This window comes from Dipteris shenzhenensis, chromosome 20, assembly GCF_047967505.1.
Source record: "Dipteris shenzhenensis isolate YYH24624 ecotype China chromosome 20, Dip_SZ_1.0, whole genome shotgun sequence".
NCBI classification, from domain to species: Eukaryota; Viridiplantae; Streptophyta; class Polypodiopsida; order Gleicheniales; family Dipteridaceae; genus Dipteris; species Dipteris shenzhenensis.
This window is the reverse complement of record NC_141615.1, coordinates 19897083-20005328: the sequence shown is the minus strand read 5'-3', so window position 1 is coordinate 20005328 and position 108246 is coordinate 19897083. Positions and strand designations below refer to the sequence as shown.

Genomic DNA, 108246 nt, shown 5'->3' with positions numbered 1-108246 from the left:
CGCATGCCCCTTCCCAACCTTCCCCTTTGTGGCTCCCCTAGCGGTCACCCTTCCCTCCCCTCTCTAGCCCCGCACCCCCTAGCTCCTCCAAGCCCTTTGCCCATCCTAGCTCTATGCAACCTCTTGCCCCTTCCCACCTACACTCACTAGTCCTAGCCCCCCATCCTTCCCTAACACCTTCCCAAGCCCCTCACACTATGCTGTCCACCCCCCTCTTCTCCCCTCTCGTTGCTATCTCTCCTCATTGCCCTCTCCTCTCTCTCCCCATAGGCTAGGTTAGGCTAAATTACAATGTTAGGTTAGGTTAGGCTATGCTAGGTTGGGTTAGGTTAGGCTAGGCTAGGTTAGGTTAGGTTAGATATAGATTTTAGAAGAAAGTAGAGCCATTATGAGTCTCTTTAATCAACTATTTCCCTTACCTTAACTAAGCTCTACTTGATTTTTGGCATATGGTTGGCTTTGGTATCATGCTCATCGGATTTCTAAATTGAAAGTTATAGATTTTACAAGAAAGATGAGCCATTATGTCCCTCAATATGATTCATTAATTACTCTCCTCATTACCCATTCCTTGCTCTTTCCATCCCTCTACTCTCCCTTTTCCACTAAGTAATATGTTTTTTAATTCTTTTCAATTGGGGGGGACCTATTTGGGTAGATAAGCTCCTCGATAATACCTATTTGACGGTGTTTTGAAGATGGGGAATTGATTATGTCATTCTTGATATTTTAGCATTGCTAAGTATTAAAGCAAAAATAATACTTGAATGAGCATTGGTTTAGTTTTTTAAAGAGAACTCATAAATATAGATGCTCAGTTCATATCGATATTTTGCCATTGCCAAATATTTGAGCAAAAATAACACTTGAAAGAGCATTGGTTTAGTTTTCTAAAGAGAACTCATAGATATAGGTGCTCATATAATTTTTTAATGGCCCTTGGGTTATTTATCATATATGCCTCTAATGAGAATGCCATTTGGCCCTTGGGTTGGAATATTTATTAAAATGTATGGAAGTACCTTGCCCTACAAAAACAAATGGCCGTAATGACTACTATCAGAGCTTTTGAGGAGAACACCTTTTCTGGACATAGACTTAAAATGTCTCATGGATTTAAATTATATATTCAATTCTTATTAGTTAATCACTCATATTATATATCTACATTTTATGGTATGGATTGGTTGAATCCTTGTTTGTTACAAGTTAGTCACCTACAGAATGTGTGCTAGGTTTTATGAACATTTTTATCATGCCATGATAGCCTACATGACAATTCTCTAGATTGGCAAACATGTGGAATTAATTTGTCATATTATCCCACTAGCTAGCCAAATCCTCTACCAAAGATACATATGCGCATGGCAACAATATTGATTAGTTTTTTGAGTTGTTGGCACATTGGATGATAATTATGGCCTTGGGCTCTTTGTCACTTAACTATTCAGATGCACTTAAATTGATGTCTATTTGGCTTTTATAGTAGTTGAACGTTTGGGTCCAACCCCAACTTGTATCTAACCATCTCGATTGCTTTGTGGTTGTTAGCAATTATCCTATTGCACTCCCCCTTAAATACATAGCTCAAGGGATGGCTTACATGACTATATAATTAAACGTTGATTTTCCATAGATCCACGAGAAGACAAATTTTGGACTGCAAGCCTTTGGATGCCATTCTATAGCTATAGAATTCTTCATGAGACTCAACTACCATTATGTTGTTGTAGAGTTCTTCATGACACTCACCTACCATTCTATAGTTGTAAAAGTCTTCACAATCACTCACTAAATGAGAGAACTTGTCACTAGGCTCAAGCTTCATCCGTTTCCTACATTCTAGCTTCAACCCTTGAAATTGCCTTCATAGATGGGCCAAGCTCATTAGCCATCTTTCTTCTCTTTGACATTTGGTTGAGGTAATACATAGCTCTTCATTTGCTCATTCTCATTCAAGTTGGTGATAGAAATTGGATTTTCCATTCTTATCCTTTCTAAAGATGGGAAAGAGAAGAGGGGAAAGTATACAATGGAAAGAGCATGGCATGAAAGGAAAAGTGTAGAGGGGATAGAGGCATGTAGGCAAAAGAGGATGGCATGTAGGAAAGGGAAACAAGAGAGGGCAAAGAGGATAGAGGAGAAGAGTATGCAATGTAGGAAAAAGGATGGCATGTAGGAGAGAAGAGTGCATAGAAGCACATAGTAAAAGGAGCATGGCATATAGTAAAGATGGGATGAAGGGAAAGAAGGAAAAGAGAAGAGGGGAAAGAGAAGAGGGAAAAGAGTAGAGGGGGAAGATGATGGTGGCAAAGAGTAGAGGAGATAGAGGCATGTACAAAAAATAGGATGGCATTTAGGAAAAAGGAAAGGGATGTCATGTAGGAAAGGGACTAAGGATAGGGGAAAGAGGATAGAGGGAAAGGGGAATGGTATGTATGAAATGGAAAGAGAAGTAGAGGGACTGAGTGGAAAGGGATTGAGGATAGGGGAAAGAGAATAGAGGGAAAAGGGGATGGCATGTAGAAAACGGAAAGAGAAGAGGGAAAAATGTAGAGGGGAAAGAGGATGTCATGTAAGAAAGAGAGGATGAAAGGGAAAGAGGGAAAAGAGTAGAAGAAAAGGGAAAGAATAGAGGAGACAGAGAAACAGGATGGCATATAGGAAAGGGAAAGAGAAGAGGGAAAAGAATAGAGGAAAAAGGAGAAGAAGGGAAGGGATGGAATGTAGGAAAAGGGAAAGAGGGGAATGGGAAAGAGAAAAGAGTATGGAAGGGAAAGAGTAGAGGAAAAAGGAGAAGAAGGGAAGGGATGGCAGGTAGGATAAGGGAAAGAGGGAAATGGGAAAGGGATGGCATGTAGGAAAAAGGGAAAGAGGGAAACGGAAAGGGAAAGAACAAAAAGAAAAAGGCAAGGAGAAAGGCATGTAGGAAAATGGATGGCATGTAGGACAAAGTAGGAGATGGAGCAAGCAAGCATATAAGGAGGGGATAGAGCAAGAAAGCAAGCATAAAAGGAGGGGATAGAACAATAAAGCAAGTAAAAAACCAAATAAACAAGACAAAGCAATCATATAACCAAGAGATAGAGCAAGCAAACAAGACAAAGAAAGAAGCAAGAAAGGCAAGGCAAGGCTTTCCCCTTTCTTCTCTCATGTTTGCATAGTTTCTTCTCTCATGTTTTCAAGAAAGGTCCTATGTTTAAATAGTTTCTTGAAGAAAAAAACTTAGAAGAATAATAGGCTGAAAGAATAACTTACTAGGAACGAAATTGGAGAGGGTGGAGGGTCAAAATTCTAGGTTTGAGCTTGAAGAAGGAAAGTCCAAATCCTTAGATCTCAAAAAAACTTGAAGCTCCTTGTAAATAGCTTTTAGCAACATGGAGAGGGTTGGGAAGAGTAGGAGAAAAAAGGGCCTTAAAAAGAATATGGCAAACACTTTGGGAGGAGATGTGAGGGCCAAAAAGCACCTCAGGTTTTTTAGGACAACCCACAACATCAATATAGCCATCAACACAAGCATAGATATTTGCATTAGAAATATACGTAGCATTTTGATGCCTATACTGATGAATATACAGATAGTTATACCGATGGTAATAGAGCATTGGATAGATTTGGTTTAAATTTTCATCTATTCAGCATGGTTGTGGATTTGTGCAAATGGATAAGTGGAAGCTCATCAAATGAAGGCCCAATGCTCGAGACATTGGGCCTTCATCAAATGAAGGCCCAATGCTCGAGACATTGGATCAGCTTCATGAGAGATTGGATTCTCCTTGCACATGCTGCAAGCGACAAATTCACTGACAATAAAAGATACTTTATTCTTTCTCTCCTTGTGCCAAGGAAGTACAAGGAAAAGAACATGGAAGTCTACATAGCACCATTGATAGAGGAGCTCCTAACCCTATGGAGAGGCATACGTGTCTTTGATATCTAGAGAGCTTTGAGGCATAGTGGTGACATTTCAATCAAGGGAATTTTTTATATGGACCATGCATGACTTTCCAGGATATGGGGAGTAATCATGTGCATGCTTGACACAAAATTACGTGCATGTGCTTTGTGGTGTGATCTATGTATGCCTAATAACCTTTTTATGGGTGTGGGTCTTCACACAAGTGGTACCATGCCTATTTTCTATGATCATTTGTAGGCATGACCCTCCAAACATTTGAAGAAAATTGTTTGTGAAATTCATACTCAATACCTCCCACATGACCATCCTATGTGTGAAGGGATCAATGGTCCTAAACCACCTTCCTTGAAGGCAAGTGATTGGCTTGAAGGTTGGAGAGAAATGGAGAGCATCCTCCAATTGGTACGAAGCGGCTATTGCTATTTCATGAGCTTCCTTATTGTGTTGCATTACAAATCAATCATCTCTTGGATCTCATGCATATCTTGAAATATGTAGGTGCTTCTATTTGGTCACATATGTTTAGTGAGATAAAGCCACATGGGGAGCATGAGAAGACTTAAAAGAAATGGATAGGAAGTCTCAGCTATGGCCCCAAATATCGGTTGGTCGATTTATTCTCTCAAAAACACCATGGATCTTTTCCAAGAGAGAGGAGGAAAAGTTCAAGGACATTGCCTTTTTTTAAAACTCATGGGACACATGCATAGTGTGACATAAAGTTGGGGGTAATAAACTTCACGCACCTCTTCACTTCATACTGCTTTTAAACTGAGTGATAGAGATATTTAACACTGGGAAGGGGACATTAAAAACAAGCTTTTATACCAAGCGACCACCCCATACTATCCTCCCTTAGATAAGAATGAAGATGGTAACATCCCAAGTGATGTTGTACTCAAGCAAAGGGAGAAGGAAAGGATCAGCGGAGGCCATAATCTCAGAAAGCCAGTTTGCACCAAAGAGAAGAGAGATACGTTGTTAAAAGAAGATCTTCCGGCTCAACATGACATGAACTGATATATATCAAGGAGTTTGAAGGGGATGATTGGGTCGGATGGGTAGGTTCTAGAGGGGAAACATTGCACCTCCTCATAGATACCTTTACAATTAGCTAAAAACACTCTACAAACTGTCATTAGACACAGAGGCCTATAACTTTTAGTAGAGACATGATATTAAATATTCAAACACATATTGAGATGTGCCTTGAAATGGGCTTCGCTCTAATTTAAGTTTTGTAAGAAATAGAGAAGCGGTCGGAAAGATATGGGCAGTTTACTGGGCGGGGTAAAAACTGTCTGAAACAGAAACACACACACAGAGAGTCATAGATTTTTGGTTTGAAATCTAATACAATAGGATGATGCTCCTTGAAGAGAGCTTCGTGTTGATATAAGTTTCGACCAAATCAAACCATCGAGCGAAAAGTTATGAGCAAAATACTGACAGGGGGTCAAACTATCATGAAAAACACCTACTCCTTCTACTGGTGCCGACTTGGGATAATACTACCTTCATGCTTAGACTTCATCAACGATCCAAGTCCCATAGAGGTTGCTTAGGAGGGAAGAAAGAGCCCCCTTTGTGGCTTGCAAAATAGATAAACCATGTATGCACAATGAGCAGCTGAATAAACGACACTTCTGAAAGGGAAAAGGCACTCAAGAAAGAGAACCTGAAGGGACCTTCATTACCAATAGAGTGAGACTCGACTCCAATACAACTCAAAATACTACAAACACAATGGAGAAGAAGAGGTTTCATACATACAAGAGGGAGGGGAAGCTCCAAGACTACTCATAGAGAGAGAATGAACTAGAAAGAGATGGACTCAAGAGTCTACATAAGAGAATATCTACAAGTGGGAGAGAAGGCTCATGAAAGAGGCTTGAGGAGACTAGAGCTACAGCAACATGAGGCCTAATGGTGGAAGAGATGTTGAACAAGGGAGAGCAGGGCTCCTTTTACAAAGATTTTGTCACCCTCCTTCATCCATTTACAATTACTGCCTGTAGATTCCTTTCCCCATCAATCACATAAGCCCGTATGTCACTATCCATGTCCTTTTTGGCTACTCTTGCCATGTGTCCCATCAAAAGATGCTCAAGACTCTTAAAATATTGAGAAAGTCAAGAGTCTCCCCACATGGAGCCCATAGGGACCCTCTCTTTTTCATATGTCCACATCCTCCTTATTCCACATAGGAATTCTAGAAGGATTTCTCTTGACTCCGCACTCCTCCACGTGCCTTCCACATGCTTGGCATGTGATCTCTCTTATATTATTGGAACACATGGACATGAGCCCACCTCTTTATATGACTCACTCTTCCTATTTTCTAAAAACCCCATAATATCCCATACACAAATAACTCTCACCCCATACCAAGGTATTTATAATTCATACCTATGGTATTTACAATGATCCATTCCACTCATCCTCTCAATCCCATACAATATCTTAGAAAATAGAAATAAGTGAGAGCCGCTAGGCTATCACTTGATACTCAAACTCTTATCAAACATAGAAGAAAACAATACCAATGCCAAATAAAAAATATCAATTTTTGGCGTCACATCTTTCCCCCCCCATCAAATCCTCTCTAGTGACAGAGAGGGTTTGCTGGCCATCAAGGTAGTCAAGCATACAAGAATTTAAGGCGATACTCATTCGGGCATCCGGGTATCACCATGCCATCAATATCCTCAAGCTGATACGTTCCCCATTCGTGAACTTCTTTTTGACTCAATATGTTCCCTCCCATCGGCCGATAAACTTTTTGTCTAGCCACTTGTCGAGACGGCTATTAATTCTCATGACCAAATCTCCTTCTACAATATCTTTCTTCTTGCGTAATTTGGTGTCAAACAGGCCTTGTCCTTTTTTAAGAAGCTTCCAAGTTTTATAAGGCTTGTAATCTGCATTCATCCAAGGCTTCTAGCTGTACCAAGCATTGAGCATAGGCATCCTCCTGTCCTTCTTTTCTTGCAACAACAGTGTGAAGACTATTATCTCCAATTCAATGGGTAAAATGGCTTCTATTCCATACACTAGTTGGAATGGTGTAAACCCAATAGCTAGCTTGTGTGTGGTTCTCTAAGCCCATAAAACTTCTACCAAGTGCCTATCCCAATGCCTTTTGTTGGTGTCTACAAGCTTTCCCATTGAATTGCACAACAATCCATTTGTTTTCTCAGCCAAGCCATTACATTGGGGATAGTATGGCGTGGACATGCTATGATTTATCTTTAGCTTATGCACCACATCTTCAATTAGTTCATTTCTAAAAGAGGTTCCTCCATTAGTGAGAATTTCCAAAGGACAACCAAAGCGTGAACAAATTTGATCAAAGAGAAATTTTGCAACTGTACTTACCTTGCTATTGACTGTGGCCTTGGCCTCTGCCCACCGAGTCGCATAATCTGTGGCCACCAATAAATAATGCTTGCCTTGAGATGAGTGAGGGAGTGGTCCCACAAAGTCCAATCCCCACCTCTCAAACGGTCCATATGCTGGAATAGATTTCAAGGGCCCAGAAATTAACTGTCGCCTTCCAAACTTTTGGCATACTTTACAACTTTGATACCATTCATACACATCCTTATGGAGGCATGGCCAAAAGTAACCTGCATTAAGAATTCTCCTAGCTATGCTCGCTGAAGTAAAATGACCGAAGCATTCATGACATATTTCTAGGATTCTCCTAGTCTCCATGGGATGGACCACCCGACGGAGCACCTTGTCTTTTGCCAATTTATAAAGAACATCATCAACAATAGTATAGGGACAAGCCTTCCTTACCAATCTTTGCTTCTATTGTGGAGTTAACCCTTAAGGAAACATGCCTTCTTTCACATATTGCTGAACATCTTGCAGTTCTAGCATCCAGTGTCTACCAAAGAAACCACCCCCCGATCTTGTACTACAATGGCTTGAGTAGCCAACTCATCTGCCCTTTGATTTTCTTTTCTGTTTATATGAACAAACTTGCAAAAATCAAATTGACTACATAGTGCCATAGCCTTTTGATTAAGCTCCTTCAAATGAGGACTTCTTGTCTTGTAATGCCCTTGCATTCGCTTTATAATCTCCTCTTACTTCCAATTCTTTAACTTGACTTTGAAGACAACCCTCCAAACCAAGAATCAAAGCATTATACGCAGCTACATTGTTAATTGTGATACCTAGAAGCTCTTGTCCTCTTGCCCACACCTCTTGACCTTCAGAATTCATCAATAATATGCCCCGGCTCCTTGTTGTTGACGTGAAGGACTAAAAGCCCCATCAAAATACAAGACAAAAGCTGTTGGTGGTGTCTCCCTTTCATCATTAATGTCCTCCTTATATTTCTTTTCTTCTCGTAGATCCTGCCGTCCTCTCAGCAAATCTACCATAGTGGACCTAGTGGTATTTTCAATGACAAAAGAGAAAGAGGACTCTTGAAGCTCTGACAACCATTTTGCAAATCTCCCCCCAGGATTAGGCTTGCAAACTAGATATGCTAATACAGACTGAGAGGTAAGGAAGAAAAATGGCCAAGGTAATAAATAGCAACGAAACTTTCTGACTAAAAACACCAAAGAGAGGCCTTGCTGCTCCATTTCTTCATACCTTGTTTCCACCTCTGTAAGCTATCGACTGACATAATAGATGGGTTGCATTCTACCTGCCTCTCCTTTTTGTAGCAATACAGCACTAACTGAATGCAAAGATACACTTGGATTTACATAAAAGTCTTGAGACCAATCAGGGGGCTTCAATATTGGGCCCTTACTCATGGCCTCCTTAAGTTACTGAAAAGACTCTTGTTGCTCCACACCCCATTGGAAAGAAACTCCTTTTCTTGTCAACAAGTTCATGGGATGCACTATCTCTGTGAAATCATCACAAAAGTGTTGATAATACTTGCTTTTTCCTAGAATTCTGCAAACACCAGTGACACTCTCGGGACTTAGCAATGCCATGAGTGCTTGAACCTTGTCAAGATCCATTTGTAGGCCTTCTTCAGACACAATATGCCCCAAAAAGACTACTTTTGTTTGAGCCCAATGACACTTGCTATGATTTAGACACCCATTTTCTTCATTAATCCTAGCTAAGGCCATCTTTAACTTCTCCATGTGATCTATGCGTCGAGAATAAATGCAAAAATCATCCAAAAACACCCTTATGAACTTTCCCAAGTAAGGCTCAAGCACTTGACTCATGAACCTTTGAAATAAAGCTGGTGCATTGGTCAACCCAAAAGGCATCACTCTATAAGCAAAAACTCCCCAAGGTGTGACAAATGATGTTTTCTTTTGATCTTTTTTCCGAATACGAATTTGAAAGTACCCAGAATACCCATCACATACAGAATACATCTCATGCCCTACTACTTGGTCTAGTATTTCATCTTGGAATGGCAAAGGAAAATGATCCCTCTTAGTGCATGCATTCAAGGGACAAAAGTCCACACAAATACGCCACCTATTTCCTTTCTTTAGTGTGACAACTATATGAGATATCCATTCTGAATCATCAACAGGAAAGATGAATCCCGCCTCAAGTAGTTGTGTTACCTCTTTCTTTAGTGCCTCAGCTTGGATCACCCCCAATCGCCTTAAGTGTTGCACAATTGGCTTGCTTTTTGGCTTCAACTCAATCTTGTGCTCCACAAGAGAGACTAGTTGAACCTGTGATTAGCTTGTTGCAAAGAGACATGGAAAATCATCTAACATATCCAAGTACTGGAGCTTCTCTACCTCTGATAGAGAATCACCAAGAAGCTCTTCATTGCATTGGCATCATTTAGTGTGCTCCACATCCTCCACATGAAGTGTCTCTACAGGATCTTCTTGTACCACCACCTTGTTTCCTCTCGACTCATCCCGATCAGCACCAAGACAAAGACCAAAGGCCACTCCTTCCACCTCACCCTATGAGCTAGACTCCTCGGAGCTACACCCTATCTCTTCTTCTTCATCGGTTAAGTCAGAGCTTAAACTCTCTAATGTTGAAGACTGCTCCTTGACAACTTCCTTTTTGTGACTTTTGATGTTGTAGCATACCTTCTTATCATTTCCCTGCAAAATGAATTCTCTTTTATCCCACTTTTGAATAGCCTTCACCTTGCGTAGCCAAGGCCTTCCCAAAATCAATGGATAGGCATGTGCATCTGGCTTGGTAGGGATCACCTGAAAAGTAGTCGGCACAGAAATTCCACATACATCCACTTCTAGATTCTTCACAACTCCCAAGGTCTTAACCCTAGTGTTGTCAGCCAATTTGATGCGATAAGGAGAGGTAGTACTAGAGTATTTTAAATCAGCATCTATCATGGTCTTCTCACTCATGACATTAATTGATGCACCTCCATCAACGTACACATTAGAAATCACTTGACCATCAATGATCACATCAACCACAGGTACATCATCACCAACATCTATATCTACCTTTTTAACAACAGGAATGGCACTTTTCTTCTTTTTCTTCTTTGACACTCTTGTGCTTGCTAGCTTTCCCCATTCCTTCCATAGTTTTGGAGACAAAGCAAGTAATTGACCAAAGGTGATATGGGCTTCCTTTTCTTTAAGGTCGGACAACAAGTCATAGCTTCCAATGCCTTGTCCTAAAGGAAAGTTTGACTAGCTAATTCTCCTTCTAGATTCCTTGTTTTTCTTACTATGGTGTTCCTCTTCCTAATGTTCCTCATCTACTTCTTCCTTGCTTTCTTCTTCTTCTTTGGCTTTACCACGCCCCTGTTTAGCCATCATTACCTCTCTTTCCTCATCCCCTAAAGAATCTTCTAACAAGGATACTTGTTTTTCTTCTTTCTCTCTTAATCTAGGACACTCGGGGCAATAGTGACCTTTTTCATTACATTCATAGCAAGTGACCCCACTCTTATTTCAAGGCCTATCTTCACTCTTTGGTGCTCTAGGTTGTCATGCATTAACCAAATGCAATTTCAAATCAGCAAACTTTGCCATTAATTGGGAGATATTATGATCTAACTCAGAGGACTTTGGTACCTGAGGAGTGCCCATTACCTCCACCTTAGAAGTTGAAGCGGTTGAAGACACAAAAGAGGATTCAATCTTTAGAGAAGCTTCTTTCTTGGTCGCAATGTGAAGTGCCTCCACCTATGTTGTTGGATCTTTACTCATTACTTTTGAGCAAAGATGAGGCTTCAAAGCCATAAAAAATTTGCTCATCTTTAAGTGCTCCATCCCTATGAGACTTTGAGGGGCCGGTGATGCAGATGCCACAGCTCGCAAAGCTACCCTTTCATACTTTGTCCATAAAGTTTCATATCAGATTGCCAACATAGAGACCATCTCACCCTCTCCTTGATAGAACAGGTCCAACTGCAACATCAAAGCATTTGGCAACTCCATTGCCCCAAATCTCTACTTGATTGCAGCCCACCACTTGGTCTAAGTCCTCCTTGGTAGAGTCCGGCAAGGCCTCATGCCAACTCAAGGCTACACCTTCAAGAAAATTAGGCAAAATCTCCGCCCAATCCTTCATGGACCATCCAAAAAGCCGGCATCCTCGAACAAAATCCCAAAGATAAGACTCCGAGTCTTCCCCTTGGGTCCCTTGAAACACTGGAATCTTCACCATGATGAAACACAAAAAGGAAACACCAAGATCCAAATAATATCCCAAACAAGATCCCACAGAGTCTTAGTATACCAAGACCAATCACAATTAGAAGTGCACATAATAGCTTCAAGATGTTGTACTCTTCATCATTTGCATAGCAAAAGAAGTTCAAAGCATTGAGAATCACCACTCCACTGTTATAGTCAAAAACTACCCAAAGACTCAACTCTTCTTCACACCAAGCTGCTAGTGCATGTGAAACAATCCCCAATCTATCATTGTGCCTACTATCGGCATTGTCAATTCACCAACATATTCAAGAGTGCAAACATAAAGGATATCATCATGATGACCATGTGAATAGCTTGAGCATCACCTTCACAATCTTCTAGTTCTCTTAAACGGGCTGCAATCTCTTCTAACGGAGTTCTTCTAAGCATCTTCTTTATCACATCAGAAAACACATGCCTATACTAGGCATAACATGCAATCAAGTACACCTAAGACCATTTAGTAAGGGGGGATGAATCCAATACCAGACGTACCCAGCATCTCCACCAAAAGATGACATGAAGTTGGGGGTAATAAACTTCATGCACCTCTTCACTTCCTACTAGTTTTAAATTGAGTGATAGAGATATTCATCACTGGGAAGGGGACATTAAAAAGAAACTTTTATACCAAGCGACCACCCCATACTATCCTCCCTTATATGAGAATGAAGATGGTAACATCCCAAGTGATGTTGTACTCAAGCATAGGGAGAAGGAAAGGATCAGCAGAGGCCATAATCTCAGCAAGCCAGTCTACACCAAAGAGAAGAGTGATACGTTGTTGAAAGAAGATCTTGCGGCTCAACATGACATGAACTGATATATATCGAGGAGTTTGAAGGGGATGATTGGGTTGGATGAGTAGGTTCCGGGGAAACATTGCACCTCCTTCATAGATACCTTTACAATTAGCTGAAAACACTCTACAAACTGTCATTGGACACAGAGACCTATAACTTTTAGTAGAGACATGATATCAAATATTCAAACAGATATTGAGATGTGCGTTGAAATGGGCTTCACTTTGATTTAAGTTTTGTAAGAAACAGAGAAGCGGTCGGAAAGATATGGGCAGTTTACTAGGCGGGGGTAAAAATTGTATAAAAAAGAAATAGTCACACACAGAGAGTCATAGATTTTTGGTTTAATATCTAATATAATAACTAAAGACAATGATGATGCTTTTGAAGAGAGCTTCGCACTGATATAAGTTTCGTCCAAATCGGACCACCGAGCGAAAAGTAATGAGCAAAATACTGACAGGGGGTCAAACTATCATGAAAAATACCTACTCCTTCTACTGGTGCCAACTTGGGAGAATACTACCTCCATGCTTAGACTTCATCAACGATCCAAGTCCCATAGAGGTTGGCTAGGAGGGAAGAAATAGCCCCCTTTTTGGCTTGGGAAATAGATAAACCATGTATGCACAATGAGCAGCCGAATAGACAACACTTCTGAGCACTTTGGAAGAGAAAGCAATGGAAAAAAGGAAAGAGACACTCAAGAGAGAGAGCCTGAAGGAACCTTCATCACCAATAGAGTGATACTCCACTCTAATGCAACTCAAAATACTATAAACACAAGGGAGAAGAAGAGGTTTCATACATACAAGAGAGAGCGGAAGCGCCAAGGCTACTCATAGAGAGAGAATGAACTAGAAAGAGATGGACTCAAGAGTCTACATAAGAGAATATCTACAAGAGAGAGAAGGCTCATGGAAGAGGCTTGAGGAGACTAGACCTATAGCAACATGAGGCCTAATGGTGAAAGAGATGTTGAACAAGGGAGAGGAGGGCTCCTTTTATAGAGATTTTGTCACCCTCCTTCACCTATTTACAATTGTTGCCTGTAGATTTTGTTCCCCATCAATCACATAAGCCCGTATGTCACCATCCATGTCTCTTTTGGCTACTCTTGCCATGTGCCCCATCAAAAGATGCTCAAGACTCTTAAAACATTGAGAAAGTCGAGTCTCCCCACATGGAGCCCATAGGGACCCTCTCTTTTTCATATGTCCACATCCTCCTTATTCCACATAGGAATTCTAAAAGGATTTCTCTTGACTCCACACTCCTCCACATGCCTTCCACATGCTTGGCATGTGATCTCTCTTATATTATTGGAACACATGGACATGAGCCTACCTCTTTATATGACTCACTCTTCCTATTTTCTAAAAACCCCATAATATCCCATACACAAATAACTCTCACCCCATACCAAGGTATTTATAATTCATACCTATGGTATTTACAATGATCCCATTCCACTCATTCTCTCTATCCCATACAATATCTTAGAAAATAGAAATAAGTGAGAGCCGCTAGGCTATCACTTGATACTCAAACTCTTATCAAACATAGAAGAAAACAATACCAATGCCAAATAAAAAATATCAATTTTTGGCATCACAATAGCTTGAAAGAAGTGTCTAAAAAGGATAATAAGCTTAGTACACTCAAGTCCCATATAATTAGCACAAGTTCTTACAGGTATTCTACATGTTTTTAGATTGATATTAAGATTGAAAGCTCATAGGATTATGATACATTACCACAATTAGGATTGTGAGATATGTAGAAAAAAATTCATAAACTTGCAATATAGGCTTTCTCCTCTCCCTCCTCCTCCTCCACCTCTTCTCTCATGTTCCCACTCTGATTGGGATTGAACTTCATGGCCTAGCTTAGGGGCCTAGATGTTAGTTTGAATTCTTCAACAAGATAAACCCATTCAAGATAGATGCTAAGAGTCTCTATCTGGCCGTTGTTCACCTCCAACAAACTGAAGTCTTACTAGGCTGAGACTTTAAAGATAAATCGATAGACTCTTCCTCTATAACTGATGTATGATGTCCATTTTTTTTCTTGTATTCTTAGCTTTACTAGTTGAACCAACTATATTCAAAACTTCAAGATCTTAACTTGTCTTTTGAGACACAATACAAAAAAGTTTTTTTCCCAAAGAAAAGGGGTCATTGTTTGCTTGGGTGTAGCCATTTTTTGTAAGGTTCAGGGACTTTTCTGTATATGGGTATCTTGCATGACCCATAACTAATGCATTGCTCAATGGAACTTAGCAAACTTTGCCAGTACACATTCCAAACTTGAACATGAGAGCAAAAAATTATGGAATAAGGATTTGGAACAAGACCGTTAAAGCATTACAAATGCTATGTTGCATGTGAAGAATGCATCCTGAAGACTATAGGATATAGCAATTTATTCAAAAACATCAAAATTTTGTTCTATACATACATGCAACTAAGTAATCATTCTAAAGTACCTACATGAGCTTCTCCTCAACCTAAGGACACACCGAAATGAGATCATTATGCATGGGTTAATGGGGCTCCAATGTTGTGCTAAAGTGATGCATACCCATTTGAGGGCACGCTCCATAGCTTTCTTTTGATTTGTTGAAAACCAAAATGGATTGAAAATTTGGAATCCAAACTATTGTGACTAGTGCATGGTGGTATTAAAACATTGATAGTTGTTGGTATTGTTATCTAGATTCACCCCAAAATGGAAGAAGTTGAAAAAGTGCAATTTGTGCATGTGTATCACACAATGTATTGTCAATAGATGTAAGAATATCACCGGTTGACCTTGCGCGTAATTTTGTCAGTGTTAGTATTTCTCTTACTGCTGGTATGATAATATTTATTTTCAATAAGCATCTTTGTATCGGTACCCATTGGTAAATGTCTAAGTATCGGTAGTAAATGTCGATTTTCCATTTTTTCTTGACTAGGAAGATTTTGCCATTATTGCATGTGTGAAATTGTGAAAAGGATGTTCACGAACATGAAGAGCTACCTAATTATGTGAATATGCAATCCCTAATCAAACACTTCATTGTGGCATTGACATGTGGTAGTGCCACATCATTAGTAAAACCCTAAAGGTTGTACTATATAATGCACCTTTTCTTTGCTCTCACCTCTATTCTCAAAATGATATTGAAGCCATGGCATAGGTTTTGCACTCCCTCACCCTTGACTGGCTCAAGGGTCATGTTGTTTTGCTCATTAATTAACCTATATCTCTCCATAGCTTAATGTCTTTTATGCATAGACTATGTCCAAGTGAGGCTTTCCTAAAGTTCAAGAATTCAAAAGCAAGGTTTGAACCCAAAACCTTCTTTTTCCCAAGTGTGAGCCCTACCACTAGGCTATTAAGTATTATTATGTGCCTCCTTCCCTATAATAGTATTATAAATCCTCCCTTTTCCCCCTTTGGGATGTCCTTTCCTCTTTAATGCCCTTCATAAGTGGTCCTCCCCCTCCCCAATCTCACATGTCCATCCCTCTTTAATGCCCCTCCCCCCCCCCCTTTTATTTAATTCAAGCTCTCTCCCTCCCCCACATGAGACTAATTATTGCCCCCCCTCCCCTCTTTATGCTTAAATATTTTGCCATCATATACCACCACCCTCTCCCCCCCCTCCCCCGACTAATGAATTAATATGATTTTTTGAATGTTAGGTGCACCTATCACCTGATTGATCATTGGAATCAAATCAAAATTTGGTTAATCCAAAGTCAAAGGGTTCTCTTTCTGTGCAAACTTTGGTGCACCACAACTTAGCTATATAATATTCAAATTAGACAGAATTTTCAATTACATGTCAAGTGCCATATTTCATAGCTTTGGTTCTAAAATGATGAATCACCATCAATCTTATATTAATGAATGCAAATCTCCTTAAATTTAAAATCTCAAAGTAGGTTTTTTAGCATAACTTTTGGCAAGTTGGTCAATGTTGAATTGTCATTTTTTAACAACATCTATACCTCAATTGTACTTCCATGGAAACTACAAGATCATATTGAAGACACTATTTGCATCTCTACTACTCACATATCTAAAACCAAGCATCATGAATGCATTTTCCATCTAGGGTATTCCATTTTCTGCATGAACAACATCCTTGACTCATATAATAGCCATAAGGATATGGCGGTTATTTTATAGCAAAAACAATAAGTCAATATGTCAAATAATAGTAGAAACCATAACAAGTTGTTATGCCAAATGTTTCCAAATTTTTGATCAACATTGGTAACTCTTAATCTAGAATAGTTACCTGTGTCAGTGTGCAACGAAGATCAATATATTGTAGCTTAATCATGGGAATGTTGACAAAGCCTTTAAACAATGAAAGTGACTACTACAAAAATAATTTTTACATAATGATTACATTATGAAGAAAAATCTAAAGGAAAATTGGGCATAATCCTTCTACCAAAAACAACCTACTTTGGATTTGATTTCATTGGGCATTGAAACACTTTATCAAAAAACAATTTCTGTGCAATTTAAGATTATATTAGCTTCTAATCTATAATGGTTACGTTCATTCTTTTGCTAAAAAGAAATTCATACCATAGCACAAAGGATATGCATAGCTTAATCAATGACTTATGCTCACATGCACCTCAAGACTTTTCATGTAGATTTGCGGGATATTTGTTGTTTCCAATTTGCGAAAATAGATGATGCTGCAAGCAAAAATACAATGTGATAATGCAAAGCCCTTATCAATGCTTCCCTTGATATCACTATTATTCTAGCATAATTGTGCCATCTTCAATGTCTATCATGGCCTCATATGCATCAAAAAAGGTAGATTGACTAGTTGCTTTCTTCATCTCCTTCCAAAGTGATCTCTTCTACCATGATATCAACCATAGTTTCAAGTATCGGCCCCTTTGTTAAGGGTCATATTTTGAAAATATCCTCTTGAGTCTCCCCACATATAGCTTCATGTTGTCCTTATTGGTTTGTTTGTTCTAGCTAAGAGGCATGCTTTCAATATGGAGAATAGAGACCTAATAAATTGAGCTTTTAAGTCTTCCAAAATAGTCACTTCTTCAAATATGAGATTGAGGAATCATTATAAGGATTCATCAGTGAGTGTCTTGGTAGCAATAGTAATGGAATTACCTTCCCTTACTTGGCAAGCTATGTTAAAATGTTGTACGGAGCTCTTTATAACTCCCTTGCCATTGTTTTTAGGAAGCTCTAGTTTAGCAAAGTTTTGGATGGCTTTGGGGTGGCCTATTTGGTATTTGTGAAGATTTGAGGAATTCATCCTATGATTCCATCAATGGATTTGTGTCTTTTCTCCTTGATAATTAATGCCATGTACAACTTCCTTTGGTCCATGGGCTAGGTTGGTGGGATTGAAGCTCATCTTCTCTTATTTCTTACATGGGATCTCAATGGGGATTAGCTTCTCTTGACTAGAGGTGTAGTCAGGATGCTTAGGGATAATGCAAGTTTTAGGCACCTAGTCCCTCTCCTAGTTTAGATCCTTTAGCCTCTAGGCATACAAATACTATGATTTGTGTGAAGAGTGTGATGGCTATGATTACTACAGATGACGCACCTCTTGTAGCTAGTTTTCATCTATTGCAAATAATGTGATTGGTGCAAATTTGACCCTTGCAATGACGATAAGTATGTAAAAATTCCTATCAGGGTGGTTCAAATCTAAGGACTTCTTGAGTTTGGAGATTGAATGGGCACCTTTGGGCTACCGAAGGCAAAGCTAATGAAATCTATGAAGATTGCAATAAATGAAATCGGTGCAAATACAATGATTAAGACCTATCCACTATGCAACAAATCCCGCTTCATTCCTCTACCTTGCCATTAAGTGTTTGCTTGTATATCCATCTCAAAGTATATGTGGCTATGGCCTATAACTATAGTGACTCATGTAAATTCTACAAATAGTGTGCTTGATGCCCCTCAGAATTAGGTTGTTAGTCTCCATCATGGGAAGAAATCTTGCACTTCTAGGTGTAAAGGAGAATATTAATATTATTAGTATTGAGATAGATATCTTCCATAGGCCTAATCCATTGGCACTACCTCTCAAGCAATAGTGACGAATTTCCACTCTAACTTCCCTTATTTAACTGCATAACTTTATACTATTGTTCTAGCTCCTCAAGGTTGAAGTCCTATCAAAAGATAGGTAAGTGATGTTTAGGGAATTTGCAATAGAGAGATTAGTGATTTCATAATCACTTGTGAGGTGGTGATGATTGAGTATGGTTTGAATGAAAGGGACATTAGGGTTGAGAGAGTTTGGGTTTGATGTGGGATCAGGAATTGAGGGAGGCAGATTTAGGTGTAGGGTTCTTTAGTAGAGGGAGAATCCTATGTATGGTAAGGGGAAGGATGCAAGGGAATGGATTTGCATGGTATAGGAGATGGAGTGTAAGGGAGGAGATGACCTAGAGGCTAGTCATCATTCTAAAAACAAATTTTGGAAGGAGGAGATAATGAAGAGGTAAGGATTACATGTATGCTCCTACAAGTTATTCAAGTAGTGCGAGTTGTGTAAGACATGTGATAGAAGCAATCAATAAACACCATAAACCCATAGATAGAGAATAAGAGAGTATGACATGGGAACAAGGCACACTTTTTTGCAAAGGAGTTAAGAACCATTTTTGACTCATAAGGACTCCTAATTATACATATGTATTTGAAGATTGGGAGCTACCTTAACATCTTTTCAAATATATTTACAAAAATAGTAACCTTTCTACATCTCTCCCACATTCTATCTCAACTATGCTACAAAGTGTTGTTATGTAAGACACGCCTCAAAATACATAAGGTTGTAGCTACTTCACCTATAAAAAATTTTATAAACCTTGGCTAAACATTGAGTTATAAAGTGTTGTTACATAAGACACCCCTCAAATTACATAAGTTTATAGGTACTTTAGCTACACACAAATTATAGACCTGGTACAACATTGATCATCCTTTAGATATCACTGAGGATTTACAAGAAGTCTCATCATAAAATGGGTTTAGAGATAACAGTTCATGGCGTTTTTATGATAAAAGAAGGTTGTTAGATTCAAAAAAGGGTTGAGAGTTTAGGAATGCAAACAAGGTTTTCAGGCCAAATTTTTTTAAAAGGGGAAAAAGTAAGAGAGGTCACATGTTGCCTTGCCATATCTCTTGAGGTCGGTAGTTTATTCTCCCTTGGAAGCATTTTACACAATAGCTTGCACGTGAAGACCATAAATGAGGAAAAGCATTCGAGTAATTGACCCACTAGCATAATTCACAAGGGGAAAAAGTAAGAGAGGTCACATGTTGCCTTGCCATATCTCTTGAGGTCGGTAGTTTATTCTCCCTTGGAAGCATTTTACACAATAGCCTGCACGTGAAGACCATAAATGAGGAAAAGCATTCGAGTAATTGACCCACTAGCATAATTCACCATGTTTGCAAAATAGACTTTAAAGCTTACTTGAGTAATGCATTCAAACTTGCATTGCTCCATCCATAGATGGTTTGCAAGTTTAGTAACTCAAGGGAGGCACATAGAATAGAGAATGTGCACCCCTCAAACAGTGGAGTCGATGCTGCAGTAAAAAGATCATCCTGCTCCATGCTATCATCCCTCCCTTGATGGACATATAAATCCCGCACCATATCATCAAACACCTCCTCCTCCACGGAGGAAATCCAGCTCCTCAGGAAGTTCCAATACATCAATTACAAGCCGAGGAAGTAGACTCGTCATTTGAGTATGAAATAGAGTACCCAATGTACTATGTAGAAGGTGCAGAGGGTCTCATACCAGTTTATGCAAATCAAGTACATCCCAACACATATCAAGCACCAATCAAGTGCTACAGTTGTGGAGAAAATCACTGGATTGCAGAGTGCCCTCATCGTGGTAGCCTCGCTACTTTCCAACCACTCTGCAGAGATTATGGCATAGGACATGCCTGTATGGATTGTCCCATGAAAAATAAAGCCCCACAACAAACAGAGGTTAAGCCTGACATCCCAATCGGCATCATTGGGGTGGACCATCAAAGTCTGGGTCCGGCAAGTGTAATATCACAACTTGTAAATGTAATTACACGCCAATAGAAAGAGGCCACTAAGGACCCTAACATTCCAATCGAACCAAAATGACTTCTTAAAAAGAAAGCACAAGTGCCTCCACCTCTGCCAAGCAATGAGCAGCCAAGCTCATCCACATCAACTCCCAAGCCTTAAATAAAAGAAGCTCCATACCCAAATGCAGAGGTGGAGAAGGCTTGTTTTCAAGCACTTCAACAATGGGTACAAAAGGAACAAGCTCAATTTGAGGCTGAGAAACAAGCTCAAGACCCAATCCATGACTTGGCCCCACAAAGTATTGATACTGTACTCGAGCCTCTATTCCAACAACAAACTCCATAACATAATGTACCGCCACATCAACTTGAAGGAGCTGCACTCTCTACCATCTTGAGTTGCCTTGTGTCGATTCCCATCAAAATCCTTCTACGGAATTGTCCCAATATCTGGGAGAGATTCAAAGGATGGATTGGAACTCACAAATCCCTCTCCACCTATGAACGACATCAAAGATATCCCTGTGCAGATGGGTGAGAGAGATGACATATGCAACATTACTGTGCCTTTGATCCACAAGGCATATAATGAAGTCCAAGCCATAGTGGATGGTGGAGCAGGTGCAAATGTCCTATCAAAGGAGCTCTACGAAGAATTGGGTCTCCCACCAATGGAAAAGGCTAATTTCAACATATACCTTACCGATGATTCACGAGCTAACTCTTGGGAATAGTAAATGGCATGTCCAAAAAGGTCGTAGGAGTCTGCTTTTTGCTTCAATTCACAATCTTAGATCTCCCCCAAAAATCCTATCAAATCTTATTGGGACTCTTGGTTATAGGAAGCATCAGTCCTCCATGACTGGGGAACTGATAGATTGAGAATCCAGAATCGTGACATTGCACTTAGGGTAAATGTGGGAATAGGAGCTATAAAACCAATTGTGCCTAGAGCATTGGATGACACATCTTCAATGACAATCTCAAGCAAATCAGCTCCCTTGCAATAGCATGCCATAGCGGGCGATTCACAAAGCAATGTAAATAACTGGATACAAACATTGGCAATAACCATCGACAACTGCCATTCGTTAGACCCATCTTCTTGCAAATTGATGCTAAGGTGCCACAAGTAGATCCTCCACCCACACATGAAGAACCAATTAATCTAGAGGTGCCATTCTTTATGGTTGACCTCGAGTGGGATAATGAACCTGAAGAAGGTACCCATACCAATGATGACTTAGATTTTCCTTGGGACCTTGAAACTGAGGCTGAGAATGCTGAAATTGAAGATCAAATATTTAATAATGACACAGCCATTTTGCATGCCCTAATGGTAGCCGAGCTCCCAAAAGTTGAACCTCCAAAGTTGAATAACAACAGAAGATCCCGCAAGAAAGCTGAAGAAGGAAAACGCAGAAAAGCCAAGGCCGAACACTGTTAGATATGCTCAATGCCCCACCCTCCTGGTAACCACCAGTGGTCCAAGGTGATCAAGTTGTAAGGCCCCAATATGAGGAGAAGCCATGTGTGAGCCCGGGACACTGGATGGATCCTGACTTGCATGTTAGGTGAGGTCTATCAATGAGACTATTGATGGTAGAAAGGTGATTGTATGGGAGCCCCTTATTCTTGCTGGGGCCTGGGGGGTCCCAGAGGGGCCAACGTCCCCCCTGGTGGGGGTTCGGTGGGAGCCCCCGAGGCAATGGTGTAGGGAATATTCCTTGAATATTCCATGGACGACTAGTTGGTTCCACTAACTAGGTTGATTGGTCGGCTCCACTGACTAGGTCAATTGGTCGACTCCACTGACTACATTGATCCGACTACCGCCCTCATAGCTATGAAGAGGCGACCTCCCTAGTCCATTGTATCAGATCAGTTCATGTCAGATTAGATCTTCCAGCTAATAGCTCTTCACCTAGTATCTGTCTAGATCGCCATCTAAGCTCCACTATGGGAGCGCATGGGTGGACGGCGGAACCATCATCTATACTACATCAGTATTGAAGGAAAAGTTTATTCCTCTCTAGTTTGATGTGTACTCTCTATTCTTTGTTCAGTTTCTGTTCCACTGCACCATGTAATTCAACAAACACTTCAATGAATTCGAACAAGTCCAAACAAGGATCATCGAATTGTACCTTGCAAAGCCAGCTCTCTCAAAATCAAAACCACTGCCTCTTGAATGGTCCCTTGAGGGACTAGAAGGAGTATGCACATCAAATGAACCCTTACTTGGAAACACCTTACTAGTGGAAAAGTTACCCCACAGTTCCCAATGTAAGAAGTTTCGGAAATATAAGCCACCTGCAGATGAAGCTCAATCAAGAGACTTTAGAAAAAGAACATCAAGAAGAGCCTAACAAATTGGTAAATGCAACTATGCCACCCAGTACACATGGCACATGTCAGGCTAGTTTAACACCATCAGAGGCCGATCTTCGAGAAGTGCCAGAATACTTCAAGAATTACACAAGTGGCAGTGTGCCAATAGCAATGCCAAGACCACTAAGAGAATCTGAATTTCAAGCAACTGATAGCAAAGGAGAAACTCGAATCTATAAGGGACCAGCAAAAACATGCACAATAAACCTCACCCTTGAAGGGGAGCCCCTATGAAATTCATAGGCATCTACCCCTCCTTAAGAGGAGATAAGCTTCCTGACTACAGACCACAAATTGTATAGTGCAAAAGCATCACAACAGGAATGACTCGCATGCTACAAGCTTACTAGCCACCACTGGGTTACACACATGGCATCCCAACTCTGAAATCAAAATAAGCCATAACCTGAGGATGGGTAATCAAATGGGTCCGGGAGTATGTTGTCTTTGTGCCAACATGGACTTAGGTAGAACATAATGTGTGTGTAGAGTAGCGGGGCAAAGCTCCGCTTATACTTACATAAGGCTAGAAATAATCCCTCTTAGAAATCCAACTTGCATGTTCTACATGCAAGTTCTACATAGATTCCTACATGCAACTCCTACATGCGACTTCTACATGCAATTCCTACATGCGAGTTCTACATGCAACTCCTACATATAATTCCTACATGCAACTCCTACATGCGAGTTCTACATGCAACTCCTACATGCAACATGCAACATGCGAGTTCTACATGCAACTCCTACATGCAACTTCTATATGCAAGTTCTACATGTAGAGAGATAATGTCTTACAATTCCTACATACAAAGAGAGAAGCTCTCCAACTTGTATAAATACCCCATAATGGAATGAAGTCCACACTCTTTGGGGAATTGTGTTGAGTTATACTTTGGTATTCCAAGCAATTGTCTCAAGTGTCCATGCTTCCTTGCACTCCATGTCCAAAAGCATGTCCTAACCTTGCAACTCGTCCTCCCCTATCCTCGAACCTTGCAATCCATCCTCTCCCTCTGCTCCTCCCTCCTTCTCCTCCTCCTCCCTCCTCCTCCCTTCTCCTCCTCCTCCTCCTCCTCCTCCTCCTCCTCCTCCCTCCTCCTCCCTTCTCCTCCTCCCTCTTCCTCCTCCTCCTCCCTCCTTCTCCTCCTCCTCCCTCCTCCTTCCTTCTCCTCCTTCTCCCTCCTCCTCCTCTCTCTTCCTCCTCCCTCCTCTCTCTTCTTTCCCCCATGCTCTTATACCTTCTTCCTCTCCCACTCCTATGCTCCCCCTAAACCCTTAGTTCCTCAACCCTTAACCTCCATGACCTACAAGGGAGACAAGCTCTCCACCATGTACTCTACCCGGAACCTTGGAACCTCCTCTAAACTCTGGAACCTCCTAAACTTTGGAACCTCTCTCTAAACCTTGGAACCTCGTTCTAAACCTTGGACCTCCTTCTAACCCTAGAACCTCTTCTAAACCCTGGAACCTCTTTCTAAACTCCGAAACCTCCTTTTAACCCTTACACTCCTCCTAAACCCTGCAACCCCCAATCAAGACGAAAGCCTTCATTACCTCAACCATGATGATACACGTTCCTTGTACACATGCATGCACTATGTTGCTTACCACACTTAAGCCTACGTCTCTCACCGGAATACGACTCGAGGTCCTAAGCTACACGTATACTACAAATGACAACCCCGATGTATCTATAGGTGACAAAAAGCCTCGGAACCCTACATACTGAGAATACCCTGCTCTTCCTGTGGAAGCCATGGGAAAGAGCCAACAACAACAAGGAAGGATAGATTACTAGAGTATTTTAGGCGTTTCTTGATTTCTTTATGGCCTAAGGATTAATGCAAAAAAGAGGGATTTTTAAAATATTTTTTTAATATCATTTCAAGAATTATATTTGAATATCTTATTTTTATAAGCCTTAACCTATATAAAATTTCCTATTTCTTGAGTTTTAAGCTTTAGTTTTAATAAGCCTATGAAGAAAGGTTTAAATATGATGGATGTTTAGTAAGGGACCTTGAAGGAATTTATGGATAAAGCTCTAGTAAGTCAAGAGACTTCATGGTTTCCATACTTTCAATAGCTTCATTGGGACCACTCAAAAAGGGTGTGCATATGTACCATTTTCTTATAGGCTGAGAGGAATGTCCCTTAGATCCTCCTTTGGAATTTCCTAAGGCTTATATTTTTATTTTATGTGAATGGAGAGATTCTATTTTTAATTTATTATGATGGTTTCTTATAATATGCCATATATACTTAATTCCTTCTTAACCTATGCTATAGCTTTTTGGCATATAATGGTTAGAGAAGGAACCATTATACCCCTAGGTATACCCACCTATGGGTTGACATGGATAATGATTGAGACACATGGTTGGGGATTGTGCTGGTGCCCTCACTTGGATTGTGTGTCGAACCTGCAAGAATGTGGTTGGTGGGACACACACACACACACACCCCCCCACACACACACCCACACACCCACACACATGCATGCAAGCATGCACACACACACACCCACACATGCATGCACGCATGCACACACACACACACACACTTCCTACCCCTTCCTTGTTTTTAATCTCGTTTTTTTTTTAAATCTTCCCCGCCTTATTCCCCCCCCCCCCAATCTCCATTCCTTCACTTAGTGCTTGTATTCTACTATTTTTGAATTTCATTCTTACTTCCTAAACATGTATAATCCATTTTTATCCACTCTCTCTTAGTTTCCTTTAATTCCTCCTTTTTTTCTTCCCTTCTTTAATTTATTTTTCTATTGTTTTCCTTAACCCCCCTTATTTTCCTTACTTATTTTTTTCTTTTTCCCCTTTTCCCCCTTTATTTTCTTGTTCGAGTTTTTCCTTCTTAATTTTCCTGTTTTTCCTTAACTTTTTCTAATTTTCCTTAATTTCTTAATTTTACTTTCCTTTATTAATCTTCTCCTTTTTTCCAAAATTTCCCTTTATTTTTTTTGTCTCCTTTATTATTATTTTCACTTTTTCATTTTTTATTCTTCCTATTTTCCTTTCTTCTTAATTTTAAAATTTTTCTCTTCTATCTTTCTTGTTTTTTCTATCTTCTAGTTTTATTGTATTTTTTAATTTTTAATTACGACAGGCAGCCTAGGGAGATGTTTGGGTTTCCTCACATCTCCTTGATCTAGGTGTCGTGAATATAGGCCCTTGATTTAGTTTGATCTTAGGCCCTTGATTTGGTTTGCTAAGTTTTTCACTAAAGCACTAAAAGCATGTACGTGCTTTTCACAATAAAACTATATAGCGCTATGATGATAATGATGAGGGGCACCCCAGGCTATTTGGCATCGGAATGGCTATGGAAGTAGCCATTATAGAACAAGACTAATGTGTACAGCTTTGGGTTGGTACTTCACTCCAAGGGTGATGACTCATGAGAGGACATGGATGATTTTGTTCAAGTTCCTACCGCCAGAGACTTCAAGGTGAAGGATGCATATGGCATGCTCAGGGATACATTTTTGTGGATGAAGGACTTCAATGCGGATAGTCTTGTGGACGAAGAAGTTGCCTCCAAGTTTGATTTCATTGCTTACATGCACTGCTATGATAAATAAGGGCATCCGGTGTGCTATAATCACTATGTTGTTTTCCAAGACAAGGAGCTCTACCAGAAGATGTTTGAGGATGAGCCACAATTCAAGAAATTCTTGTGATGGAGGATCCAAGAGCTTCTAGGTGTTGGAGAAGGGTATCCAGAAGCTTGACTTCAGTGTTGGTAGTGTGCAGTCCATGGTGCAAATCACGAACCTCAAGGGCTCTTTGGGCTTTGTGAAGCGTAGAAACATCACCAGAAAGGATTTCACTATTGTAGAACTCGAGCTCACCCACTTTTAGATCTAGCATTGTATAACGATGGTGCACTCATGTTGGAGTTGAGAGGTTTGAGCCGATTTGATGTGCCTTGATGAACATCTTGCAGATCTAGTTATTGTTACTTAGTGAATGTCCAGTAGGACTGAGAGACACAAATCAAGTAGGAATCAAGTAGGAAAACAATGCAGGCAAAGGAGCCCTTGCTAGATGTCGAGGCATCATGTTTGTAGATTGCTTCAATGAATTCACAGTACGAGAGCATGAAGACCTTGGCTTGATATGAAAGACAAGCGGCCTTGATAGATGAGGCCACCAACCCCATTGTAGCCTAGGAGAGAGATTGGCATATGAGCAGCCTATCCATAAGAAGCAATCTAGCATCTTTGGTAGCGCTCTATATAAACCCACTTGTAATTCGATTCAGTAAGAGGTGACATCTGATATTGGCCTAAATTTTGTTCTACAGGATATCATGAAATCTAATCCGAAGTCCAACAATCCCTATCAACTTTATCAGATTATGATGGTGGTGAATTCATCTCTGGAGCATCCATCTTTAATCTCACAAATCCTACTGGTGATCCCATTTCCAATGGATCGACTAATTTTGGATGCCAATCGTGACTCGGTCCGGTGATTCAAACCGTAATCCAATTCTAGGAATTACAAAAGCAAGGTGATCCAAACCTAGATGCATGTGGGGACTCCCGAATGCGGGCATGTAGGTCCAAGATGTCTTTGGCACAAGGAAGTATTAATAACGTTTGGTGATTTAAGAGCAAGGAGATGCTGGAGAAATTTTGTAGTGATATTGGTGAAGGATCGAGCTATCACAGGCAATTCCCATTCGGACGCACTCTCAGGGGCCACATGAAAGTGCATGGTGCTTTGGTGACACGGTAGCGGCTGCTTCAACTCTAGATCCTTCGTCTCGATTATGTTTGCGGTTCACAACAACCAGTCGAGTCTGACTATCCTTCATCTCAATTATGTTCTCTTTGCATTGAGATGGTCACCCCTATGTGGCACTCGGTGATTTTGGAATTAAGAACATGTTTTCTACTACCAGTGTGGTCTACCAAAAGCTTATGTTATGGATTTAAGTCAAGCTGAGAGGTCGACTACGTGGGAGCCTTGATCCTGTAACGTTAGATAATAGACTTTGATTGTATGTATATTCTTAAATAATTCTCTTTGTAGGTATATAGAAGTATTTGTCTTCCCTTTTTGTCTTGTGAGTTCTTAGTATCCATTCAATTGCAATCACTTTGTTAAATATGAATTTTAGTATCCATGTGCTTTGCTCCTTTTCTATTTATGGGTGTAGGTTAAGATGGGGGATGTGCAATTTACAACCAATATGGAGAGACCAGGGACCGGTACTTGGATAAGGAGCTAGATGCAGCTAGCAATCACCATCTACTATCATCAACACATCAATCATGGTGATTTTACTAGTGTTCGACTATGATTATGACTATTGACATTCAGATAATATGCCAATATCTTATCTAGTTGTGAGACTTATTCTCGGCGTTTATATTCTCGATGCTTATATTATCGTTCTCGACATTTTCAATCTCGATGTCCAAGGAAGGGCCCGTTCCCTCGGATTATAACTCTTTGGGAAAGGAAGACTACCTCCTCCGCGTGCACACAATGTGTGGTTACAATAATTATATATATTATCATACATATATTTTTAATTGCTCATCCATTTATAATTGCTTGTCTTCAATTTGAATTCTTACAACATTCCTCTCTTTTGATACATGTTCTTGATGGGAGGGAGCAAAGAGATCCAAGTTTAATGCGATATCGAAGGATGACAACATCTTCATTCATATGGTTATAGTCCATGTAACAATATTGTGTAGATTGCAACAAGGATCAATGATGAGCTCTTATGAGCATCACCTTATTCATGTATTTCTTGAGCTTCAACCTCCAAAATATGGACATCACAAGTTGGTAATAAATCACATCCCTTGACATTTATAGGGAGGATCGAATCCTAATGGACCCTATGTCGTGCCTCATGGAACCTATTTTTACTCATTTATTTTTTATGTTTAAGAATTTGTTAAAATTATAGGATTTAAGTTTAATTTTGAGTTAGCATTTACGTGCTCGACGACAAATATCATCTTTTTTTTTACTCATCCATTTCTTTCCTTTAAGATTTTGATGAAATGTTAGGATTCAAATTCAATTTCAAGCTAGTAGTTACAAAAAACGCTGCCTACCACAAATCTAGTTTTTATTCTACTCTCCCTAACCCATCTCTTATATCAAGTAAAGTTTCTCCCCCCTTTTTACTATTTCCCCTATGTATTGTTCCATTTTTTCTATGCCTTTTTTACTATCTTACCCCCCCCTTCCCTTTTATCTCTCACTAATAAACCCCCTTTATTTTTTCCCTTTGCCCACAAGACTGTGACTGCTCCCTCTGACGTCTTGCTTCCTGACCCTCGAGTTCTACACCTTACGACTTTTCATGTCCTCTTCTTTTGATTTCCTCACCTCATCATCTCCTCCAACTTAGTACAATTGCTTTAAATACAGCCTCCCCATCTTGGTTATCCGTGTCCTCATTACTACCTACCTTGCACGAATACTCATCATTCACACTGGTTCCCTACTTCCTGCTTTCTACCATAATTTCCATCTTCAAAGCCCTCGTCGTAATTTTCACTATCTCCAAAGCCCTCACCATAAATTTTACCATCTCTCTCTTGCTCTGGCGCCACCTCCTCCCGACTCTAGCGTCATTGCAATAGCCCCCAGTCTTTTGCTCCCACGGCATGTGTGTTCTCTGGCCTCTACCCTTTCTAGCTCCCCATGACTTAGATACGATTAACTCCCCGGCTCCTTCTTCATCATTTTTAGTACCTCCCTCCACACGCCTTGCTACAAACTGTTGGTCATGTCACCCATTCCTTTCATGCATTATGAACTCAGAGGTTCCTTTATGGTTCCTTTTTGTCACCCCCGCACCCCCCCCATTCGCCCCCCTCTAATTCACAACCCCCCCTTCCTTGCATTTCTCTCATAATCGTTAACTTAACCCTCTCTCCCACCCCTTTCTTATCTTTTAATTAAAATAACCCTCTTCCCTTCCTTTTTTCTAATCTCTTACCCTCCACTTATAACTTATTTGTTTATCCTCACCCTCGACCATTGTTTGTTCTTTCTACTTCATCTTATTCTCCTTTAAAACTCACCCTTTATAATTCCCCCTTCTCTCTATACATATATTTGCTTTCATTCCCCCTCTCTACATATTTATCTTCCTTCCCCCTTCTCTATTTACTTGTAAAGGTTTTTTTTGCTTTTTCCCTCCCCCTTTTTTTTATATATACTTTTTATTTTTCCTCCTATTTTCCCCTCCCCTTACTCTTTTTTTTCGCCTTTATAATTTCCCTTATGTTGTCCCTTTAGATCTTCCCCTTCCCTTCATAATTCCCCTCATTTAGACTTCCCTCCTTCCACGTTCTTATTACTATCCTTCCATCCCTTTTGTGTTTACACAATTAAATTCTTTTACCTTGAAACCTCCCCAATTTCCCTCTCTTCCAAATTTTCCCTAACTTTTAGCTAATTTTTACTTAATTTTTCCTTAATTCTCTCTTAATTATTAGTATTATTCCCATCCTCCCCTATCTTTCCCAAACTTTTCCTAATCTTCTTATCTCTTATTTCTCTCTAATTAGTCCTACTTCTCCCTATTTCTCCTAAATTTTCCCTAATTGTTCTAATTCCTCTCTATTTTTCCCAAATTTTCTAAATTTTTTTCCTAAACCTTTCTTCATTTTCCCTTTTTCCCCTTTTCTTCCCCTTTCCTAATTCTCCTTGTTTTTCCTTAATTTCCCCTAATTACCTCCTATTTTCACTATTTTTCCTAAATATTTTTCTAATATCTTACTATAATTTCCCTTAATTTGTCCTAATTTCGTCAAAAAATTTCCTAACCTTGTCCTTAAGATTTTTTTTTTCTAAGTGTTCCTAAATCTTCTCCTAATTTTTTGTGTTCTCTCTCTCTCTCTCTCTCTCTCTCCCCCTTGTCTTTCAACCCCTGATGCTCTCTCTTTCTCCCCACTCTCTAACCCCTCAATCTCTCTCATCTCTCCACACTCTCTTTGTTTCTCTTCCCCCCCCAACTCTCTCTCTCTCTCTCTCCCCCCCCTCTCTCTCTCTCTATATATATATATGTATATATATGTATCTCTCTCTCTCTCTCTCTCTCTCTCTCTCTATCTATATATATATATATATATATATATATATATCTATCTCTCTCTCTCTATATATATATATATATATATGTATATATATGTATGTATACACACACACACACACACACACATATATATATATATATGTATATGTATACACACACACACACACACACACATATATATTCTTATCTCTCAAGCAACCCCTCCCTCCCCCATTGTCTCGTGTGAGGTGTCCTTTGGGGGCGGCTCTTAGATTCCCTTAATCTCTTATTGTGCTAGTTGCTCCTTGGTCTTCACTGACTACCGCAACTTCCAGCCAGGTCTTTCTTCTGCCACTTGCTCTTAATTCACAGCCCTCTATACCAAAAACTTCAACTATCTTCATGAATGTTGATTTCTTAGGTTGCTTCCTCTCTCCTTGTTTGCTCTTTATTTCTCCTCAAAATCCAAACCGTCTCCCTTCCCCACATTATTTTAGAACTCTTCTCTTCTCTCATTGGTGCCCCCACCCTCCGCTTCTTCACTCTTTTTTCTATTTCTTCCTTCATTCCTATTCTCTCATTATTCCCCCCTTCCCTTCCCCCCTTTTCTAATTCTCTATTTATTCTTGTCTCTTAACTTACTAGCCTCTCTAATAATTCAAAATCTTAAGAGTAATCTCTCTAATAGCATTTCTATTAACTTATTTACTTATATTCACTATTCCAAAAACTCATCCTAGTTTATTTAAACCTTTATCCCCCTTATCTCAACCTCCATGGCTTTTCTCTCATAACTAAGATCCCTTTTTATTGCTAAACCCATTTCTCATCATCCCCCCTCTCGATCTTTGTTCTCATAATGAGAATTGGTTCTTTCCTTCCTTTAAATCTCACTTTCTTTATCCTATGTATCTGTTTTTCAAACCCTGTCTTTTTCTCTTTATATATCTTCTCCTCACACACAAATTTTCAAGTCATAACCCCCTCTTTTTCATTGCACCCAGCCTCTATATCCCATTCATATTGCTTTAAATGACTCAGTTATCTAATTAGATCATCTTTCGCACATTTATAACTATACATTAAATCTATATAAGTCTACAAGTTTCTATATTTATTGTTATCCTGATAACAAGGGAGGGGTGTCTATGACACCTATCTTACCAAACCAAGTGAAAATATGGTTCTTATCATTTTTCTTGTTGGATGTTGGCAGGTAAGCAGTCTCCCCTCTTCATTATAAGTGACGCTTGCTACGACTTATCAATGCAAAACTTGTTTGTATTGTCAAGCATTCTACAAACCTTTTGCAAATTGTACACCTCTTAATTTTGTTTTAATGTTTCACAGTAGTTTTCTCTCTTTTATTTCCATTACCAAAATTGTTTTCATTTCACTATGAAATGGGTTTTTGTCGAGTCTTCACACATATATTCATGTTTCCTCTACAACTCTAGATGGTTGCACATAGTACATTTAAGTCATTATGGCTCCTTTGCCTCTTGACTCACTTCATTGCTTGCTTGAGCAATTTTTCCCCCCCCCACTAATGGTTGGTTTTCACCTCTTCAAAAACTCTTCTACCCAAACATTTCTCAAATTTCCCCTCCTTTCTTTCACTTCCTTTCCCCGACATTATTATCATTTACTCTTCTTTCTGAGTCCCTTGCTTTTATTCTCTTGAAACCCTCACTTAAAAATTTCCCTCGCTTCTCTCTCTTTCAAACCTCATACTAAACTTAGTGATACTTCTTCCCCTTTCGAGTAGACAGTAGTAGGTGATGACCTATTATCTCACCTAGTGTGTTATATCCTCCTGGGGTAAAGGTAGGTACACACACACACACAATAATTTTGATTAGTAAATGTATCTCACACACACACACACATACATCTATACTTCCCCAACTAAGAATTAATCTTTTATGTACCTCCCATGAAATCTCCCCTTTACACTCTCTTTTAACCACCCCACACACCAATTCCACTAATCGTCCCATACCTCTAATCCTTTCTCAACCTATACACTCATTCGCTCCTTACTCCACTTGTGACTTAAACTTTTTAATTATCTAAGAATCCATATGGTGGTCTATATTCCTAAGGTAAAGCGATAACAAGTCGGGGAAAATAGGCATTACCTGTCTACCCAAACATAACTATGATGTTCTAACACCTAGTTTGTTTGGATGGTGAAAGGTAAGTGGACCTTGACCTTGGAACTTTGAATGCTTGAGGATTCGATATCTTTGTTCAATATTTTGTTTGTCAAACTTAATATTATTAAAAATTCTTAGTTTTGGTCAAAATTTGGCAAACTCTAGTTGCTGCATTTTTCAACTTGGATTCCTTATATGTTTTTCTTTTTGTTCTTTTTATCCAATTGATGGAATTAATTGTATGGCTCAATTATTGATGGGACTTTTTAATCTAAACACACACTTTGATTTCCCAACTAGCCTTTGGTCGTGGGCTAGTGCCATTACTTTGATAGAAAAATTTCGCCCATTACTTTGAGAATTTTGTCCATTCATTTGGAGAGAAAATTTCCATCTATTATTTCTGTTTATCTCATTCAAGAGTTTGTGAGAGTCCTTTGTGAGAGAGATTCATTGAGTTTGGGAGAGAAAGAGAGAGATAGATCTCTATCTATTGTTCTACTTGTGGATTGAGAGAGAGATCTCTTTGGTCTTTGACTCAGTGTGAGAAAAAGCAACCAATAAGTGTGACAAGCGGCCTCTACTTCAAGCTAGGGATTTCAAGGTTACTTTGAGTTATAAGGCTTCTTGAGAGAGAGCCTCCTTCAATAGTGTCCACGTCTACACAATCACGACAACATCTAAATGGCTTATCCATGCTCTTGGCTCTGACAACAGTAATAGCCTCATAGCCTCACCATAGTCAACCAACCATCTGCACATCCATGAATGGCTTCTTGACGTCTACGTCCAACCCATCCAGCAACAACAAGCCACGAGCTTTTTGATGCCCAGTGACTCAATCACTCCAAGAGACTATGCCTCCAAGCTCTAGTTCCACACTGTAAGCATACAAGCTCTAGCACAACAAATGATTTCTCATCGACCTATGCACCTATAACAGTGCCCTCTAGCCTATGGGCTCCAAGCCACAAGCTTATGCAACATAGAGAGGCAACCCACTCAGCCAACTCCAGTGAGCCACGCTCGCATCTTTTGCAACACGCAACCAGTCGCCTCAACGGAGAATAGCTCTGTACAATGCAAATGCCTCCTTCATTGCAAATGCATCCGATAGCCCATGGGCAACTGGCTCCTCCCAGCATCAAACAACTTTGAAATGCAAGCAACTGTATACACGCCACGCTTGCAGCAATACCACAAACCCACCTTTGCACAGCTCCTTTGCAATGCTTGCCTCCACGGCTCAATGTGCAAAGAGCAACACAACACACCATCTACCAAGCTTCTTTATGAGCCTTCAACAAAGCTCTACCTCCAAAGCGGCTCGTGCATCTCAACGGATGGCTTCTACTCTAAACAACCACATGGGCTTGACAAAATCGACCCTGAATAGAATCTTTGCATGTTACTGGAATCAAGAAGATTCTGTCGTCTACAGCCTTGGATCCTTCTTCATATGGCACGTGGCACTCCAAGAACAAACCCTATCTTCACTAAGGGTCAAGACTTGGTTTGGACTGTGACACGTGTCACCATTGGTACCAAACACGTGGCACATAACCAACCCTATCTTGAGGGCTAGCCACACACAGATGTCGCCAAGATCTTGACACGTGGTAGCTTATCTGCCACATCATCCCTATCTTGCCATGTTAGCAAACTGTGCTGGCTACCATGTCACCATCAATAGTGCCATGTCATCACTATAGCCTGACAACCACATCATTTGCCACATCATACCCTCATGTGATGACATGTTATCTTCCATGTCAGCACGTTGGGTCTCATGCCACATCATCACGCTGACCTCAAAGTACCACATCATCAGGGTTGACTAGTCAACTACAACATCACCCTATCTAGTCAACAATGCCACATCATCACTACCACATAGCATTGTCCCCTGCTAGGCACGGTGACCCTCTACAGGCACACTTGGCACCCTGCATGTGCACCTGCTTGCCACATGAGCCCACTACTCCACTGACACCCCTCTTCACAGGCACAGGCACTGCATGTGACCCCCTGACTGCCACATCATCATTGAGCACTTTGCACCCTTTTTTGCCCCTCCACCTAGATCAAGTCGTATCTCTTGATCCAGGAAGAATTTGAGGGCGCTCCAAAAAGAAAAATCACTTGATTTTTCATGCTTTACATGCTCGTCACATCACACGCACATTTTGACACAAGTATCACTCACTTTTGAGACTCGCTGACAAATCCACTTCCTTCATGCACATTAGCCTCTACAGCTATGTATCTGACCTAGCACATAAAAAGAACCAAAGAAAAGAAATTATTTGCTATTCTTTTCTTTGATTGACGGTTGATCTAGATCTAGATCAGAGTAGACTAGATCACCATAGTGAAGACAATTTGAATTTCTCCAAGTCAACAATCTTATCCATGCCCAAAATTCCTGACTAGTTCCTACTGGGAGTCAGTTCCTACGCTCACATGCAGTTTCACATCATGAAACTTGACATTCATCAGTTCAGTGAGCAGACTTCAGAGTGTTTAGAGGTATTGACCGATTGATCAGTGGGTAAATAGCACATGATTTGATTTCACACTCACATGCCATCATTGTAAGGCCTATTTGGCTACTTCATGGCATTGTGCACTTTATTCCAGCCTTGTAAAGCCTCTTGGCTATTCCCGGCATTATTTGCCACAAGCCTTGTAATAGATCGGATTATATACTACAATTCTACCTTCACTAACAGTTCAGATTTCACTTGCTAGTATAGTCAGTGTTTTGCAGTTGATTTAGATAGTGATTTTCACGACACTTTGAGTACATTTTTTGCACCATGTCTACAACTAGCAACCTCAATAGCAACCTCAATCTGAAGGCATCTGCTAAGCTACAAAACTCCAATTACGGCACATGGAAATACCGAATGGAGACCAGTCTTGTACTTTAGGACAAATGGGAGTATGTCGATGAATCTACACCTAGACCATTGGATGATCCCAGCCAATAGTAGCTCTACTCTACCTGTTGTCGCAACACCAGCAATAGGATCTACAGCTTCACAAACTATTTTCGCACCTGTAGCTGATCATGCCATTTCTCGCACATAGGCAGAATGGGACAAGAAAGACAAGTATGCATATCATCTGATCAAACAGAATGTGCAAGATGTCATGCCAAGGACAGCTCAACACAATTAAGACATCGAATGAAAAAGAAGATTAGGGTGTTCTGCACTCACTAAAAACTTGTGTGGCTCTCTGTTTCTCTCTCTCCCTCTTCCGTTCCACCTCCATTGAGAGCACTCTGAAGCAACACTAAACATTTCATAGCTGCTGCTAATCTTTTTAATATCCTTTCGGATTTTCTTTCTTAGTCCTGCAATGAACCAAGCCGTGAGGTACTTTGCATTGGGGCGTGGGTCACATTTGGCGATTAATCTTTGCATCTTACCCAGGTACATGCATACATCTTCTCGACGGCCTTGTTCGATCTTGCTTAGTTGGAGAGCAGGATCATCTTGTAGCCTCTCCGTTTGAAAGCATCGTTTAAATTCTATTTGAAGCAGGTCCCATGTGGCCCGCTCTTCGACTAGAAGTTCTAGGTACCATTCAGACACTGCAGACAGATCGTCAATCGGAGGTCATGGCATAAAGATATGAGCGAATTAGTGCGAAGCGAGGCCCGTGCAGGGGCGCAAATGAGCGAGTGCTAGGGATGCCAAAATGGTGTGCAATGGGCTAGAAAAATGCCCGTAGCATGGTGTTTCTGTGTGTGAAATTTTGGTTAAAACGGGGTCTAGTTTGGGTCCCAAACGGGTGCGATACGAAGGGTTGAAGTAGGGGTAAAATTGGCCTTGGGGGGAGGGGCCTTGGTCTTAAGGTTGGTGTGAATGGACTTTAAGTCCAACTGAGGGGTTTGAACCAATTGAATTCCAGTTAGTCTAACCAACCTATAACCCTAATTATGGGTTAAAACTGAGGACAGTTAGATAAACCAACCATAGTTGACTTAACCTAGTTGTCCAATTAGTATAACTAATTAGAAGTTAGACTAATCTAACTGTGTCTAACTAACCTACAGTTAAACTAACTAGATTGGTTTAATATAACCTAAGTTATAGCTAACCTGACCTAGGTAAACTAACCTAAGGTCAAGTTAAGTTAGGTTTTTCAAATAATTATTATTATTACTTTTTTTTTTATAAATTTTTTGGAAGGGAGGTTGCGCTGCGGCGGGGAGCGACTGAGAGGGGGGGGGTTTCGAATGGAGGGGAGGGGCTGTGAATGGAGGAGGAGAGAGGTGCTTGTAGGCGGAAGAGGGAGGGAGGCGATTGTTGGCGGAAGGAGGAGGGAAGCGGTTGAGATGGATGGATGCCACAGGCGAAGGTGAGGTGGGGTGTGAGGTGAGCGCCGTCGTTGGCATGACGGGCGTTGCATCGCCCTAGTCGGGTGCTGCACGCGAGCGCCGCCTTGTCGATGGGTGCTGTTGCCCGTAGCAGCAAGGGCTTTAAGCCCTTGCTAGTAGGTTAGATTATTAGGGTATGGAGCGGTCGGAGAGAGAGAGAAAGAGAGAGAGAGAGGGAGGAAGGAAAGAGGAGAGAGAGGGGGGGGGGAAGCGGGTGGTGGTGGAGGGGGAGATGGAGGAGAAGGGGGTGGTGGTGGAGATGGAGGCAGGGGGGGGGGGGCGGTGGAGGGGGTGGTGGTGGAGATGGAGGAGGGGGTGGTGGTGGTGGAGATGGAGGGGGGGTGGTGGTGGGGGGAAATGAGGGAGGGAGGGGGGGAGGGGGTGGTGGTGGAGGGGGAGATGGAGGAGGGGGTAGTGGTGGTGGAGATGGAGGAGGGGGGGTGGTGGGGGGAAATGGAGGGAGGGGGGGAATGGAGGGAGGAGGGGGAAAAGAAAGGGGGGGGGAGTGGAGGGGATGGTGGTGGAGGAGGGAATGGTGGAGGGGGGGCGAAAAAAAAGAAAAAGAAAAAAACTTGACGAACGAAAAACTTTGATGGAAATCCAAAGGGAGAAAGAGATAGTCACCTGAACGCTCTCCAAGTCTTTTTCGATGTAACGGGATTGTTGAGAACCAATGGACAGTAGGTGGATGGCCAAGTTATCACTACGAGGTGGGCTCGAAGTAACTTACCATGTGAGGATGGGAGTAGGGTGGTGGTCGATGGAGAGGGAGGAGTGTCTTGCGTAGGGCTCAGAATGGGGAAGAGAATGGAGGCAAGATGTGAAAGAAAAAGTATGAGAGGGATAGGTGCCCTTTTATAGGGAAGGAGGGGAAGCTGTGGATTTAGTCAAACACATGTGCACCTTTGAATTTGTCCACTTTTGACTAGGGAGGTGGTTTTTCTTTTGGATTATGGCATTTAGAGCCTTGAATCATTGATTGCCCATAACTTTTGGTGGTTGTGTCAGAATGTGCTTCCGTAAAAAGGAGAAATGTTCAGAATTTCAAGCTCTAGACTCTGACAACCATCTTATAGACTAATTTATTCCTTAAAGTGCTGTTTTTCCAAAAAACGTGCATTTTCCTAAACCGGTAACGAAGAGTTTCAGCTATGAATTATTATATTTTTTACTTGAGTTAAAAAAATTTTAGCTCTCCTAGCTCTTGAGTGATATGCTCGTGAAAGTTTGAAGCAGTTTGTTTTTTACACATACCTATGTATGTTTACTCGTTATTTGAGACGCTAGTCTCCTCAAAAGCGACACCAAATGTTGGCTCTTTTCCACAGCTTCTGCAGGAAGAGTAGGGTATTCTCAGTATGCAGGGTTACAAGGCTTTTTGTCACCTACAAATATATCGGGGTTGTCATTTGTAGTATACGTGTAGCTTAGGACCTCGAGTTGTATTCCGATGAGAGACATAAGCTTAAGTGTGGTAAGCAAACATAGTGCATGCACGTGTAAAGGGAACGTGTATCATCATGGTTGAGGTAATGAAGGCTTTCGTCTTCATTGGGGGTTGTAGGGTTTAGGAGGAGTTTAAGGGTTAAAAGGAGGTTCTAGAGTTTAGAAAGAGGTTCCAAGGATTAAAAGAGGTTCCAGGGTTAGAAGGAGGTCCTAGGTTTAGAAGGAGGTTCCAAGGTTTAGAGAGAGGTTTCAGAGTTTAGAAGGAGGTTCCAGAGTTTAGAAGAGGTTCCAAGGTTCAAAGTACATGGTGGAGAGCTCGTCTCCCTTGTAGATCATGGAGACTAAGGGTTGAGGAGCTAAGGGTTTAGGGAGAGCATAGGAGTGGGAGAGGAAGAAGATGTAAGAGCATAGGGGAAAGAAGAGAGAGGAGGAGGAGGAAGGAGGAGAAGGGAGGAGGAGGGAGGAGGAGAAGGAAGGAGGAGGGAGGAGGAGAGGGAGAGGATGGATTGTAAGGTTGGAGGAGAGGGAAGGAGGAGTTGCAAGGTTAGGACATGCTTTTGGACGTGGAGTATAAGGAAGCATGGACACTTGAGACAATTGCTTGGAATACCAAAGTAGAACTCAACACAATGCCCCAAAGAGTGTGGGCTTTATTCCATTATGGGGTATTTATACAAGTTGGAGAGCTTCTCTCTCTGCATGTAGGAATTGTAAGAAATTCTCTCTCTACATGTAGAACTTGCATATAGAACTCGCATGTTGCATGTTGCATGTAGGAGTTGCATATAGAACTCGCATGTAGGAGTTGCATGTAGAACTCGCATGTTGGAATCATATGTAGGGGTTGCATGTAGAACTTGCCCGTAGGAGCTGCATGTAGAACTCGCATGTAGGAGTTGCACATAGGAATCGTATGTAGAACTTGCATGTAGAACATGCAAGTTGGATTTCTAAGAGGAATTATTTCTAGCCTTATGCGAGTACAAGCGGAGCTTTGCTGCTACTCTACACACACATTCTGTTCTACCTAAGTCCATGTTGGCACAGAGACAACACTTGCATATTTTTAAGTCTATGTCAAACCAAGTCCATTTTTAACTCTACAAACATAATATAGAAGTGGACACTCCATATAAGTCAATCAATGGGTTACTTGGGGCTACATTAGAAAACCCAAATGCAAATAACCCAAGATCATCCTAAAAATATCAAAGCAATATTAAATATGCCTCATGATAGACATTCCAAGGTAGAGGTTTGCAGTCTATCTAACTTCCAAAGAAGAACCTTTCTATGATCTGACTCCCATGGTTCATTTAGGCCTATGGTCTCAGATTTTTCTATGACACCTCAAGTATCTACCCTCCTAAGGCCCATGTTTTCAAATTCTTTTTCTATAATGGCTAATGTACCATTAGATACTATTTTCTTCCCAAGTAGTCCTTTGAAATTGGAGTATGATGAAGTAGAAACCATAAAAAGTAAGAAATGAGTGAACTATTGGAAACAACAAACCCTGTTTCCCTCTGGATTCCATCGTCCCAAGCTCGAAGGTTGAGGGTAGATATTCTATACGTATTGTTAATGGGGGAAGATGGGCGTATCCTAGAGTATAACAAAGGGGGCTAATCAAAGCTTATCTTGGCTATTTTGTTATGCAAGCATGCCAACGTATTGCCTTCGATGTCGCGTAACAGACCTTGTCAATGGTCCAGATAGGTTGATCTTCTTTTGAGTTGGGAGTTGGGCCTCAACACAGAAGTACTACCCAGGATTTCGTCACAAAAGTGGACATACAGTCTCACAGAAAAGTAAATAGGCCAAGCAGAAAACTATGGCAATGATCCCCTTAGCGTAGCAGCCGCATGTCCTATAGTGCCCAGTCCCTCGTTGATCACCGATCTATAAATGACAATTTTGTCCAAGCCATCATCGTTATGCCTGCGTCTTCTGCGTAGACAGAATCCAGTCGTGGGATAACAACACAAACGGGCTCACAAACGTTTTCTCAACATCAGCTGTCTTTACTGCTCAGTCGTGGACCTCCAAGTCAGCTAGGGAGCTCTGAGCCCTAGGGAAGCGTCGAGCCGGCATGAGCTGGGAAGATCCGTTATAGGTATCTGTTCATAGCCTTCAGTTTCACTCTCCTTCAATTTCAAACAATGCCTAAGAGCATGAATCGAGCTGGCATAGGGACGGACGTCTCTGAAAAGGTTTGTCAACTTATATATGGAGCACACAGGTTCGTGAACGTTTAGCTGACTGGAGCGAAAACGCATCAAGCATGCCCGTGAATTCAAGAAACAACTAGGAAGCCGGGTGTGAGGTTCATAAACGAGTCGTGTGTACATAGTTAATGCGAAACCAGTGCGAAATCTACTGAGCCATTGCAAGAGCCATAGAACACACACTCTCATTCCTCAGACCCACATACATCTGGCCCAAGACAAATACCCAGATGGGGTCTTTTCTGAAGGATGAGGGAGCTCGCGTAGAGTGTATGGCGGGGGGCCAATGAGCCTGACAACAGCTTGGATAGTCTCTCACATTGGCAGTATACGATTGAGTGTTGTGTCTACCTTTCGATCAAACTACAAATAAAGCATCGAGTCATTCCACGGGTGACAGTCCTACTTGCTCAAGGATCTGCTGTCAACAAAAATATTTACTATTTGCAAGCATGAATGACGACGTCCTCTCTCAGCCGACGAGCCATAACAAGTCCAGTCTAGCTCAGACCAGGGCGATTCAGTAGAACAAACAATAGGGCTATCCAGTTTCGCACCTGGATGGAACTCCCCATGATCTCAGCGAACTTTTTGGAAGGGAAGTGAAACTCTTCCTGCGCTGCTCCTCATGTGAGCACCTCGGTAACTTCATGTAAGCTTTGAAGTTTGCCCCTCAAATCTTGAGAAAGTATCAACCCAAACTTGGGGAACGGGGAAAGATGTACTTCCCCATGTGTTCTAACTGAGACTGTGTGAATGGACTGACTCTCCAATTCATGGTACTCACGCCAGTTGTACTTATTGGTACCTTAGTTGGCGCACTCTATTTCTCCATGTGCCCCATAAATTCCCTTGGCCAGTGAGTGCTGGTCCAGGCCGTGTTCACGAAACACCGGGGTTTAGTGTCACGTGAACTGAAGAATTTTGATTTTGACCTTAAAAAAATAAAATCGAAGGTCTGAAACCTCCACTTTTTTTGCAAATATTGTTGTAAATTGTGTGAAATCCTCTAAATTTGTGAAAATCTATCTCCAATTTTGTGAGCTTGGAGGTTTTTTGAATTGTTCCCAAAAATGTTTTGTGTGAACATTGGGTCCAGGTAACACACCATTCCTTTCACTCAATGAGCACCTTGCCTCCATTCATGCGCAATTTCTTTTTCCCACCACCATTCTCCTTTCTAGTACTAAGGAAAGTATTAGGTGGTTGCACATCCCACCTGCATCCCAACAATATTTCCAAGAGATGGGACCAAAAATGAACTACCCATATCTTAGACAAATATGATGTAATGAATACTGCTCTAGTTCATCCTCCAAATCTTGGTTTAGTACAAAGACTCCTTACACACAACTACGGGATTCCAATAAGTATCCTTGTAACCATGGCTCTTTGGCCTTTTCTTTATAAATATCTATATCAAGTCTAAAGATTTCCCAAGTCTAGTGTCATGTCTGGTAGCTAAATGAATCACCAAATTTTGAGTTTTTGGGGTTCGAGCATTAACTCTCTCTTCAATCTTCAAGATAATGAATCTATTAGAGGCCATGGGATCCCCTTCTTTAATTGTAGATTGGGGTGATTAAATTTTGTATCTAAAGTAAACAAGAAATTTCCTATCCAAGGTGAATAGAAAGTAGAGTGAATCATTTCATTATGGCATCTCTCGTACTTTCTTTACTAATGATTTTGCTTATCTAGGATTCATGGAGAGATCACTGCTAATTGACTCAAGTCCTCTAGTATGTAAACATGATTTCATTAATTTTTTGGGTTTATAAAGTGAGAATGGCTACATTTTCTAGAAATTTAGTTACAATAATTTAGATTCATAGGGTAAGTATTTCTATATGGACTAAGAATTTGAGCTTCTTGCACAAGCTTTCCAACCAGCTCAATGAGTGTCTAGAAAAAGTAGTGATGGCCAACAACACCTAGAAACTTGGAATTTGCTATCGGAGATCTTTAAAGCTATTCTTGACGAAATGAGACCTGAAAAGCAGTCTGATGGGGAGCAAACCAAGAAGAACCAAGAAGAGACCCATGTCAGTCCAAAGAGACAGAATGCAAGAGGCATCTTCAAGCCAGGCGGGGTGGATTCCTCCCTGATGGATAGAGCCAAGGAAACACCGATCAAGGACAAGAAACCGGGTCATCATAGGCATGTGTAGCAAGAAATGGCTATTCAAAAAGAAAGAGGGACTAAAGAGAGGAATGGAGGCGCCCCAACTCCTACTATCGAAAGTGAAAGCTTTATGCCTTGCAAAGGGCCCTTCTTGATGCTATGCAAGTGCCAAGCCAGGCATTCTCATCAATGTGGTGTATAAACCCAAGCTTCATTATACAAAGAAGAGCAACAATGATGAAGCCTTTAATATGTTATGAGTCATGATCCTTAGTGTTCTGTTAAACTATTGTCTCTCACGATGTCATCCATTACGCCTGTGATGGTTAATCTCCCCTATTTTTGGATGTTAAGGGGCAGAGTTTTACATTGTAAAATTCATAATTGAAGTAATATAGTACAACCCTCTTTTCTCTCGGAATAATAATAATAATAATAATAATTTAGATTCATTGCTTGAGCGAAGTTGACTATTCATCTAATTGTACAGCAAGCTATTGTATGTATGATTGTCTTTGGTCCATCCATAAGTCTCCAACTCTAATGTAATACCCTGAGAAAGGCCATACACCCTCAAACAAGTAAGGATACGGTATCAAATCATGTTGGAAGAAACAATGTACAAGACTAGGGGGATAGACTTGAGTTTTACAGGAGGCCATGTTTGCAACGGAACAAAAGGATGCAAACATTCAAGAATACTTGATATAATTATATATATATATATATATATATATATATATAATTACAAAGGAGGGGAAATGTTTCCAAATATATCAAGATGATCCTTCTATTGCAATGCTAATCTATTTTGTTTATCTCATAGATATATACCAAATAATGCATATGTCCCAAGCAAGAATCTACGTAAGTATTCTTGTAGCTTGAAATGCAAAGTAGAAAAGAATTGCTCCTATACATTGACTAGAGACGAATCATCCAACACCCTTGCCTTTGCATACGAGATAATTTGCTTACCACGAGGCCATAAATAGCATACATCAAATTAAGATGAGGTGCAAAAAAGTGAAGATATGGCAGATTGGCATGATTGCAAGACCTCAATACCCAAATCAATGTTTGAAACACGTCTTGTGAAAAGACATATTGTAAAAGAAACAAGAGGTAAAACAAAAAGACACCAGTGGTTTTTATTAAGGTTATCAAATGAACTTGTACATGAGATCTATGGAATCAAAGAACATTGGGACGAAGGTGCAAAATAACTTCTACATACTTTGCACCTTACAGACATAAGGAAACTCTCCCTCCCTCCCTCCCTCTCTCTCTCTCTCTCTCTCTCTCTCTCTCTCATTAATACTAAATGTTTCACCCCAACCAAATGTACTATCCGCAATTGCAAGCACTCACCCATCCAATGTATTTATCCTACATAATCATAGCTTGCATTATTCGTAAACACAATTATAGCGTATATGCTATTATAGATGATGCATTTTCTCTACCTTTGAATTGATTTTCAAGCATCTCCTATGTTTTGCATTATGTGCTTTCATAGTTCACATTCAAATCTGAGTAGAAAACCCTAACACGTTTACATTCTTTTGGTCTTACTACTCATGCTTGTGTTTCAAAGCATATTATTTCATATAAAATTAAACAACTTCCAACATCTAACAACCATATCTAATTAACAACAATTTCTTTTTAACATAGTTCACTCAACTCTATAACATCCTAGATTCATTCATATCGGCTTGAAGGTAGATTTATTTACTCTTTGAATTATGTGGGGCAATATACAAGCTAGGCCTCCACTCTCCCACCACCTAGTTTGAAGTTTAAGGCAATGTGTCAAAGTTTTCGATTGTTTACATTACTACTTTCACTACTTCTGGCCAAACATGTTTTTCACTCTAAAATTAATTTCTAGTGTATTTGCAAGGGTCATCAAAGACTACAAGTTTTGTGGCTTGTTTTATGCTCTGCAATTTAGTAACACCTTTGTGAGGGCAATTCAACTTATGTTTTCTTGCCTCTCCTTTCGAAGCATTTCCAATCATTTCATGCCAAACTCCGTGAGTAAGATATTTGCCCCTCTTTTCTCCAAGTTGCACAAGACTTCCATTCATGATGTTTCTAGTCCGTGCATGCATGTCTTGCACTACATATTGTCAAAACTTTGCATTCAATGTCGATCACTCTCCTCATCTTTACAAAAGGAAGCATATTTATTTCCCAACGCTAGACAATTTTTGGGTTAAGTGAAATGCAAATTTTGGACGATATATGGTCCCATACATAAAAGGATGCACATAATTAAGTCATCTCACACTCAATAAATGGCTCAAAAACATTGCTACCATCCTCTCCATCTTCCAATTAACTACCTCACTCCATATCCCCCATTGGTAGACGCTAAGGAATTGTTTGGATCCATTTCCAAAAGATTGCTTCCGATATCCTCTCTTACTTATCCCACATCAAGAACATATATTCCCCTCCATCTTAACTTGTTCTCTCTCTTTTCCTACTTTATAACACAGTCCACATCCTTTGCCTTGTAGCTAACTTCCCCTATGTCAACCATGAGGCCATTATTTCGAATTTTAGGCATCAACATCAATATTTGAAATGTCTTCTCCCAAATACAAAATACATGATATTCTAACACAACTGAAAGCATACAGATATTTTATCCTAGAGAAAAAATCCAAACTTGTCAAAATTAAAAATGCTTTCTAAAGCCTCCCTAATGCCAAAATTGATGATACTTTGTTCACTTGAGTTTTTCTCATATAGATGGCAATTTGTAAGTGCTATTTCAGCTCTGTTTAGAGGACCGGCGGCCCCCCTTTTTTTTCTTTTTTTTTGGGGGGGGGGCATGCTTTTGTGACTGCAGTAATACTGCAGGCCCCAACACTGATGCTCTCTGCAGTAATACTGCAGGCCACAACACTGATGCTCTCCTCTTTGCACTCTGACCACCTTCTTCATTCTTCTTTTGCAGAAACAAATGCAATGAAAGGGTGAATTTTGTAAGATAACGCTTGATGTGAATTCACACAGTACCTTATCAGGATTATAGACTGTAATGGTCACTCGTTGCAAGGCAACACGCCTTAAAGCTTAATAAAACTTAAAAACCATGTAGCACATATGATGCATGACTACATATTGAGCTAATCAACATTGAAAGATAAATTTCCTTCTTCAGTTTGTTCAATCATCCTAACAACTCCCTACTCCCTGAAGACAAAGACCGCATTGGGACAACCTGACTAAACAATTCAGTGTCCTCAGGCAGCATGGTTTTAATTAAAAATGCCATCATATCACCTCTAGACAGATTCTTCCTAATCCACCTGCTTCTAGATCAAGAAGTAAGGCAAAATTACACGAGATGAGAGATTGCCCATGAGTGTCTGTCCATACATATTCTATGGAAGTAAATGTTCAGTGGAATCTTTCAGTAAAGAGCTATTGTAGCAATGATCATCTGAAAACCCATGTGCCTCCATTCAGCAGGTGAGAGAAGCCACCTTCCCAGGCACATTTTAATTAAAAAGCTGAGTAGAAAGGATCCAAAAATCTTCCCAGCAGCTCTAATTGCCTGAAGCTGCAGAAGAGGGTAGTTTCATAGAGTTTAACATTCCATATCAAGGTTTGCCAAAAACTTCCAGCATTTTTGCTTGTTTCAAGGATACAAGTTTGCGGTAATCCTGTAATCTAATAGATAACTGTTCCATAGTCTCTTCGACCTGTTTTAGCACAGTGTCCTTCAGTTGCCTAATGCTTTGGGCATCTTGTGCCTTAAACTGATTATCGGGATCAGTTCCACAAAAGAATCTTGGAGCTGGGGAAACCCTTAACTTGCGCTCACCCAATGTGAGTTTGCTTAGCCTGAGAAGTAACAGCAAGTGGTGTTAGAGCTGTACAAGAAACCTGGTCTATCAGATGTCTAACCTATCTAATGAAAATTTTCAATGACAATGGTAGCATACCACCAGGTCCATTTAGCTCATAGTATCTGCAAGATTTTTAGATTAGTTTCCCTTTTATAAAACTCACATATCTTTGAAATTTACTGTAATGTATATAGATATTTGTCCGCCAAATTCGCTTGCCAGCATTCACCGTACTATTTCCTTGGACGTTTCATAATTTGCTAAACATCTGACAAGGTGATACATTCAGAAGGCTCTAGTGTCTGGTTCAACAGTCAGACGGCCTTCAACATCCCCATGCTCAGACAGTTTTAAAAGGTCCAGGGCCTACAGAGAGAGAGGCTTTACAACCAAACCCTATGACTCCAAAGCTTTGCATACACAGCCAGAAGGTGCCTCGGAAACAATAAGATACAACCTCACATCTTTTAGGAACGAATGTTTTTTTTTTTGAACGTATAAGGGCAGAGGGTCCTTTGCTTAAGGAAATCCTAGAGATAGGTACTAAAAGCTCCATACATTCCTAAGAGCATATCTATGTAGTGAAAAGATAAAAATTAAAATTCACATTTTAGAAGCTACCTTGTGGTCTTCTTTTCTTCTCATGCATGCGAGAGCTTCATGCACTACTCACACTTTGAGCCTTACATTTCTTGAACGTAGAGAACTTCAATTAAATTACAGTCTTAATTTACATCTCCGTCCCCTTTTATGTCTCAGCCTCTCAGGGTTTTTAAAGCAGATGCAAAATAATAAGTTGGAAAATAAAATCTCCAATGTTCGAGCTCGCAAAAATGGGAAGAACCAACAAGACTTACTTTTGGCTTCCACACTTTATTCGGATTATGATGATAAGAACAAACCTTTTTGAGCTTTCGATGAGTTCTCCAAATGATACGGTTCTTTTGGCTGATTTTTACCCTTGGGATCAATTGACCTCCATAGACCGCCTGGAAGGCGAGGGATCACTATTGCCTCACATGATGATACAGATACTACTCTATGCAGATGACATAGTCCTCGTATCATCTTCAGCAGAGGAGTTGCAAAGACACATGGAGGCCTTGGAGATGTTCTGCCGAGATAAAGACTTGACAGTCAACCTTGGGAGAACCAAGGTTATGATCTTCAATACCTCACATGCGGGCTTGTGAATTTCATGTGGAGCTAACCCCATGGCTAGTTCCATGGCCATTTTGGCCGAGGGGACTGGCCTAGAGGAAGCACCCACTTCCTAGAAAGTCCCTAGTCCAATTTTCAATGCACCTACCAGGCCCAAATGCTAGGAATTGAGGGTCTAAATGTTGGGCCCAAGGAGAAATCAATGTTTCATTGGTTAGGAGGGGTTAGGACTTTAATGTGAGGGGCAAACCAAGGTTCCATTGGTTTGGAAGGGCTAAAGCATTAATGAGGGTCCACGTGGCAATTCCCCATGCATGCATCTCCCCCCCTTCATCCTCTCTCCCGAATCTCGAGGCATCATTAATGTTAGTATGGCCTTTTCGACTTTGGAGAAGGTGCTTGGACCTTGGAACCTTGTTGCTGCACCTTTCCCAAGGTGTTAAGAGCTGCTACGCTGATTTTCTGCATGGATTTTCAGGCTGAAACAGTCCCCAAGGCTGGCATGCATCTTGAGGAGATTCCCTGCAAGCTGTACAGCCTGTTTTTGATGCTGTTCTCTGCATTTTGGAGCTGGCACACACCCCGAGGCAGCATCTAGAAGCTGTACGGTGGATTTTCTTCCATTTCGAGCTATCTTCTTTGCTGGTGTCTGTGTTTTACACACATCTCCAGGCCTTGGAGCTGGTGGACTAGCCTTTCCCTCTCCTGTTTTGGCCTCAGCACCCGTGAGCCTTGCTCTTCTTTCTCTTTTCAGCTCTTTGAATCTGTATCCCCACTTTTTCTCTCTTTCCCCTTGGCTGGAAGTCTTTTCTACACCCCTGGGGGCTTGGGCAAAGGATAGGAGCAGAGGAAAGAGCTTGCCCCTCTCCCATGGTCAGTGGGTATGGACGTTCAGACTTCTTTCTGATTTGATTTTACTATCTTGGAAGCTTTTTGCTTTGCATTTTGTTGTTTGGAGTTCTTTCTGGGCATTACAAGCTGTTAAGTAGATACCTAGTCACGGAGGGTATGCCTGGTTGGTGCCGAAGGAACAAATTGGTTGCAGTTTGATGCCTTTAGGCTATTTGAGCATTTATGGGGATTAGCTTTGATGCCTTGTCACAGTCAAGTGACACAGTTGTTAAGTTATGCCTTAGCCTTGATCCTGGCATTCGGATACTAGTGGTGCACTGGAATTGGATGCAGGCAAAGGCCAAGTGTTGGCTCTTGTAGTGGAAAAATGCAAGCAAAACAGTATAAGGATGTGCCCTTGTTGTAAAGCAATTTCCATTCTCACAAGAATTAAATAAATACCGAGAGAGGCGCCAAGGCATTTAGGGCCAGTGGGTGTCTCGTGTGATGTTTCATTGAGCAGGGGCATTCTAGCCTCCATTCAGTTATTTTCAGTTTATTTCGAAGTGTTTTTCAATGGCAGTTAATTAATGGCAGTGATTGGGAATGATGCAACGTGGCTATAGAAGGTGTGAATGCCAAGATACTTACGGTTTACTGCCCTTTAGTTAACTGAAGGCAGGTTTCAGTGGTTCCATTGCTGGGATCGTCACCATCTTCCAGCAAAGGTGAGCCCTAGTAGGGTTGGGTGAAGAAAGCCCCCATTGCATCCCAGTTACAACCAAAGCACCAGCAAGCATGTCACACCGTGAGAGGTCCTTGACTATCTCAGAGCAAGAGGAAGCTAGGTGTCAGAGAGTTTTGAGGAGGACCATAGCATCAGCGGGGGTGATAAGGAGCATGTTTCTCCTGCACCTGCCACTGAGGACTCACAGGATGAGGCAAAGGAACTTGATCCCAATGCCCTTTTTCAGCTGCGAATGCGAAGTGCAGTGGAAGCCTTGTCACAATTGCAACAGAATTTCATGGAAACTATGCAACTCCTACTAATATTGCTCCTCCTAGAAGCAAAAAGACAGCTCAAAAGAAGCATAAGAAGCATAAGAAAACTCATAGGCATATATCTTTCAGTGGGCAGCTACCACAGATGCCCACAGTCACCCCTGTGGCGCGTATTGCCAATAATTTTCATTCAGTTAATCAAGTACAGCAAGTCCTCCCTCAGCCATGATACATCCATGATATTTTGGTGGAGGATCAGTTTTCCAAGCAATGGTGGGACAACCCACAGAAGGGCTCAGTATGCCTGGTAAATACTTGGGCAAGTTTCAGCCACAAATGAAAATTTCCAGCAACAAATGATGGGGGTTATGCCGGCTGCAAATGCCAACATGATGTATACAAACATAGGGATGCAGCCCGGAATGCAGATGGGGATGCTAGGAATGATGAGTAGTTTCATGAATATGCCAAAGATGTAGGGAATAGGACTTGGAATGGTCAATCCATCTATGGGAGTTGGCAGTTATGCATAGAGTTTGGGCCAGATGATGCCACCTCCTTAATTGCAGCCACCTGTGTATGACAACATTGCACCCAAGGGCAGATTGAAAGACTACAAAGAGGGTAGGGCTGCTGTAAAATTTGAGTTATTCAATGGGACTCAGGACAGGTTGAAAACATTGACTTTTGTGTAACAATTTGATGCTGCCTATGCTGGTGGGAACTTCATGGAGTCATCAAAGGTCAGGAAGGCAGCCACATTCCTCAAGGGCAATGCACTTCAATGGTGGACCAATTTGCTCTTGCAGGGTAAAGCCCCTAACATTGGGCTTGAGTTCAAGAAAGTTTTCTCATCTGCTTGGCTCACCACCACTTTTGAAGTGGATATAATGACAGCATGGCAAAAGTTGGATGCCACGAGCTGTAAGAACCTCGAAGAGTACAATAGAAAGTTTTGGGAAGCCTTGCTGCCCCGTGAGTTCTTACAAGCAGGTGGAGCTCTCCAAACAGATCGAGAAGTATTGTTGTGGGCTGCCAAAAAAAGTTCGGGACTACTGCACCAACACCATAGTCTCCAATATGTCCCAATTGATAGAAAATGCCACAACAGCTTATGCCCTCTTGCAGGGAATCCATTCAGTTGTATCGGCTTTGGCCATTTCAAATGTAATGAAAAAAAATCTTTCTGCGTACTTGGTTTTTGTAACTGAAAAACAGCAAGCAGAAGAAAATCCTAATTTTTCTAAGCTGGATAAAGAGGGGAAAGATTTCCTTTTTCAGTTTCATGAATGTTTTTTTGACTCCCTACCACAGGAATTACCCCTAGAACGACCTGAGGACCATGCCATAGATGTAATTCCAGGTAGCAGCCCGCCAAACAAGCCTCCTTATAGGGTTAGTGCAGCCCAGTAGGAGGAGATAATGAATCAAGTAAAGGATCTCCTAGAGAAGGGGTTAATTCAGCCCAGTTCCTCGCCATATTGTTCCCCAGTCTTGCTTGTGCACAAGAAGGATGGCTCATGGAGAATGTGCATAGATTATAGGTCTCTGAATAAAATAACCATTAAAAACAGATTACCAATACCTAGGATTGATGATATCTTGGATAGGTTAGAGGGGTCTGCAATGTTCAGCCGCATAGATTTGAAGAGTGGCTACAATCAGATTAGGATACGACCTGAGGATGTGCATAAGACATCTTTTAGGACCACATTTGGCTTGTATGAATTTCTTGTGATGCCATTTGGGTTGACTAATGCACCTGCCACCTTCAATCGGATGATGGACAAAATCTTTAGAGAGCATAGAGCTTTTAACGGGACATTCTTTGATGACATCATAGTGTTTTCTAAGAACGAGGCGGAGCACAAACAACACTTGGCACTTGTTTTTGCAGAGCTCAGGAAGCATGAGTTGTTATGCTGATTAATGCCAAGAAAGAGTTTTCATGCACGGAATCCACTTTTTGGGGCACATAATCTCTAAGGATGGAGTCAGGATGGATCTTGCCAAAGTGGAGGCCATACACAATTGGCCACCACTGAAGAACATCCATGAAGCACTGAGCTTTCTTGGCTTATGCTCATACTACACGCAGTTTATCTGCTATTTTGCTGAAATAGCATCGCCTCTCCATGCCCTACAGAAGAAAGAGTCTCTTGCAGATGGGGTAGTAAGGAAATTGCAGCTTTCGAAAAGCTTAAAGAGAAGCTCTGCTCCGATCCTGTCATAATCTTGCCAGACTTATGCAAGCCCTTTGCTGTCCAGTGCGGTGCCTGCGGGAACAGCAAAGGAAGGTGTAGAGAAGGGGGTAGGGACAGATCTGGAGAAAGGGGGATAGAGGAGTAGAAGGGGGAGAGAGAGAGGGGAAGAGGGAGAGGAAGGGTAGGAGAGAGAGAATGAGGTTGGAAGAGAGGGAGTAGGGAAAAGAGAGAGAGAGAGTGAGTGAGCGTAGGCAAGGAGGAGGAAGGGAGAGTAGATAGGATTAGATGTCACATCAAAAAGTACATAGTAGGGGGTGGATGGAGACTCATACACTCCCTCTACATTTTCCCCCTAAAGGGCCTCTAACTTGGCCTCTTTTTCCCCTTCATTACAGCCATCCCTTCCCATAGAATTTTGCCCTCAAAATTTCATATGTGGGCTGTTAAATAGGTGCAGCAAACAGCAAATAATAATCAGCCCGGTAGGAGATAGGGGTTGTCCTGGACAATGCTCTCTAGCTGCCATGAGTTCTCATCCTCAGGGAGTCCTTGCCACTTGATAAGATACTCAATGTAGACTTTGTTTCAGAGTACGTGATCCCTGAAACCCATGATGCGCTCAACATAGAGTATGTGGCCCTCCTCATCCATAGGTGGTTGCTCAGGAAGGACTTGTACATGCTGTCCGACATGTGGCTTCAGCAAGGACACATGGAAAACATTATGAATCTTGGAGGTTCTGGGTAGCTCCAATTCATACGCCACCTCGCCAACTTTGCGGATGATCCTGTAGGGACCATAATACCTGTGAGCAAGCTTCGTGTTGGTGTTACCCTTCAGCGAGGCATAACGGTTCTTATGGAGGCGTAAGTGCACATATTCCCCTTCTTTAAAAGATAGATACCTCCTGCGTTCATCCACATACTTCTTCTGCTTGGCTTGGGCATCCTGCATATTCTTTTTAGCCAATTGCAGAAGGGCATCCATACTCTCCGAGTCATTTCTTGCTTGCTGATTTTTCACAGCCATGTCTGCAACTAAAGATGGCATACCCACTATGCATCCATACATAACCTCGAACGGGCTCATGCCGATAGAGATGTTCTTGGTACTGTTGTAACGCAAGTGCCAACCACTTATCCCAAGACTTCTGTGTGTCATGACAGAAATGCCTTAAATACTCCTCCAGCCATTTGTTCACCCTTTCTGACTGTCCATCCGTCTCAGGGTGGTAAGCAGTGCTAGGTGTAAGAGAAGTATCCACTGCTGTAAATAATTACAGCCAAAAGTGACCCATAAATTTTGCATCTCTGTCGCTGACAATCTCCAGAGGGAAACCATGATGCTTAAAAACATGCTCGATGAACTGCCTGTTGGGATATCTCAAGGTGTATGCCTCAAGCACACCTTATGTTTCTATGTGTGAGTGCTAGAGGCACAATTAGGTGCCCACAAGCACAGTTAGGTGGTGGAAGAGCCACATAGGATGATTGAGAGAATCTAGGAGCAGATTGAGGAGATGATTGTGGAGCTTTGAAGTCATCAGTGATGTCAGTGAGCATGTATGAGGTGCCTACTTAAGAACCTCACTCTTCTTCATTCTACAAGCAAGTAATGCAAGTATTCTGAGTTTGTGTCCACTCTTTCCTTTCCTTTCAGCCTTCCAACATGGTATCAGAGCCATTTGATCCCCCTTGAGCCCATTTCTGCCACATCATCATCTTCTTCTTCTCCATTTTCCTCTTTCTTCCCAAAATCTTTGAGAGCTTGGTTCTCCACCTACAAACGACCATTGCCCAAACCCTCTGAGTTGGAAACTCCTCTAGTATGGGCGAACTTCCACCTGCAAGCAATTGAAGAAAAAACGTCTGTGGTGGCTGCCATTCTCCAAACAGCGAATTTCTTCTGTTGCTCAATACTCCCTGCCTGCTCCGCCATTGCCTGAGCCCTCTTAGGAGTAGATGGGCGACCTCAAGACGAAGATTTTGAGCCATTTTTCAGGTCATTTGGTTCAGTAACGAGGGAGAAATCGTCAAAACTCAGTTTCAGCCTGTAGCAACTCTCCCGGGCAAAAGTGCGCACCATTTCGTCCAACCTCTGTGCTGGACCCTCTCTGGTATATGAGCTTTCTTTTGCTTCAGAAAGCCCTCTTTTCCTTGCTTTGAAGAGTGAGCTACAAGCCCTCCAAGTTCCGCTTTTCAGTTTTGACAGTTTTGGACAAGTTTTTGAAGATGATGCTACATAAAATGCTACTCTAGCATTTCTGGTTTTTGAAGCTTTCAATAACTTCAGTACAAGTGTGGCTTCAGTTTTGTTTTGAATTACTAGACCTGGTTTTGATTGGAAAGTATTTATTTCACCCACTTCTATGAAGCATGTAAGAAGAAGCATCATTGTTTGAATATTGGTCACTAGTCTTTGCTACATCAAGTGGTCATATTTTGGAAGTCTTTCAGTTATTTTTTGCCTTGTAAGAGAGATAGACACTGCCCAATATCTGGGTTAGACCCTCTCATGGCTACCCTATTGAATCTAGAGAAGTTCAATGGAAAGGGCTTCCACACATGGCAGATGAAGGTGAAATTTGCATTGATGAGGGAGAACTTATGGGGACTTGTCAAACCTACTCCTACCGCTTCTTCTACGGCCTCTAATGCTGGAGAATCCTCAACTCCGACACGACCGACAAGGGATCCAGCTAGAGAAGAAAAAGCATATGGTATCATTGCTCTTGCTTTAGGAGATGATTATATTCACCATATCTCTGACTTGGAGTCTCCTTCAGAAAGCTTGGCAGAAGCTTGACATGATTTTTGGTGCTAGCTCTCACATCTCTAAACTATCACTTAAAATCTCTTTCTTTGAATTGAAGATGGCTAGTGGTACTACTTTAGCAGCTCATGTCAACTATATGCGGAGTCTTATGACTCAATTAGCTTCTATCAACTCTCCTATTACTCCAGATGATGCTATGGCAGTGTTACTTAAGAGTATGCCTGAAGATTATGATCACATTGTTAGCACTTTGAAAAATCTTCCTAATCCTAATCTTGAAGGTATTATCTCTGCTCTCCAAGAAGAAGAAAGGCATATGGAGCTCAGGAAAGGCAATGACACTGTTTATGCTGTAAAAGTCCAGAAGGGCAAGTATACCCCTTGCAATCACTGTGGAAAGACAAATCACCTTTCAAAGGACTGCTTCAAAATTAATCCATGCAAGCACTGTGGCAAGAACAACCATAATGAGAAGTTTTGCAGAGCCAAAGCAAAGACAGAAAAATGCAAATCTACTTTCAGTTGATGAGCCTCCACAAGATGAGGCATCCTTTGAAGATTATGCATTTTAAAATCATCTCTATGTATGCTCCAGATCTCTCTTTTTATGTCAAGGTACTCAGCCTGGATAGTCCTCCAAAATGAATGAAAATAAATTATTGTGTTTTGTGTGTTTTGTAAACACCTCTGGTCACCTTATGATGTAGGCCATGTGTATGTTTTGTTCCATGGTACCTCCTGCAGACATTGTGTGCATGTACATGCAGGGGAGATAACCATTGGAAGGTTTTTTTGTATCCCTTTTGTTTACCTTACACCCATGGGAACCCTTGCTAGCATGAGAACCTAGCCATAGATTTATCCTTGACCACCATGAGATGGCATGAGAAACTATGAGACTAGATGTATCCTTGACATAGCCTGAGGCATTCCCTTGAGGGGGGGTTTGTTGGGATATCTCAAGGTGTATGCCTCAGGCACACCTTATGTTTTTATGTGTGAGTGCTAGAGGCACAGTTAGGTGCCCACAAGCACAGTTAGGTGGTGGAAGAGCCACATAGGATGATTGAGAGAATCTAGGAGCAGATTGAGGAGATGATTGTGGAGCTTTGAAGTCATCACTGATGTCAGTGAGCATGTATGAGGTGCCTACTTAAGGACCTCACTCTTCTTCATTCTACAAGCAAGTAATGCAAGTATTCTGAGTTTGTGTCCACTCTTTCCTTTCCTTTCAGCCTTCCAACACTGCCAAGCAACCTGTGATGCTGAATAACGGGTCTTAGTGGGTATGAAATGGACCTGCTTTGTCATTCTGTCAACCACCACAAAAATGCTATCCCATCCCGGCTCTATGGAAGGCAACCCTGTGATGAAATCCATAGCAATGTGAGTCCATTTGCCTTCTAGAATAGGTAATGGCTGCAAGAGACTTGCGGGTAACCAGCTGTCTACTTTATTTTGCTGGCAGGGCAAACATTCACTGGCAAATTTAACTACATCCCGCCACAAGCCATCCTAGATAAAGCTCTGTTTGACCTTTTCATATGTCTTAGTAATACCCGCATGTCCTGCCATAGGAGATGAGTGCATTGCTTGTAAGACCAGCAGTCGGTACTTTGAATTTGGCACCGAATAAATTCTATCCTTGCAACACAACAGCCCATTATGCAGCTTAAATTCAGCATGCCCCTGGCTCGATGGTCTCTGTAACTCCACAAATATGGAAGCTGCCTTAGAATCCTGCATGTATTCTTCCTGAATACCATGAATCCACTCCTAGTAGATGCTTCCTGAATACCATGAATCCACCCCTAGTAGATGGTAGAAATGGCAGACAAACTGCAATATACCTAGATGAATCCAAGAACATTCCCAAACTCATCCTCTAAAAACACAACATAGTGCAGTTTCAATCTCACGAGAGTCACTCATAAGATTCAAAACCATAAACTCCATCACGCATTGCAAGGACTAGCTACTATGACATCCCCACTGACGTCATCAGCGCCCAACAATGGGTGTAGACCATAGTATAAAACTATGCTCTCACACTTACAAATCCACACACCCACGCATACTTGAGCATCCATTTATACAAAGTCTTTGTACTGAGTTTCTGTCGGCACTCCAGAGGTGAAGGGCAAACTCAGCCATGACGAAGGCTAGCACTAAAGGAGAAGGCTAATAAAAAAGTAGTCCAAATCTCTTCATTCAAGCTACAACTGCTTGTGAAGTCTAAACAATTTCATTTTAGTCTCTCCCAAAGAGCATCTAAATCTAAATCTAGCTGATAGGGCAATGCACCATTTAAGATAGAAAGAATTATCGCAATACCAACAGGCCGCAACTTGGACGAAAACTTCACAACGTGAAATTTGCATGTCCATTAATACGGCAGAAGCATATACCTAGATGAATCCAGGAACATTCCCAAACTCATCCTCTAAAAACACAACATAGTGCAGTTTCAATCTCACGAGAGTCACTCATAAGATTCAAAACCATAAACTCCATCACGCATAGCAAGGATTAGCTACTATGACATCCCCACTGACGTCATCAGCGCCCAACAGTGGGTGTAGACCATAGTATAAAAGTATGCTCTCACACTTACAAATCCACACACCCACACATACTTGAGCATCCATTTATACAAAGTCTTCGTACTGAGTTTCTGTCGGCACTCCGGAGGTGAAGGGCAAACTCAGCCATGACGAAGGCTAGCACTAAAGGAGAAGGCTAATCAAAAAGTAGTCCAAATCTCTTCGTTCAAGCTACAACTGCTTGTGAAGTCTAAACAATTTCATTTTAGTCTCTCCCAAACGAGCATCTAAATCTAAATCTAGCTGATAGGGCAACGCACCATTTAAGATAGAAAGAATTATTGCAATACCAGCAGGTCGCAACTTGGACGAAAACTGCAAGCCCACATATGGGATAAGACATCTGCAACCACGTTTTCATTCCCTTTCCTATACTCGATGTCGAAATGATAAGACTGAACCTTAGCCAACCACCTCTTCTGCTTCATTGACAAGTTGGGCTGCGTAAGGAAATACCTGAGTGTCCTATGATCTGTCTTAACCTTGATTTTACTACCATACAAGTAGTGGTGCCATTTTTCGAAAGCATGGAGGATAGCCAACATTTCCTGATCATACACATGATAATCTAGTTCCTTGGCATCCAATTTCCTGCTTTCAAAAGCAATTACCCTGTGTTCCTATCTTAGCACAGCCCCTAATCCTTTGCCACTAGCATCTACCTCCACAATTAAAGTACGTGAAAAGTCAGGGCATACCAACACAGCAGCATGAGTGAGGGCGAATTTCAGGTCTTCGAAGTTGTGCTGTGCATTTGTAGACCACATAAAAGCATCCTTCTTCAAAAGGTCTATCAGAGGGACTGCCCTCTTGGCAAACTTGCGAATAAAGCACCTGTAGAAGGAAGCAAGACTTAGAAATCCCCTCAACTGAGTAGGGTTGCGTGGTTGCGCCTTTGCAGGATCCACTCGAATGCCATCCTTGCTCACAATGTGATCAAGATACTCAACCTCTTGTGCCATAAAAGTGCATTTGCTGGCTTTAGCATAAAGCTGATGCAACCTCAAAAGTTCCAACACTTGCTTGACATGTCTGATGTGCTCCTGCTTATCCTTGCTGTAAATGAGGATGTCATCAAAAAATACCAGCACATATTTGAAAAGGAGAGGCTGCAAAATCCTGTTCATGAGTGCCTGGAAGGCAGCTGGTGCATTGGTCAATCCAAAAGGCATCACCTTGAACTCATACAATCTCCTCTCCGTGCAAAAGGTTGTCTTGTGCTCATCCCTAGTTTTCATTCTAATCTGATGATAGCCGGACCTCAAATCAATCTTAGTGAAAAACTGAGCATCCTTGAGTTCATTCAACAAGTCATCTATCCTGGGGATGGGAAACCTGTTTTTTAAGGTGACCTTTTTTAAATCTCTGTAGTCAATGCACATACTGTAAGAACCATCCTTCTTTTTCACCAGGAGCACAGGGGATCCAAAAGGAGAAGTGCTATGGGTGATGAAACTCTTCTGAAGTAAGTCCCTCACTTGAGTTGCCACTTCTTCCCATTCTACCTTAGAGAGTCGTGGGGCCTTATTGATTGGCTTACTGCCAAGTTCCAAGACTACGGCATGATCTACATCTCTTCTCGGAGGCAACTGTGATGGCAAATCAGCAAACACATCTGCAAACTCTGAGAGCAATCTCTGCATATCACAATCATCAACACGGGGAGTGCCACCCTCTTTAGTTACTGACACATTTAATGCATATATGGCACTGCCCCTCTTAAACTCTATGGCCAATTGCCTTGCTGAAATTACCTGCAATTTAGGAGCTGCAATACCATGCAATGTAACTGATCCATCCCTGTGGACAAAGCTGAGTGTTAAGGCATTGAAATCCATGCTGATTTTGCCTAGTGATTGCAACCAATCCCAGCCCAAGACAACATCTATTGGGCCCATGTCAAGTGCCAAGGGATCACCTGCAAATGTATAGTCATCAGAGAACTTAATCCTTGCATCTTGGCAACAACATCTACTGATCATATGCTGTCCATTGGCCACTCTATCTCAGTAGCAATCAGTCCCACCCTCTGTAAGGTCTTGTTGTTAACAAAACTGTGGGTGCTACCGCTGTCCACCAACACATGCACAATCCTGCCATTAATCATCCCTGTTAATCTGATAGTATCAACACTCTTGGCACCCATCAAGGCATGCATGGAAATAGTATAAAGTGTTGGCTGGGCATCCCAATAAACCTCATCCTCGTTCACAGGAGCATCTTCACGTGCATAAAAAGGTATCGCATCGTCCACAGAAAAGAGTATTGGCCTATGGCCTCTCATGCCACCAATGGGCAGAATCTCATACGAATGCGAAGCATGAGTGTCATGCGCAGTAGCACCACCAGGATCAAAAGGAAAGTCAGTGCCCTTCGTGGCTCCAGTGTCAGGAGCCTCATCTGCATCACGTGTATTTGCCATCTCATCTTGAGACGTATCCAAAGAACCTGGGGCATCAAACAAATCCTTGTCATCTGAGAGGTCAATGATCATGCTGAGCTTGGCAGTACCACTGTTGCGCATCTTGCACGCATTCTTGTGCTCAAGAGTCCATTTCTCGCCACATTTAAAACATATACCTAGATGAATCCAGGAACATTCCCAAACTCATCCTTTAAAAACACAACATAGTGCAGTTTCAATCTCATGATAGTCCCTCACAAGGTTGAAAACCATAAACTCCATCATGCATAGCAGGGACTAGCTACTATGACATCCCCACTGACGTCATCAGCGCCCAACAGTGGGTGTAGACCATAGTATAAAAAAATGCTCTCACACATACAAATCCACACACCCACACATACTTGAGCATCCATTTATACAAAGTCTTCGTACTAAGTTTCTGTCGGCACTCCGGAGGTGAAGGGCAGACTCAGCCATGACGAAGGCTAGCACTAAAGGAGAAGGCTAATCACATTTAAAACATAAGTTGGCCTTCTTTCTGCTGCCCATTATTGCCTATGTATGCTGTTTTATCTCAGGCTGCTCAATTCCAGCAGTAGGATTGCCTCCAGGCTTGGCATCTGGATACCTGTAAGGCCTGGCATATGGCATCTTACTACCCGAGACAATAGGGAAGTGACTGTGTCTTGCTAAATGTGCTCGCTGGCGGAGCGATAGGTGCATGAACTCCGGGCTGGGTCTCTTTGCCAAATGCATCTCTCCGGAATGATGGCATACCAAAGGGCTGCGAAGAGGACTGACCTCTCTCCCACGGGTGTGGGCTGCCATATAAACCCAAGCCAACTCCAAGCATACTCGTTGGTGCGGTGAAAGGAGCACTAGCCGGATGCACACCAATGGGTCGGCCCAAAAGAGACCGTTCAGCCTGCATAGATGCAGAAAGCTGAGAGCCAAAAGATGGCCTAACATCCTTCAAGAAGGTGCTCTGTGGCACTGAAAATGCATCATCTATGTCCAGAGAATCCCCAAGCTAGGGTACATGCAATGGTCCAGAAGACTGATGCTCATAGGCACGATGGGCATCTGCCATAAAACCCTTGCATGGGGCAGACAAAACATCCTGACTATTTGAATGGTCCCCTTGCTGGGGTGCGGGTCGCTTACCCTTATCCTGCATAGCAATGGCAGATGTGATCTGCTAACCAATCTGCTGTCCTGTCTGGACAAGAGCCGTATTCTGCATAGCCATGGCTGTGGTAAGCTGCTGGCTGAACTCCTGTCCTATCTGGCGGAAAGCACCCTGGAGCATAGAGGAAAGGGCATCCAAAAACTGCGTCTGCGCTACCTGGACTTCCCGGAATGCTAGAGAGAGGGGCTGAGTGGAAGGAACCTCTGCACCACAGTGGATGCAACCACTGTGGCAAGCACTTGCTCATACTGAGCAGCCTCATCAGTGTCATGTGATACATCCCGAGGGACACGCTTCAGTGCCATGGTGACTGGCCCTGGAGAGAGGAGCTGGAATATAGGCAAGGAGAAATGGATACCAAAATCCTACGTAATTAGCACCTGAGATAATGCATGAAAACACGAAAATGTCGATGGAGAGGCTCGGAAGAAGGGTCATCGAAGAAGCTTCGAAAACGGGGTCCAAATGAGCCCAAATAGGGCTACGGAAAGCCCCGAAAAGAGGTTGGAATTCTGAGTTGAGTTTTTTTTTTCTTCTTTTTTTTGGGGGGGAAGAGTGAAAGGGGTCTTAAGTCACCTAGGACTACTCTAACCTAGGACCTTAAGGACTGTTAAGATAGTGTCTTAGACCAATCTAACCCAACGTTTAACCTTAGTTAGTACTAACCTAACCTAACCCAATCTACTAACCTAACTCAATCCACTAACTAAACCTAACCAAACTAGCCAGACCTAACCTAACCCAACTAACCCCGACTATTGAACCTTGGGAAAGAAGAAGGGCTAAGGTTTTTTTTCCAAGGTAAATGGTGACGGCACAGTGACGACGACGGTGACGAGGCGGGGCAGGGTGTGGTGGCCATGGCGTGGCTGGCTAAGGGAAGCAAGGACGACGGGGAAACTAGAGCAACGATGGTATCCGGGGTAGTTGGAGCAGCGACGACGGGATGGCGAGGGAGCTGGAGCAGCGACGACCAGGAGTGGAGTGGATTTGGAGGCAAGGAACGATGGGGAAGCTCGAGTAGAGCTAGAGCAGCAATGTAATCAGAGTGGATTTGGAGGCAAGGAACGACGGGGAAGCTGGAGCAAAGTTGGAGTAGCAACGTAATCGGACACGTCGATGGCGCACAAGGATTCGTTGATGGCGCACGTCTGTGCTGTTTGTTGCTGATAGCCCACACTTGTTTCCTTGACGTAGTTGGGCTGACGATGGGCTAGTAGTTCCCCTCAACCTGCAGCGTTGGTAAACTACAATTGATAGCAAGACTCAACGAGGGTCAAGTGCCAAGAGCTTGGGCTCTGATACCAATGTAGAGAAGGGGGTAGGGACAGATTTGGAGAAAGGGGGATAGAGGAGCAGAAGGGGGAGAGAAGAAGAAGAAGAAGAAGAAAATATTATCGTCCTCTGAAGACCAAAACCGGCCTATGGGACCTGAGCAATACAATATCACAAGTACATGAAAGCTCCTCCCGAAGATGGGAGGGTGGAAAGAGAAACCACCTTCTAGGATTCACGTGGATTCCTATGCTTGAAGAGCTTATACACAAATGTTCCCAAAGCTGAAGGTGACCCTTTATGCAGCAAATCAGCTAGTTTGTTATGTCCCTCAAGGAGGTGATTGAACTCTTCCCTAATGTGTGCATAGTGAGGGCATATCATTACCATGTGTTCTTCTGTTTCAACCATACCTTGATCACATAGTTGGCATATTCTACTCTCCCTTGGCATCTTTTTCCATCCCCCTGTTTCTATTTGCAGCTGGTGTGATCGGGTGCGAAGTGAGGCTAAAGCCCTCCGAGAGAGGGGAAGAGGGAGAGAAAGGGTAGGAGAGAGAGAATGAGGTAGGAAGAGAGGGAGAGATTGAGAGGGAGTAGGGAAGAGAGAGAGAGAGTGTGAGTGAGCGTAGGCAAGGAGGAGGAAGGGAGAGTAGATAGGATTAGATGTCACATCAAAAAGTACATAGTAGGGGGTGGATGGAGACTTATATAGTCCCTCCACATTTTTCCCCTAAAGGGCCTCTAACTTGGCCTCTTTTTCCCCTTCATTACACGAGGAGTCCTTATGCAGACGGTAGAGTGGTTGCATATGAGAGCAGGGTGCTCACCGATGCTGAGATGAATTTTGTGATATATGAGAAAGAGATGGCAGCTGTCATACATGCTCTATCTACTTGGAAGCATTACCTCTTAGGTGCTGATTTTTATGTCCACACGGATCACCAATCCTTCAGGTATTTTCTCACTCAGAGAAAGCTGTCAGAAAAGCACATGCAATGAGCAAGCTTCCTCTCGATGTTTCATTTTGAGATTGTGCACGTGCTTGGCAAGAAGAATGTCGTTTCAGATGCACTTTCCACAAAGTCCACTCCTAATGCAATGTCAAAGAAACCGCAGGTTTCAGCTGTCACCATTGCATACCACAGTGAACTTGAGGCTATAAAGGATCACTATACCAATGATGATGATTTTGCAAGGATTTATAATCAGCTGGTTGAGGACACTTGACATGAGCACTATACGCTTAAGGATGGATTTCTGATTATGCATGGCAGACTCTGTGTCACAAAGCAATTGAGGCCAAAGGTTTTGATGGAGAGTCATGCCCCACCGTATGCAGGACATCGAGCATTGAAGCCACAGTCAAAGGTGTGGAGCACTTCTTCTACTGGCTAACTTTGAGGAAGGATGTAGAGGCTTATGTCAAGACATGCATCACTTGTCAAAAGGTAAAGTATAATAGGCAAAAGCCAGCTGGATTGCTATCCAATCCGGATAGACCCTGGCAAAGCATTGCCATGGACTTCATTTTCAATCTGCCTTGTACACCATCAGTACATGATGGAATTTGGACCATAATTTGCAGATACAGCAAGCAGGCCCACTTTATTCCAGTGCGGAAGAAAATTACAGCAGATCAGATGGCGAGATTTTTTATGTCTCATATTTTCAAGCACCACGCGATGCCTCAATCTATTGTCAGTGATCGAGACCCCCGTATGACCAGCCTTTTCTGGAGAGGTTTGTTTGAGAACATGGGCACTACACTGAATTTTTTATCTTCTTTCCACCCCCAGTCAGATGGACAGCCGGAAGATGCAGACTCTACAGCCCTAAACAAAATGGGAGCAATTTTTGCCACTGGTTGAGTTTGCCTACAACAATACTGTGCATTCTTCCACAGGGAAAGCACCCTTCGAAATTGTGGAAGGCGGACGAAAGGTACCACCCATTTTGCACACCAAAGAGAAGATCTTCGAAGCGGACAAATTTGTGGAAATCTTAGATGCAGCCTATCAGAAAGTAAAAACAGCCCTCCAAAAAAGTCAAGAGAAGCATAAAAGAGCAGCACATAAGCACTGACGTGCGTTGGTCTTTAAAGATGATGATTGGGTGTTGCTGCGTTTTCAGAAAGCAAGACTTAGGCGGATGAAAGGCAAGGATAAGGTGTACACCAAACTGAAAATGTGGTACTATGGCCCTTTCCAAGTCTTGCAAAGATGAATGATGTAGCTTACAGACTGAAGCTACCACGCCATTGGACTATTCACAATGCCTTTCATGTGAGTTTGTTGAAGCCTTTCTAGGGAGATGTGCCAGAACATATGCTTGATGAGAAACAGCCTAAAGTGGAGGAACTGGATGAGATATTGGTTCCGAAACAGATTCTGGCACACCATGAAAGGAAAGTGAAAGGTAGAGTTTCCAGAAGGTATCTCGTCAAGCTTTAGAATTACTCAGCATTGGATGCCAAGTGGATGGAGGAAGGTGAATTGGCAGATTCACCTAGGGTATTGCAACTCTATCTGGAAACATTTCAGCTCGAGCCCACTGCGGTACAGGCTCATTCAAGCTCAGCACAAAAGAGGTATGGAGCATTGCTTGATGCTCGAGAGGGGGGGGTAGCACTTCCGCTCCCTCATGATATAGACAACTCACAGGATATCTAGAGGTTGCTTGGTGACACTGCAGGTCTCACCCGGTTGTTGATAGTATTTCTGCTATGGAACCTCTACGATGAGTGTACTAGTCACTCCACACAGGTGATGCACAAATCTATGGATGGAATCGCGCGCTCTCCTAGACCATATCATCATTGTTGGTTGTATCATACAAATCATGTATTATCTGGTATGGACTATTTATTGCTCTTTCATTGTTGTTTATTTACTGTATTTTGTAGCAATAAACAAGTTTGTTTGTTGTCTTAAGAGGGGGTTATGTCACAGCCCACGAGGACGTTAATTTCATGTGGAGCTAGCCTCGTGGCTACTTCCGTGGCCTCTTTGGCGGAAGGGACTGGCCTAGAGGAAGCACCCACTTCCTAGAAAGTCCCAAGTCCAATTTTCAGTGCACTTACTAGGCCCAAATGCTACAAATTGAGGGGTCTAAATGTTGGGCCCAAGGAGAAATCAATGTTTCATTGGTTAGGAGGGGTTAGGACTTTAATGTGAGGGGCAAACCAAGGTTACATTGGTTTGGAAGGGTTGTTGAATTCCCCAAGCATGCATCTCCCCCCCTTCATCTTCTCTGACGAATCTCAAGGCCTCATTAATGTTAGTATGGCTCCCCCCTTCATCCTCTCTGACAAATCTCAAGGTGCCATTAATGTTAGTATGGCTTTTTCAACTTTGGAGAAGGTGCTTGGACCTTGGAACCTTGTTGCTGCACCTCTGCCAAGGTGTTTAGAGCTGCTAAAGCTAATTTTCTGCATGGATTTTGAGGCTGAAACAGTCCCCAAGGCTGGCACGCATCTTGAGGAGATCCCATGCAAGCCCTGTTTTTGTTGCTGTTCTCTGCATTTTGGAGCTGGCACGCACCCCGAGGCAGCATCTAGAAGCTGTACGGTGGATTTTCTTCCATTTCGAGCTATCTTCTTTGCTGGTGTCTGTGTTTTACACACATCTCCAGGCCTTGGAGCTGGTGGACTAGCCTTTCCCTCTCCTGTTTTGGCCTCAGCACCCGTGAGCCTTGCTCTTCTTTCTCTTTTCAGCTCTCAGAATCTGTATCCCCACTTTTTCTCTCTTTCCCCTTGGCTGGAAGTCTTTTCTACACCCCTGGGGGCCTGGGAAGAGGATAGGAGCAGGAAAGAGCTTGCCCCTCTCCCATGGACAGCGGGTATGGACATTCTGACTTCTTTCTGGTTTGATTTTACTATCTTGGAAGCTTGTTGCATTGCATTTTGTTGTTTGGAATTCTTTCTGGGCATTACAAGCTGTAAGTAGATACCCAGTCATAGAGGGTACGCCTAGTTGGTGCCAGAGGAAGGCGGAATTTGCCACGACACCCCTCCATAATGATGCCATCTTTTAGACATTGACATTCCTCCACCGAGTTTGGTCCTTGCCCCACAGGAGACTACTTAAGCTAGCACTAGAGTCATCCAGGCAACTAGCACAGAGTAGGGTTGATACAGTATGGTATGCACGCATATCCACTTGATTTGTTAGACATGAAATCTAGATGGACTGACATCCACCCTTTCACTACAATCTGGATGCACCACCTGAGTCGATCCCATGAGATGAGATTAATCGTATCATAGGATTAGATCTCCTCCAGCTCCATACGTCTTGGACTTGGGGAGGAGACAAATAGTTCCCCACCAAGATCCGAATTTATTGCAACCACCTTTTAAGAGTATCGGAGGATGGAGTCATCAAGAAACCAATACCTCAAGGACAGAGGAATCTCACATGCATTGAGGATCACTATTGGGCACCAGCTGAGGATTGAAGCAAGGAGGGCGACAGGGATACTCAGGGAGCAGCGGCTTTGCAAGCTATGCACGTTGGGTGAGTCAAGATAGAGGAGCATTTTCTATGTACCTGCCCACCTACTATGAGATCCGGGGACGATAACACTGCCTCTTCCAGGAGGGACACGGCTTTGGCCCACTCTCACAGTTGATGCACTTCCGTGACTAGGTCTGTATTGGACTCTATATGATTGAGATGCAACAGCACAGAGAGACAATACTGCGACAGATTAGAGAGCAGTAGAGGGAACCCCATGCCATAGGCTACTGAGGCAGACCGAGCACAGAGGCATCTCACAGACTATTATGCATTTGAGTCAGCTCCAAGACACAGTGGGTGGAGAAGGAGTTAGCTGATATGAGGGCAGCATCGATCCGTAGAGAGAACCGACACGACCCTCCCGAGCAAAAGGCACTGAGACCACTTCACTATAAGTAGAACAAATTTGTTCATTCTCTCTTTCATTCAAAGAGCATTCTTTTACACTCCACGCTTCTCTCCTCTCATCAACCTCTTGCAGGATTCTCAAAAATTTTAAAATGTTGCAAGAGGTGAGTTCATTTCTAACCTATTGCGTACGCAAGAACTTCTAAGAATCAAGTTTTTGTAAATTTGAATAGTAGGTAAGAATCTAGCCATATTTGTCAGACGGTCCACTATGACCCAAATAAAGATATGAACCTTGCGCGTTCTAGGCAAACCAGTAATAAAATCCATGGAAATACTTTCCCATTTATTACTCGGGATTTGCAATGGCTGTAATAAACATGCGCTTCTAAGGCATTCTGCCTTAGTAACCTGACAGACCCGGCAACCTACCACATAGTTTTCAATAAATGCACGCATCTTAGGCTAATAAAAGGTATGTTTCACAAGAGACAGAGTCCAATGTATATCTGGACTTTTTGCCAATAAGAACTGAAATGACTATCAGTTGTGCAAAGCCCCCTCAAGGATTGAAATAGGTCTAAGGATATTTCCGTAGAGAGGCACAACTGTGCCAAGTTTCAGTTTCTAAGTCTCATCTTTCACCTTTAGTTTGTGTTTTGTTTCAACTCTCTGCATTTTTAATGCATAGTCTACTTCTCAGCAAGGGCCCTAGCACGCCCTTTGCTTCAGCCATTCGAGGCTTGTATGAGTTATTGCTTGATGTGCTTTGCCCCATAGGCCCGTGAGGCCTCCCAAGGACATTAATCTCTCTCTCTCTCTCTCTCTCTCTCTCTCTCTCTCTCAGAAAAGAAAGAATTTACAGAATATATGAATTATTTAAAACATTTAAAACTAAAGGAACCACTTATATTTATGTACCGCTTCCTATAAAGATACAAAATTACAATCTTAACTTAGAAAGCACATGCATAATCAAATAAATTGTCTTTTGAAACTAGAAGAAAACGGATTGTTCAGCTCCCCTCTTTTTGTTTTCATCTTATGTTCAATCATCCTAAACATGCCCGCGGCCAATACACCGTAGATAAAAGACTTCATATCTAAGATTGTGCGTACTGTTTCATTATTTTTCTTGGATTACACCTCTTGTGTAATAGCAAAGTAATCAAATTATTACATTAAGTGATAAAAGACTCCGTAATTGTACAAAGGCAGGAAAATCTGTGGAATTGGCAAGAAATGACTCCATATTTTGCCAAATAATATATGTTTGAGTCAATGTGGGGCCTCTTTATAATATGTAAACCCATAAATTCAGGTTCTTCACATTTATCATATATATCAACCTCTAATCCTACGGCGGATTGAGAGAGTCTAAGATCTAAGAAACACAAGAATCGCCTCTTGAAGTGCAGTTAAGTTCACAAGAGTTACAAGGATATATTCCTTCTCCAAAAGCACAAGCGTCTTTGTACATAAAGTCTTGAAAGTCAAAAACTTGGCTACGGTTATGTAAAATAAGAAAGTAGGTATTGATAGAAATAAGGCATTGCATAAACTCAACTTCATAAGTGAAAAGGTAAAAGATTGCTTAAAAGACAGTACAATTAGTGCCCATAGGGATTCCTATAATTTAGTGAAACAAAGAATCTCCTACTGTGATGTAAAGATTATCTTTAAAAAAATCTATCCAACAGCAAACATCTTCAACACTTACAATCTTTGTGTATCTTTTCTTTTTAGAATCAATGTCATGATCTTTATTCTTTAGCCACAAAAAGTCAAAACATAAAGCTATTTTCTTAACTTTTAGCACTTTGCATCTATCTTTGCCAAATCTCAGCTTAAAATTTTCAGCCATTAGCTTTTAAATTCTAGACTTTAGATCTTCCAAGCTGAGAATGAGTCAAAATGCAAAGTGCATGCTTGATGGGAAAGTATCACGCCTTCAAAGATTCCTTAAGGAAAGAGGCATTAAGCATCAATGTAAAGCCCCAAAATGGTGTTGTTAAGAGACAAAATACATCTTTGATGTAAATGGCCAGATGCATGATTGAAGGGAAAAGACTGCCACTCAGAATTTGGAAATGTATACAACACACATTTTGAACAGATGCCCAACCGAATCCTTTTAAACCATTACTCCCTTTGATGCTTGGTACAATAGAAAACCCAAGGTTGACTACGTCAAGTCGATTGGCTGCACACCCTATGCACATGTCATGTGCATGGTGTACCTAGGGTTGGATATCAGGTGAACATGGGTTACGGGATAGCATAGGGCTGGATGGCTATTTTTAGCCGAGATTGCTACATATAGAGATTGATTCATATATAGTGCTCGCTTTACATGGAGGGAGCTATTCATAGCATTGTGCTATCTGAAGCGGGTTTCCTTCTATATAGAGGGAGGGCCCGTGCTATTGTGTAGATCGGTTGAGCGCTCCTCAATTGATGGATGGGGCTTGGACCCAGGCCGGGACTCTGGCCATCTACATGGCGGATCATAGGTGGTGTATCGAAGGTCTTCTAGACGGGCTCAAGTGGTATGGGATGCCTGGGTTAGATACGGGCCTATGCATGAGTCGAGCTGTAGCCCACGTGCTCGGGGGTGGTCGGGAGGATCGAGGCACCTGCGCTATGATTCTGGTTGTATCGAGGACGAGATTCTAGGTCAGTGATAGGGTCAGATCCTGCAGGGTTGTGTCATCTGGTATCAAAGCCGTCTTATCACGATTGAATTCAACCCGAGGTATGCATAAAAGATGTCTTCCAGGTACGCTTTTTGAGATTGCTTTTGCAAATCTGAGTTTCCGCTCATGTATGGGCTGAATCGTTGGCTGATGATGTGCGCTCATGATTGGGAGAGTTGTGGAAGAAATAGAAGTCCATAGGTTGTGTGCTCTCTCGGTTGCTGCATGTTTGGAAATCGTGATTCCCTGTGCATGGTGTACCTAGGGTTCGATATTAGGTGAACATGGGTTACGGGATAGCATAGGGCTGGATGGCTATTTTTAGCCGAGATTGCTATATATAGAGATTGATTCATATATAGTGCTCGCTTTATATGGAGGGAGCTATTCATAGCATCGTGCTATCTAAAGCGGGTTTCCTTCTATATAGAGGGAGGACCAGTGCTATTATGTAGATCAGTTAAGCACTCCTCAATTGATGGATGGGGCTTGGACCTAGGCCGAGACTCTGGCCATCTACATGGCGGATCATAGGTGGTGTATCGAAGGTCTTCTGGACGGGCTTAAGTGGTATGGGACGCCTGGGTTAGATACGGGCCTATGGATGAGTCGAGCTGCAACCCACGTGCTCGGGGATAGTCGGGAGGATCTAGGCACCTGCACTATGATTCTGGTTGTATCGAGGACAAGATTCTAGGTCAGTGATAGGGTCAGATCCTGCGGGGTCGTGTCGGCACATATGCCTAGTCAATTGAGAAGTAAGATAGATGATAACGCCATTAAGTGTATCTTTGTTGGCTACAAAAATGAAAGCAAAGCTTACCGTCTCTACAAGCCTCAGACTAGAGGGAATTTTGTTAATAGCCATGTGGTTTTGCAAAAAACTTAGATCAGTCCATTATTGAGTTTAATAGACAGTTGCATACACCTTCTTAAGAAGGGTTACTTCCACTAGTAGTCAAAGGCACTTCAAAGCTAGGTTGCAGGAAACGTCCCATCATGGAAACGTTTCTCAAATGCCAATTGAGTCAATAGGTGTAGAGATATACAACGATATGGTGGTGTAGGATAAACTAGGACTTAGTCTATTTTGTGTGTTAGTACTTGGACTATATATACCAAGTACTTGTACTTCATTTGGTTGAACATCTCAATTGGAGTTCACTTGTGTTCACTTCTTGCTCTCTTGTGTCCACAATCCATCTCCACTTTGTTCCTACATGTGGTATCAGAGTTAGTCGATCCAACCCACCTGCTTTCTGTAGAGAAGAAGGTTCTGTTGTTGGGTGACTACTCTTCAGATTACCCACAATGCTCCCGTACCAGCGCCTTGCTGCTGCCATTTCGGCCGTACATATACCTAGATGAATCCAGGAACATTCCCAAACTCATCCTCTAAAAACACAACATAGTGCAGTTTCAATCTCATGATAGTCACTCACAAGGTTGAAAACCATAAACTCCATCATGCATAGCAGGGACTAGCTACTATACGTCATCAGCGCCCAACAGTGGGTGTAGACTATAGTATAAAAATATGCTCTCACAAATACAAATCCACACACCCACACATACTTGAGCATCCATTTATACAAAGTCTTCGTACTGAGTTTTTGTCGGCACTCCGGAGGTGAAGGGCAGACTCAGCCATGATGAAGGCTAGCACTAAAGGAGAAGGCTAATCAAAAGGTAGTCCAAAATCTCTTCATTCAAGCTACAACTGCTTGTGAAGTCTAAACATTTTCATTTTAGTCTCTCCCCAACGAGCATCTAAATCTAAATCTAGCTGATAGGGCAACGCACCATTTAAGATAGAAAGAATTATCACAATACCAGCAGGCCGCAACTTGGACGAAAACTTCACAAGGTGAAATTTGCATGTCCGCTAATACGGCAGAAGCATATACTTAGATGAATCCAGGAACATTCCCAAACTCATCCTCTAAAAACACAACATAGTGTAGTTTCAATCTCATGATAGTCACTCACAAGGTTGAAAACCATAAACTCCATCATGCATAGCACGGACTAGCTACTATGACATCCCCACTGACGTCATCAGCGCCCAACAGTGGGTGTAGACCATAGTATAAAAATATGCTCTCACACATACAAATCCACACACCCACACATACTTGAGCATTCATTTATACAAAGTCTTCGTACTGAGTTTCTGTCGGCACTCCGGAGGTGAAGGGCAGACTCAGCCATGATGAAGGCTAGCACTAAAGGAGAAGGCTAATCAAAAGGTAGTCCAAAATCTCTTCATTCAAGCTACAACTGCTTGTGAAGTCTAAACATTTTCATTTTAGTCTCTCCCCAACGAGCATCTAAATCTAAATCTAGCTGATAGGGCAACGCACCATTTAAGATAGAAAGAATTATCACAATACCAGCAGGCCGCAATGCGTATGCCGGCGTAGCTCGCCGTACAGCCCGCCATGCGTATGATGGCGTAGCTCGCCGTACAACCCACCATCCGTACACTGGTCCGCACACTGCAGCCCGCCATCAGCAGCCATGCATCCTTACGCCACTTTCGTACAGTCCGTACAACTGTACGGAATCCATACAGTGTGTAGGACTGATGTTTGCCCGCCGTGCAATCCCGTACCAGCTCAGCTCCTGCCCATACATCTACTCCTTGCTTGCTGTATTGCTGTCTCTATAGGTGCATTTGAGACTTTGGTGATGTGCATTTTCAAGCCAAGTGTTGGCTGAAGGTGTATGCACTTTTGGATGCCTATTGAGCAAGAAACTGCTATCGCATTGTGAGCCAATGTTTGGCTGAGATTCAAGCTGATTTTGGGGCAGAAGTACATTGCAATTTGAGCCAATGTTTGGCATAACATTTGGAGCCATTGTTTGGCTGTGATTCAGAATATTTTTGGGGCAAAAATATATTGCTTGATTGCATTTTGTATCCCGGAAGGGATTGTGTTTTGGACAAATTCTCTGCTATTTCAAAGCAGCCATTGTCAATGTATGCCATTGCAGTGATTGCATAGTAGTTAGTTGCCTTTCAGTTGCACTTTATTTGCAGGTACATTTGCCCTCATTCTTGAGCTTGCAATCATGTCTCTCAATGAAAATTTTGGTACCATGACTTGAGGCAGATAAGTTGGATGGACCCAACTATGCTTTGTGGTCATTTACACTCAAGAATATTTTGGTTGGCAAAGGCCTATGGGACATCGTGAATGGTGATGAGACTAGACTTGGTGGATCTAGCATGAGTGCATCTTCCACTACCACTCAGGCTTCTACTACGACTACCCAAGGAGCCGCCACGGAGGATCAGAAGAGGTTTGATCGCAAGGATGCCCAAGCTTAGTCTTTGATTGCATTATCAGTGAAGACGCACATTAAGTCAACCATTAAGTCGTGCAAGCATGCAAAAAATGCTTGGGACACGTTGAAAAGTATGTGGAATGTCAACAATGAAGTAAGAAGCATTGCTTTGAACAATAAGCTCAATGACATGTCCATGCAGGAAGGTCAAACTATTTCAACACATTGCGAAGATTACTGACATTCGGGATGAGCTCGCAGCCATTGATGAGGCCATAGAAGACAAGAAATTTGTCTCTATCACCCTCAACAGCCTAGCTCCAGCATATGGCACATTTGTTACCTCCTTGACCATCATGCTTAGGGCTGCTCCTCTCTCGTTTGATGAGTTAGTTGGCTTGCTATTACAAGAAGAAACAAGGATTTCCAATGCTGCCCTTTCCTCTAGTCATGGTGAGCAACCACTTCCCACCCCAGGAAAGGGTAAATTTCAGCCTACACGAGGTCATTTTCAGAAAAAGACCAGCCATACCTATCAGCCCAAGAAGGAGGGAAATGCAAGCACAAATGCAGGGAATGCAGAAAAAAGTGCAAAGGTGAAGAAAGGCAGCTGCAATTATTGAAAGAAGCCTGGTCATTACATTGCAAAGCACCAGAAATGGATTGCCAATGAGAAAAAGAGGCAATGCACAAGCAGTAATTATGTAGCACCAGCTGAGAAAATGCTTCACCATCTCATGCAAATTTTGCAAAAGAGGGAAAGGATTTTATATTTACTGCATTTCAGGAGAGATTTGGTGCCAGAGGGGATTCAATTGCATTCAATTGCATATGATGCTTCTCATGCTTCATTTGGTGATTCTTCATTTGCTGCCATAGATACTTGGTATCTAGATAGTGGTGCATTGAAGCACATGACTCACAGGAAAGAGTGGTTTGAAGAAATCAAACATGTTCATGGCAGATAGGTTACTTGTGCGAATGATGCATCGCAGCACATCACAGGAGTGGGAGACGTTCCGATCCTTCTGGATTCAAGAAAGAAAAAGTATATCCATGATGTCTAGTATGATCCTAACTTGAGGAAAAATCTAATTTCAGTTCCATCCATTGCCCATGATGTCTGGTATAATACTGACTTGAGGAAATATCTCATTTCAGTTCCATCCATTGCCCATGATCAGCACATGCTCGTGGAATTTTAGGATGATCAATACAAAATCAAGGATCCAAAGAAAGGGTATGAGATTGTGGCTACAAGCACTTATGAGGCCAACATGGGTCTTTACAAGCTTGATGCTTAGCCCTATAATCAACATGCTTTGGCTGTCTCGTATGCTACTCCTGGTGATTTATGGCATGCCAGGTTTGGTAATGTACATCACAGAGCTTTGGTATACATGCATAATCATAATATAGTTGAAGGTTTGCCAAAATTACAGCAACCCGCTCAAGAGGTGTGTGAAGGGTGTGCACTTGGAAAGTTACATCACCTACCTTTCAAAAAGGATGGCCCAGGTTCAGTAAGAGCACATAGGGTTTTGCAGATTGTGCATAGTGATGTTTGTGGACCAATGAATGTAACTACCCATAGAGGGTATCGGTACTTTGTTACATTCATTGATGATGACTATACCAGATTCATGTGGCTCTTTCTCATGAAATGCAAATCTGAAGTGCTCTATTGGTTCAAGGAGTTCAAGGCATTGGCTGAGAACCAAACCAATTCTAGAATTAGAACACTCAATTCCGACAATGGGGGGGAGTACACTTCAAATGCCTTTGAAGGGTACTTGAAAGAGAATGATAAGGCATCACAAAACAATGCCCCACACACCTCAACACAATCCAATTGCAGAGAGGAAGAATAGGACTCTCATTGAGATAACACGGTGTATGCTGAAGTTTAAGAAGATGTAGCATTTTGGGGTGAGGCAATAGTTAAAGCCACGCCTTTAGAGGCATTTTATGGCTACAAGCCCAAGGTGGATCATTTCAGGGTATTAGGGTCAGTCGCATATGCTTTGGTATCGATCCAAGCTTGATGATAAGAGCATTGAATGCATCTTTGTGGGATATAGCGCTGAAAGTAGAGGCTTCAAACTTTATGATCCAGCCACAAGGAAAGTAATCATAAGTAGGGATGTTTTATTTGCTGAGCATATAGCAAGCACTATCACTGTCGTGCAAAGGATTCAACACCGGGTGCACTTCCGGTTGCTATTAACAGTGGTACAGCCAACGGTACAGGTGAAAAATCAATTCCAAGATGGGTTAGGTTGACTCTTGCAGATGCCAGAGATCAGCCCCCTTTAGGGAGAACCAGGGCCAGCACTAAAAGTGCTCAGCAGCATGTCAATTTTGCCTTGATGACTACAGTGATGGAAGCTGAAACTGAACCTCAGCGTTAGGATGCACGGAGACGTCCCGCATGTGAAATCAGAAATTAGATCTATTGAGGAAAATGCCACATGGGATTTGGTTGATTCTCCCATAGGCAAGAATGTTACAAGGTCAAGTATCATGCAGATAGATAGCCTAGTTAGTGTGCTCAAGGCTCCAAGGGTTCTCCAATCCTAAGGGAAAATGCCTACACATTTCCCATTGCTTCCACACACACGTAACAATTAGCCAATGCTTTGAATACGAGACTCAAATTGGGTACTTAACTCACTAATGATGGACTGCCACAAGAGGAAGGACTGCTGCAGGAGAAAACTGCATGGGAGAGAGAGGCTGCAGATGGAGGAGGCTAGAGAGTATGCACCAGCAAGGGTTGAGGGCCAGCTTCCAATGTTGGAATTGTGCCCATTTTGACATGATGGGCTGGCCCCCTTGGAATTTGGTGGGCTGCATACGAGAAACGGCCGTTTCTCGCCGGGAAACGAAAACGCCGAAACCGAAACGGCATTTCTTCCAAAAACGCCGTTTTGTAATCTCGGGGCAGGGGGGGGTTGGCCCTCTTTTGATTAAATTGTTTTTGCCTTCCTTTGATTAAAACGCTTTTCGCCGACTCGTCGCCTCCTATCGTTGTTTCCACCGCCTCCCCCTTTTCTTGCTATTTACTTTAAAAAGCCCCCTCTTACTTTTTACTTTTTATCACCTATCACATTAACTTGTCACAACCCCCCCCCCAAGGGTTGGATAGCAAGTGAACGTGGGTTACAGGATAGCATAGGGCTGGATGGCTATTTTTAGCCGTGATTGCTATATATAGAGATTGATTCATATATAGTGCTTGCTTTATATGGAGGGAGCTATTCATAGCATTGTGCTATCTATAGCGGGTTTCCTTCTCTATAGAGGGAGGGCCAGTGCTATTGTGTAGATCCGTTGAGCGCTCCTCAACTGATGGATGGGGCTTGGACCTAGGCCAAGACTCTGGCCATCTACATGGCGGATCATAGGTGGTGTATCAAAGGTCCTCTGGACGGGCTCAGGTGGTATGGGATGCTTGGGTTATGGATGAGTCGAGCTGTAGCCCACGTGCTCGGGGGTGGTCGGGAGGATCGAGGCACCTGTGCTATGATTCTGGTTGGATTGAGGACGAGATTCTAGGTCTGTGATAGGGTCAGATCCTGTGGGGTCGTGTCATTTGGTATCAGAGCCATCCTACCACGATTGAATTCAACACGAGGTATGCAATAAGATGTCTTCCACGTACGCTTTTTGAGATTGCTCTTGCAAATCTGAATTTCCGCTCATGTATGGGCTAAATCGTTGGCTGATGATGTGCGCTCATGATTGGGAGAGTTGTGGAAGAAATAGAAGTCCATAGGCTGTGTGCTCTCTCTCGGTTGCTACATGTTTGGATTGAGATTCCCTGAGAAGGGTAGGCAATGAGAAGACTTGATGTTTCAGCAAGAGATACGAGTATGTGTTGTTTCTTACCTATAACTTCCCACGCTTGGGTTGTTGATGTGATTGGCTATGTGGGGAAGAGTAGGCTGGTTAGGGAAAGAATACGCTCTAGGTTCTCAAGGATGAGATTCCTACCCTAGGATGGACAAGATGAACATTAATGAAATCAGCCTTTTATTTCAGGAACCCGCCTACATATTCATCCGTATGTGATATACATCATGCATGGGTACAAGTAAGGGGTCTACATGGACAATGAATGTGACATGGTATATAATCCATGATCATGCCTAAAAATATTGATGCACATAAAAAAGGTTGCTTGAGTATATCAACCATTTAGTATATACAGGAGTACATCTATAACGGACATGATTATGTGACACTGCACTCACAACATGAGTATGCATATTGCATCATCGTTGATGAAAACATTGAAGAATGTGATGGGGTTGGTCACCTAATGTGGAAAATGAAGGGTGGAGAACTAGAATAAGGTGTGGCTGCCAAGGAAAGAGACAACTAGGTCAACCCATAGGGAGAGAGCATTTGCAGGAGCAAGTTCCTTAAAAAATTTATATTTTTTTGGCGTATCTCAACATCTATATTGTCTAAGCAACAATTTTGTTCTCGTTCATTGTCGCGAGCTCTGACACACGTATTTTCTCAACCCACAATGGCAACATCTATAATCACCAACGACTTTCACTCTAGCCAATGATCTATTCCTTTGTTTCAAGGACAAGGATTCTCTAGCGGGAAAGTGAAGATGTTATTACTAGACATGGGTCCTATTCCGATGCTTAAGCACCGACGTTTAGCGTGTGCGGGGCGCTAATTGTTGGTAACCAAAGCAGGATTCATTAAGTGTCACTATATAGAGACTTTAGGCAAGTATCGCTATATAGCGGCATTTACAAAGCATCACTATATAGCAACACTTATGTCATGTTGAAATTGTGGACTAAGGCTATTTTAACCACTCTTTATTTGCTTGAATGAAAATTTAGTTTCTGGGATCAATACCGATGTAGAAGCCAGGGCTGCATACATTAAGAATGCATGGTGAGGTTTCAAAGGCAAAGAAGCTGCCTCATCCTCCCATCAATGCACCCATGCCCCCAAGCACTACCACAGCCACAAGCATCACTGCAGCCATGCCACGCATATGCACCAATGCATCCACCACAACCTGTCTTCTACCATATCCCTTTTTCCCAAGTTCTTCCATATCCACAAGCAATTCCTCCACTTGTTCCACGTCTCCCATCACATATACACGGTTGCATTTGGTTTACATGGAGTGTCATGCTCTTGTCTTTGAGTATATGCCTTTCATAAGCAAGAGTAGGAAAACACCGGTTTTTCTTCTGTTTTCACCCTTAGATATATTCAAAGGGCTAGTCTAGGGTTAGTATGAGTTTGGTTGACCCGCTCTGTTGTTTGATTGCTACAGGCTGGTCGAGTGCCTCCCCCCCTCCTCCGTAGAGTAGACAGAGCTAGCAGACCAGAGTCCCGCGCCCCCTCAGACAAGAGCAACAGGAGTCTCAGACCCTTGGGTGACCCCTTCAGAAGGGGACTGGACCCAGGTTAAAAAGAAAAGAAGCCAAGCAAGCAGGCTCGCAAGCACCGCAGGCAGAGAGCCAAACGCAGAGAGAGAGAGAGAGAGAGAGAGAGAGAGAGAGAGAGAGAGAGAGAGAAGGTTGTCCACAAGGAGTAGCAGCAGGAGCCCTTGTGTGGGGATCCACTTCCCTTAGGAGCCCTTGCGTGGGGATCCACTTCCCTCAGTGGAAGGGGCCACCGCCCAGCCAGATGATTCTCACGTGGTAGAGGTTCAGCGTCCGCATCCACCCTCACATCCGCAGCAAGCCCCAGGGGTCCGGCAATGGCGAACGATAGCCAAACAGTGGTTGAGAAGGAGCCGATCCAAAGCCCCGACGAGCCTGATCAGTAGGGGGAGTATGTGATTGTCCCTCCCCCCCCCCCTCAACCTCCTCCCCCTCCAGATCCCTCCCCCCTTTCCCCTCCACTGCCCCCCCTGGGTTCTCCCGCCCCCTCCTCCTCCCCTCGCCCCCTGCTGTGATCACTCTCACCACCCGCCCCCCCACCTTCTCCCCCCTCTCCACCTCCGTAGTAGGTTCCTCAGCCTCCCTTCCCTCCCCTGCTTCGACACCCCTGCCAGCAGGCAAGGGTAAGACAATGTCCCCTTCCGCTCCCTCACCACAACAACAAGCCCATTCAGGGAGGGAGCCAGAGGGACGGGGCTCTTCGTCCTCTAGGTCAACCGCCCCCCACCTCCAGCTTGAGCGCCCCTTACCGCGGGACTTGTGGAGGTTGGGACCTGGAATTACCTAGAGATCCCGGACTCCTATCCTTAACTGTTGGAGGTAACGCTTATGATCCTGCAGCCACCACGGAAGGGGTGTTTGATTAGCGTAGTGGACTCTCAAACACATCCCGTTTGGAGTTTCCAGTTTGCCTCCACAAGGTTGGAGAAGTGGACCCCAGAGGTGTTTGATGCCATTATGGGAGACCACATTTCATACATGATGGACGAGTGGATGGAAGCACGGGGACTAGATCTTTGGTACGCCCATGGTGCGGAGGTGAATTTTCAGCTAAGCTTCACGCGAGAGGAGCCGATGTGTGGTTTGGCAGTAGGAGTTATCAGATTGCCGCTTGAGGCAACGGTGGATCATGCATACTACTGGCCCCTCCAGAAGTGTGCGGAGCGGCATGGAAGATCGGTATTGAGCCGGTATCCACCCTATGCACATACACGGACTATTCGCCCTCCAAACCCCCGACAAAGTCACACAAGGCAGTCTTTCTAGAACAAGCACCCACCCACACGAGAGCCTTGTTCTCAGCACCCTCGTCCTCATGAGTTGGACCATAGTGAGTTGGAACGTGCACGCGCTCCACGACCGTAGCCAACCACAGTACCCGATACTCCAGCAGGAGTTGCAGAGGGCAGTGGTAGGGCGGACAGTGGACATCCTTTTGATTCAGGAGCGCATGTTTTCAGCATCAGACATCAAACGATGACACCACCTTCTCCCAAGGAGAGGTCCAGAAAGTGGTCTCTCCTGCAATAGAACGGAGGAGGGGTCTGCATCTCAATCTCACAGACTTTGGCTCCAAAGGTCTACGATCAGGGCGAGCTCATCCTAGGACGGGGAGTTTGGATGGGAGTTCGGATGGGAGAGTCCAAGATTGGGATCCTGAATGTGTATGCAGCACCCTCGGCCTTTTGGAGGAGGATGTCAGAGTGTCTTCCGGATGTAGACTCCTGGATTATTGAAGGGGACTTCAACAACCTAGAGTTTGGGGAAGACAAGTAGGGCGGCGCCTCCTCTGAGATGCTAGCAACAAAGCGTAGCACCTGGGAAGCTGTTCATTTTCATGATCAGTGGCAGAGACCCGTGGAGAGAGCCAGATTTCAACAGGACACCTGGCAGCCTCCTCTTCTCCTTCGGACAGAGGAGACATGATGGACTGCTTGAGAGACTAAACAGATTCTATGTTGGGGACAAGATCAGTCCCGCCGAGGTCTCCCCAAGAAGGGGGTCCGCAGTCCAGAGGACCTCCTGCAGGACAAGGAGATCCAACAGATCATGGCAAGGATTTGGGAGCAATTAGAGACGATACCGTGCGAGGGCTGGGCTGCGTCGGTGGCCGATGCGATTCAGAGGAGCAGTGAGGAGTTGCAGGCTCATGCCCTTAGGCGGAGGAGGACTCTTCAGGAGCGTGAGCGGGCTTTGAGGAGAGACCTCGCCTCCACAAAGCGGCTCAGGGAGCATGACCCAGGTTCTCAGTGGCTTAGCAACAGGTTTGAGAGCAGTCGCCTTGAGCTTCAAGACACAGAGATTTGGCGGGCTGACTTCTCCTATCACTCCTCCCGGGCCCGTCCTCCCGGGCCCGATGGGTTCAGCAGGGGGGACAGGATGATGAAGCAGTTTTTTCAAACCACTGGGCCCCGATCGGCAAGCACACAACTGCAATGTCTCCATGATTCGCAAGACATCATGCACACTGACCCGCAAGAGATTTTAGACCTGACCACAAGCTTTTACAGCCAGCTCTTTCAGACGGAGAGGATGACCCCAATTGGTCTTGTGGCCTGAGAGGTAGTTTGGATCACGTTCCGACAATTGTCTCGCAGGATTTATGAAGCAGACTGGACTCACAGATGAGGAGGTCTAGGAAGCCCTCAAGGCTCTCCCGACCCAGAAGTGTCCGGGTGAGGATGGCTTGACTCTGGCCTTCTTCCGGAACTTTTGAAAGATTATCTCCACCCCTTTCCGATTAGCTTGCCAGGAGATATTTGACATAGGATCCCTCCCTCAATCCTTGAGCGGGGGGTGGATTTGTTTGATCCCAAAAGGGGGAGATAGGTTAGACATTCGACAGTGGATACTAGATACAAGATCCTCGCCAAGGTCTTGAGCTTGCGGATATGGCCCCATCTTACTGACATCATCCACGACACAAACCGGGTTCGTCCAGAAGTGTAGCATCCTGGACAACATCTTCACGTTCTGGGAGGCAATGGATTGGTCCAAGGAGGAGTCACAGCTGCTAGCTGTCCTTTTCTTGGATTTTGAGAAACCCTACGACAGGGCCTTCTTGGAGGGTACTATGTGAAGATTGGGTTTCTCAAACGGATGGGTCAGAGGAGTTTATGCACTCTTTGCGGGGAGCTCTAGTCAGATGCTTATCAGAGGACACACAGGTGAGGCCTTTCCTCTCTCTCACTCAGTCCGCCAAGGCTGCCCACTTGCTCCCTTCCTGTTCTTGTTTGTGGCGGAGGCTTTGGGCTATTACTTGAGATCACGAGTGGCGGGCCTCACAAGGTTGAGGCTCCTAGTCAGACAAGAAAAGGAGTTGCTTGACTCGGAGTTTGCAAATGACACGGCCTTGTATGTTGAGGGCACCACAGTGAGTCTGGAGAGACTCAGGGGCACCCTTACTATCTACTACGAGGCCTCAGGTGCACGGATCAACTAGACAAAATCCATAGGTTTCTTCATAGGCTGTAAGGAGACACAGGAGATTCGGGAGTGGGGGAGTGACTTTGGCTTCAGAAGGATACCACGGGGCCAAGCAGCGAGATACCCCAGATGCCAGGTTGGTATTGACATAACAGCTGAGTAGCAGATCACCCCAGTCCTTGAGAGTGTTCGGCGCAAGCTTCTCTACTAGAGCTCGACCAAACTCTCTCTAGCAGGTCGCACTTTAGTGGGAAACCAGGTCCTTCCTGCCACGGCTTGGTATATCGACTCCTACTGGTGCTTTCACAAAGGATGCATTAGGCAGCTCTGACGGTTGGTTCGGAACTTCCTTTGCGCAAGTTCGGACGGCACGAGGAACACTAGAGCCCGGGTAGCTTGGCAAACGGTTATCATTGATCCGAAGATGCAAAGCAGAGCCCTCCTGAGCAAGTTGGTTGTTCGCGGACTCACCCTAGGTGTAGAGCCTTGGAAGCTCCTCTTATAGTGAGGGCTTCTAAGGAACACCCCATGCAATGGGGGACAGTGGCAACCTTCACATAGATGGATCTTCTCAGAGGCCCCCCTTACGAGGAAGGGTTCCCCCTTGATGAGGAGCCTCCACATGGTCTGGCAAAGATTGGCAAGGGATCTCATTCGTGTTCCACCCAAATGCACAAAGGAGTTTGAGCGTCACCTCCTTATGTGGCACCCAAAGATCAAAGATCAGGAGCGGCGTATGCTCGAACAACGGACTCACATTGGTTGGGCATAGTGGGACAGTGGTCCGGCCAGGTCCTTTAGCCGTTGGAGCAGATTACCCGTGGAGGCAGAGAGGAGGCTTGACGCCCTAGCACATTTAAAAGGGGCAAGGCAGCGGATGAGTGAGATTGACTTAGCCGTTCCTGAGTCCTCGTGGGAGGGACTTCGCGTATGGAGAGACAGCAGATGGTTGGAGCAATTTTCTCGTACTAGTGTCCCCTTGAGGCTGTTGATGCAGCGAGGCAACACGCACCCCGGCTTCTTTCGTGTAAGACCTAGAGGCCTACTTCAGCCACTCACTGAGAGAGACCCTGAGATGGATGGAAGTCTTGATGGGATTCACTGACAGATGATCAGAGTGGTGGGACGTTTGGGGAAATAGTGCCACATTGACCCTCCTAGTATCTCAGAGCAAGATGCCCGTAGATGGCGCCTTTGGCTGTGAGAGGGTAGACCCTTGAGGGAGGTCCAGTGGGATCCGGGAGAGTGGTTCTAGCCTTCCAGGGGCGGCCTAGCCGAGCAGGTGGATGAGGTGCCCTTCTTTTCCTACACCACACGGATTGGCAGGAGGCTTCACATGGACTCGTCGAGGTGGACCCCCTCGAGGGAGAGACATTGGGTGACCCAGAGAGTGCCCCAGGATGTCCGTTCCAGGTTTTGGACGCGGTTATGGTCCAACTTGCAACCGAGGAAGATATCCTACTTCTTCAAGCTAGCCACCCACGGAGGCTTGCCCATCGGACCGTGGTTGGAGCAGATGCGAGTGGAGGGGCAGTGCCATTGTTGCTCTAATGGTCTCCTGGAGACTATCCCGCACTGCCTGTGGAGCTGTGGTAGAGCAGCAAGGATTTGGATGGGAGCCCTCAAGATCATGACACGTATGCAGAGTCTTCAGAGAGACTACACCTGGGGGATGGTGGCCTGGTTGACAGAGGACACGTGTTTCAGATTGATGAGATCTCTACCGGATACAAGGTCAGAGCATCCAGAGGATAGCACTCCATGAGGCAGTCCCTCCTGACAGCCTAGCTGCTGCTCCTCCTAGAGAGGACAGCGTTTGGAAGGTGGTAGCCAACATCACAGCGTGGAACATTTGGGTGGCTCATTGCAGTTTAGTGATGGGTGAGCACACGGTTCCACCCTCGGCTACCTAGTCGCCATCTGGCAGGACATCATATACACACTACTATCCACCTGGGAGCGTGGACTCTAGGCTCCAAGGCGACTATCGAGATGCGTGCTCGTTTCTGCAAGGCTTGGCCTGCAGGAATTTTTTATATCTTCACCCCGTGATGGATTCGCTAGTTGTATAGGCCCCCCCACTTGGCTGTTAAACCGAGTACCAGAGATCTCCTAGGCAGTGAGCTGGGTTTCTCTGGAACACGCCGGTTTTCTTTCAGCCTTTTCCGGGTTTTTTCCATACTCAGCACCTTCAAGACTGATGTCTTGTATGAAATCTTTCAAGCATTAATAGAAGGTTCCTTTCTTTGAAAAAAAAAAAAAGTATGAGTTTGGTTGGCCCTCTCACAAAAACTATTAGGCCTATTAGGTTGTCGCTTTGTCTTGTGTCTCTTTGACCCTTTCATGTTCATAGGCCCACACCCAAGGCTACTGTAAACAGTCTTTTAATAGTTGTTGGATCAATATACATGTTATGCATTTGATTGATCCCATTTTTGGGTACTTGCGTGGGGTGTGATCATTACATTTCTCATAAAGAGAGACATCTCAACTTGTGGGACACTAATGGAGGTCCACCTACATAGGTAGACCCTAGCCAACTAGTACCTAGCTGAACAATAGGAAAACACAAGCATTTGACAAACATTCTAATTTAAAGAACTTGAAAAAAATAAAGATAGGCAATAAAATAATTTATAAAGCAAGTGGATATGTGTTTTGCGAAGAGAAGTGACAGTTTTCCATAGCAACAACATAGTTTAGTACAGTTAGTACCTAAGCACGAAGACACTCTCCAAATAGGGGTCTTCCATAGCCACATAACGAAGCACAACATCCTAGAGTCTTTTTCAACCAACAATCAGTTCTACACTTCTGGGAAGCGCCTTCATGAAGACATCTGAGATGTTGTCGTTGGTTGGGCAGTATATCAACTCTATGACTTCTTCATCGATGAGTTCTCGAACAAAGTGGTAGTGGACCTCGATGTGCTTCATCGGTGCGTGAAACACAGGGTTGTTGGCAATCGCTATGCAACTCTGGTTGTCGCACATAATTGCACTCGCATCTTCTTGGGCCACATTCATGTCCTCCAAGATCCACCTGAGCAACAAATGTCCTCGAAGATCCACCTGAGCAGCAATGCTTCATATGCCGCTATACAGGGAACCCTTGTCTCTGTAGATGAAAGGGCGACAGTACTCAACCATGACACGGCTCCCGATGAGAGTAAGAAACTGTTAGAATTATTATTATAATTCAGCAGTGACCAATGTAATGTAATAAGTAGGTTAGGGGCACTTTTCCCTCATTTAGAGGTTTTTCCCCCTAACCACAGTTAGTTCACTAACTATGGTTAGTGAAGGATAAGGTTTTGTCACTTAGACAAAACCCATCCCACTTCTTGTAACACTTACTTCTTCTATTGCAAACACTACGTTTTGTCACTTAGACAAAACCCATCCCACTTCTTGTAACACTTACTTCTTCTATTGCAAACACTACGTTCAGCTCTCTGGCTTCCTGCTCTCTCACTCTCTTGATATCCAACATTTGGTATCAGATTCAAGAGAAACAATATTCAGAGGTCGATCTCCAGGTATCAATGTCACCTGCCCAATCACTATCACTGAAACCTCCCAACTCGATGCCTCTGGTATAAGTGATGCCGTAAGTGTAGGTGGGTACCCTTCAAATACCTTAGCACCCTCATACCTGCGTCCCAATGAGCCTTCTTGAGTGTGGCGGAGAAATGACAGAGCAATCCAACTGCGAAGGAAATGTCTGGTCGAGTATTGGTGAGGTAAAGCAAACTCCTAACCAATCGTCGATATAGTGATGAATCAACTGGCTGAGATGGATCACGCACACTCAACTTCAGACCAATTTCCATGGGAGTCACGGCAGCTTTGCGATTTTTCATCTCAAAGCGTTTGAGTAGTTCCCGAATCCCTGCAATACTTCTCCTATGAAATAAAGATATTGCTCTTTCCATGTTTCACCTCAATCCCAAGGTTTTGACTTCGATGAGACCTTTGCCCCACAGCTAGGATGGTGACTATTCGAACAGTCATTGCCTTGGCTGCTCATCACTGTTGGCATGGTTGTTAAGACACTCGTGTCTTATGATAAGACACTTAAGACACTTAAGACACGTGTCTTACCTTAAGACACCTTTAGACACTTGCGTTTTTTTTTTTTTTGTGGGTGGGGAGTAACAACACACATTGAGTTTGACTTAGCCATGCTATCATTGGTGGTGATTTTGGATCTAGCAATGGCAGTGACCTCATAGATTCAGATTAGGATGAATCTTCAGAGATTTGAGTCTTGAGAGTCGAAAGCTTCCTTTCAATTATATGTATCGAGATGCAGTTTTCATTCATGTCACATGTGACAAGATTCAATCGTCAGTTTAAACCTTTAAGTACTCAAAACTTGTGAGCTCTTCAGTCGTGAGTCTTAACTTTAAGTCTTGAGTGGCGAGTCTTGACTCTTAACTACATTGTACAAGTGCATTGTTTCTTCTTGCATTATTTAAGTGTAGCTTATTGTACTTCTAGAATCTAGCAGCTAGCTATGCTAGCAAGTTGTACATTTGTATACTTATACATTGGACGGGGATGTCACGGGCATCCACAACCCGTGGCCATATTGGACGGCCACGCAGGCAGCCAGCTCAGCAGCAGCAATCGCGGCAAAGGCTCCACGTCAGCAGCCAGCCGGCTGCCATGTGGACTGGTCGGTGCCATGTCAGCACAGTCGGTGGGCAGAAGTACGGTCGGCCATTCTGGTCGGTCTATTTTGAGACCCAAGGGGGCCTATAAAAAGCAGCCCCTTGGCCTTCATTTCACATCCACTCGTCAAGCCTTCAAGCCTTCAGAGCAGCAGAGTCAGGCCTCCCCGCAGCAGACCAGCAGGGTAGCCTCAGCCTCTTCAGGGATCTAGTGAGGATTCACCTCCTCTAGGTAGTCTAGTCTTCCAATTTTGCAGTGAGGGTTTCAGCCCCTTCATACAGTTGTATTCAGCCCTTTAGGCATTCATTATTCAGTTGTATCTATTTCCTCTTCGGAGGTCCACTACATTCTCTCCCTCTAATTCTCTCACTCACATCCACAGCTCACTTTGTGTATTGAGTGCATCATCTTGCAGTTGCAGTTAGTATTGAGCAGGAGAGAGAGTGAGGATAGTCTATCTCCCGCTACATTAAGGGTCGTGTGAATATTAAGAAGGGGCATGGTGATATAAATGAAGCCAAGTATTAACAGTTGAGATATTGAGTTCATGAGCTTAGAGAGACAACATGGACATGATGCATGTCAAGATTCCATGTGGCATCTATTCATGTCAGGCAGCAGTAGAGGGGGAACCCCAAGTTATCTTATCCACCTAAGCTGAGCAAGGGTAAGGTGCATTGGCTCGAAAGAGACTATTGCAGCGAGGCCATGGTTTTTATCTTGGGAATTGAGTCACCTGACTACTTTTTGAAAGCTCTTTGAGTAGACCTTGATTGAAGTTTTTATCTGTAAATTATGTCTTTCTAAGAATGCACTTTCAGCCTCAACCCTGGTGCTTCACTAGCTCATGTCTTGAGCAGGTCTTTTGCCCACTCAGGGTTTTTTTTTTGCTCATGCTATGCATAATTTATTTCTGCCATGAGCATTGCTCTTGGGATATTTTTCATACTTAATAGAAGTCCCTTCATTGGAAAAAAAAATCCAGTCTGTCTTCTAAAGAAGCATTTATGCATTGGTGGTAATAGTACTGTGCACATATCCTTGGTAGTTAAACTTTTTTTGCACGGCACATATTTGCAAATCAAGAAGAACTGAGTCAAGAATTAAAATTTGCTTATCCTCCTAATCTCTTTGGTAAGGAAGTATAACTTCAATAGTGTTTTAGAGGAGCGGGAGCCAAGCACACCACTTATGCTTCAACAAAAGTTGAACCCTTTTAATTGCGAGCAGAACATGATTAGGTGTAAGAAAAAACAAGCCTACCTTTCAATGATCTTGATCATATCGGCTGCATCTTTGACATTAAAATGGACATCCACACTGCCTTCTTTCCTCATCTCGAATCCAATTACATTGGCAATATTCTCACAGGAAGAACGTAACTTGCTTGCTGTGACTTGTGAAGATAGATTGGAAAGACGAACAACTGTTGTTAGCGGGTTAGCTTGCCTTCTGATTCGATAACATTGGTCCTTCACCTTCAATTGTTCGCCACAAAGAGCCTTACTTCTGACAGCTTCATTCTGTGGATGATAAAATTTGTCCTGAAGTTACAGCCAACTAGAGCAATAGACACAGCAAGGAATAAGTCTGAAAACATTCCTATCTACAGTTTATTGTCATACCTTGAACCCTACAACATAATTGATGAACCCTGCTTCTCTCTGTGGTGACATATAACTGATTTCACCATATTGGGCAATGGCTTCTTTCACATCGGAAGAGCTTACTTGTGAAGGTACAGCCTGGACCAAAACCTCAAAAGAACTCAATCCTCCTGGAGGAGACTTTAACCGGCCTCCAGACTCTATTTTTGATATGATTCCTGATTGACCCTGAGGGCTCTTATGTAGAGAGCCACAGACAGCACCATTAGTTGGCTTCTTGGTGACTTCAATACTTCTTGAATCCGATGTTCCTAATTTATGGACGATCCTTGCATGTTCTGAGTCAGTAACACCATTGTCTTGAGACTCCGGCCCTCTTGTGAAGTCACGATCAAACTTTGCCATGAGGTCCCTCATAATTGTTCTCCTCCTTGCTAAAGCTACGTTTAAACCCTCCGCTGTCTGATACAAATAATGTGCAGCATATAAACATGAAGAGTAACAATTTAGGGGAATTGAGACACTGAAGCTACCTTCAAAACCCCCACTGTTTGATACGATAATGTGCAACATATAGACATGAACAGTAACAATACATGGGAATTTAGGTCAGAGTAAAGAAGAGATATTTATAGCAAAGTTATCTAGCATGAAGAACACACCTTAAAGTTTACTATGCCACAAGCATACCCACACTTTCGGTGACCAGGAGGAAAAACCTTCACACTTTGAATCTCTCCACAATCTATAAATGCTTTTATAAGATCCCCTTTTGTAGCCTGGGCAGGCAGATAATTTAGAAACATCCCAAATCGTGAAGCTTGTGCGAGTTCTTTGCTGCTCTTTTGGAAGGAGCTTTCTGTCAAAGGTGTTGCTTCACTGTACTCAGGAGCAGCTAGGTCAGAATCATCATCTGCATCAAAAGCCTCTGATGATTTCTGCAAAGGTACCACCAATTAGACCTGCTGAAGTATATGTTTAGATTTATAGAACTAATGAAAATCAGACCCTCTGAATTATTGCAGTCTTCGAGTTTTACTTTTCATGTACTCAGTCCTTACCAAAGAAGGAAATGTGGGAGTTACAAGTGATGCTTTCTGAGGGGTCTTTTGTTCAACAGCTTCCGCCTCTGTAGCAGCTTTATCTGACTCTGCGGAAATTAGAACATGTTTTCTCCTTGAATCTGCAGCCCTAGCTTTTTCATGCAATTCTAGAAAAGGTTTCGTCAAGACTGCTAAATCGGCATCACTGAGCAAACCTTTAGTCTGAAGGGAAGTACTTGTCACCCCTCTTTCCTTTCCAACTAGATCACTATTCATATTATTGTCAATTTGGCTTCCGTCATTTCTAGGAGTCTTTTGTTCAATAGCTTCCCCCTCTGAAGCAGCCTTATCTGACTCTACTGAGCTTAGAACATGTGTTTTCTCACCAGCACTGCCTTTACTGCCAACAAGATCTTGCTCTTTATCCAACTCTTGCATAATCTCCTTCAAAATCTGGTAGCTACCATGAACCTCCTTCCTTACTAAAGTTATTCCAGGCCACTGACCATTGTTTGAAGCTTTGTATCTGGAAAAGAACAGGTCGATTGGGAAAATTAGTTGAAAATTCACCATACACAGTATTATAACAGGTACAACAAAACCAGTTAAAATTTTGATATATCTGACCCTTTTGTGGGGGGGGGGGCATGCGCGCACGTGTGTGCACGAGAGAAAGAGAGAGACGTGCGAGTGCGCAAGCGCGCGCACGAGAGAGAGAGAGAGAGAGAGAGAGAGAGAGAGAGAGATTAGTGCATAGAGTGAACATAAATAAACCTCAAAGATAAGCAAGGACCGGATATCAGGTACTACAAGAGAAATCCCATCAGACCTAAAGACAAGTATAACGAACACACAGCAAAACTGGATAGAGACCCAAGAAAGCATAAAGAACCAATGGAAGCTATAATTATGGAACAAGAACAGCATAGAATTGTGAAAGCATGATCCTAAAGGATTCTACCTACATGCTTAACATACATTAACTGCTTTGCTTGTTAATTAACCCTTGCAATTTCCCATAGCAAATAGATATCCACACATAAGTGAATCTTATAAACTCTTAGTCCCCTTGCATACCTCATCCGGAAACTGGACAAACAATGTGTCTTTGACCATTAATATGACCTTTAACCTAGAAACCTAAAACATAGCCACACCAGGTTTAAAACATAAGAGTCAAACTGTTACATATAGCAACTTTCACAATTGAAGTCTTGGGTGACCGAGTGGAGCTGAGCATGTGGAGATGAGGTTGGTGCATGTATGTTTCCCTTCTTTCAGACACAAGGTTGGTGTGAAGAGAGTGAAATGGGTAGACTATCGAGGTGAAGAGGGAACAATGTTGGAATTGAGGTGGAGCCGGGTGAGAAGAAGCAAGTTCCTGAGAAACTGGTGCAGAGACTAGAGGGTGGGTTTATCAAGCTATAAAACGAGGTGGCAAGGAAGCTCATCTATGTGAAGCTAATCGAAGAGCATGGGAGGTGGGAAGAGAAACCTAGTATGAAACCGGGAAGAAGCATGCAAGGGCACGCAAGCTTGATTTGGGACGACCTCAAGCCAAAGTACACCCGCCTAGCAAAAGGGGGGTTATATTTGTTCTTAACTGGTTGCGTTCCTTCCCTTGTGGAATTGAAGGAGTTCATTTCATTTAAGTGTGATGTTCTGCCACTGGGATACTCAACAAGGTACTTGGGTAAGGAGGCTTTTCTCCTCAGATTTGTGTCAGAAAGCCTCAGAGATGAGCTGGATGGCAAGACACCTATGTTCTCTGGAGCTATGGTGCTGGTCATTCATGGAGTCCTTCCTTTAGTATTGATGAGTTTCTTTATCATGAACTCCTAGTATGGCTAGACTTCCCTCACCTTCCGGCCTTGTTTGGAAACTCTATGGAAAGAATTTCTACGGCGCTTGGCACGGTACTATTGGTTCCTCCACTAACGAAATCACTTTCAACTCTCGGAAAGGCGTGGATGTGATGGGATCAAAGTCAAGAACTGTCAGATTTCATTGATATCAAGCTACCAAATGGGAAGAAGGTCGCTCATCAGGTCAAATTTGGGGTTTTCCCCAATGCATGTTACATATGCAAAGCAACAACGCATTTTGCTCAAAAAAGTCTATGGAAGGCGTCTCATACGAAGTTGACTAGTGGTGAGAAATGAGAAACTCAAATCCGTCCAATCGAGTCTCATGCAAAAGAAGATCCAAAGATCAGTGACTAGAAGGCTCATACAAAAATAAGCATGTAGAAGGCAAAAGCGGTGAAGACCGGTAGTGCTACAACTAGTTCCAATCCGAATGCACGAGAGCCATGAAGACTAGTTGGCCAAATTCTACTATGGTTGGCAGAGAAGAGTCTTTGAGCGTGGCTCATGCATCTAGTGAGTTGGTCCCAGATAGAATGACTTTGGAGCTTCCTCACATGGAGGATGTTGCGATGCTGGCAAAAGTTTTTTTTCAAGCATGCAACATTCGCCCAAACGGAAGACAAACATTTTGCCATCCATCAAGTTCATATGGACTATTTAAAACAGAGTAAGCTTCAAACACTATGCCTCTGCTCTATAAGGAAATAAATTCACAACTGAGTAAAGTACACCTTTTTTAAAAAATAAGATTTAAGCACACTTTGTTTCTGTAATTATGATATATGCCTTTGTAAAGACTAGACTATATCCAATCGTACATATTCAGATTTTGGTTGTCCTAAAGTAAGAAAATAAAGGAGAACGAAAGAGAACAAAAACGAGGTAATAAAAAATTTTAGAAAAACAAAAGGTAGACATACTTAGCAAGCAAAGCAACGCTTATGTCGTCATCAATGCCCAAGCATGAGCAGCTATACTGGGTTTCTACAGACCCGCAAAGTCTCTCAGCCAAACCCAGTGCATACTAAATACATCAATTACACAAAAGAGAAAGATAACAAGAACTAAAGAAGAAGGATGAACATGACTAAGCAAAAATAAACAAACAAATCAAAAAACAAAATCAACCAAAAAAACAGGAATAAAGTCTCCACAAAGTCAAGGATTTTGGCTCCTCCGCTGACGGTCGCCTCCGCCTACCTTGGTTAGCCCTATCCTCCTCTATGGCCTTATCCATTGATGGGGACCAGCGATGCTGGTATAGTCGTCTTTCCAGTTGGTTCACCCGACTGGGCCTCGACTTAGACCGGTTGCCTCCTTTTTAGTACAGCCTCGACGCTCCACCATCTCCTCTCTCCCCCACTGACCAGCAGGTCAACCGGCTCATTCGGGCGGATCTGCTCCAGCTCCACAACTGGCAGACATGGCTTCTTCACTCCGAGCTTCCTGTGAAGCTCGACTTCTACCGCCGACACTGCCTCCAGATCTCACAGGAGGGCTTCATCACACCTCCGGGTTACACACAACTTCATCTACCACATGCGCTCCGGATCTCCCTCGGTCAGTTTAGGGTCTCGTCACACCGATTACGGATCGAGAGTGGACGCGCAGAGGGTATCCCACGAGAGGACCGCCTTTGCCCAATTTGCGACTTACAAGAGATCGAGTCGGAGGAGCATTTTGCTTTCAGATGTCCTATCTACTATGCCATTCGAGGCCGATACCACTGCCTCTTCCGCAACGGATTCGGCTCCCTCCCACACATGCTACAATTCCCCGATCAGCGATGCCTTGCCGCTTTCTTACATGAGATGACCCGCCACCGAGATACTTCTCTCCGAGCACGGCAACACGAGCAGCACACACAGCGTGAGGACACCCAACGGCCTATCACTGACTTCTTTCGGCCACAGGATACCTCTTCTCAGTCTAGCCGACGACACGGACGTGAGCGAGAGCCAGAGCCACGACAGTTGCGTCAGCGGACAGACTCACACATCCAAGTCCATGACATCTCGTCTCTGCTCTCGGCCCGCCCCACTGGGGTTACCGTTGCCCTCATCCACAGGGCCACCCGCCGCCCCCGACGACCGAGCTCGACTAGGCCGCGTGACGTCAGAGGCCAATCATCTATCGAAGGGTTTTTTCCGACTTCCCATTTGACGGCCTCTCTATGATTGGTCTCTGACGATCACCACCTGCACATGTATACTATATCTCCCCCCTCTGCCCCATTTTTTTGTGCCCCCCCCTTCTTCTTCTTTGTATCATCTGGAGGTAGACACATATTTTTTGTATCAGGACTAGACACATAGTCCTTCATAACCTCTTTTTTGTAGAAACGGTTGGTTGGCCCGTTTTGAGACCACCACCGTTATGCTCATTGTATCAGTTATCTTTAGTCTCATAGACCTTCACAGTCTCCTGAAGACTTTAATAAACTTTCTCTCTCTCTCTCTCTCTCTCTCTCTCTCTCTCTCTCTCTCTCTCTCTCTCTCTCTCTCTGCCTGCATAGTTCGTCGTTGGCTCATCGCCCATCGCTCACGTCCGTTTCTCTCACACCCGTCTACTCACATTGGCCCAGCCTCTCTATCGCTAGCCTACACCATTGCTATCCTACGCCTACACTCAGCCTCGCCATCACTAGCCTACACTCAGCCACCTTGCTAGCCTACGCTCAGCACTGCCAGCCTACGCTCCCGTAACACTCACCGCCTCTGCCCTCGCAACTCCCGCCTGCATCTCCCTCGCACCTTCCACCCGCCACTGCTCCTATCGCTACTCTGTGCGCCGCCGCTGTCCCTATCGCTGCTCCCTCACCCGCCATTGCTGCTGCAACCCCATCCACCTACTGCCCGCACCCCTTTGCTCACACCTCCGCTCCTTATCAACCTCCTACCCGCCATTGCTGCTCCTGCCTGCCACGTGGCCTTCCCAATTGCCACGTGGCCCTCCGACTGCCACGTGGCCTCCTACCTACCACGTGACCCCCCAACTGCCACATGGCCCCCTGACTACCACATGGTCTATTCACCAATCATGGGGAAAGTCATTATGCCCACATAAGGGGACCCCCACAGCAAGAACAAAGGAGTAAAGGGAAAAGATACCGAGAAGAAAAAGGACAAACCTCAACAGGTGCAATTGAAGCATGAGGATGTCAACCAGAGTGGACTTGGAGTGGACAGCCGAGCGACTCATAAAGGGTCATCATCATCATCATCATCATCATCATGATCGACCACAGTCACATCTGCTTCCACAGGAGTTAATCCACTTATACCTACACCTACACCTGTGCCGAGAGGGCCTGTCTCAGCCCTACCACCACTGAAGTCTACTTCAACTACTACATCAATCAAGTCTATTGCTTTAGCTCCCCCTCCCGTGATAGGCGGCGTATTGTTGGAGTCCTCTTTCTCCACTGCTTTGGAGGCCCCATCTGTTCCATCACCCATGTTACTCCCACAGGAGGTGATGCACGCAGGGCCACTGTTCTCGACTTTCCCATCCCCTCTCCCTCTCCATCAGCCACCTCTCCCTCTTACCGCTGGGATTACTTCACCACTAACTCATTCTCCCATTTCCTATCCGGCTAGGACCATTGAGACCCCCGTATCTGTGCCTTAGAAATCCGCTCTCCTCGGACTTGGGCTCGAGTGGTTCAAGAGCAGGCTTGTTATATTCAGGAGCAAGCCAGTATCATCCAGGGGCTCATCCAAGACATGGTTCAGCTCAGGGAGGAGCTCTCCTCTACCCGTACAATTACAAGGAGTACACTGGTCGCAGAGGCCCACATCGCAAGCATGCAATCGGTAATTGAGGAGACTTCCAAATGGGTCGACGTGGCCAAATAGGAACCCGCAAGGGAGCTACCCTCGTGGAGCAACAGCAGAGAGCCAGTAAGGCTCTCAACATCAGAGTCTGTGGGATCCCGCGCACTGAGGCATGAGGGTGGCTAGAGACCCCAACCGAGAGGAGCCCTTGATCATACGGTTCCATGACGTTCAGGCATGACTTTCGGCTTTACGACGCAACAAACATATCAAGAAATAAAACAACCAAAAAACAGGAATAAATTCCCTCTCTTCTCTCTCTCTCTTATGTAGGAATGAAAGAAAGAATTTACAAAATGATTGAATTATTTAAAACATTAAAAACTAAGTGAACCTCTTACACTTATGTACCACTTCCTACAAAGATGCAAAATTAGATTCCTGACTTAGAAGACACATGCATACTTAATCAAACTTTCTTTTGAAACTCAAAGAAAAACGGGCTGTTCAGCTCCCCGCTTTTTGTTTTCAGCTTCTGTTCAATTATTCTAAGCAAGCCTAATATACCTTTGTAAGACTAGAATAAGTCCAATCATACAAATTTAGAAATTTTGTTGTTCTAAAGATCAAAAATCTACAAAGAAAATAAAAGAGAAAATGAAAGAGAAGAAAAAAGAGGTAAACAAAAACTTTTATGAAAAGCAAAAGGAAGACATACTTAGCAAGCAAAGCAACACTTATGTCGTCATCAGTGCCCAAGAGACTCCGCGGGTCTTTAGAAACCCAGTATAAGGCCAAAACACCATAGATAGAAGACTTCTATCTAAGATTATGCGTACTTTTTCCATTATTTTTCTTGGATTATACCTCTTGTGTATTAGTAAAGTGATCAAATTACTACATTGAGTGATAAAAGACTCCTTAGTTGTACAAAGGCAAGAAAATGGAATTTTGAAGAAATAACTCCAAATTTTGCCAAATCAAAAATGTTTTGAGTCAATGTGAGGCATATACCTAGATGAATCTGGGAACATTCCCAAACTCATCCTCTAAAAAACACAACATAGCGCAGTTTCAATCTCACCATAGTCACTCATAAGATTGAAAACCATAAACTCCATCACGCATAGCAAGGACTAGCTACTATGGCATCCCCACTAATGTCATCAACGCCGAATAGTGGGTGTAGACCATAGTATAAAAGTATGCTCTCACACATACAAATCCACACACCCACACATACTTGAGCATCCATTTATACAAAGTCTTCATATTGAGTTTCTGTCAGCACTTCGGAGGTGAAGGGCAAACTCAGCCATGACAAAGGCTAGCACTAAAGGAGAAGGCTAATCAAAAAGTTGTCCAAATCTCTTCATTCAAGCTAAAACTGCTTGTGAAGTCTAAACGATTTCATTCTAGTCTCTCCCAAACGAGCATCTAAATCTAAATCTAGCTAATAGGGCAACGCACCATTTAAGATAGAAAGAATTATCGCAATACCAGCTTATAATCCTACGATAGCTTGAGAAATTCTAAGATCTAAGAAAACACAAGAATCCCCTCTTGAAGTGCAGTTCAGTTCACAAGAGTCAAAGAGTAAACATCTTCAACACTTACGACCTTTATGTACCTTTTCTTTTTAGAATCAATGTCATGATCTTCATTATTTGACCACAAAAAATCAAAACATAAAGCTGTCTTCTCAAGTTTTAGCACTTTGCATCTATCTTTGTCAAATCTCAGCTTAAAAACTTCAGCCATTAGCTTTTTATTCTATACTTCAAATCTTCCACCTCGATCTTTGAATAAAGCGTAGTTGGAGGAGAATAGAAAACACTTTTTCTTGAATGCTTCGAGAGGAATTAAAAAATTTTACAATATGAATCACTCCTACAAGCATTTAAAATCCAGCTTGAATACGAAGAAAGATTTGCATCCCTTAATAAGTCCCTCCAAATTTCATGGACACTACGCAACATGGCTTTAAAGCAGTAGCTTAGCAATTAGAGACATCTGTCAAAGTAGTCTCACAAGCAGTTGCAATAAATCTTGGCTTTTCTGAAGATTTGTGAAACTTCCAAGCAACACAAAGAAAATGGATAGTTGGATTGCAAACAAACCCTGAAGACTTGCAAAAACTCTGGTGTTTTGAGATTAGATTATTTTGAGAAACTAAGGCAGGGACGTAAGTTTTGGCACACGAGTTCACTTCTCTCAAAAGACATTCTAAGTAAAACTTTTTGCAAATAAAAACAAAGTTATTGGAACATTTGTCCATATAAGATATGACAAATTTCCTATGGAATTTTCAAAGAAGAGTTTCATCTTCTTTAGAAATATGGTTAATTTGCTTGAGTAATTGACTAAAGGAACTTCTTCTAGTTTCAAAGCAACTTTCTTCAAAATCTTCCCTTTCCATTCTAATAAGATATTTTGAACTTCTAAACTTTCTTCTATTTGCAAAGCAGACTTTGAGATTCCCTTATCAATAGCTTTTAAAAGGAAAGACTCTTTTGAAGAGTACAATCGAAATTTCGTGCCTTTCATGAAAAGGTCTCCTAAGTTACTAGAAAGCAAAATTGAGGTATCAGTTGTGACTACATGTCCTAAATCACCATCAATAAAGCTTTGGAATCTCTTACTTTTACAACAACAAGGTTCTCTAAGGATAGAAGATTTTGAATGCTCTGAAAGCCTTTGCTCTAAAATCATATGCTTATGTTGTTCATCCATAGTGGTACAATCGGTTGGCCGCTACTTTGCCACTAAGAATGAGCTCAAGGCTTCCACATTCCAAGCGGGCAACTCAGAGCCTGTGCAGGCTCGCAGAGAAAGCTGCAGATGTAGGTAGGTCTCACTGTCTGGTCAAATCATTGATGCTCCTTATTGAGCTCCAAGATTCTTTTTTTAACTTCCTTAAAGCAACATTCTTTAGATCTTGCAAATTTTGAACGTGGCCTTGTGTCCCAACTTTGGAAGAGAGAATTGAACTAGGCTTACCACATGCTAGAATTCTATTATGAAGGTATGATTGCTTAGTGCTTATTGATCCAAACTAATGAGTCTCTCTATTCCTTTGACCCAGCCTATGCTACCGCTAAATTGATCAGAAACTTGACCCAAAGCCAAATGCTGACCCCATAGCTTATATGATATCTGAACTGGCAACTTAAACAACCCTAGACTTTTAGAAGCTCAAATTATACTATACATGTATTCATGAACTTACTATGACAAATGTATGTTCATGGATAGGAATCAAAATTATGATGGGTTCCTGGGGGCCAAATAACCTTGTCAAATATGGACAAAAAAGACACTAATTCATTTGAAAACTTAAAAACGGACCTAATCCCTAGCCTATGCTATGCTATTGTGGTAAAATGCCTCAAAACTGTTAAATAAAAAGCATTGACTTCAATGAAGACAATCCTTCCATAAGTCAATGGTTGTAACAGACTTTACATACATGTGCACATGCGCACATACACAAACACATTCCCAATGCAAAGAGGGAACCCGCCATTTCGTTTCTACAGAAATAAATAAGTGCTGCGCATAGAAATGTTTAACCATACTATTTGAAGAACTTGTTTTTTTGTGGTGATTTGACAAAATTTGAAGTGAGATTAGAAAGATGAATCCCTACAAGAATAAAAATAGTTTTTTTGAGATTTTAAAAAAGGTCAATAAGGCATACTTCTCAATAAACTGTACAACAAGTTCACGTCTCGCTTCTTTGGTTTTATGTTGCCGTATGCATGGAGTTTTTTCTGCATTTTTGTCAGCTCTTGAAGTTTGAACCTCCACAGGCTCATGGATACCATCTGCACAATCCAACAATTTTTTTTAAAGAGGATAACAGTCACTAAGGTAAAGCTTTATTCTATATGCATGCAAACAGATTTAAAAAGACGTCTTTCCAAAAGTATTCTGCCATTACAAAAGAAAGGAGATCTAGCACCTCACTGGTTTGTGTGCCAGCTTTACATACCTTCATTGTTGGATTAGGGTCCACCAGTGAGCCCCCAATGAGGGGGGGTGGACCATAGATTGATAGGATGGGACATGGGGCTGCCACATGGGCAGCACAGGGGCTGCCATGTGGGCAGCACAGAGAGAGAGAGAGAGAGAGAGGAGATCCCTGGCAGAGAAGAGCCACCATGGAGGACAGATCCGGTAGAGGCTGTCCACAGATGGAAATGGCAAATCTGGGCAGGGTTTCCAGCAAGAGAAGACTGTGTGGACAAGGCGCAGACCTCAGTAAAGGTTCCAGACAGTACAGCAGACCATACGAGCATCTCTAAATGCAATTCCAAAGGCTAGAATGGTGCGGAACGAAGGCAGGAAGAAGGCGCACAGGTTCAGCATGCTTTGGAAGGCTTATTGGCAGCTTTGGGACAGGTATACAAGGCTGCAGCTGCCTAGACCAGCGGCTGGAAGCAATGGGGCCAGGCAGGACAGCAAAAGCCTGAGAGAAAGGGCCCAGGAGGGCATTTATAGTCCTCCACCCTCCAGTCGGCTGGTAGGTTGGCCAATTCAGAGCAAGGGTTCCCCTATAAAAGGGCGCCATTTGGGCCTCCTTAGACATCACTTGGACAGCCCTCTGACACACAGATAAGAGCAGCAATTAGGCATCCTTGGGCCTATACTCAGAAGGTGAAGGAGACCTATAGGAGCTGCAGACTAGGCTTGAGGTGCTGCCCACCTAGGCTGGCTTTCCAGACAGCAAGGTGGAAGGGATATTTGGACAGAGAGTCTACATAAGCTCAATGTAGCATGCGGGCTCAGAGATCTAGAGGTGCCAAGCATATAGTAGGTGAACATTTTGGTATTGTATTGTAACAAAGCTGAACGCTTGAGACAAGGTCGATTGTTGCATCCTTTGGAAACACCTGAGAATAGATGGCAAAGTATTTCCATGGATTTTTGCTTGCTCATTTGTTTGTTGAGAAACCATTTAGCTTGTATGGCTTACTGGCTGAAATAGTAAATGACAAGTTTACTGGGCATTTCTGGTGGGATGTATTCAACAAATTGGACACTCAACTCAGCAGGAGTTTGGCTGATCATCTAGAGTCAGATGGATGGAAGACATGCTAAGAACTTATGTCTCCCTAAGGCCGTCTGATTGGGAAGATTACCTTCCTTTTCTTGAGTTTGCTTACAACAGTGCTAAGCATTCAGCAACCAGAAACAGTCCATTCGTGATGATGTATAGACACCAGCCTAGACTCCCTTGGGAGTTGGCTTACAGAATGTCAAGGTGAGCTCTACTGCTGATTGGTTGCAACAGCAACAAGATATGTTGCAATTTGCAAGAAAATTCAGTAGGGTTAGAAGGCTCTAGAGTTATGCGAAGCAGGCTAACGCGGATCTAGAGGAGTTGGGCAATAGCAAAGGGCAATTTGGCTATATTTAGCCAGGACGCTTATTAAAGCAAGATTATAAGAGTGGCCAAGGCTATTATGGATTCATTCAGTGTCTACACACCACTGGATGGTCTGGTTTGGATCGAAAGCCAAGGCTCCTCCCATCTACATAGCAGATCACGAGATGTTGTGCCAACGGTTCCTTGAAACGGGTGCTAGTGGTACGGGATGCCAGGGCTATAGGCATGGGCTTGTGGGAGTCTAATCTCTAGCCCTCGTGCTCAAGGGTGTCTGGGAGGTGAGTCGCCTGCTGGTTGTCTTATGTTATTGCTGATTGATATACCTAGATGAATCCAGGAACATTCCCAAACTTATCCTCTAAAAACACAACATAGTGCAGTTTTAATCTCGCGATAGTCACTCATAAGATTGAAAACCATAAACTGCTGATTGTCTTATGTTATTGCTGATTGATGTTGATCTGTGTTTAAAGTTACATCCTAGAGGGGACTCTACATGAAATCAAAAGGGAGAGAAGGCTCTATGCAGGCTGAGACAGAAAGAAAAATAACATGTAGGTTAAGTGAGGGAAATGGGCATTGGAGAGTTGAGAGGGGACAAATATCATGAGAGGAAAGGAGGGAGGCTGCCCTTGACGAGCCTACCTGAAAGGGAGGGTTGGAGGTTGAAGAGACTGAGAAGTGGGCCAAGGCTATAACAAGAGAGCTGAGCTTAGACTCAGAGAAAGCTTGCAGCATGCAAGAGCTTCAGAGATATTGCAGCCAAGGGGCAGCCACAAAGACTCGGGGGAGCTAAAAACTTCAAGCCCCAACTTATACCAAGAAAAATGGGAGAGATTGTTAACCTTTGTCCAGGGAAAACTTCCCCATTCTATTTCCCTTGCGAAATGTTATCTTTGGATGGATCGTCATTTGGAAACAAAGCCTCTAGAGGAGTTTCCCTGTGTCAAAACACACAGAGCATCATTTCTTCTAACTATGATCTTCGCACAAACTTGGTAAATATGCAATATGATATCTTATCGTTTGCTCTTGCAAGGAATTTGGGTGTCTGAAAAGCACCCAGACAAGGGAGTTTCTTCATCTGACTATGATCTTTAATATAGATTGGGCTGACTTGGCTCAAATCTATTCATATGTACATAGGAAATTTTTCATCAGCATAATCAGCCCGCACCCCTTTCACCACTTGCCAACCTTATCAAGGGCTGTCACATACTTTTTTCGAAGGAAATCAACAACACATCGGCCTGAAGAGCCGGTATTTCCTTCTAGGAACTTGTTCAGTGACTCTGGGCAGTCGAAGAGCAATTGATCTCTTATTGTTTTGCCATAGATTCCAAATGCCTGCTCTATAACGTAGGCCAAAACTGGGCAATGTTAGTTGAGGTTAAAAATAATGCAGGTGTGGTTTGAAGCTTGGTGAGGCAACATAACCTCTCAACTCTGAAATGCATCCGTCAATGGCTTGGAGCCACCTTTCATTGATCAGTCTCCTGCCCGAGGTCTGTCATTTCAAACTCTCTTCCTAGCAAATGCTTTATCTGCGAGATCTTCTCTTCATGATTCCCTGTTATGACAAGGTCGTCCACATAAAGGACCACGATCATACACCTATCTCCTTCTCTGTAGATATACAAATTTGCATCAGATGGACTCCTCCTGAACCCGTTTTGCAGAAAGTAGACATCAATCCGCTGGTACCACGCTCGTGGGGCCTGTTTCAGCCTGTTAAGTGCCTTCTTCAGTTTACAGACTTTACCTTCTGAACCGGGGATCACAAAACCTGGAGGTTGTTCCACACATACCTCCTCCTTGAGATCTCCATTCCGAAAGGCGGATTTTACATCCATCTGAAACATGGGCCAACTTTCCTCTCTGTCTAATTCAGGATTAATAACAAGTGCACACATGTTGTAGCACATATTCTCCCACCATTTCTAGACACCACCTTTGTGCAATGAATCCAAATCCTCCTTTGTCACGTGCATTCTCTAGGCTAGTGCTCTCCAGGGCCACCACAGGGAGGAAGCGAGAGTAGGCTGTAGATCTGCTACAGCACGAGCTAGGAGATGGTGGCTGCCATGTAGGTAGCATAAGGTAATAGAAGCTGCAGAGCAGCCTTGATAGGCTTGGACAAGGCCACTCCGCCAACATCCATTCCAAGCAACACAAAGAAAAGGGATACTTGGATTACAAACAAACCCTAAAGACTTGCAAAACCTCTGGTTTTTTGAGATCAGATCCTTTTGAGAAACTAAGGCAAGGGCGTAATTTTTGGCAAACGAGTTCACTTCTCTCAAAAGACATTCTAAGTAAAACTTTTTGCAAATAAAAACAAAGTTATTGGAACATTTGTCCATATAAGATATGACAAAATTCCTATAGCATTTTTGGACTCTTTTGAAGAGTACAATCAAAATTTCGTGCCTTTCATGAAAAGGTCTGTTAAGTTACTAGAAAGTAAAATTGAAGTATCAGGTTTGACTACTACATGTCCTACATCAGCATCAATAAAGCTTTGGAATCTCTTACTTTTACAACAACAAGATTCTCTAAGGATAGAAGATTTTGAATGCTTTAAAGCCTTTTACCTTCAATATAAAACTTAAAACCACTTTACCAAGACTAGGAGGAGTAAATATAGCGATCATGAGCTCTTTTCTTAAAATGGCGGCGCTTTTGAGACTTTAGAAACTTCTCTAACAATACTTTCAATGAAAGCAATGTTGATTTCTTAAACGACGATCTTGACAAGAGAAATTTTATGATGTATATAGAACCTGAAAAAGAACCTTGATATTATATCTTTCAAAAACCTTAATAGAAAATTTACCCAAAAACATAAGTCGATCCAAGGACTGTAACCTTTTCTTATAGTCTATATGTTAGAATAGGACTGGTCACCTCCCCACTTATGAGCCCCCAAATGAAGTGTGCATCAGGGGGTGGACCATAGAGAAAAGATTAGCATGGGGCTGCCACATGGGCTGCCATGTGGGCAGCAAGCCAGAGAACATACCTGGAGGAACAAAAGCATCCTAGAGAGCCTGGAGCGAGGTCTTTGGACTGCGGGTATCTGCAGCAGATGTACAGGCTGACAGCGCATCTGTACGGTCCAGTACGGAGGGCTGGGAGCAAGGTATGGAGCAGATGCAGATGGCCAGAGAGCTGGAGCAAAGCTGCAGTACAGGCAGGTCAGGAGAGCAGATATTCGGGGCAGGTTATGGGGCCCGCCAAGGCTTGGGACATGGTGGACTGGTTGGAGCCAGTCAACCAGGTCAGTTATGGAGCAGACCAAGGAGCTGGACCCCGCGTGGAAAGGAGAGCCTGAAGGGCCTAAATATTGAGAGCCCCAGTCAGTTTTTGGGGGCCAGCAGAAATCGGCCAGTAGGAGACCTTGGTCAGCTATTTTAGTAGGCCGCTGGGGCATCCTTGCCCTATAAAAGGGAGGCTTTGGAGCCTCATTATTCATCACTTGCAGCAGCACTTCAGCCAGCAGATAGAAGCAGCACTAGACCTTCCTTGGGCCTATATCCAGGAGGTAAAGGAAGTACAGAAAAGCTGCAGACTAAGATGAGAAGGCCTTCCCACCTAGGCTGAGTTTCCGGACAGCAAGGTGGAGGGATCACTGGACGGAGAGTCTACATAAGCTCGATGGAGCACACGGGCTCAAAGATCTAGAGGTGCCACGCATATAGTAGGAGAACCTTTTGGTATTGTATCTTGTCCAGTTTGAGGACAGACAGAAATATATAGGAGTTGCTTCTATATTTGTCTCTGAGCACAGTCTATTTGCTAGTCTACACACACATGTATGGTTGTGAAGGACACACACTTGATGAAGCTTGATTCCATAGTGAAACACTTCCGCGTGTAATTCCGCTGCGGGATACCCTTTGGTGGGATGTCAGTTTTCTAACACTATAGGTGAAGATTCTCTAGTTCAAGGAGTGAGGAGAATCACAAGAAACATGATATATCAATCTAAAAATAGATTCATAGGGGAAATCAAAAAAAGCATGATGCACTAGATGCAGCATTTCTAATATCAATATTAGGGGAATGGGAGAAGTAAGAGGGACTATTGGCTTCCATACAAGGAGAAACGTTCTTAGCCTTTGGATGAGTTCTCCACATCATAGGATTCTTTTGGCTAGACTTTTACTCGTGATGAGCCGCCTTTCCTAAACCTCTAGGAAAGAAAGTACGTAAAGTTTTCATCCAACAAAGTTCTCGGGCCCATTCTTTCGAGTTAGCAAATTCTTATTCATGAAAACAACCAAAGGATTCAAAACTTCCTTCGCAAGATTAACCATAAGATGTTACCAACCTTCCCACAAGGATTAAGGCGACCAAAGCACGAAGCAGTCGCCATAAAGATCAATGCTTCCGATGCTTGAGAAGAAATACGGTAAGTGGACATAAGAAACATAGGCCCTTCTCTGAATTGGAAAATCGCATCTTTTCAACTTAAATAGAAAGCTGCCATAATAGAAGGCGTGACTTGTATGAAAATTACTTTCTCCCAAGAACTGCAAGTTCCGGGAAATTAGACAACCCCTTTGCTGTTCAGATTTTCAGTGGGTTCCTGGCCTGACAATAGGGCTCTATTTTTCCAAGTCATTGACGATTTTGTAGCGATGGAAACTAAGGACGGAATATTTTTGTGAGTTCTGCAAAGACTTGAGACATTGGACATCCAAAGTAGCATAAGGTCGTTGAAAGTGCGTAACAAGCCACAATTTTAGAAGACCCGAACCTTTGAGTGCCAAGCAGTGCTGCGGGCATTTCAGAGCTGCAAGCTTCCATGATTTAAAAAAAGCCGTCTTTGTGGTTTCCATGTATATAGCAGCATGATGGTTGAGACCTAGAAGCGGTCATAAATTTTCTAACGTACTTTGACACTGAGGCAGAAAATGGCGCTGAAACAACTTTAAGAGAGAAAAATTGGAACGCACAATCAACAGGGAAAGACAGGCAAGTTTGGTTTGTTCTCCCAGTTGTGACAAAATGAGCTGCAAAGCTCTCAAAAGAACAGAAATGTGCGATGTGAAAGCATTGCAGGGGCACCTACGAGTTTCTGGTGGTTGCAAACGTCGTCGGTAAGATCGAATGAAGTGTTGGAAGGGAGGCACGGATGGTGCTCCAATTCGAAATGCAGGAACCCTCGCCATAGATTTTGCAGGGAGAACAGAGCAACTGCCTCGAGGTTTTGGGTTTAACGAGAGAGAGAGACACACACACACACAGATCCAGGTTTTGGGTTTAACTTTGGGTTTAACACTCCAATGCTAAGTCTTGGGTTTAACGCTCCCTTCACATCCGAGGACTAAATAGAATTGGAGGATCCCCGCCGCACGCCGCCACCTTCCGCACCTGCCGGTCATCCAGTTCCTCATTTATCTCTGCTCATTTATGTCACCAACCTGTGATTGGTTTAGCGGTTTGGAGGAGATGGAATGCGCCACTCATATACTAGTTTTGCAACAGTTGGCCATGCCGTGGGCGGCCTTCATTGGGTCGCACACACAAATCTTTTGCGTGAGTTTTTCGACCATTGGGCCAACTAGGACAGCATCCCCGTGTGAACCCTCTCACATACAATGTACATCAACCTTCTCCTCAGGCTAGGTTCATACCAGGCTGCGGCCATCCCTTCCAAACTATGAGCAAGATGGATGGCTGTCAGGTCTATTGTTCACACAGCGCGGTGCCCATCCTCCAATACGTAACTTTTTGGCTACGTTCACACTACCCGCCGCTGGCAGCCATCCTCCAAACAATGGTGTGAATGGCTGTTGTCCTAGTTGGCCCCATAGTAGGGACAAGCTTGGACACTGGCACAAAAGATTTGTGTTCACCCCATGAAGGCTACCCACTCCATGGCCACGACTCCTCCAACCACTCCATTATTGGCCCATTCCATCTCCTCCAACCGCAACTCTGATCACACATTGGTGGCATAAATAGCAACCTGATGACTGCCAACTGATGGCCATCCTCTAATTCTACTTCCTCTTCCATGGTCGAGTGGGTGGCCTGAACCTACCTTACATGCCCATCATTGAGTGGCCGATTGAACCAATAGGAGGCAAGTTTTTAACAATGGGCAGACAATGGGCAAGCACCTCGTTACACACACATCGCCCCCATTACCAAACCTTCCAGTTCTACATAGGCTCTGCATCCTACCCTCTCCAACAAGCCCTTCCGTGGGCAGCAAAGCTTGGCTACCCATCAATGGACACCCTTCAAATCTACCAATTACATGTGTTTTCATGGTCTCACAAATTACAAAACTATCTTTGGGCAACTGTTGGGAGATGTGTAAATTGGGTGACCATGGGTGGGTGCTCAATGTTTTAAAACCCACGATGGCAGCTAGTGTGTAATGGGGTGCACCGATTCAAGACTCCCAAGACTCTTTTTGGGCGCCCACACGTTTGAGCACCCTTTGGCTATGTGTAAATAGTTTAAGTCTTGCGTCAACCTTCTACTCAAGAAGAGCCTATGGTTGTCCGTAGGTAGTCATGCTAACACGAGAACATGAGCAGCATATCGACGAAATGGTAAAAATGTGTGCTGAGTTTAGGCTATTTCTAAGCTCATCCCTAAGTGCAGCTCAAGACCTTGTCCTAGTCACCTCGTATATGGCGCTACATGGCACTTAAAATAGAAGTAGGTCGAGGGGAGGAAAAATGAGAGCATGTGTGCTCATGGGCATCACCCCATAATTTGTGATTTATTGGGCTTGAGAATCATGTAAATTTGAATGGAAGAGAAAGTGACTCTTGGAAGTAGTAACAAGTGAGCATGCTCTTGGGCACTCATTTGTTTTTACATGGAGAGAGAGAGAGAGAGAGAGATTCCACAAAGTCTACAACTCCTCTACTAAAGGGGTGAGATATATATCCATGGAGAGAGAGAGAGAGAGAGAGAGAGAGAGAGATTCCACAAAGTCTGCAACTCCTCTACTAAAGGGGTGAGATATGTATCCATGTTCCTCACCTTGTGCTTACTTGGCATGATAAGTTCTAACATTGCATGTTCCTCGTCTATATTGAACCATGGAGGGATGTTAATTTCACCACTACCATTAGTCATCCCTAATGTAGTCATCAAAGTGGATCATCTGACATGTAGTTGTAGATGACAAGGCATGTATCTACATTCCTGCCACCTTTTCTCCACATGTCTACATGCATTTGTATCAATGGATGTCCTTAATGTTTCTTTGTGAAGTTTTATCTTAGGAATAGTTGTGGGCATGCCAATGATGCACATCTAAACATGTATTTTATGTGTGAAAGGATGGGCACATGTTGCATATCTTCTTTGGTACCTCCTCTTCTTGTGCATCTTGCCTACAACACGATGCACCACAACTTAGACAAACTCTAGTGTGCTCCTTATAAAGGATGCAATCATTAGGACTTGCATGAATTTAGATGTACTCCACTCCTAATGCAATTGGATCTATTATTTGCTTCCTTCTTGATAGAAATATGGTATTTCCTTTTGCAAGCAATATCTAACACAATCTATAAGTAGGCAATCAATCAAAGATGCAAGGTAGA

General features: G+C 43.0%; 1 protein-coding gene across 1 annotated transcript; it reads right to left on the bottom strand.

Annotated features, from left to right (window-relative positions):
* Positions 1–46590: 46590 nt before the first annotated feature.
* LOC147889389 (uncharacterized) lies at positions 46591–105926 on the bottom strand. The gene is made up of 7 exons (XM_087391973.1): positions 105744–105926; positions 98975–99101; positions 89649–90156; positions 89250–89525; positions 88606–89049; positions 88244–88503; positions 46591–47143 (listed from the first exon to the last, which is right to left on the bottom strand). Exons 1-7 carry the CDS (start codon positions 105841–105843, stop codon positions 46900–46902), a joined length of 1959 nt encoding a protein of 652 aa, XP_087248099.1. The 5' UTR covers positions 105844–105926; the 3' UTR covers positions 46591–46899.
* Between the last annotated feature and the right edge of the window lie 2320 nt (positions 105927–108246).

Coding starts and splice junctions, on each gene's coding strand:
- LOC147889389 (XM_087391973.1), bottom strand. CDS start 105,843: ATGGCGAGGGTTCCTGCATTTCGAATTGGAGCACCATCCGTGCCTCCC. Junction 89,050..89,249: donor GTGGCATAGTAAACTTTAAG/GTGTGTTCTTCA, acceptor TATTTGTATCAG/ACAGCGGAGGGTTTAAACGT. Junction 88,504..88,605: donor ATTATGTTGTAGGGTTCAAG/GTATGACAATAA, acceptor TATCATCCACAG/AATGAAGCTGTCAGAAGTAA.